Source organism: Armigeres subalbatus, chromosome 3, assembly GCF_024139115.2.
Source record: "Armigeres subalbatus isolate Guangzhou_Male chromosome 3, GZ_Asu_2, whole genome shotgun sequence".
NCBI classification, from domain to species: Eukaryota; Metazoa; Arthropoda; class Insecta; order Diptera; family Culicidae; genus Armigeres; species Armigeres subalbatus.
This window is the reverse complement of record NC_085141.1, coordinates 400,715,378-400,847,454: the sequence shown is the minus strand read 5'-3', so window position 1 is coordinate 400,847,454 and position 132,077 is coordinate 400,715,378. Positions and strand designations below refer to the sequence as shown.

Below are 132,077 nucleotides of genomic sequence, written 5' to 3'. Positions count from 1 at the left end.
CGGAGTTATGGCAAAAATACATTTTCTTCACCAAAAGTGCGTAATTACTCACTCGAAAAAAAAAACGAGAAAGGCACCATCACCGCTAGGTGGATTAATCAGGGTTTTATTGATATTGTCGCTGTAAAAATAAATAGATTGCCGTCAAACTAGAAAAAACAACAACAACAAGATTTGCCCAAACCTATAATTTGTTAATCATCAAGTAGATATTATTATAATTTATTACGGAATGTAGCAAACAATCTCTATTCGGAAACAAACGAAACAAACAGTAAAATAATTTTACTAAATCAGTTCATATTAAATCAAACTATTTTATGTGGCACCTAATATATCGAATCATTATTTACATATATGAGGTGCCATTGGACCAAACCACTGTATATATTAAGTGCCATAGACGTAGGTCAGTGATTGTATCATCAGTCGATTATCGTTTAACACCTGCTGCTCCATTCAAGCCATGTGACTGATTGTCCACAAAGAAGATCGCCTAACAAACTGTGATTTCTAGCTGCAGCAAAACAAATGATTTCCAAGAAATCCGGATGGGATTTTCCCTCTTCAAAAAGCGTGAATAGTAGAAACAGTCGTCACGGGGATGAAGTCAGTGATACATACAAATGTTGTTGTTTATCAAATATATTTCTCTTCGAAAAAGAGCAACAGTAGCGTCACCCATGACGTCACCATTGATAAAGACAGCCCAATAATTATGCTCTTGTGGTTACGACGTTGGAACAAGAAACTGGTTTCTTTAGAGCTTCGAATCCACACCAGTGCGTCACCACAAGCCATCAAGTCTTGTGCGAAAAGTTGAATGTGCAAATGACTATGGGGACGCCTGGTGGGGAAAAGGGCGAATCTGGAGGGGGCCGTAAATATGAGCATGTAAATATTATTGTTTGCCGGTCGGTCACAACAGCGACGATAAGCGTAGCGTCTGACACCGTACATGTAGCGATCGATGGATCGTTGGATAGCTGAAACGGCGGGAATTCCGACATCCCATGAGTGCGCAAATATTAGCGCAAAGCAAGGATTTCCGACTTTTTTACATTTGCGGCTGTGGTCGTTGGAAACTTGGGGATCGTTGTTAAAATGTTAAGTACCGAGAAATGATTTATGAAATGTTTGCTTGCAATGTTTGGCCGACATTGTTTTTATATAGTTGTGCAAGCATCTTCTAATATGGGCGGAAATCTGTGCAAATGCTACAGATAATATATTTATTTTGAATCACGTTCAATACTTTGTTGACACTAAGCACTATTGAATTATTTCTCTTTTTAACTTCACAGATTCGTAATGTAATGTGCCTGCCTGCTACATTCATTTAAAATCAATCTGGAAGAGCTAATAGAACACATAATAAAAAAGCAGGTCACGAATAAATATGTTTCAATCCTTTACAATTCAAAACCACATTGAAAGAAAAAGTATCAAACATGTTTTTGTGATGTTTTATAATCGTTCAGGTGCGCGACACATAACTGCCAGGATTTCGTGAATCGAACAACACTTGCTATGGATTTATTGTCCGCCATTTTGTTGCTGCCCTTGTCCCTGTCCACGGCCTCCCGGTCCACCTTGGCCTCCTCGACCTCGTTTGCCACCACGGCCACCACCCTGTTGGCCTCCGGACTGTCCGTCCGAATCCTGATCAGCCGAGCGACGGAATCGAGGGATATCCTCCAGATCGGGCATCATACTGTATCGCAGCATCTCCTGCAGCTCCTCCAGGTGTTGATCTTGTTTTCCATGTTTGTCTTGGAATGCGTGTGTCGCGTCCTGAAATCATGAAGAGTTACAATTCTGATCAAACGAATTACTATATTTGAGGAACTTATTACCAGAAGTATTGTGCACACGATTACAAAGGCAAAAGCGACGTAAGCTTTCATTCTGTGAAAATGTTTGCGCTCCTGTATGTAAATGTTTAACTCCAAAGCTCAAACAAAACTATGCTGGTTTTATTCACTCTGGGTTGCGGTTTATATACACCAAATGTGACCACGTGGAAGTTTAACAATGGCGACAGTGAGTAATTGCTAACGGAACTCGGAGCCGATCGATTTGGAGTGATATTATCGTCTAGAAGCGCTCCGGCTAAACATACGGTTCATAGTAATGACGATGTGATGCTTGCGATAAATCTCTGGTCAGGCGACGATTTGTGATTCAATCAGTGGAAATTGTAGGTTGAAAGTGTCATTAGGTGGGCTGACAAAATGCACTATGAAATGACATTGGTGAAAGAAATCTACAATGTTGCAACCAGATTACAAGTCAACTAATTGATAAAAAAAAAATCTGCAAACTATTTCGTTGGGACAGAACAACAACTATTTAGTTTGTAACATCGGCAAAGGCCACTGCTTTGTATTTCTTTTCGACGACCTTTCGAAATATTTGTCATTGCAAATGGTATGTTTCGAATTATGACGAAGAGAATTTACTACTGACTATTGTAAGCACAACATTCGACATTAAAATTTGTAAGATGCGTGCGGCCCGAATTTAACTAATTCATTTATTTGGCAGGCTCACTTGTGTAAGTCTCTTTGCGGAGCCGTTATATTATATTTATAAATTGATATCATCTTATCATTAACAGATAATAAAGGAGGAACATAAAGTACTCGTGGTGACTCAAAGTAAGCATTTCACATAGTTTTAGGACAGACGAGGTTGGGATTAGGGGCTAGAGTATTTTCGCTACCTTTCCAGGCGTTTGAGGTCGGCCTGGCGAGCAACGGTGGAGATGGCAAGTTTGATTCTCGGTCTGGTGTATGATGTTTTCGGATGGCATAGTGTATCCCTTGTACTTGTCACCCAAGATACATACTCATACTCATGCAATGGCGAGCATAGGAAAGCTTTCAATTAAAAGTGAAACGATGGTATTTTGGACATCTGAACATATTTTCAACTTTTGGCTATATTTTCTTCAATTTGTTCCATAAATATGGTTAGTGAGTACGAAAGAGACTAAACAGACACATGATTCCTATTTATTTGTAGAAAGCTAATACGCAAAATATAGCAAAAATGTCCAAAATACATCATTTACCTTAACTGTGGAAATGCTTATATAATATTAAGTTGAAAAAAGCAGTCCAAGTTGCAGTTGGAATGTAGAGCCATCTCCGGACTAGCAATCATACACCCTTGCTCGCACGGAGGCCCTTGGAGACCACAGTTTAGTTATCAAATTTTAGAATCAAACGATAAATGGCATAGAACTATCATTCAAATATAAACCTTACTAATATCAGTGGTATGTCAACAGTACAGTTAAGTTTTCTGTATGGTGGTAGAAAGAGAAATGAATTCGATTAGTAAAACTAAATAATCCCAATCAATAAACATTCCTAATCGCTGGCGAGTTTTTATCAATTGATAATTTAAAAGCAAGATCGATTTTTTTTGAAAATTTGATTTTTCCAATCCCTGGATCGAAATTTCACACAAAAATTCGAAGAATAATCTGGATTATATACATAAACGCCAAACTGCAGCAAACTTCCGAATACTGTCGCTAAATTAAGTCCTAGTCAGCGTTCTATTAATGAACGACGAATCGTAACGTTATGTGTCAGACATTGGCGTAAATAAGGGGGGTTTGAGGGGCTTCCCTAGAAGAAAATTAACCCCTCTAGGATTTGAAAATTTAGTACGCAGTGATATCATATAGCATAATTAATTACTGAAAAAGTTTGAAGACAAAGGAGTTAGCACCCATTTTCCCCTATCATAATGAAATGAGTGGAAGACAAATGAGCTTGTTTCTTATTTCTGAGAAAGATTCCTGTGTGGTAGTGAAATTGCGCTTGGTGCTAATGGATCATATACAGTGGCTGGTTTCCTACCCGCCGCTGCCAGCATCCAAGTGCTATCGTATATGTAAAAATAGCCAGCATGAGTTAACCACTTGAAGTTTGTATGGCGAAAGACATCTAACGCGGGTTTTCTCCCCAGTATGAAATTTTCACGAAAAACTATTTGGTACCAGTTGTGTAGGAAGGTGTCCGCTACTACGCCTACCAAATATTTTTTCGATTAAGGTATTAAGGCATATTTATTAGATAGCATCAAAGTAAGCTTGATATGAACAACAACGGAGAGCCACCAAAATATCAATCGAAGCAATCGTGGTACTTCGCCAGCAGTCAAAAACATGAAGTCAACCATCACGGACTGGAGTGACCGTTTATCAGCAGACTTCCGCTTGCCTTGCAGCATGATAATCACCACAATTCCAATCAGCGCTCAAGAAGGATTCTCATCAGAATCCGAGAGGAATTTCCATCAGAATCCGAGAATCATTTGCATTGGGGAATTCCTTTCAGAATCATTAAAGTACTCACTTGATGGGCTACAGCATTTCGATGAACCTACGCCGAATGGAGTATCATTCTCCACTGGACTGGGCCAATCGCTTCCAGTCGCCCTGAACATTGAGCGCCCTCAGGTACTCCTCAACTGCAAAAAGCCATCGTGTACGCGACCTTCCACGAAGCCTGCGGCCTCATCCGGGTTCTCTATTAAATATTAGCTTCGCTTGACGTTCTTCCGGCATACGAACAACGTGTCCAGCCCACAGTATTCTACCGTGTTGTATAAGCATAATAATATCCAGCCCTTTATACACTTGGTACAACTCGTAATTCATGCGACGCTGCCAGATACCGTTCTACTGTTTACCGCCGAGTATTGTCCGCAGCACCCTACGCTTAAACACTCCGAAAGCTCTCCGATCAGCCTCCTTTAACGTCCATGTTTTACGGGCGTATAAAGCCACCGGAAGAATCAGAGTAGTATACAGCGCGAATTTTGTCTTCGTTTGCAAACTACGGGACTTAAGCTGGTTACGAAGTCCGTAATAAGCCCTATTTGCAGCTGCAATACGCCTTTTCACCTCGCGGATAACATCATTATCGCACGTCACTAATGTTCCAAGATACACAAATTCTTCTACCACTTCAAACTTTTCACCATCCAGCACCATTTCGCTACCACCACTAAAGAACCCACGTTGATTGCCAGTGACCATGTACTTCGTTTTGCTGGTATTGATCGTGAGTCCAATCCTCGCTGTCTCCCTCTTAAAAGGCACAAAAGCCTTTTCCACGGCACGGCGATCAATCCCGATAATATCAATAATATCAAATACAATCATTGAAGTATTCCAACCGGAATCCAGGAGTATTCACACTGGATTCGTTTTGGTGTCGTTGAGGGATACCATCGCTAATCTGTTAGGGATACACTTCATAATCCATGGATGATTGTCTGATTGAAACTCGCGTTGATTTTCTTCGGAATTCAGTCGTTCGAAGATTTGTTTCGGATTGTATTGCTATATGCTTCGGAATTCCTTGTCGATTTGTTTCAGAATACTTCGACGGTTTGCTTCGGAATCCCTTGAATATTTAACACGGAGTTCCTGGACGTTTTTCCTCGGAATCCCTCAATGATTTACTTCGGAATCCCTCTGACGATTTGCTTCAAAATCCCTCGACGAATTGCTTCGGAATCATTCGACGATTCGCTTCAGAATACATCGACGGTTTGCTTCGGAATTCCTCGTAGATTTAGTTCGTACTCCCTCGACGATTTACTTCGAAATACTTCGAAGATTTTTTTCGGAATCCCTTAAAAATTTGATGTGGAATCCCTCGACGATTTGCTTCAACATCTCTGGAGCATTTCCTTTGGAGGATCCTTTGGAGGAGACGATGATTTGCTTCTGGATCCCTCAACAGATTGCCTCGGAATCCATCGATGATTTGCGTCTACATCCCTGAAACATTGCCTACGAAATCCCTGGAACATTCACTTTGGAATTCCTGGAGAATTTTCGACTAAATCTCTGGAACATTCCCGCAAGAGTTCTTGGAATTTTTCCGTCGAAATTCCTAATAGGTTCCATTCTGAATCTCCAGATGCAATAGCCATACGCCATCAATTTGAGTCGTTGTTGTAGCAATCATCGCCAGGTAAACAAACACTCTTCGATACTGTGGGCCTAACAGAAAGCACGTGCTTGAGAGAAGAGAATATGGATGAATGTGATTGATCGGCAATTGCCTTAGGTGGTTGGAATTGGGAAAGTTATTTTGATCACCGTTGATGATTGGACCGGATTAACCACATTACCATCAAGGTAACTTAATGAGGTGATAAAATGTTCGAGAATTTTTGGAAAGAAGCTCAAAATAAAGAAAATAGATGAAGGGGCCATAGCCACCCCCCTAGGCAACGAGGCTAGTTACACTAATGCGGTCAGAATATCCTAAAACAGTCAGTTAGTTGTCGGTTGGAAAATTAAATAATGATTAATTATTTTAGAGCGTCTTAGGGGAAATGCTACAAGGTTAAAAGACTTTTATCCTTCCATTTACTTCCACTGTTAACTTTTTTATGTATCAACAAGCAGATACGTATTTCGTTTCCTACTTGGAAACTTCTTCAGTGTTTGTTATCGACTTTTTAAATAAATTAAATAATTAAATTAAAGAAATCGAGAGCCAATGCGGAAATTATTTTGGGATCTACAAAACTTCAGGAAAAAATGACGAAATTAGGAACTGTCAATGCATTGCAATGGAACTAAATTAAATCATCATGGCATATCGTAACAAAGGGGTTCTATTTCACAACCTGAAGGTTTCAAGTATTTTTTACATTAACAGACTAGATACAGTTCGAATGTGCCATTTGCTTGATTTGCTGTCCAGTTAAAACGCTCCAGTTGGTCAAGTGGAGGACGTCAGACCAGCGCCCACCGACTGACGAATAAAAACGGCTTACGACTAATTGATTTTGCTGCCTCCAAGAATATGGCCATTCGCAGCACCTACTTTTAGCACAGTCTACCGTATCGGAGATCACCACTGCAGCCAAATCGACCACGTTCTAATTAATGGGCGGCACTTCTCCCACATTATCAACGTCAGGACATATCGTGGCGCTAACATCGACTATGACCACTATCTGGTAATGGTTAAACTGCGCCCAAAACTATCCGTCATCACAATGTTCGGTACCGACGACCGCAGCGGTACGACCTAGAGCGATTGAGGCAACCTGATGTCGCCACTGCATACGCGCAGCATCTCGAGGCAGCGTTGCCGGAAGAAGGTGAGCTCGATGGGGCCCCTCTTGATGACTGCTGGAATACAATTAAATCAGCCACTCTCCTGCACAAACTGATAGTCAGAATCTGGGAAACTGAGCAGTTACCGGAGGAGTGGAAGGAAGGGGTCATATGCCCCATCGACAAGAGTGTGAGAACATTCGAGCGATCACCATTCTTAATGCCGCCTAAAAAGTGATATCCGAGATCATCTTTCGGCGTCTGTCACCAATAGTGAATGTGTTCGTGGGAAGTTATCAAGCCGGCTTCGTTGACGGCCGCTCGACAACGGACCATCTTTTCTGTACGGAAAATTCTTTAAAAATGCCATTAATACCAAGTCTTAATGCACCATCTACTCATTGATATCAAGGTGGCATACGACAGAATAGACCACGTAGAGCTATGGAAAATTATGAGCGAGAACAGCTTGACTGGGAAGTTTACCAGACTGATCAGAGCAACGGTGGATGGTGTGCAAAACTGTGTGAAGATTTAGGGCGAACACTCCGTTCGAATCGCGCCGAGGACTAAGACAAGTTAATGGATTTTCGTGCCTATTGTTCAACATTGCGCTAGATCTAGAAGGTGTCATGCGGAGAGCCAGGGTACGATTTACAACAGATCCAGTCAATTTATTTGTTTCGCGGATGATATAGACATTGTTGGCCGAACATTTTCAAAGGTGGCAGAGCTGTACACCCGCCTGAAACGCGTGCAACAAAAGTTGGACTGGTGGTGAATGCGTCAAAGACAAAGTACATGCTTGTGGGCGGAACCGAGCGCTACTCTGCCGTAATCTGAAAAAGTGACGTATACGCCATTTTCCAAAAATGGTGTTAACGAGTACTACTCATCGAGTTCTTTAACAGAAAAATGGAAAAAATGCATGTTGTAAAATGGCTGTTACGTCACTTTTCCAGATTACGGCAGTACAGGGCCCGCCTGAGAAGCAGTGTTACGATAGACGGGGATACCTTCGAGGTGGTCGAGAAATTCGTTTGCATTTGCATTGGTAGTCTTCTACGGACATGAAACATGGACAATGCTCGAGGAGGACTTGCAAGCACTCGGAGTATTCGAGAGACGGGTGCTTAGGGCCATCTTTGGCGGTGTGCAAGAAGATGGTGTGTGACGGCGAGAGCTCGCTCAGCTCTACGGCGAACCCAGTATTCAGAAGGTAGCTAAAGCCGGAAGGGTACGATGGGCAGGACATGTTGCAAGAATGCCGGACAGCAAAGATGGTGTTCGTATCCGATCCGGCAGGTACGAAACGGCGTGGAGCGCGAGCGAGGTGGGCAGAACGAATTGGCGGGCGTGGGGCGTATTCGAGGATGGAGAGATGCGGCCTCGAACCGTGTATTGTGGCGTCAAATTGTTGATTCAGTGTTATCTGTTTAGATGTAGACCTTGCGAATGCTGAGGAGGGGGAAGGATGGTTAATTGGACGCCTACTTACTAGGAATATAAAGTAGGAAAGGGACGAGCCTGGAATTGAACCCACGACCTCCTGCTTATAAGGCAGAAGCGCTAGCCACTAGACCACCCAGCTCGATTTTGGCGATAAATTGAAGCCGATAGGAGCAAAATGCGAAAAAGTACGTTTTCCCATACTAATCTTCATATAAATTTCAAACGCGATGCGGAAAGCAGGGACGTAACCAATCGAGCCCATCTTTTGCATAGCTGACAGGGGACCCAAAACGAGTCAGGAAAAGCTTGATCTCACTTGATTGGATGGATGGATTTTTCTATACAACTGCAGACCACTCTACTAGATAGTGTATCGGTATTATAATCAAATTGAACAGATCCAATAAATACTCAATGCAAACTTTTTGCATTTGAAAAATGCGTAAGCTTTTTATGAATCGGTGTGTCCATCAAAGTATCACTTTTCTTTGGAAGCGAAACATAATTTATGTAAGTGTCGCTCAAAACCATTAGGGACACGGCAGGTATTTCCGTCCATCGTCGTAGGGGCTAAAACCAACGAAAGCAACGTACATTTGCTAGAACTCCACTATAGCAGAACGTTTCTCCTGAGCTTACGATTTGGTACGTATGAGTTTTACAAAAAAGCGTCTCTTTTATTGGTTTTCGTGACTATGACGAACAGACGAAAATACCTGCCGTGTCCCTATTATTTATTTTTTTTTGTCAACCTTTTTGCCTTTCTCGTTTTTTTTCGCAAACTTCACTATATTAATATGAAAATCAGTCAAAATTGCGTAAGGATGCGTGAAATGCCAGTGGATCTTATTAAGGACACTCCAATGTTGAGCGCTATAATCACCCAAACTATCACTCCACTCCACACTCCACTTTGGCACGGCAAATGCTGGGTAAAGCGTACCATTGGTACTTCGCGTACCTGAAGGAATAAAATAGACCCCATCTCGCGGTCCTTAGCCTCTTACCCAGCAACTCCTATCCCTACCTCCCGCGGCGCTGGCCGGGATACGAGCAACCTTAGGGAAGATCGGGTAACCAACCCCGGTGGGAACTATGGTCGTATGCTGACAGGGAAGGGGGGGGTTTGCTCCTCTCCGGAGGTGCAAATCTTATTGAGCGTCTGTTCTCCATGTCAGGATCGGCTCACAACAGCGTCTGTTCTCCATGTTAGGGGCGGCTGATCATCGTCCGAGTGCCAGCGAGGGACTCTAAGTGAAACTGTGCACCATGGTCCACCGGAAATAAGGAGGAATGGTCCTCCGGAAATTTAGGGGGTTTGGTGTTAGGCCCTGCAAGCCAGCAAAAAAAAACTCATGCAACGAACAATCAACAAGAGAGTACGGACCGGAACCATCGGCGAAGACCACTGCGACGAAAAGGGACTAGCGATTGGAAACTCGGTTCGTGGAACTGCAAATCTCTCAACTTCATCGGGAGCACACGCATACTCGCCGATGTACTCAAGGACCGTGGATTCGGCATCGTAGCGCTGCAGGAGGTTTGTTGGAAGGGATCAATGGTGCGAACGTTTAGAGGTAATCATACCATCTACCAGAGCTGCGGCAACACACACGAGCTGGGAACAGCTTTCATAGTGATGGGCGATATGCAAAGGCGCGTGATCGGGTGGTGGCCGATCAATGAAAGAATGTGCAGGTTGAGGATCAAAGGCCGGTTCTTCAACTTCAGCATAATCAACGTCCATAGCCCACACTCCGGAAGCACTGATGATGATAAGGACGCATTCTACGCGCAGCTGGAACGTGAGTACGACAGCTGCCCAAACCACGACGTCAAAATCATCATAGGAGATTTGAACGCTCAGGTTGGCCAAGAGGAGGAGTTTAGACCGACTATTGGAAAGTTCAGCGCTCACCGGCTGACGAACGAAAACGGCCTACGACTAATTGATTTCGCCACTTCCAAGAATATGGCCATTCGTAGCACCTACTTCCAACACAGCCTCCCGTATCAGTACACCTGGAGATCACCACTGCAGACAGAATCACAAATCGACCACGTTCTGATTGATGGACGGCACTTCTCCGACATTATCGACGTCAGGACATATCGTGGCGCTAACATCGACTCTGACCACTATCTGGTGATGGTTAAACTGCGCCCAAAACTATCCGTCATCAACAATGTTCGGTACCGACGACCGCCGCGGTACGACCTAGAGCGACTGAAGCAACCTGATGTCGCCACTGCATACGCGCAGCATCTCGAGGCAGCGTTGCTGGAAGAGGGTGAGCTCGACGGGGCCCCTCTTGAGGACTGCTGGAATACAGTTATAGCAGCAATTAATGACGCAGCGGAGAACAACGTCGGGTATATAAGACGAAGTCGACGGAACGATTGGTTCGACGAAGAGTGCAGACAGATTCTGGAGGAGAAGGACGCAGCGCGAGCGGTCGTGCTGCAGCAAGGTACCCGGCAGAACGTGGAACGTTATAAACGGAAGCGGAGACAGCAGATTCGCCTTTTCCGGAGAAGAAACGCCGCCTGGAAGAAGCGGAGTGCGAGGAGATGGAACAGCTGTGCCGTTCTCAAGAAACACGCAAGTTCTACCAGAAACTCAAAGTATCCTGCAAAGGAGGAGGAGATGACTACGTCAGTTCAGCAGTCGATGGAAGCCAACCAGCCCCCACCCGGAGGGAAGTTAAGGATGCCATCCAACAGCTAAAGACCAATAAAGCAGCTGGTAAGGATGGTATCGGAGCTGAGCTCATAGGCCCGGAAAAGCTAGCCACTTGCCTGCACAAATTGATAGTCAGAATCTGGGAAACTGAACAGCTACCGGAGGAGTGGAAGGAAGGGGTTATATGCCCCATCTACAAGAAAGGCGACAAGCTGGAGTGTGAGAACTTTCTAGCGATCACCATCCTTAATGCCGCCTACAAAGTGATATCCCAGATCATCTTCCGTCGTCTGTCACCATTAGTGAACGAGTTCGTGGGAAGTTATCAAGCCGGCTTCGTTGACGGCCGCTCGACAACGGATCAGATCTTTACTGTACGGCAAATCCTTCAAAAATGCCGTGAATACCAGGTCCCAACGCACCATCTGTTCGTTGATTTCAAGGCGGCATACGACAGTATAGACCGCGTAGAGCTATGGAAAATTATGGACGAGAACAGCTTCCCTGGGAAGCTTACCAGACTGATCATAGCAACGGTGGATGGTGTGCAAAACTGTGTGAAGATTTCGGGCGAACACTCCAGTTCGTTCGAATCGCGCCGGGGACTAAGACAAGGTGATGGACTTTCGTGCCTGTTGTTCAACATTGCGCTAGAAGGTGTCATGCGGAGAACCGGGTGTAACAGCCGGGGTACGATTTTCAACAGATCCAGTCAATTTATTTGCTTCGCGGATGACATGGACATTGTCGGCCGAACATTTGCAAAGGTGGCAGAACTGTACACCCGTCTGAAACGTGAAGCAACTAAAGTTGGACTGGTGGTGAATGCGTCAAAGACAAAATACATGCTTGTGGGCGGAACCGAGCGCGACAGGGCCCGCCTGGGAAGCAGTGTTACGATAGACGGGGATACCTTCGAGGTGGTCGAGGAATTCGTCTACCTCGGATCCTTGCTAACGGCTGACAACAACTTTAGTCGTGAAATACGAAGGCGCATCATCTGTGGAAGTCGGGCCTACTACGGGCTCCAGAAGAAACTGCGGTCAAAAAAGATTCGCCACCGCACCAAATGTGTCATGTACAAGACGCTGATAAGACCCGTTGTCCTCTACGGACATGAAACATGGACAATGCTCGAGGAGGACTTGCAAGCACTCAGGTATTCGAGAGACGGGTGCTTAGGACCATCTTTGGCGGTGTGCAAGAAGACGGTGTGTGGCGGCGAAGAATAAACTATGAGCTCGCCCAACTCTACGGCGAACCCAGTATCCAGAAGAAAGCTAAAGCCGGAAGGGTACGATGGGCAGGAAATGTTGCAAGAATGCTGGACAGCAACCCTGCAAAGATGGCAGCGAGCGAAGTGGGCAGACCGGGTGCAGAACGACTTGGCGGGCGTGGGGCGTATTCGAGGATGGAGAGATGCGGCCTCGAACCGTGTATTGTGGCGTCAAATTGTTGATTCAGTGTTATCTGTTTAGATGTAGACTAAATAAATGAAATGAATGAACGTCCTTGCGAATGCTGAGGAGGGGGAAGGATGGTTAGAAAGGGACGAGCCTGGAATTGATCCCACGACCTCCTGCTTACAAGGCAGAAGCGGTAGTCACTAGACCACCCAGCTCGATTTTGACGATAAATTGAAAGCGATAGGAGCAAAATGCGAAAAAGTACGTTTTCCCATTCTACATCTTCATACAAATTTCAAACGCGATGCGGAAAGCGTGGACGCAACCAATCGAGCCCATCTTTTGTATAGCTGACAGGGGACCCAAAACGAGTCAGAATAAGCTTGATCTCACTTGATTGGATGAGGTTTGCGTTTTTCTATACAACTGCGGACCACTCTACTAGATAGTGTATCGGTATTACAATCAAATTGAACAGATCGAATAAGGCCGTTACAAATATTTAATTAACTTTTTGTCCTACTGGTCTCCGAAAGGTCAAGGAGGGGGGGGGGGTAATAAAAAATAAATATTAAAATGAAAAAAATCAAAAAACTCCTCGGATTTGTTAAAGAATGTTTTGAAAATCCTCAAAATTATCCAAATTTTATTTTGTTGCCCCCTCAAAATATTATTTTTTGGCAAAAAAAATCCGAGGGGGGGAGACAAAATAGTTCTTAAATATTTGTATCGGCCTAAATACTAAATGCAAACTTTTTGCATCCGAAAAATGCGTAAGCTTTTTATGAATCGGTGTGTTCATCCAAGTATCACTCTTCTTTGGAAGCGAAACATAATTTATGTAAGCTTTGTCGCTCAAAACCATTATAATTTATTTTTTATGTCAACCTTTTTGCCTTTCTCGTTTTTAGCAAATTTCACTATATTAAAATGAAAATCAGTCAAAATTGCGTAAGGATGCGTGAAATGCTAGTGGATCTTATTAAGGACACTCCAATGTTGAGCGCTATAGTCACCCAAAATATCAATTCACTAAGGATGATGTGATATTAAATAACGTTTTATAATGCTTGGTTTCTAGTTCTGTTTTATATGAAAATTATATTTATTTTAAAAATTAACACTGAAAAATCAGGAAAATGTTTACGTTCTTATGCATTGCCGTTTATAAATAATAAATAGCATTTCTTGAATTATCACAAACATAATTGGTACTCATTCCACTTCGTTTCCTCCAGCTGCGTCACAATACGCAGGCTGTAAAATACTCAAACAAAAATACTTTCAATATTCGAATTATGTAAATTTCTGCCCTTGAACTGTGTTACATTAAAATATCATGCTATTCAGATCCTTGATGGAATGTCATCGTTTGCAATTGAATTATACCTAACTAAACTTATAACTGAGTGATGCAACAATGGAATGGGTGTGTTTGTCAGATGTAATCCCTTTTGTCATTAAATGAGCTTTACTAAAATACGATGATCCTCCATAGTGAGCAATTAAAACACTTGTTGAATATTATACACTTCTAATTAGAGCTATTCTTACGGGGTCTGTCTATACACATCTCTCATCTCTTACTACACTACTTTTAAGGGTACGATGAAGACAAGTACTCATTCCTATTTGATAGGTTATGTTTTTCAACTATTTCACAAAAACCACAAAAACTACGCGATGTTTGTTAAAAATCGTTTTAAAAAATAATAAAATATCAATCCTTCTTTTTTAGACGGCAAGATTCACTTCTTATAAGGCACTCAGGTGGCTTTCCTGTTTTTTTTTCTTTTCTTGGCGGGACTGTTCATTAATTGTCTATGTTTGGCAAATCGATAATTGGTTGGGAACGGGGCTTAAATTTCCTGCAGCGATAATATCGATCCGTTGTGAGTTTTTTGTTCCTCCAGGATTTTGGTCAGCGTGCGGAACACATTGTCCGGAAGATGGTCCAGCAGCATGCGGGGCATTACTTTCAGTTCGGTAAAGTCTTCGGCTGTAGCCCAACGCATCTCGAATGTCGGTCCACCAGTGTTGGTTTTCCTGCAAGTGAAAAAAAATCATAAATAAATGTTGGAAGAAAACGAAATGTTCAATTAAATCGAGATTCGTACTTTTCCAGCTCTGTTTTTTTCCTCCGAACGATATGTAAGATTCTTCCTCCGGTGTACAATCGAGTTTTTGCAAAACGTCGTTTGGAGATTTCACTCGACAGCAAGCCCCCTTCCTGAAAGAATTAAGATTTAGTCCTACTCGGTAATGTATTGAAAAAATAGATATTATTACTGCTGTGGCAACTGTTTGGATGGGACGTTCGTTCAATAAAGGACTTTGGCCTCCAGCTTTCTTTGTGATTTCCGTTACATCGTGCCACGTGGTTTCCAAATCACGCGACGGAACGCCGAAGAGAGCGTACCCAAAGCCGTTCAACATGATGCGCCACTGCAAGATACAGCAGAGAAGGAAGAGAGAATATATTGAAAAGTTGTTATGAAATATCGTATACAAGTTTGTTTAGTGTGTTGTGTGAAAGTTTTATTTGTTGCAAGTACTTTGGTTCAATTTATGTTGTTTAGGATTGATAAAGTTAAACATGATACAAGTCCGTATTCATTTTCACTCACACCTCATATAGGGACACGGCAAGTATTTTCGTCCATCATCATAGGGGCTAATACCAATGAAAGTAACGTCCATTTGCAAGAACTCCACTATAGCAGAATGTTTGGTACGGATGAGTTTGGCAAAAAAGTGGCTATTTTATCTGTATTCGAGAGTAATCGAGACTATGACGAGAAAACAAAAATACCCGTCTTATCCCTACTAGATTCAGAATAAAAAATCGCAATTGATACCGTGATGTATCAGCAAACGATTAATGTTCTTTAAAATAAAAAAAATTATTGGAAATATTTGTTTTATATGGGAAAAAGAATGGTACGTTCGGTCACGGTCTTACCTTCGGCAGCTTGCACGCCCGAATCGTCTCAATCACACTGGTCCTCAAGTTCTCGATGGAATCAACGCCTAATCGCATCACGAAGTCATCACCAACGCCGATGGTGAACGCGTAGCTTTCCGTATACCGTGCCGCTTCCCGACTGAGCAATCCTGCCGGAGTGGCAAAGGCATAAACACGAAGATCCGGGAAACGGCTTCTAAGTTTCGCTGCCAGTAGAATGGAAACCCCGGCTCCCAAACTGTGCCCCGTTAGGACCAAGGTATACTCCGGGTAGGTATTGAAGATCCGCTCCAGCATGTTACCTTCGCGGAGCCGCTTCAGCATACAATCCACGCCAGCTACCATGCCTCGATGGGCGGACGATTCCGGCGGGATCCCCGGGGCATCAAAACGCTCGGAATTGGCCACTAAATCCGTGAAAACGTCACGCATTGATAAACTGCCACGGATGGATATGACAATACTCTTGGTGCTATGATCCGCCAGAACGCAGAATGGTAACTGTGTGAGGAAGGAAAAACAAACGTATTAGTCAAAGAACGCAAACAATTAGAGTAAGAATTTTCTAATTAACTCGAAATGGCTGTTCTCTAACTATAAGAGCAAAAAGCCTTACAGTAGATGCGACAGTAATAAAGATGATCCGAGTGGCGGGTATGATTCTCGTTTTTTGTACAATTCTCTGCTATAGCTACAGTAAGTATAAAATGTGTTGAAAATATATAACACTTCTTCTTTAATCTTTAAATTTTCAGATTACGCTGTAGCTTCATTGAACCATAAAGAATCCTCGACGATCTTAAAACTAGATCCTTCTAACAAGGCTCCTATTTTCCATCACAACACATGTGCGTGCAATGTGGAAACACAACTAATCGAAGTCAACGCCACCGATGGTGAAAAAATCCCAATCCCTATGAACATTTGTCACTGCCGAACATGTTTCGCTCAAGAATCGGATGCACATGGAAATCACACTCTACACTGCGTGGAAAACGCATTAACAGAGGATGAATACCGATCGCTGCTGGAGCAAATCAAGCCAATCAATTCGAACCGAAAGAAACGCTCTCCGTACACATGGGAAGAACTCCTGGATAAAATATCATTCATGGGAAGCCACGATAGCACATACAATAAGCGGACTCAGGGTTACTTCCATTACAATTATGCCAACAGTAGCGCAGGTACTAGCCATAATCCGACTACCCCTTCCAACATTCATCTCCAAACGACTACATCTTCTGATTCTGTTCTCGTTTCAACTCTTACCACATCGACCGAAATTACCACGAATCAACCATCAACTGCGGAAACGACCCCAGCACCACCAGGATCCGATGTTTCGAGTAGTGGCTGATTTGAAGTCCATTGATTGGAAAATTGGATGCTTAATTGATATGAATCATGAAAACATACAATAATAGATGCAAACTGTAACTTTACATTTCTTCTTACGAACAAAATAACATTGTTAAATTTGCCATTACTGTTGAGTGATCTAATTCCTGCCTGCACGTTTAATTTTCACAAGCTTCACAGTCCCACTCCTATGAGTCTGTCTTTACTTCTGATGATTAGTTGGATCGCAGATAGGTCCATCTGTTCCCAAACGACATTTTTTGGCAATATGACAAGTTCAGCAAAAGACGTTTCCGGTTGAGAAATCCGTTCGGCCAAACAACATTTTTGGCCGGATGACACCTTTATACAAAACGACAATTTTGTTCAAACGGCAATTCCGCTCAAATGACCTATTCGGTCACACGACTTTTTTCAGCCAATTGCAATATTCGACCAACTAACTTTCGGCCTGATTTCTTCCGGCCAAATGGCTTTCGTCCAATCGGCCCTCTTCCATGTTAGTGTGCATTGTTCTTAAATTTCTGTGTAAATCGAATACAGGAGAGGTTTCTATTTTTTTACTATTCTTCTTTATCGCAATCGAATAGATCATGATGGATGTAGGCTGACCATACGTACCGTATTTAACGGGACAGTCCCGTTTTTAAGACGTTATTGTGCTGTCCCGTCGTAATCTAAAAAAAATCCCAATTTGTCCCGTTTTTTAATTGATTCTTTTGAAGAGCTTCAAAATGGCATTAAAATTTCATTAGTGGATTGAACAGAACCGGTAACTTGGTAGGCAAGTATATCCTGAAAATCAGATCAATAGACTTCAATAAGATGAAGTGCAGAGGCAGACAGATTTCCAGATTAAGTTTATTTTCGATTTTTTTGCGAAGTAGGTTAATTCTATTTTATTTTTCAGATCTGCTTTACCACATATTTTCCAATCGTTTGATTCTTTTCAAAACATTAAGAATCACGGAGTCTTTCTGAATAATTCAGAATATTTCGAATTCATCAACAGTAAAAAAAAAATCAATAAATCAGCTGAACAAAATCAAATCGAGTTTAAGGCGGTTTCAAACCGAGTGAAAATTTGGTCGGATTTCGGTCCTCACGTACTTTAAGACTAGTTTACTGATCAGGAGCTTCCATATGTGTGGGCCTTTTTGGATGCACATGACCATGAGAACAAAATTAATGGACAAGATTTCCGAGATGTGATGCTACTTTTAGCATCATTTAAATCAATTCCGATCAAAAAGGACTGTGAATTGATTAGATTTGATATTTATTCACATGCGCCGACCATATTCATGGAAATAATTAAAATTACTTTGTAATAATGTTCTTTTCTTGTTGAGATTCTTGTTCCGCAGGTTTTTCCTCACTCCAGGGTTTTGGCACGGGAAATCAATAATCCCATCCTATTTCTTTTTTCGCATTTGTCTTTCGACATTTTTTTCTTAAAATTATTTTTTTATCTCTCTAATGCCCACACCGGCTTTAAAGGCTGATTTACAGTTCAGAAAACGTGTCACGGGATTTGATTCCTCATGCATTTTTAAAGTGGCGGGATTTAGAGGATTTGGGCTAGGAAAACGATAGACCATTTTTTCATGCATTTAACTATTGAAAATCCAATTTCAACAGGTAGTCAAATTTCACTTTTACAGTAAGTTGCCTACATTGTGGCAATATCCATCCGCAATAAACATGCACAAAATAAATGAATATCACTTGGACTATCGAACGATATGTAAATTCTATGATCAATTTGCGGTCGTGTCTACAACCTTCTACTTTTTTAATATTGAAAAATACGTATTTTTTGTTCCATCTTGTTTTTGTGCGCGCCTCTTAAAGAGCGAAATATTTGTTGTTCAGTATTTTTCCATAACTGACTTAATGCTTAGAAGGCTAGGAGGTTATAAGGTACTTAATAGAAGGTTATGATGGTAAAAAATTCACTCTAAAATTCTTACACGGAAAATTAAAACTAAGCCTATACATTTTGAAATTTTCACAGCTCCTAAATTTTGTCACAAAGTTTTTTACATGTCCCGTTTTGCAAGTGCGTTTGTCCCGTTTTTCCACCGAAAGGATCTGGTCAGCCTAGATGGATGTGACTGATCACCAATTGTGTATCAAACTATGGACTACTCTCTGACAGCCTATTACCACAGACAAACAGACGTAACACTAGAGAAATTTCCATCGACCATGACTTCAACGACCAATTTGAATTTGATCGATTGCGCGTTTCACAACTAGAGGCGCTAGCGTCGCAATCCTTCGAGTTTGACATTTCACTCCAGCGCCTTCTGGTGACAATGTCATACGAAACATTGTTTCGTGCAACATGCTCGCAAGATGGTGGTAGAGGAGTTGGGCGATGGATTTTTCTGAAAAATGTTCAAACTGTTACGTCTGTTTGTCTGTGCTATTACTTTGGGGTACCTAAACGACATTGATTTCGTTTCGACATTGAGGTCGTTCCACCGTCGAAGCAATTCGATCGGTAACGGATACGGCCAAGATAGCGAGAGGTTCGAACAGGCGAGGTATTAGATACTGCGCATTGATTACACTTGATGTAAAAAGACAAGACGGAAGTCGTGGTGGTGCATAACCGTCATGGGTTGCAGCAAGCGAGGATAAGAGTAGGGATCTGCACAGTTAACTCCGTGAGGTCTCTTATGCATCTGGGCATGATGATCGACGAGAAGCTCAATTTTACGAGCCACATCGATTATGCATGTCAGCGGGCTTCATTGGCGATAAAATCTTTACCACGAATGATGTCCAACAGATGCGGTGCATAGCGGGCGTAGCATTGTCTATCATCCGCTAGGCATACCTGCATGGGCCGTAGCACTAAAGGCCGAGTACAATGTAAAGAAACTGATCAGAGTACACCTGCTGATGTGCCTACGTGTCGCGAGCGCATATCGCACCATATCATATGAGACGGTGTGCGTTATAGCTGGGATAGGGGAAGGTGTGGAGTGCTAGGAAGATGTGGAGTGCTACAATGAAAGGGACTCGGTGCAAGTGCGACGTGTCAAGAGAGAAGCCTCGCTGCTCAAATGGCAAAGAGGTCGTTGGACCCACAAACTGATTCCGGATGTGTCCAACTGGGTCGATAGAAAACATGGTCAGGTCAACTTCCACCTAACACAGGTGTTGTCTGAACATGGTTGCTTTAAAAAATACCTACACAGGTTTGGCTTCGCAGATTCTGCGGAGTGTCCAGAATGTGTAGGTGAGGTAGAGTCGGCAGAGCATGTGATGTTCGCATGCCCTTGATTCGAGGTAGAACGCAATGCTATGCTGCTTGTTAGCGGTATGGATACAACCACGGACAACTTCGTCGAGAGGATGTGCCGGGAGGAAGTTATATGGAATGCGGTGAACACAGCATCTCAACAGATTTGTCGAAACTGCTGCGGTGGTGGCGTCTTGAACAAAACCAACGAGTGCAGTAAAGGCACCTGTGATACAGTGAACACTTTGCTCACCCCGACAACCAACATGTCGCGGGTGGGCTACGGGGTACTCAGTATGTAGATATAGAGGTCATTGCGGTTCATGCTCGGTGGTTGTTGTCGGGGTGCTCGTCTCCGACGTAAGATTATGATACGGACCGCTAAATTACTATCACAGCTTGCGATCGACGGGTGGTGAGGTTACCACCCTTGAAGTCGATGTGTATTAACGTCAAGTACGTTAGCATAGGCGAGAGCGTTCTCAAGTAAGCTGAACAACATGGCCAAACGCTCTTCTACGTAAATAAGCAGTTTTAACAAAACGTTACATTTAGTAACATCTAGCGTTAAACATTGGGGAGAACATTCACACAACACCCGAAAACTCAGAATTGAACCCACATTCCACGGCACGCAAATGCGCTTAGACGACTCACGCGGCTAACCGCAATATGACGAAGCCCACAAAGTAACCAGCATCATCAGCCTATTCCATTGTTGTTTATAATGGTTTTACAATCTGGGGGATCGGTAGTGGACAGTGTTTCCGCCGCACAGATGCAGATCTTCCTGCTAATAAAGTTCCCTGTCATGATATCCAGGCTGCGTTGGAGCTTTGACATAAGAGTGTTGATCATTCTACCTTTGCATATGATGGAGGTGTCATCTACGGAAAGAGACAGTGTGTCGCCTTCAGTGAGTGCTGCAGGAAGTGAAGAGATTGAACCGCAGGGACTCGATGATATTACACTGAGAAACGCTTGCGACGATGCCTTGAACATTGGAATTAACACCGACAATGTAGACCCAGAACGTACTCCCCAACAGATAGTTTTCAATGATTTCCACAGACAGGTGGAAGATTGTACTTGTGATGCTTGTACACCAGGCCATCATACCAGAGATTGTCGAAGGCCTTTTTGACGTTCAGAAACCCATGACAGATGAAACACATTTGCTACCACTGGAGATGATAACTTTTGAGGGAGCTGTCTTCTAGGAGGTGGAGAAGTAATTGATCCGGAGGTACTGGTTGGATGCAAATCACAGTAAGGTGATCGATGCACTGCACACTCCTATGCTTCAGTTCCATGTAAGATATTATCAAACCTTGGGGCCCTAATACTTTTCTAGGATTTGACATTGGTGGCAGTTCGTCAGCTGCTATAATCAACGCAATCAACAGACAACCTGAGCTAACGAAGTGCCAACCTATCTCAACAGCCTTCAGGTGTTTTCAAGCGATCTATAGAGTCATTGTTTCCAAGTGAGATCAACGGGAATAGGATATGACAAGCTTTGGTTTTCAAAATTCTGATCAATCTGCTCAGTGGCTTAGCATAGACTGGGGAAGCGCTGATCACCATCCACCAGATTTCACTCTCACCAGCGCGATCACCTCCAAGATGGTTCGCAGCTGTCGATCAATGCCACCTTATATCTCGAGAAGGGCCTCGTAGTCGACGTTGTCATCGACGCACTGCAGGAATATTATCTCAGCTGACACGATGGTGGTTTTGCCTGGTAAGTAGGGGGTATACCCCGTTAGGCATAAGTACGTTAGGCATAAAGACGTTAGGCATAATGGACGTTAGGCATAACGGACTACAGGCATAATGGACGTTAGGCATAATATGACCCAAAGAACAGCTCATGACATAAAGAAGGCAGAATTATGCCAAACGTCCATTATGCCTAACGTACATTATGCCTAACGTCCGTTATGCCTAACATCCATTATGCCTAACGTACTTATGCCTAACGTCTTTATGACTAACGTACTTATGCCTAACGTCGCGGACCCGCTAAGTAGGTGCCGACTTACCGAGGATACATCGGAGTGATCCAGTGGCCAAGTCGAGTGGGAGAATCCGGTCACAAGATATTGATGTGTCTCTTGTCGAGATCATGTTACAGTCTTGTGCGTTTTGATTTCAGGCTTTGATGCCTGGCATTTATGACAATGCATTGTCCTTGCAGCTGATTCAAATTATTTTAGGTATTACAAACCATACCATCATTTGGTCTTCTCAGCAAAGATACTGATGAAATCATGGGATATTGATCTCAGTAAACAAAGTTCAATGTTCGTCATGGAGAAACATTACTCATGGTAAGAAAATCAACCTATACCTTCGTTCTGTACACTAGACTAGAAACTCAAATAATGCTTCCACGGTACAAAACAAAATTGGTAGTACGTAGTACGTAGGTTACAAGCTTTCACCTAACAAACACCGCATCTCAATAAATCGTTCCAATAATTAGTAATCAATTTTAATCTATATCATAGTTTTTTGAAACGAATCGCGTAACTATACAGTTAAACATTTTGAATATTACACGCTGTAAGCCGCACAACTGGCGATACTGCCAGGTTGTTCCGGGTTGGAAATTGTTGTTTTGTAAGTATCCTGTGGGCGTGATTGGGACATTTTTTCATCGGTTTCGACTTGTAATGTCGAAGCCGCTCTGGAAGAGAGTCGGTTTGAATGATTTTCTCATCGGTTTCGACTTGTTATGGTGAAGACGCTGTGGGAAAGAGTCGGAATGAACGATTTGTTCATCGGTTTCGACTTGTGATGTCAAAGACGCTCGTTGTGTCTGGAAGAGCGTTGGATTGAATGATTTGCTCATCGGTTTTGGTTTGTGATGTCGAAGGCGCTCTGTAAGGGCGCTGGATTGAAACATGTGTTGTTTCTCAACGGTTTCGACTTGTAGTATTGAGGGCCAGCATAAATGATTTGTTTTTGCATCAGTTTCGACATGTGATGTCGAAGCTGCTCTGGTAAAGCGCCGGATTGAAAGATTTGCCCATCAGTTTTGGCTTGTGACGTTGAAGACGCCCTGAGGGAGAGCCGAAATAAGTTATTTGTTTTCTCATTGGTTTGACTTAAACGAGTTAAAATGTCGAAAGAACTCTGGAGTAGCGCCGAATCAAATGATTCGTTTTCTAATCGGTTTCCGTTTTACCTGTAATGACGAAGGTGCCAGATTTAATGATTTGTTGTTCTTATCGGTTTCGACATAGGGGAAAAGGCCCCAAAACATTTAACTATCAACTTTTGGATTTATGGAGTTTGATTATAGATATTGATATTGGAAACGACAACTACGTTTATTCAAAACTTCTGGAAATAGAACTAATAATTAAATACATAATAAGAATTGCTTTGTTTCTAACTATTGAGCCCTTATTTACTCAAGCAAATGTAGGGCATTTATAGATTTCTTATTGACGATAGTATTTAAAGTTTAAAAATTCTATTAATAAAGTTTTCAGACTAGGGAAAAATGTGCTATTCTAGGGGAACTGTCCCATTTTCCAAACAAAGAAATACAACACCAATTTCGATGCTTCTTTTTACTAACATACGTACTTACTGCTGAAAAAAAAATCACAACAATAAGAAACAAGTCAAGGAGCAGTAACCCTACTAAAATATAGGAGGTACTACTAAAACGTTAACGAAAAATTATTTAATGTTTTGGCTTCAAACTTCTAGTCTAAGTCAAGTTTAATAATATAATTTCTCAGAAAATGGAAACCAAAAAGTGAAAAAAAAATTTTGTTTAAATTTTCTTTTGGGAATTAATTTTTGCGGACATTTTTTAAAACAATAAGGTACCAGTCAAAATGATTAATGCAAGAGATGGCGTTTTTTCAGTGATAGCAAAATCGAAATTTCATCACTATAAAACTATCAATCAGTGCAAACTAAGTGCAGAAGATAATCTTTTCACCTCATACTTCATTCCTTATCACTACTTTCTTCTATAACACTTCCTTTTTCCATAAATTTGCGAAATACCTTATTTTTCCATACATTTTATGGATTTCCAACTACCATTCTTCCATGAGCTCATGGTGAAAACTGTGAAAATTTCAAAACATAGAGTAGCAGGTTTAACAAAACAGATAGTAACGATGATATCGCCGCTCAGTGACGAGTACCGTAAACATGGTGCACGGAAGGTTGTTGTCTACACTTTTTAGGGCTGCTGCACCCTGGAAGTAAATTTCATTGAAGTAAACAGTCGGTCCCTTATTACATGTAATACGGCGAAATTTTCTAATTTTGCTAATGCGTTCTGCGGATGAATGAAAGTAATTATTGTAATCAAATATTTACTTTCATCAGTGTACTTGACTTTTTTGCTGGGAAATCAGAACTGCTATAGTATGTATAACCATATTTTAATGTACGTGCTGTTTAGTACCAAGCACAACTAAACATATGGCAATTCATATGCCATTACTCGTACCCATCCCGGTATCATGTGGTGTGGAGTATGAAACCAATCAGTTTTTGTGGATGAGCAAACCAAATCTCTCTGTGCTAATTTTATTCTTCTTCATCCACCACCGCTGCCATCGCTGCCTCAGCCATCATCGGCCTCTAGCCGTGAACTCCGAGCGATACGATGGGCGATTGCATCCATCGCAACCGATACCACTGCGTCCGACCATCATCAAGCACAGAATGAAAAAAAAAGACGCCCTCTTCTTTCATACATATTCGCAGACCCGCCACCCACCGGCAGCTCTCTCGCTGGCGACTGCATGCTGTGTAGGTAAACACAGCGAACGAAACGAAAAATGCGCGAGCAAAAAGCGCGCTGCTGTCACAAATTGTAATGACTCGCACACGGCACGCACTGCTTCTTTTATACACAAAGAAAATCTTGCGGTGAACCCGAAGGCCCCTCACACACAGCATTCTGATGTCCGTGTTAGGAATGCACGGGATTGGTTACATATAAAATTTTTGCTGACTTTGACAAGAATTGAAATTTTCTATAGCTTATCGTTAATAATCTTAAGTTTCAATGAAATTGGCAAATTGCTGGAGAGTGCCCGAGTCGATTGATATATAAACCTTCAAAACCCATCGAAAGATAAAGGCGCTAGTAACGTTCGAAACCTTCCCTTTCAGCATAACGTTTTGGATTTCCAAAAATCTAAATGACACCCAATATAGCAAAGAAAGACGTAAGTCCTACGTCAAAAGTTTCAAAATAGTGAATGGGAAGGTCGGAAAACCGAAAATTTCCACATTTTTAAGAAACATCTAACATTTTGGCGAGGCAAAACGCCCTAGTGGCACTAACCTACAATGTACTTGCGTCTCCACGCACTATACATACCAAAATGCTGATTCGCCGACGCGTGGTGCTTTGTTCCCTAGGAGCTGCCAGCTAAAAGGCGTTATGCCTCATGAGTTTTCCGGCAACAGAATATCACCACTTTTTTGAAATGTGAATATTATCAATATGATTGAGATTTTTGACAATTTTTGAATGGCATCAACTAGCTATCTTGTTTAACTGATGCATAATGTAAAAATACCCATGAATAGCGTTACAAATAAGACAATAGAGTAGTGTTTTCTTAGCTAGGGCATATTGCTCCTCCCCCTTCCCCTATAGCCCCCAAATCAGTTCATTAGCACAGCGGAATCTTTTGAATCCTGTCCACTCCAAGCAGCACAGTGTATGAAAGCCTTTGGCACAAAAGATAAAAAGGACAACACATCGAATGATCAAATTTTAAAAATCTTCAATGTAATCTATCTGATCGAAACAAAATATTGAATAATATGCTTCCGCTTCCTAACTAAAATCTAGAATCTAAAGGTTCGGCAGCTCAGTAACTTCGTTGCAAGAAGCTAGGAAGCTTACTTTCAAGAGGCTCGGAGGCCTCGTTTTAAGAGACTCGGAAGCTTCCTGCAAAAAACTTGTAAGCCTCCCTTCGAGATGTTCGGAAACCTCCTTTCGAGAGGCTCGGAAGTCTCCTGTCAAGAGCCTCGGAAATATCCTTTCCAGAGGCTCGGAAGCCTCCATTCAAGAGGCTCGGAAGCTTCCTGCAAAAAGGCTCGTAAGCCTCCCTTCAAGATGCTCGGAATTCATTCAAGATGCTGTGAAGCGTCCTTTCAAGATACTCAGAAGCTAAAGATGCTCGAAAACCTCCTTCCAAGAGGCTCGGAATATTACTTTCAGGAGGCTTGGACGCTTCCTTCCACGAGGTTCAGAAGTTTCCAAAAGTTCTGAAAGTCTTGTGGAAAGTCCGAAATAAAAAAAAATGAATCGGAAAGTTTCACGAAATAACGAAATTTTTAGAGAGTCATATATACCGTCATCGGGGATGACAATGGGTCTAATGAGGGTGCTAATGGCTCACTGTTTCAACTACATAGAGTGCTTGTAGAATAGATTTAATCCATCTGAGAGCAAGAAAACTAAATGATTTCGCAGTGAAAAGTGAGAAATGAGCAGTGCGAAGTAAGAAAAGAAACGTCTCACTCCTTATTTCTTGCCTCTTATTGTGAAAAGTGAGAAGTGCAAAGTGAGTAGTGAGACGTTCCACTTTTTTCTTCACACTACTCACTTTTCACAGTGAGACGTGTCACTTCTTACTCCTTATTTCTCACTTATGAAACTGTGAAAAATGGGAAAGTGAAGTAGGAAGAGAGACGACTTTCTTCTCACTCATCTTTTCTAACTTTTCATTTCTCACTTTTCGGAAATGATGATTGAGACGTGAGAAGTGAGACGTCAAATGACCTATTCGGCCGATCGACTTGTTATGTCGAATGAATTGTTCGGCCAAATGACTTATTCAGCCAAATGACTTATTCGGCCATATGGCCTTTTGACCAAATAACCCTTCCCCGTCACAATTACCTTTTGGACATTTACAAGTGGCGTGAAACGATAATTTGAAGTTCTGCCAAATGTTTCAAAACTTTACATTCCTTGTAAAAATGATGCAGCCTTTAGCTTAACAAAGAATGATCAGAAATAAAATTGCATTGTTATATTGTCACTATGAATGGGGTTCCTATTAATTGGTCTAGCGAAGCCTTCTGCTAGACAAAAAATTCCCTTTTGAACCCCACAGTGAAGGCCTTCAAGCCTAATGTAGCAAATATATTAGGTGTCTATATCCACTTATTAACAGGAAATCGAAGCTTTGTCTTAAGAGCAAACTTTTGATTTACGAGCCATGTTGTATGCTGTGCCAATATGGACTAGTTGCTGCAATACTAGAAATAAGGCACTTCAGAGTATTCAAAATAACATTTTGAAAATGATTCTGAAGTTGCCTCCGTGGTATAGAACTAATGAACTTCATAGAATTTCTAATATTGAGCCATTGCAACAAATGTCCAAAAAAATAATTTCCAATTTTAGACAAAAATCGTTGCAATCTTCTATTCCAACGATTAGCTCCTTGTACTCTTAATATAAATTAGGTTAAGTTTAGCTAAAGTCAAACATGGTTCGATTCAACCAGAGGAAAAATCCTAACTGCCAGAGGCAATAGAAATGTATTAATGATAACTAGAAATGTAACATAGCAAATAAGGATGATAGTCTTAAGAAAACACGGAACACCTAGTCAAAGAGATGAACGCATGTATTAGATAAATAGCAATTAAAAAAAAATGCATTGCTGATGAGAAGTCGTTTCCGTATAAAATTTACTAAATATGTAAGTGACAAATTAATTGTGAGTTGTTCGGAATAGTTGGTGGTCAACAAAATCACCTCTCGCATTAGCCAAGGATGTTATCGATCATTTAGTAATCTGCGTTCGATCATTTAGTAGTTTGTCAATAACTCATTCCAGAGGCCTAATTTCAAAATGTATTGTATGGTGGACTTTTAGTGCGAAGGTTTTTCTACAACTCTCCTTAACAGGTCGATGTTCGAATTCCACTATTAAAGGAGTTACGGTGCTAGTTGCTATACTTATACTAAATGATAACAAAATATGCAATCATTTAGTCTAAGTTACTGCTACTAGCGTTATAGCTTCGTTATTAGTGAAATTCAAACAACGAACTGTTAGCAGAGTTGTAGATAAACCTTTGCACTAGAAGTCCACCATACAACACATTTTGAAATTTAGCCTCTGGAATAAGTTATTGAAGAACTACTAAATGATCGAAGGCAGATTACTAAATGATCGATAACATCCTTGGCATTAGCAAAAACAATTCAGTATCCTAAATGAGCTACTGTTAATATTATTTTGGACCTTCGAAGTTAAAGCACAGTATGAAAAGGTGCACTGTGATGCAAAATTTTGTCAGGCCAAGCCGGTCAATAATATGTTTAGTTGTCTGACAAAATTTGAGCTCAATAGCTTATACAGGAACTTGTTGTAACTTATCAATGTTGTATAGTTTGATTATTTTGAAAAAAAAAATTGTCTTATGTCAGATCAGTTTTGCATCAAAATGCAAATTGCTAGGCCCAGAAAGGGCGAAGAAATTTTCAAACTGAACATCCGGCATGATAATACCGTACTTTCACCGACTATCGGAGTTCTGATATTTTTCGGAAGAAGTAAACTAATCACTATCTATAAACGGAGTAACATCTAGTTCACAGGAATGTCGTATTTTGTGAAAGCAACGAAACAAGTATTTCACTAAAATTAACTTTCAGCCCATCAAACACATTTTATAGACCTTGATACCTAAGCTATAAATCGAGCGAAATTAATGCAATCTCGTAGTGAATTCAATACCGCGACTATCCAAACGTAGCTATTCTCACCCGTACCCTTCAAAACACAATGCACTGGCTAGAACGATATGCCACGAAAAAGAAAACTAGTTTGTGTTCTTAACCGGAATAGCACCCGTTTTTCTTTATCAGCTATAGAAGACACAGAAATTGAACCCAGCTGATTTATGTTTCCTTTCCCACTTGGAGTAACTATAAATACCATACTGCTTGGTTTAGGTACAGTTCATATTCTAACCAGAAAGCGCCACTTGCCAAATTAACCGAACCCCTGCACGTACCCAGTAGGATTGCAACGATGAGGAAAGCCACCATCGGTATACTGGTGGTCGTTCTGTTCGCAGCCGTTGTGCTTTGCGACGAAGATCCAGTGCAAGTTTATGGAAAGTTGCAAGTTATTCCACCGGAGAGCGATCATTTGGGTTGGTTTGATCATTTTAGTGAAACAGAGCGCAACAAATTCTAAGACAAGAAATTACATTTCAGATGACCCTAATGTACTCCGAGATGACGTAGAGGATGAAACCTGGAATGAATATATGCGAGCAAAGAACTCGAAATTTCTAGGAGTGGATCGAAGTGGAGAACAACCATCCAATGAATGATCTCGTTGATCTTATGTTACTAATAATACGTTTTAAATATACAGTGTTTGTGTGCAATCAATAAAAAAAAAAGACTCACCTCAAATACGTGATTTCTGAATGATGCGTGTAGAACGTCTTCGCTGCGAATTCGTGAAGTGTACCGAACGCCGGATACGTGGCACAGACAGCAGTTATCATCGATGATGATTTGTGGTTTTCGACTAAAAACGGAAACATCCATCAATTTCAAAATTACAACGTAAGTGACGCATATGATTTACATACCGGAAACAGGCACAACATGTCATCTTTGGAACTAATCGATACGGTCCGGTGCAGCAGTGCATGTAACACACCATCGGCCACCCATAGGCAGCCAGAGCAAAGCGTAAGAAATGTCGCGCATTCTTAATCGTCATCCACGCCGGTGACGTTGCGAACACCCTCGTAATATCCGTTGAATATCGCGGGCCGTCGTCGTTCAGCATTCGTATCCTCCGCATTTCACGTGTTTCTCGCTTCTGTCGCACTCTGAGAAGCACACAACCCGCCATGATGTCGGACGGGACCAGATCCGTCCCCCGGAAAAGCGCACTCAACAGACTCGCCACTTGCGTGAAAGCCTCGTGCCCGAATTCGTCCTTCCGCAGGCAGCAGAAGGCCCACCGGAACCGCCGGAACCACAGCTTCGAAACCTTCCGGTGGATCGCTGACTCGGTGGGACCGTTGTCGTTGCTATCCCTACCGTTCTTATATTTAGCCGACCCCAACGGGTCAAATACTATCGCTAATCCAAAGATAATAAGCCCAAAGACTACCCAGTTGAATAGTACGATTGCTGTTGGGAAGAGAGGAAGATAAACAAAAACGTAATTGCGACGAAATTAGTTCATCAACTCGTGGGTAATGGACATGGGAGGTCAAGGGTGGCCGTATGGCGCATGCATTGAACCAGACTAGTCTTATATGAGGGATGTTAAGTGATCATTGTGACGCCGAAACGCGGCTTGCGATATGCAGTCAGTTAGGCCACGCTAACTGGAATGTATTTCTCAGCTATAAAGCAATGACTTTTTTTTGATGATACATGGAATAAGTAGTTGTTGACTGACGTAAAATCGTGCGCTGCCATCGTGCATGTTACGTGTTTAATGGGCTTTGGTCATAACAATAAATTAAGTTCTTGAAAACTTCAGACAAGATACAACACTCTTAAACATCCAGTTGAATAAGTTGAGGATGTTATTGTAGTCGGAAATGTTGAGTATCACTTTAAAACTTGATTTTTTTATTCAAATGGGTGACTGTTTAAACCCTTATGTTATCGACAGGGTACACGGGTACCTTTTCCGATTTCAAGTAATAAAATTTTAGGCATTTAAACGATGCTGGAAAATGAACCGGGTAAAGGTAGCCAAGTACTCACGTTTTGGAAAGATCACAGATTCGTCCGTTTTTAACTAATTTAGACGATTCTAGTTGCTATGGATTAAGAAATTCTTCTACCTGTATCATGTCAGATAGAACCGATTCGGATTTATTGTATCCTAAATCACGAATTTTGCAGAAACCTGGCGATGACTTATCAACTTTATAAGACCATCTGATAATGTAGACTCGGAACGATCATTTGGAAATAGATTCCCCATGGGACATAGTGTGGCCACAATGTATGCGATATGAGTATCAAAATAATTGGAATTGTTCCGTGAAAGTGTTTTCTGTATATTCGATGGTTTGCCATTCGAACGGTCATCATAGAACAGGTTCCTTTGGGGACTAAAAGGGGCACAAACTCATTAAAAAGAAAACCTGGCAATATGGGTATAAAAATGGTTGGAATTGTTTTGGCCGTCTCGAGCAGATAAAAATAGCTCCATAATAACAAATCGTAATTTTATAGTATAACGAGACATGGCCATGATTGACATAAAATATAAAAGATCAGATGACAATATCAATATTTTGCCTTAAAATATTATGTGAATACAAGTTTCTACTATTTGTAAGAAGTAATCAATAACTCAAGCTTTTAGTTTGATCCTAATCATAGCATATATTGAAACTTACATGATAATCAAGTCTGTTTTTTATATTATTGGCTATTCTTTTATCTCTGATATCAATCAATTCCAAACCATGTTTTGTTATTCAGTTTATGGATTCTGCCTGGGATAGAATGATTTACCATCGGAACGGTCCGTGAGGCCTTACGAGGTCCCAAACTAATTCATGAGAAACCCTGGCAAGCCATATTGACTGTATAAACATAACCTTGAAAGTTCTTGGATTTATTTCGCCAACATGTTTTGATAAGTAATGTTGCGATATAATTTATATATGATGTGATTTCGTAACGAACATTTGATAATGAAGAACTTTCCCTTACTCGTGTTTCTGTAACTCGATGTGGTCTCTAGCTCGATGCAAATGATAAAAGCGCGTTGGAATCCAATTTAAAAACTACATAGCGTTCTCAGGGGCACAAACTCGAAAGGCAAACGATAGTTAAAAGCAAAAAGTAGTTTTTTACCTTTGCTCACTTGCAGCATACACGAAAACATGGTTGCCAGATGTGCTAAAAATTTACATTTGTGCGAGGGAAAACGCGAGGTAAGGGCTAGCACGGCCATTGTGGTTCCCATTTTTGGACTCGTAATTCACCTTAAAATATATTTTCATTTGTTTGGTGCATTTAATCCATTTTTCCTTTATGAATTCCTTAAGCCTAAAGCCTGTCCACGTTAAATTTCGGACACCCACCATCCAATGCGATTTTTTAAAATTTTCACAAACTACTGAGACGATCAATATACATGACAGCTCAATCTCTGCGCTTCATGTGATAGTTCAGCGTGTTTTCATTCTTGTCCAAAGTGATAAAATGGCTACAAATCAATTGGACATTGTCACAGTGTCCGAAATTTAACGTGGACAGGCTTTACATATGTTACAATATAGAGGTAAGAAGTAAGGTCATAAAATTTGTAGGAATCCATTGAAATAAGGACAAACTTTTTAATTCAATAAACCTACGCGAATAAAAAAATGATCCAGTAGAGCGTGGATTCTCGACGAAAAAAAAATCCGAACTTGCTTTCCGCACTAGTGAATCTACTAAGGCCAATAAAATGTGTGCTGATCGGTTTTTGCTTCGCCATCCGACCTAGACGAATAATAAAAACTACTTTGGAGTGGATTGGATGACCTTCAGAATCGCTCTAAGACATATTGATGGAGAAGAATCCAATTCTAGAGTGGCTTGATCGGTGGTTTGAAGAAACTACAAGATTTTCGTATCATGAAAAATCCAACTTTGGAGTGGTTCGATTAATGGCCAGAACAGCCATCGGATCTACTCGGTGCTAGATAAATACATTTCTGGATATCTGGTGGAATTGCTTGGACCAAAAAATTTCAACTTTTAAGTAGGTCAGTCGCCATCATTATTGAAATCTTCGTTTAAAGTTCTATAAAGATTAGTTTATATAGATCCAAAATAAATACATAATTAAATTCATATGTTTTTTTTTATACAAGTTTCTGGGTTAATGGAATCCGAAATGTCACTAGATCAAAAGCGGTCGTTTTCGGACATCAAATAGCTTGTCAGCGTAAAATGGGTTAATTTATCTCAAATTCACACACTCTCCCTATCCGGAAGCCCGGAATTTCCGGTACAACTGGCCAACATAGAACCACGAAATAAATCAGCCTTCTGGCGCCTCAAACTTCTCATGAGTAATCCGGAAGTACCATTTGCAGGGTAGAACTGGCCCCGCGATGGCAATAGAAAAACATCCGGAAACCGGTGCAAATGGTCAACTTAGAACCACGGAATAAATCGGTCTTCCGAAACCTTAAACTTCTCACAATCTTATGAGTAATTCAGAAAACGCCTTAATTTCTTTGTAGGATACACCCATCCGGTGATTGTTAAATTTTTTAACAATTCTGTATAATTATTTATTTATTTTTATTTATTCAGACTTAGGCCGAAGTGGCCTGTGCAGTACATAAGAGTCTACCCCGAGTAGACGAAAATAGCTCAATAATATCAAATGTTGATAAGATAGCAAAATGAGATATGGACATGATTGATATAAGAGATAAAAGATCAGACGACAATATCAATATTTTGCAAATATCATAAGGATATCAATATATGTTATTTGTAATAAGTGATCGATATCAAGTGCCATTAGTTTGTTCTTATCCATAGCATATTTTGATATTTAAATGATATTTCGGTGCATTTTTTTTATATTTTTGCCTGTTCTTCTATCTCTTATATCAATCAAGTACATATCATCCTCTGCCCTGGTCTACATTCGGCTCGGTCCATGGCTATATGTCGACAACCACGCAGTCTTATCTGTATAAGAACCTACCAAAACCTTGGTTTAAGCGAAAATGCAAGATTCTTATACAAATATTGTGTAGAGCCTTTGCAATTTTGCAAGCTTTTTTACAATATTTGTATGTGAGCTTACATTTTTGTATAATAATTTAGCAATTTCGCATATGTCCAGCTCTTACACGCTTGGTAGGTTCTTTTACAGAATTGTTAGGAAATCTAACAGTCGCTGGTTGGATGTAGAACTGGCCTTGCGATTTCCACGTTACAGGTTCAAAAAACCCGGCATTTCCGGTACAAATGGCCATCATAGAATCACAAAATAAGTCAGCACTCGGACTTCTGAAACTATCCACAATCTTACGAGTAATACAGAAAATAAAATAAATTCTTTATATGGTAGAACAGGCCACGCGACAGTCAAGGAACAGGTTTTACATTGCCAACATAGGAGCACGGGATAAATCGGTTTTCCGACATCTCTAACTACTCACAAGCTCATGAGCAAAGTAGAAACCGCAATAGTTACTTTATAAATGTAGAAAGAAGGACAAATTATAACAATAAATAAATCAGTCTCTCGTAAATTTATTCACAACTCATTTCAAAGTCTTATAAAATGTTTTGTTGTTTTCAAAGTCCTTATTATAAATGAAATATCTATTTCAAACCTGTGATGATGCTATCACATCAAAGGCAAGGTTACAACGAGGAGCATGTTTTTGTTTTTTTTTGTACTAGCAGACCCGACAAACTTCGTTTCGCTTAAAATTGATTTATTCGCTGATTAGTTCTCGAGTTATGCAGAAATTAGTGTTCAATTTGCATGGGTGCCCCCCTTTCCAAAGGTCGAGGGGTCTCGAACCAACTTAAGATCTTTCCCGGCCGATCGGTTCAGAAGTTTCGGTGTCTATAAGGTTCAGACAGACAGAAATTTATTTTTATGTATATAGAGATTCTCCTTCATTCTGGCTTTTGCGTTGGCGTTTCGTAGGCCTGATCCCAGCATGGGAGACCAACCCGGTGGCAAGCAAGGTGCTGAACTGCACTGCCATTGAAAGCGAGGGCAGCACCTCCAAGTTGCTTCTAGCCAGCAACTTTTATAAAGACAGGATCATCGTCTTCGACCAGAGGTCGTACAGACTAAATACTTGACACCTAGCATTGAACAACGGACAGGGCATTTACACAACATTCAGAGGACCAGAGATTTTCCGCTTATACAAAAAGTTTTCTCCTTACTAAGGTAGAAATCGAATCACCAACCCGCATGCTACTGCCCAGCAGAGAAAGATAGAGATATCCGATCCCAAGTGCGCCAGCTGTTGCGACAAACATCGGGCCACCACACAGGGCTATCCAAGCTCCATCGCCCCCCTTTCCCTCCAAACCCATTGTCACCCCCGATGGTGGTGGCGTCTATCATTGAAACGTATCTAAAACCGGAGGACGGCCGACCAGAGGACGTGGTGTGGCCATCGCTTTTCGTTAGAACTTCAACTATCGCCTGCTACCAAGCTTACAGCAGAGTGTCATCGAGTGTCGAAGTTCTGTCGGCACAATCACACTCATCGTGGTGTACTGCCCAACTCAAGTACTACCCAACAAAGCCTAGGATGGATCATCGGCTGCCCTTAGTAGGAACATCGTCAAGATAACGTTGAGACAAGGTCAGTATATCATTTCCGGAGACCTGAATGCGAAGCATCAAGACTGCATGATCCTGAGCCCGGATTCTCCCATTCGGCTAAGTCGGCTCATTTCACCTTTGATCTCATTAGTCAACAGTGGCCTCAAGGATCACTTGATAACTCCGGCAGAGAAAGTCTCCGAAATAGGTCGTTACTTTGTCGGCTTACACAGGTGTCTTCGTCTCAGCTACTTTCCATCCTCCTGGAAGTCAGCCAAATTCATCCCCATCCGGAGACCTGGGAAGAATCCTTCCTGATGGACTGATCATAAACTCTGTCAAAACTAAGTACAAAATGAGCCTCTGGACTATAGAAAGATTGATTTTGCGATTCTTCTGGATTATTTGATGACCGTCGACTGGCATTTGATTTCTGCAACGAATGCTGTCGACGATATGGCGGAAAGTTATTGCTCTGTTTTGAACGATTGGCTTTCTTCGCATGTTCCATAAATCCGTCCACCAATTTCTCCTGCCTGGAGCACCAGAAGTTTGAAAAAACTAAGAAAAGTGCGAAATGATTGCCAAAGTAGCTGTACTTTGTGAAAAAACGCCTGTCAACAAGCTTAGTTTTAAACAAGCCACATCGTTTTTTTGAATAGCATACTCTTCAAATTATTTAATTAATAATACATATATAATTAATATAATTAATTAATATTACATATATAAGTTTACACCGATTTGAAAGCAGCTTTCGATTAAATCGACAACAAAACTTCGCTACACAGCTTATCCCGTCTTGGAATATCTACGCAACTGGTATCTTGGTAGAAATCCTATCTTATGGATCGGCAACTTCGGGTGAAGATCGATGGATATGTGTCAGCGCCTTTCACAAATAGATCTGGTGTGCCGAAAGGTAGCAATCTTGGACCGCTACTGTTCGTGATTTTCTACAACGATGCTGCTTTGGGTCTTGGTGAATGTTTCAAATCTGTGTACGCTGATGATATGTAGCTTTGCATTGTTATACGAAAGTTGGACGATTGTCAGGCTCTACAAGTATCGTTAACTCTATTTGCCTAGGAATAAACTGACTGTCAGCGTGGAAAAATGCCAAATGACTACATTTCACCGTACCGTATCCCCAATATTGTTCGACTATCATATTGATGGCAAAATTCTAGACAGGTTCTCAAGTATGACATTGGGATCATGCTGGACTCCAGAATGACCTATGGTTTGCACCGTTCAGCAATAATTTCAAAGGCTGGGATAAAAACATTACATGAAAACTTTGGTGAGTGTAAACAGTAGTTCGTGGTCCATTGCTTGTACTCCGACCAGCCAGCAATTCAGACGTGAGTCCCCAATTAGGTTTTTAAATGTTTTGTAGTTAATATGTTGTGTGCATAGTATTTAGGTTATGAAATTCAAATAAGCCATCAAGGCCATATTGATAAAATAAATTGAATTTTTAAATAATGACCCTAGAAAAATGTGTTTTATAAACTAAAGTTCTAGGGTGATTCGTAAGAATTTCGCTTAGAAATTCGAAAGAGTTTTCGAAACATTCAGAAGAATTTCCAGTGGAAATTTGTATGACATTGGGATCATGCTGGACTCCAGAATGACCTTTGGTTTGCACCGTTCAGCAATAATTTCAAAGGCAACAAGGCAGCTAGGCTTCATTTCTAAGATTGCGAAGGATTTCTCGGATCCATACTGCTGGCAATCATGGTACTGTGCACTCGTCCATCCAAGTTTCGAAAGACACGGACAAAACTAACTCTGGTGTAGACGCGGAACATTCAGAAGAATTTCCAGTGGAAACTTAATAACATTTTTTGTGGGAGTTCAAACAATTTTCCGTGAATAGTCAGAAGCATTTTTCTTCCAAATTTTAAGGTGGAAGTTTCAAAAAATTTGTCACGATAATACTGAAACTATTCGTAGAACTTTTTTTTACTTAAATCTATGTAGAACTTCTAAAGAAAACCCAACTTAATTCACCGAGTGGTGATACTGCCTTTCTCGCATTTAGCCAAGACACCAACCTTATATGGCGCTTATATAGTTCGATTCCATTTTCTTAATAACTTTTAAACGCAATGGTCGATCGTTATCAAATTCAATAGTGATCAACAAGGCTTTGTCCTCTGTCGAATGCAACTTGTTGCGAGAAAATCGGTTAAGAATTACTATATAAAAAAGTGGCTAATGTTTTTCGGTTTTCGTGTGCACACACACACACACATACACACGGACAGACAGACATTTGTTCAGTTCGACGAGCTGAGTCGATTGGTATATAACATCATGGGTCTCCGAGACTTCTATAAAAAGTTCGATTTTGGAGTGAAATGATAGCCTTTCGGTACAACTTTGTTGTACGAGAAAGGCAAAAAGAAGAAATCCCGTGGAAAATCAGAAGAACTTTTACCGAGATGCACGCAGCCAAGTCCCAGCAAACATGTTTTTCCCTATCCCCATTTTCGATATCCATCAAAGTTGATGAAAATCAGCAAATAATTGTCCAATACCTAGCTAACAAACCTCTTTTTTGACGGGATATCAGCTCTTTTATTTTGCTGGGTCTGGCTGTGGAAAAGGAAGAATTTCTTTTTAAAAGCATAAACATTCGTCAGAAACGTGAGGTGAGGCCTAGGACAGCCATTTTTGTAGTCTGACACAATTTTCCTTACAACAGATATCTAAATCGTGTTTGATGACGAGCATTTATGTATATGTAGTAAGTGTGAGAGGCTGCTTGATAACCCTATCGTACATGCGTAATGCATAGTAATTATGCACTCCTCGGTACATCCCTGATCTTCACGCATCAAAGCAGGCGTTGCTTTGAACTCTAAAGAGTCATCCTCTTTGGTGCTCGAACTGCCGGGTGAGTAGGTTGTGTGCTGGGCGACAGTGCGTGCTTAATACGGATTTCACAGTAAGGTGGACCACTCTTATATGACCAAAAATCAAAATCATTTTTTCTAGACGTATACCCCCTGATATCCCCTTGCTCCAAGAAGCAACTGTAAAAATTTCAGCCAGATCCGTCAAGTCTAAGTGGATGCTCAACGAGCATGAAGTTTGTATGGGAAAAATCGACTAAATATATGGGAAAATGCATACTTTCCATTTTTTTATCTCTAGGTGGCGCTGTAGCCATTCAATCCCGCTCATTAGTGACATTTACAATCTTTCAAGAAACTTTATTTTCAGGGGGTATACGTCTTGAAGAAATGATTTTGAATTTTTTCATATAACTGTGGTCCACCCTAATATGTAGGTATGCAAAACATTCACCTATCCAAGTATCTACCACATCAATGTTGAAATTTTAAATGACTCATACGTTGGAAATCCCTACAACGGAAATAAAAACGTTCACTTGTGCTAAAAGTTGAACATCATAAACAAGAAATATCTAAGGTGTGGTGCATCAAATAATCTTGATGTAAAACGTATTTGTATCGTGTGAATTAGTTGATTGTTTTGCTTCAACTTTCTGTGATAAAAGCTACAAATCAAAGTGTTCTACGATTAATTTTCAACCTTTGTATCTATTTAGGTATTCCCAACTTTTACTAGCTTCAGAATTCCGCCGACATATGGCTAAAGGTAACGACCGCTGAAGATTTGAAAGTAAACCACCACACCATCATAATAACCCCCCATGTGCTCATCGCGACTACATCAATAATGAATCATAGGAACAACTTCGTATGAATCATGATTTGACGCTAGTTCTTCACATCAATAATGCTGATGCGAAAGTATCTGAATAAAAATAATAGGAAATACTATCAAGATATGATAAACAAAAAAGCAAATAACAAAACAAAACTTGAGCGAGTCGGAACAACCTCATGTAAGCTGACTCATTGAACACGACTACTGTATTAGCCAGAACTTCCAAATACCGAGACAGATGACCATGAATGAAACATAACTATATTAGCTTCATTTGAATAATTCTGCTGGTTTAACTCACCTTCAATCACAGTTCGAGTTATTTTGTCTTCGCTCTTACACTCGATGGTCCCGCAGAAGGCCCACATCGTGCCGAAGACGTTCAGTCCAGTCTCTGGTAGAATCAACAGAATCCTGAAATTGTAATAAAGACGAAAATTATGCAATGGCACATTACCATACCGCCTAATCGGAAGGCGAGAGACGAAAGCGAACTCACTTCACAACCAGAAGAGGCGCCACCCAGCGGCGCTTCTGCACCTCGGTGATGCTACCCTGGGCGCTGCGGTTTACCAGCAGTACAAGTAGAACTATATTTACACTAATTAACGCTAGGGTTCCTACTAGGTAGATGCGCACGGCTAGGCCGGCCTGTTCATCGCACTCCACGGTCACGCTCCAGTACGTCGACGTCACGCATGATATCAGCCCGAGCCTGTGTGTGAGAGCGGGAAAAAGGGAAAGGGAAATAGTTTTTTTTCTTGCTTGCCTGCTTGGAGAGAATCTGCGGAAAAGTTGAATGACTTGAAGTGCATAGGCGTAAATTATGTAGGCAATGCGATAAATAGAGGTAGCTAACTTGATGTGAAGGTGAAGTGTGGGAAGACAGACTAAGAGTGCGACCCCACACAAAGAATTTTTGCAATTCCTGATCATAAAACCTGGTTTACAGTTGTCATTTGAGTGATAAAACGGCCTACTTTTCCATACCAACAGAATGGGTGCTTTAATGACCATTATGCAACTCAAATGGGTTGCATAATATTCATTATAGCACTCATTTGGGTGCTATAATGAAAAACCAGCAATGGGACAGTAGTTACATGACTACATTTAGCTGAATTAGTTTGGGTGAGTGTTTAAATAGTGTACTCTAAGCGTCTCGTAATAAATGAAATGGTTTGTTGGACATAACATCACAATTTTCCAAAGGCAATCGCTTCATAGCTTTTCAAGCAATGCAATTTGCCACGATAAGATGGAATCTTTTTGTTCTCTGCCGCAACATAATTTATTGGCATGAATGATCATGTGGAGTAAATTCGATTGTACAATTTTGGTAAAGATTTATCATATTAAAGCCCATTTTTCGTCATTGCAAAAAATAGCGTGTGCAACTCGTTGCAAAACTCGATTTTTAAGCACTCGTAGTATTTATCCAACTCGGCAAGCCTCGTTGGATAAACGTACAACTCGTCCTGAAAAATCGTCTTTTTGCAACTAGTTGCATAAACTACTATTATTGAACTTTTTTAGTTCGTTCAAAAATGAGCTAGCGATAACTAATTCGTGTTACTTTGTGAGAATCACGTAAAATAGTTAATTCATGTGACATTAGGTTAAGAAAACTACGATACACCGAATATTACCTAACTGTTGAGGTCGCAATACAGATCCGTTAAGTTACAAACAAGTGATGGAATTAAATGGAATAGTACTAAGTGGTCTAAATAAAATCATGTTAAAGTGAAGCATTTTCTGTTTAAATCTTTATAAAACATCAGAGTGCCCTCCAACAAATAAAAATAATGAATCAAAGTGCGTTACTTGAGTTGTATTTATAATTCGTAATTGATACTTCTCATTAAAATTAGCGGAACAGTCATGATCAAGCGGAAATAGCGATCGAGCAAGCCCAATAGTGAAAACAATTAAATCAGATGATGCAGCCATAGTAGCGGCTAGGGGGAAAAGTCTCCTCCCACCTTCCGGATTCGGTACATCCCCTTTTTGTTGCTATCACCAGCGACCGCCGACGCGGATCACGAAACACGTGCCAGTAATTAGAAGCTGTGAAGAGAACGGTAATTACCATACAATCCGGAACGCGATCTCGAACACGCACGGAAACACAAGGTCGTCCGACGCGGCTAACCATTTCCGTCCGAACAAACGCAACGCTGGCATGACCTGCAATTAGAGAAAGAAAAACGGGTGATAAGAACGAGTTAGGCACATTGAGTGTAATTGTCTCAATAAATGTGAGAACCGGATCGATCGAGTGAGAGGTGAACGTGGCGTATAGAATTGCAATTCTAGCGTTTCATGTTTACAATGATTGACCGAGGGCGGGATGGATGAATGTGATAAAATTACTGTAACTTTGTAGGTGGGTAATAGAGGCTGACTGCACCTTGCTGCTCAAGTTCACCACTGTTCTGAATCGACTAATTATAACGTCAATAATCCTAGCACTTTCTGACGCACCCATCTTAAACTTCCGGGACTCGCACTGTTGCAATAAGTACAATGACATATTTTTTATGACATATTTTTTCCTAAAGTGACCAATTGCTACCAAACCACCATGTTATCCAAAAAAAAGTAAAGCTTAGCCAAAATGATTCGATAAAAGTTTGGCTGAATTTGGTAGAATAGAAGTCTCAGGATGCTCTCCAAATAGTGTTCAATTAATGTATTCAGAAGCAGAGCCGTAGCGTGAATCTCCGGCGCCCTTGGAGAAATGTTTTAAGCGCCCCTTTCTAACGATATGCAACACAAATTTCACAATCAATCTACATCTTGAATCTTACCTTAAAGTAAGATTAAAATCAACCGTCTAAGACGAGTTAAGTAACTCCATTTAATTCCACCATAATTGGTGGAATTGAATGGAGTTACTTAACTTGTCTTAGACGGTTGAATACATTCCACTAAAAAAAGCTTAAAATATTTCTTCTGAAGATTAAAATGTTTAGTGAATTGAAGATGCTTCAAATGTGAAGATGCTAAGCAAGCAGTATTCGGTATGCTCAATTTTGGAATTTTCTTATATTTTTTAGTATTTGCAAAATATAGCAATATATCTGAGGGCCTTGCAGAGTCGTAGGCATTTCTGATTCTTCGTATGGAATCAGTAAAAACATGCAGATTATCAAAATTGCTGAAAGTTCTTTATTTATGATTCCTTTCAGCTCATACGGTCCATAACGCCTGTTTCTTGGACTCAATTGAAGGAACTGACGTACTTTGAAATATCACGGAGAATGGGAATTAGAACAATATATACAAATCATATTCTCGGGTACTTGTTCAAAAGGACGTATGTGATTTTGTAAACAAAGATTCAAACGTCGATTTGTCCAATCTGATGGCACACGCAAATCATCACCACCAACAGGTAGCCGAAGCCTCTCCCTATCTGTCTATGGTGATGGTTTACGTGAGAGTGCTATCAGATCGGACAATTCGACATTTGAATCTTTGTTTACAAAATCACATACGTCCTTTTGAATAAGTACCCGAGAATATACAAATTTCTGATGGTTGGGTAAAGAAAATCTGACTGAATGAGTCTGTCAGTGGTTTTCAGGCACTTTTGTACTTCGTTGGGTCAATAAAATCTAACTTCGAAGTGGTCGAAATCACAATCAGTAGCAGAAGGACCACGTGGTGAAGATGGGAAGAATACTTCAAAAGGACGTATTGTTTGTATTACGATTAAGTTTTGCTAGTCTACGATAACCTTGCAAAATGATAACCAAAGTAGTTATTTTAGCAAGGTATATTATCACTGCCAATCGTGTATTCAACAGTTTCGCTATTTCCTTATTAAACTCTCCTTATAAGTTTCGGTTTCTGGTTTGCTGGAATCGGAAATGCCGCGATAAAATTAATCTTAAACCCACACTATCCTTAGCCTTACCCTACCTTGATATAATTAGTCATTAGCGCAAACGGGCCCTTCGGAATTTGGTCAACTGACAGCGATAGTGTCCAAAAATGGAAATAATCCGATCCACAATTTACAAATAATTTTGGTATTATGTTTTGACATTTTAGCACTTATGCACACCTAATTCATACCAGTGTAAGGTCTCAATAACAGAATGAAGTATTCAAGGATATTATCGATCATTTAGTAATTTGCGTTCGATCATTTAGTAGTTTGTCAATAACTTATTACAAGAGCTGAATTTCAAAATGTGTTGTATGGTGGGCTTCTAGTGTGAAGGTTTTTCTACAACTCTGCCTAATGGTTCGTTGTAAGTATTCAACTAATAACGGAGTTATAGCGCTAGTTACAGTAGCTTAAACTAAATGATTGGAATTTTGTTATCATTTAGTCTAAGTTACTGAAACTATAGCTATAGCTCCGTTACTAGTGGAATTCAAACAACGAACCATTAGGCAGAGTTGTAGAAAAACCTTCGCACTAGAAGTCCACCATACAACACATTTTGAAATTCAGCTTTTGTAATGAGTTATTGACAAACTACTAAATGATCGAACGCAAATTACTAAATGATCGATAACATCCTTGGAAGTATTATTGAATTGCTAGTCGACCCGGCAGACGTTGTCCTGCAAAGTAGGCGAAAATTCGCGTTGTGAACTGCCCATTTATCTGCCCAAATATCCATATGAATCTTAATTTTAGTTTTTCACGATTTAATCGACTTTCGCATGAGGAAATATCATATAAACCCGTCGGAAACGATAACGAACATATTTGCTGAAGGAATGAAAAAATCCATCTAGCCGTTTTCGAGTTATGCGGATACGAACACAGACCATTTCATTTTTATATATATAGATTATCTCCTGCTCGGGTTTTGAGAAGGTTGCCGTTTTGCGGGGATGACATATAAAAATTAAACACTGCTCCGGATAGTCCGGAGGACAGTTAGTTAGATTTTGCTTTCATATTACTACATCCAACGATTTATTTTAGTCGCATTCTGGAACAATGATGAATTTCACGTTTTTGCGAGTGTTCTGGAACCATGTTATAGCCATCCATAATGAATGAGATGTTCTTGTATCCTTTTGATCGCTCATTGTTACTACAATCATTTTCTAAAATTTCACAGCTTTCGAGGACCAATTTCAAAAATCGTCCATTTCTCCGGAACTTCTGTAGGACCATCCGAGATAAACGAGTGATCTTCAAAAAGCTTGGAAAAGCTCTCATATGTTTACAACAAGCGATTTAGATATTGTCGCAGCTTTCTGGTACGAATCACTAAAATCGATCCGGTGACGTATGTTCAGGAACTTCCCGGAGGACCACTATACTAGGAAGCCATCAGATGTCAATAAGTGGTGCTTGTATTGATTTTTTGTGTCAGAATACGACTACAAAAGATAATGTAAGTTTAACGGCTCTCTGGGGTAAATAGCATTTTGGAATGGAAATAATATGCCGAACGTCCAATACAGAAAATTGAGAATGAAGGGAAGAGACCCCAAAACGCCTCCCCCGGCAAGACGCCTTTTGGATATTCCATCATATTTACCGTATTTGGTATGGCCGTAAGGAACTAGACCTAAAATTATGTAGGTTAATCAAAAAAAGTGTCATAATAAAAAATAGGATAGGTTGGAAAAACATAAATTTTCCACATTTTGATGAAACATCTAATATTTCGGCCAGGCAAAACGCCCTAGGCGGACTAACCTACAATGTACTGCGCGTCTCCACGCACTATCCATACTAGAATGCTGATTCGCCGACACGTGATGCGTTGTTTCCTAAGTGCTGCCAGCTTGAAGGCAACGCCTCATGAGTTTTCATTCAACGAAATATCACCACTTTTTTGAAAGGTGAATATTATCAATATGATTGAGATTTGTTACAATTTACAAATAGCATCAGCTAACTATATTGTTTAACTATTGCATGAGGTAAAAATACCCATGAAAATCGTTACAGCTAGGAAAATAAAGCAGTCTTTGCATAGCTAGTGCATATTGCCCCTCCTTCCCCTATGCTCCAACGAACGACAAGGCCGATGACGTTGAAGATGCGTTCTAGGAGAACCCTATGCGTGGGGTGCTCATCAAACGAGGCAAATAAGATGGTCATCGGCGACGCCAAATCATAGAAAACTTCTTTCGTCGTATCATTCTTACCCCAAATGTCTCGATGGGACAGAACTGCGGACAGTTGGGTGGATTATGTTTTTATTGTTGAAGTCGGCGTTATTATCGCGGTAAAACTGGATGACTTCCCGGCTGTAGTGGCAACTCGCCAAATCTTGCCAAAACTTCACGGGACCTTAATGGGATTTAATGAAACTTAGTACGCGGTTTTTGAGACATTCTTCCTTGTACAACTTTGGTCTTTGCTCTGCTGCTGCATATCCCTCGCCAAATCATCAGTTTTTTGGAAAATTTGTCCATAAAAGCAAACTTAATCTCGCAAGAAGAACCTCTCGTGCCGTCGCCATGTATAATTTTTAGCTAGGAAGCTGTCCTAAATCCATTTTGACGTAGGTCAATTTCCGTGCCGCTGCAATACAATATGTACAATGATTCCGGATTCTAACTGGACAGAGCTTTACGGGAATCGTCTACTGAACTAACAACGATATCGGAATGAGACTTGCGATTGCAATCTTCGTTGCTACTAAAGTGATGGCAATCAGAAGTAAATAGAGCTCAAGTCATTCTATCTTGTCTATCAGGTCTATCTTGGGATTTTTTTTATATAATACGACGATTAAGTAACAACTTTCGTGATATTTGAACACTAGTTTTATTAACTGGCAACCATTTTGTTTGTCCATTTCTTTATTCCAGTAACATTTCGAGTGACTTTTCCAGTATCTTTCAGTTTCCGCTCAAGAATTGCTAAATATTTCCCGATTGGGTGAATTTTAGGGCGATTAGAAGGATTAAGGTCTTTTTCGTAGAAATCCACGCTGTTGACGCGGTACCACTGAAATGTCTCGCGATTGAAGTTACAGCTAGTCAATTAAGGTCAAAACTTTACATGGTCATCGCATGCTTTGAGGATTGGTCGAATGCATCTTTTCAGCTACTTTTCCATGTAGAGCTTTTAGATCACAGACTTAAGTATATGAGAAACCTAATGTTTTTTTGTTGGCAGTTATAAACCACTCTAAAAATCCTATTTTTCAGCAAATACAAACGGAACGGGCATGGTAGTCATATGGCTACTGCTTCTGCCTCATACACAGGTGGTCTTGGGTTCAATTCGAGGTCCGTTCCATTCTCCTACTTTGTATCTTTCTCTATATTTCTCATGTTCAAGCAACCGCTGGAACTGGAATTTGACTTTCATACCGATTCCATTTCTATGCTATACCTCAACTAGACTATTCTAGTAGTAACTGCTAGAATTGTAAATGGAGGTCGTGGGTTCAATCCCAGGCCCGTTTCATTTTCCTACTTTGTAACTTTTCATTTATTTCTCATTTTCTAGCAATCTTTCATACCGTTTCCATATTCTATCCTACACCTACAACTTGACTAGTTCTAGTAGGTAAAAAATTCCAAATAAGCGGAAAATCTCGTTCGACATCCATTTACAATATATGCTTTCTTATCACGAATAAAAATAAAACAAGGCTATGGTGAATAAATTCCGAGCATTCCGAAATTTAGGGTTACAAGCGTTATCAACGGCATATCCGAAAATTGTTAGATTCGAACATCGTGTAAATGTAAATCTATTTTTTTATTTTTCATTATTTTACAAACTCAGACAAACTACAAAATGTTTGTTTAACCTTCCTAGTGCATTGGAGTCTATTTTGAGCCCAGAGATGATTTAAAAACGTTGCAGATGAATCGTAGTGTGCCGCGCGCGACGGAGGTCGAAAATTTTCACTGTTTGATTTTTTTTCTATTTCGGCTGATGGAACTAGAGTTTCCATTTCCCGGCCATTTTTGCTGTCCCGGGATTCGGGATGAAAATTCTTGTATATCCCGGGAAATCCCGGGATCCCGGGAATTTTCGATGTTTTTAAAAACATTTTTTTTTTGTTTTGAAAAAGTTTTTTTTCGAAGTTTAGGGGTAAAGTTCATATTTTAGAAAGGCCAGATGATACAGAATTCAAATTAAACTAAAATCAATTTCAATTTAAATTGATCCTTGGTTTAACTTCAAAAAGCAAATAGTATTTGCGTTTATATCGGAAAGTAGGGTTTCTGGAACAAAAGTTCGACGAGTTCGAAAAGACGGGTTCGCTGTCCGTTGAACTAGGCTTGATTGTTTGTATTATATTGTCGGCGTAACACCAACTTAGAAATTCGGAAGTCGGGACTTCCGAACCGAACTTTCTTCCGAAGTTTTATCTGTCAAACTAATTGATGCGTTGTTTAGCGCATCTTTAGACGAATCCAGCGCACTACTTCCGAAGTTGGGAAAGTTGCTTGTATCTTGAGAAAAATCAAACTTCGGTATAAAAAGCATTATAAATTTGTTCCGGATAGACAATATTGCAGTTTGCGTTGAGTTCGCCAAATGCACGAAGTTGCAGCAAACATGCAAAAGATCTTGCATACAGTGTTGCTGGCTATTTTATCTTTCAAGAAGATTATGTTATTATCGAAGTCGTAATGATTTCGACACGGTTCATAAGGGCCAATGTTGCAAACGTAAACAATGCCTTTTCCTGCAAATTCCTCAACAACTAGGACCGTTCCCAGCTAACAACCACTTGGAACTGGTGGCGCTCCGTGCCTTCTATCGAACGGAAGTGGAAAATACCGCCAGAAGTCTCTAACCTTCCTGAAATCAGCGGAAGAAGTCAATGTTTACGTTTGCGGCTTTCGCCCTTTTGAAACAATAATATCGATTTGTCATTCTATTTAAGTAAAATATAATGAGTTCTTACTCGCGTTTTCAAGGGCACACCATTCGATACGGAAGCAACGCACAACTGTCATTTTTTTTTCACGCATGCTGCAACGCGAGTACTTTGAAAATTGGATTCCGTCAGGAGTGACCTTAAGATATTGTAATAGAAAGTTTTTTTTTACAGGAAAGTATGATATAACTAATAAATGAAGTGCCAACGTATTCATCAACAGGTTATAGGCCCAGGAATGGTTCCAGATCTACAACTAAGTGTCGATAAACTATTCCCAAAAACTTTATCAAATACATACCAACTAATTAGGTAACTAATCTTTGACGTAATCGCAGAACGAGATCCATGAATCGGTTGTATAAGTCACGTGGCGCCGTGGGATTATGGATTGACTGATGCGTTAATCATGGGCAGCGTCGTATCGAATTAATTGGGGCAGGTCAACAAAATTCTAAGAAGAGCTTTAATCCAAAATATTCAGAAGCTGGTCAGCAGAAGTCCTGAAGGAACTCAGACCAAAACATAAACATAGGGGATGAAGAGCTCAGGATGACTAGCTCGGTGTTAGGAGGGCCGAGAAGATTAACGAGGCGTGAACAAAAGATAATTAAATTACGTGTAAAATAGAATCGCAAAATAAAATAAAATAGAAAAGCAAATATAAACTTTATTTGGTTTATTAAAACTATTTTCACATCAATCAATGAATTAAATCAGTTTAGATTTAAAATTAAAACATTTATTTTTACGTCCTTTTTTATGCTCCAAATATGTGCATCAAAATGAATGTAAATTTACAAAATATTTCGGGCTGTGTAGAGAAATGCTGAAATATGTATCGAATAGTGTGCGACTCATCGTTGTAGACGGAAGTTAAGCCGGAACTATACACCAGTTAGATGTATCTGCTCTTCTGTAATTTCAAGGAATATTGTTAGCTAGCGATATATTGTAGATAGTATAGTATAGATAGTAAGTTGTTACTTAAATATAAGAGAGCAGCATTTGCTGGCAGAAGTATCAGTCAATAGACCGCCATAGGCTAAATAAAACTCTAGTCTTGTGTTTTCTTTGTGAGTGAGTTCCCCTTGGCGTTGGGCGTTCAATGCAAATAAAAATTGCGACCATACACACTATTAGTAAGCCTGAAGTAAAAAATATTTTTTGTCCCGGGTATCCCGGGATTTTCGAGATTTCAAAAATAATATCCCGGGAATCGGGAAATCCCGAATTTTCCTAAATCCCGGGATTTTTCGTCCCGGGATGTCCAGGGATGGAAACTCTAGATGGAACCTCAGAATTTTCTAATAAACGCCAATTTATATACACTTGAAGCTCATGTTATTCTAAATGATCCGTTTCGAGAAATGAGCTATGAAAATTAAAATAGATTCAAATCATGTGCGTTAGTGATTATGGAGCTGCTTAAGTGGAAATGTTTGTGTAATGATTCATGCTGCGAAATCGCCGTATGTGAAATCAGGAGCCGCATACCCATCACTGATCGTGCGTGGAGTACAGTTCCGAAGTTCCTCTCTACAAGATTATTTCCAACAAATTGTTCACCGTGGATTCGAAAGTATATAAATTTGGTGAGTGTTTCAATATGCTTTTATTACTATTTCATTGTAACGAATTAGAAGGTGTTTTTATATGATTTAATGTTACAACTAAATACGCGCTGGATTAGAGAGTCCGGAAGTTTGTTTATGGATGCATTATCCATTTGATAATGGTAGCATGAGCAGGCGGGGCTTACTGTAAGCAAAAGTGACTGGTTATGAAATACCAGGCAGTCTGAAACGGGTCACTGGAGCTACAGTAGAGCTAGCACTTTCCAACTCCCGGAATCAATCTGACTGACTGACAAAGTACTGACAGGCACCTTTCTTTCATAACATCACCGCCAGTCAGGGGGTTAGGGACTAGGCGACTAGGCGGACTAGGGACTAGGCGCTTGAAATTTTCTAACGTTTCCTAACTTTTGGAAATGAAAAATTGTGGGTTTTGACCAGCTTTCAGCTACCTTCAACGTAGGATTACAAATCCGCCGATGGCGAGTTCGATTCTCGGTCTGGTCTATGATGTTTTCGGGTGGAAAGCATTCTCAACTCACTTGTCATAAGACGAGTTTGTACAATCCCATTCAATTCCACCACTTAATTGTATCTTGATTGATACGTATTTCGACCTCAACAGTAAGGTCGTCTTCAGTGTCTCGTACTTTACTCGACTTGGGATTGTACAAACTCGTCTTATGACAAGTGAGTTGAGAATGCTTTCCACCCGAAAACATCATAGACCAGACCGAGAATAAGCTCAAAATAATTTTCTTAACAATTCTCAACTCCCTGGGCCTAGTTTATCCATTGTACTAGCCATGCAATGGCGGGCATAGAAAAGCCTCCAGTTAATAACTGAGGAAATGCTTATCGAATACTTTAACGGACTTAACTTTCAAAAGAACCCCAATATCCATTCATGCCCATTGGAACGGGTCACAACATTCATGTCTTGCTCATAGAACGATAATGAAAATATTTGAAGAAAAAAAAGTTCTTTTGGCTTGGGTTTCATGAATTAACTTGTTTTACGGATGTTCTGGAAGAGCTCCGGTAGTTAGTGAATTTAACGGGGAATTGTAAAAAAAATCATTGGAATACAATTTTGGGTCAGCTGTTGAGGAAAACAAAACAAACGCACGAAAATTGATCTAGAGTGCGGTGCTGGAAATAGTTCATTATGACATTTGCAACGACCAGGCAAAGCTAGGTTTCTTTCGCTAGTTGAAAATAAAACTTCAAAATCGATTTACTCAAAAACGAATTTTTCAAAAAAAATATTTTAAGCTCTCTGCAGCCGTTTCTGAGATACAACGGTTTGAAGATAAAACACATCGATTTTTTAAATTTCCAGTCTTTTTCGAAATCTATATAACATAGAATCAAATGTTACTGAAATGATCGACATTTATTGTCCAAGATGCTAGTAATGAGGCAATGGTTGGTTATTTTCATGGTATATAGAGTCATTTTCATGCTAAGGGGCGCTGCTTAACCGTGCAGTAAGATCCGCGGCTACAAAGAAAGACCATGCTGAGGGTGGCTGGGTTCGACTTCCGGTGCCGGTCTAGGCAATTTTCGGATTGGAAATTGTCTGGACTTCCCTGGGCATAAAAGTATCGTCGTGCTAGCCTCATGATATACGAATGCAAAAATGGTAACCTGGCTTAGAAAACTCGTAGTTAATAACATTTTAATTAATAAATTTCGATGATAGCAGTAAATTTTGATTCTATGTTAAATATATTCGAAAAACATTCGAAAAATACTGGAAATAATAAAAATGGTGTTTTTTATCTTCAAACCGTTGTATCTTAGAAACGGCTGCACTTAGAAAAAAATGACGTATCCCTTTTCCATTGGAAATTTAACGTTGACGTTGACATTGACCACCTTTTCAGATGTTCCGGATCTTCCAGGGCCAATCAGGTGGTCAATCAGGTTCATCAAAATGGATCACGAAAATCATTTGTTACTCAGAGCATGATAATCAAAGCTTCTACCGCGTTCTACTATAATGAGTTTCATGAATTTACCACTTTTACGGATGTTCCGGGTGTTCCGGAGGGACACCATACCGACGAAAAATCTGGAAATGTGATGATCCATGGAAATAGAGAATGGGTGAATTTTATTAGGATTATAAAAAAAAATTGTGAGAATTTCAATCGAGACAAAAATTGGCCCAATAATCTATGATTTTTCGCAATCGATTCCTAGGAACTTCATCTTCTTCTTATTATTATTGGCTTTACATCCCCACACTGGGACAGAGCCACCTCGCAGCTTAGTGTTCATTAAGCACTTCCACAGTTATTAACTGCGAGGTTTCTAAGCTTAGTTACCATTTTTGCATTCGTATATCATGAGGCTAACACGATGATACTTTTATGCCCAGGGAAGTCAAAACAATTTCCAATCCGAAAATTGCCTAGACCGGCACCGGGAATCGAACCCAGCCACCCTCAGCGTGGCCACGCATCTTACCGCACGGCTAAGGAGGGCCCCGATTCCTAGGAACTAGAATGGCCAAACTGCAAAAATTAGTCCGTAACGACATTCGAGGAATCCATACCTTTAATTTGGTTCCAAAAGTTGGAATCATTTTGCACCCGCTAATGGACAATGTATCGTTTTGCACTAGGAAGATTAAGGTCAACTTTTATTTAAATAAAGTTAATGGAAGAACTGTTCCGTTTTCCATCTCACTGAACATATATTTATTTCATCGCGAAACAAAGAAATACATACGCCACCAATTTTGTCGCTTCTTCTTGTTAACATGTGTGCTCACTGCTGAAAAAATCACAAAAATAAGAAACAAATCAAAATCCTTTTTGTTGCTTTGTTTTTCGTGGGATTAAAATAGGAGCTATGAGATGAAGTCCAGGAGCAATAACCCTATTTCTGAAAAAAAAACTCAGGGCCAAATTAGTCAGATATGGAAAAAGACCAATACAAAATTAGGATAGAAGTGAATGCCCAAATTCAATTTTTATGTTACTTTGGATTATGATAGTCTGGCAAACCAAATAACAACGATTCTATAGAACATAAACAATTTGTTGTAGGTAGTTAGCAAGAACAGAGATTTTTTCTATCCAAGGAAACTCATTTTACTTCAAATGAACACATTAATCTTCACCCTGTTGTTACGTTGAAGGTGCCAACTGGCGGTAACGGCAACGTTCCGAGTCGAAAGCAACGCTTGAAGTGAGATTTCAGCCTGCATGTCCCATTGCAACAGCATTCAACAACATTCGAAGAACAAACCCAGTCGAGACGCCACCGTGCCGCTAACTCGGTTAGCCACTCATTAGCAGCTATTGCCGTCATAATAGTAACCACGACGGAGTGAATAGCACCGCACATCTGAGTGCATCCAGATGTTACGATAGAAGATTATTATGCAACATCAATGCCAAGTGCTACGTGGGATTTTAAACATTGCATTGTTTTTCTTGAATAAAATGAAAGGATACCTGTTAAGCCAATTATCTGTATCTCATTTTCATAACTAAAATAGAGTACTGAAAATATCCACACAGACATATATCCACTGTGATATCCATGAACTCCAGTGAATTTATTCCATCAAATTTGTGAACCATTCCAGAAAAAAGTTAATATTCATCTCATCGACATTCAGTTCCTACTACCTACTTCGAAATCAAATCAACACTCTCTGATTCGCTGCATCACGTCCAAAGGAAAGTCAAAAGGTGGTAACTCCATGAACCAGCTAAAAATTAGGTTATCCATCGTCTTTCTCACCAAGTGGCCTAGGCTCGGCAGCGTACTTGGAAGTTATTTTTATAACAAGATGCTCCAATCACGTAAATTATGAGAGCTGGTGCTGTTGGTTTGCGAGGCTGCCTTAGATATCATAATTGAAGCTTAAAAACAAGTCCAAGGCCATTCCGTTTTTAATTAAATTGCTTCTAGAATTTTTGAGTTTGGTTTCTTCTTAATCATGCAACCTTTATTCGCCATTAGGATAGATTAGTAATATTCGTTCATGCTTCATTTTCAACCTGTCATCTTCCTGGTCCGAAGCAATAAAAGTCAATTTTTACCTGTCACTATATCCGCCGTTTTACGATGGCTCACTACCATTAGCGGCGGGTGGTGAACGGGCGTTGAATTGATTTGAACGGCTGATAGATTTATGGCATCAACACGGTTATGACATGATTACATTTGCAGGGCAGCAGTATATCAGATCCATATCAGTTCATATTGATAAGGCCCAAATAGGACTTGTCTATATGTAGTATGAACAGCTTGTCAGTTTTATCACATGATGTTGACAAAACGATTAAACATATTGAATAATACAAAATGATAGAGCAGTTTTGTACGTAAAAGATTTTTAACTTTTCAAGCAATACCAAGAAGGCCAAAAAAGATCTTTTGTTGAATCTAGACCAACATTTAAAAAGGGTGTAACAGCCAAAATTTATTCCTTCTGATTCTTCTCCCACATATAGAGCTGTAAATGTAGATGAGGAATCAGAAGGAATAAATTTTGGCTGTTACGCCCTTTTCCAATGTTGGTCTAGAAATATTTCAAATTTCTTTGCTAATAAATCATATAAAGGACCACAAGCTTCTAACAAAACTCAAATATAACAAACGAGATCATCCGTTTTCCCTGTTTTTGTTTCTAACAAAATTAAAATGATAGCTATAAGAACTATTGGAATTTATTTAAGAAAAACTAGAAAATCAAGATAAGCTAATGATCACCAATTAAGGTATTCGACAACTCGAAGTATTTTCAAAGGAGAACCCGTTACATTTCTTTATATCCAGTCTGGAAATTATTCTCCAGATTAATTGACCAATCTACATACGAAAAGGAGCAATCAATTGCATTCTTTCGGGAAAACCTAGTTGCGTGTGTGCTTGCATCCGGGCACGGGATAATCGTTCATGTGAACCGGGGACTGTGATTATACCCACTGAAGCGTACGCTTCCATTGACGAGCTGGGATCAATTAGCTCACAAACTTGCCCCTTTGCACGCAGATCAAGGTTACAAATTGCCGCACCATGCACAGTAATTAAAATTGTGAACGTGGTTTGCTGTTGACTGTAACCGGTACAAATAGCTCTTTTTTCGTTCGGATGAGGTATATGCCGAAAACAATTTGCATAACCAGGAAGGCGGTTCTTCAGATTTCAATCCGCGTGAAATTACCTTCAACGGTGTGTAGCAAAGGCGGTTTCATTCTCATTTGCTGAAATCGACGAAAGCGCTATGTTTGCGTCCTGCAATGGCAGCAGTTAAGTTGGGGTCAGGGTGTACAACTGAAATTCCGAAGTTCGATGCGCGACTTCTGGCCACGCATTGAAGGCATGTGTATCCGACGTTTTCCATGACTTCAAATAGTTCGATCACGAAAGTGTGTTACAGAAGGAAAACGTTTCGAGTCTGTTAGAACAAGTTTCGAAACATAACAGCTTAATGTACACTAATTGACTTAAGCGAGCCATGGTACAACAATTTCGGACAGCAGTGCCCAATTTGCGATTTGTGGTCCCTAATTATGAAAATAAGTTATTGTATATCTGAAATAGAAGTTCATAACCAGCGGAACACGGAAATGCAGGAAAAATAATTTAATGAATAATAATGTTTGTAAACATGATACACAGTTTGGGAAGCACTGAACATATACTTCTGCACAAACCAGCTGTAAGAACAACCAAGTCACTCTAAGCTACTCATTTCAGAACTAACCGGCTTACGTGCGAGTGGTGGTCTCGATTGCAGAACGTTAACCGGCTCAAGGACATCTACTGGCTGCTGAGCTTTGAGTACTTATAAGAGAATGACATATTCTTACGCTCATGCTTTTCGAATGATCAAAGCCCGCAATTACAAATGTGCGTTGCAGAAACAATTGAGGCTGGCTCTATCCTCAGCCACAATGCGTTTTTGCCAGCTTGGATGATGATAAATAGGAACTAATGACAAGGGGATGACCACTGATCTTCAAGCAACTGAATTAAATGATTTTTTTTCGTTTCGAATGAGAATAAAAATGTTCACCAGACTACAATAAGAACGAAGGTCAAGTGAATAAAAAAAAAGGGTTAATGGTCGTACATCAAATTTGAAGTTGTTCGTGTCGTATCAAGCACCAAACATTTATAGTCACTGGAATACGCTTATCCATCAACAGATATTTTTATTTAAATTTAAAGAAATAGCAATAATCGACATAATTATATAGGAAAATATTTTCAACTGCTATCATAGAAGGTTCAAATATTTCTATAAATATGTTTTTATTGGCCAGCATCCTAGAGCCTAATAAAGTCTCGTTTCAGCAATTCAAATCAGGTTTGGCATTGCGCATCTCATTCGAATCGAGCTGACCATGTTAACTGGTATACAAAAGTGCTGTCGAGTCGAGATGCGTATTGTTGTCCCAGAATCAGTACATCCGCTAGAAAATTCATGAGAGCGATAGCGCGAAAGACCAGGCTGAACTTTACAATGTGAAGCAGTATGGATGGCCTGGAGAGCGGCAGTATGAGTTAGAGCACAATGATTGTTCGGCCAAAGAGTTAAGAGGTGGAAATCGCCGGCGGACATTGGCCATCTTGAAATTCAAAATAGCGTAAAACCTTGTTACAGAAACATCCATATAGCCAAGTTTTATACAAAATTAACTTATTTTGTTTTTACTTCATTTTAGTAAATTTTCAAGATTTTTTAAGTTTATCACTTCAACTTATTATAAATACTAGCAGAACGTACCCTGCGTTGTCTCAAAGAAATCGCAAACTCATTTTTATATATAGACTATGCATGCATGCTTGTTTTACTCACGGTATCGTAATATAGATATAAGTTTAAAAATGACTTTTTCGATACTCGATATGACTTTTCGATTTTGTCCACAAACAATTGAAAACTTTCCAACAAAAATCCATAAAGACCAATATAAAATATGAAAATTTCGATGGAAAAATATAAAAAAGCAATAAAAATGAGCATTTTTCTAAGGATGACGCCTCCTTTAAAAGCGGTAATTGTTCATGGAAAATGGATCTGGGGCATTTGGCATAACACCATTTGGCATAAGGACATTTGGTATAGACACCATTTGGCAAAATTTTGAACTGCAACAAGAGAGTGAGTCATTTGGCATAACGGACATATGGCATAAGCTCGGAGACGAGCCAGCCTCGGGCTGAAAGTCTCCTTAATAAAGACACAAAAAAAAAAAAAACATATGGCATAACTTGGAACTATGCAAGATATAGGGTTAATTAATGTATTTCCACATATATACGGATACGTTCTGATAAATTTAGACTGATGGAAGACATTTTTCGAAAGGACGGACAAACGAAACGGCAGAACTACAAACAAAACGGCAGAGATCACATTCATCATTGACTTATGCCAGGCAAACGGCGAAAGCCAAGAAAGGAATCTCAATGCCCGTTGCTTGGTGCCGGACAAACATCTTCTTTTAAATTCACCATTGCCTCCATCCAGGCAAATGCTTACTTCCAAAGGACAAATCACATCCACCATTGCCTTATTCTGGGCAAACATTTACTTTTAAGTGGCTGTCATGGAATAAATGCATTTGTAGTGGAAAATGGGGCAAAACAGTTACTTCCAGTCGTAATCTAGGGCCGGAATACATATCATACTTATTTTCCACACAATTAGCTTAAGAAAAAATAGAATTAGTTTGTCGCAATCGATTTTAAATCATAGCCACTTCCAGTCATGATTCAGGGTCGGAATAAATACCATACTGATTCTCTACCAAATTAGCAACAGAAAACATAAGAGTAGTTAGCCGCAATCGGTTTTAAAGAGTAGCTGTCATAGAGGAAATGCATATTTTCGAGGAAAATGGGGCAAAGCAGAACCTTCCAGTCACGATCCAGGGCCGGAATATATACCATACGTATTATCTACAAAATTACAATAAAAAAACATAGGAGTAATTAGCCGCAATCAGGTTTTAAGTATAGCTGCCATAAAAAAAATATGTTTATGTTTATAAATGGCCAGTTCCCTTAATTTCCGGCGAACGAAAATAGCACCATTCGATTTGTCGTGAATTTTCCCTTAAGGTGATTATACAATCAAGCCATGTGGTGAATTTCAAATTCACCACACGGTTTTCTACTCCTATTATCGATGCTGGGTCATTAGGCCGAAGGCCGTTAGACCGAAGGTCATTAGGCCCACAGCTGGCAATTCCTCACACACTGTGCACAATGAGGATATTTTAATACACACCACAGAGAGTGACGCTGATCCTCATCGTGTAACAAAGCCAACACGATGAGTGAGGACGAAGACGAAGAGTGAGAGAATTATCCTGGTGAGAGTTGGGCCAACACAAAGTTGTGCCACTTGGTACAATATTCTTCAAAACGATATTGTTTTCCATGATGCTCGCGGAAATACTTTAGAACACAAACATATTTCGGAGGGGTTTCAATGAAGTTTGGGGCTCCATGCTAAAAAGTATAACATTGGCAAATAAGGTCTGCGTAAAGAAGAAGAAACCAAAATATGATAATTGAAAAGAATGGCACGGGAAAGCAAACGGATACAATTATAAACCGCTTCTCAATAATTCTAGAAGCAATTTAGATAAAACCGGTTAGGGATCGTTCACCTAAGGTGACGTTCAAATAATAAGGGTGAATCAATATTTCGACGGCAAACACACAACAACCCGTTATCAGAGAAGGAGTATTTTGGGCATAATGCATCAAGAAAAAATATAGCACTGAAATGAAATAATGGAACTTTATGTAAATTCCATGTTTTCTGTTTTTGTTTCGATTTCATTACCTGAGATTACCTGACGGAAACTGTATTTAGAAATTGCCAGTAACACATTTTAAAAGCGACAGGTGTGGCATAATAATGTTGGCAATACAAAGTCTTTTGAATAGTTTTGCCTACAGACATCCCAAAAGCAAGCAAAAACAAAAATATCTTATTACGCTCAAAAAGTATCAATAGCTACGTTAAACTTTAGCAATGTTTACTTTCATTCTGTTCGATTCACCGTTATATCAAAACTCATTGAGGAACACGGTGTGTTTATTTCATCATTTATCCTCAACTCTTCGTGTCTGACAAATGCATTCGCTGCAGAGTAAAAACACAAAGAGGCCTCACTGCGTTGAGGAAGAGAAAAAATGAGCGATAATCGAAACACACTCTCCTCTGTCTTTTTGAGGAGTGCGAAAGACCCGCACATTTCGACTTCTCTGAGGAGTATGCCAGCCCTGATTAGGCCGAAGGTCATTAGGCCGAAGGCCATTAGGCCGAATGGTCACTAGGCCGAACGGTCATTAGGCCGAATGGCCATTAGGCCGAATGAGAACTGGGGAGTGAGAAGTTAGTAGTGCGCAATGAGGAAGAAGTAGAAAGGAAGAAGGAAAAAGGAGGAAGAAGTAAAAAGTAAGAAGGAAGAAGGAATAAGAAAGAAGGAAAGAAGGAAGAAGAAGGAGGAAGAAGGAAGAAGGAAGAAAGAAGAAGGAAGAAGGAAGAAGGAAGAAGGAAGAAGGAAGAAGGAAGAAGGAAGAAGGAAGAAGGAAGAGGGAAGAAGGAAGAAGGAAGAAGTGAAAAGAAAGAAGGAAAAAGAAGGAAGAAGGAAAAAGAAGGAAGAAGGAAAAAGAAGGAAGAAGAAAAAAGTAAGAAGGAGGAAGGAATATGGAAGAAGGAAAAAGGAAAAAGGAAGAAGGAAGAAGAAGAAGGAAGAAGGAAGAAGGAATAAGGGAAAAGGAAAAAGGAAGAAGGAAGTAGGAAGAAGGAAGAAGGAAGAAGGAAGAAGGAAGAAGGAAGAAGGAAGAAGGAATAAGGAAGAAGGAAGAGAGAAGAGGGAAGAAGGAAGAGGAATACGGAAGATGGAAGAAGTAAGAAGGAAGAAGGAATGAATAAGGAATGAAGAAGGAAGAAGGAAGAAGGAGAAGGAAGAAGGAAGATGGAAGAAGGAAGAAGGAAGAAGGAAGAAGGAAGAAGGAAGAAGGAAGAAGGAAAAATGAAGAAGGGAGAGGAAGAAGGAAGAAGGAAGAAGGAAGAAGGAAGAAGGAAAAAAGAAGAAAGAAGAAGGAAGAATGAAGGAGGAAAACGGAAGAAGGCATTAGAAATAAGAAAGAAGGAAGAAAAAATAAGAAAGAAGGAAGAAGAAATGAGAAAGAAGGAAGAAGAAAGAAAGCAGGAGGAAGAAGGAAGAAAGAAGGAAGAAAGAAGGAAGAAGGAAGAAAGAAGGAAAAAGGAAGAGAACAGAAGAATGAAGAAAGAAGGAAGAACACGGAAGAAAGAAGAAATAATAAAGAAGGTAGAAGGAAGAGGGAAGAAGTAAGAAGATACAAGAAAGAAGGAAGAAGGAAAAAAGAAGAAGGAAGAAGGAAAAAGGAAGAAGGAAGAACGAATAAGGAAGAAGGAAGAGGGAAAAATGAAGAAGGAAGAAAGTAGAAGGAAGAAAGAAGAAGGTAGATGCAAGAAGGGAGAAGGAAGAAGGGGTAAGGTGAAGAAAGAACTTCTCATTTTGCACTTCTTGCTTCTTTTTGCTAATTCGGCCTAATGGCCATTCGGCCTAATGACCGTTCGGCCTAATGGCCATTCGGCCTAATGGCCTGACACCCCTATTATCAAAGTTCAAATCTAGCGTAATAATGTTCGTACAATTCTGAATAGCATGAGGAAGCAGACGATCTACGGATGTTCCATCCCCATGGGCGTTGTGGTTCTCTCAATTCGTGCTCTTGAAAAATCACTAGAAAAAGCACGTGGTTTCCAAGATGGCCGATTTGTGGCTTTGTTGTAGAACCACCTTAAGGAAGGATATTTCTCTGCCGCAGCATGTAGCCCCAATTTTACCTTTTTGGGTCGATTTTTCCCCACTGTGCATTGCCTTAATCCGGGCAAGTGCCTATTTTTAAAGAAAAATCACATCCCAAGCAGCACCACTTGTTTCTCTATGAGTAACAGCAACTGTGACGTGTTTTACTAAAGGTCTGAATTATGCATCGCGCGTCGTATGTTTTTCTCAGAGGCATTCCACTAACATTACCCGGATTAAATGGCAACCGAACAATGCAACGATCATTGGATACACGACGTGGACAAACGGACACAATGGACTCACGATCAGGTGGACTGGCAACGACAACAATAATGAGTAATGGAAATCTAAAAATAGATTCTGTGCAGCAGAATACCACAGTAGATCTCGGCACAGTAGCGGTTAAGAAACCCAGAGTGCCTACCAAATAAAGAAAGGAATAAATTAAAAAAATCTTGCGGCTTCAATGAAAATATACACAAAAAAATGGGGATAAAATTTGAAATCGAACCATGGACCTTCAGATTTGTAGCCTTTCACTCTGGACATTACACCATCAATTCGTTTTGGAGATTCTGCCTAAGTGCACCATATAAACAACAAAGTTATTTGTAACTTTATTGTACCTCTAAGAGAACATGCGTAACTACTAAAAATAAAAGTGAGCTGCAGCTGAGCAAAAAAGCGTTTTGCAACATATCAGAAACATTGTAGCAACTGTAGTGTACCGAAATGTTATTTTATTTGAGCAACTAATCTGTTTTGGTTGTGTTACGGAACAAAACGAGATCTAAAATTATGTAGGATAGGCGAAGAAAGTTTCAAAATAGTGCATGGGAAGGTCGGAAAAACCGAAAATTTCCACATATTGAAGAAACATCTAACATTTTGGCGAGGCAAAACGCCCTAGTAGCAATAACCTACAAAGTACTTGCGTCTCCACGGACTATCCATACTAGAATGCTGATTCGCCGACGCGTGGTACTTTGTTCCCTAGGAGCCGCCAACTGAAAGGCGTTTTGCCTCCGGCAACAAAATATCACCACTTTTTTGAAATGTGAATATTATCAATATGATTGAGATTTTTGACAATTTTTGAATGGCATCACCTAGCTATCTTGTTTAACTGATGCCCATGAATAGCGTTACAAATAAGACAATACAGCAGTGTTTGCTTAGCTAGGGCATATTGCCCCCTTCCCTAAGCATACTTTGTTGTGCTAAAAATTATGGGGGGATCCTCCAGTGCCGGACATATAAGCCATTTAACGAAAAACTCTAATTTTCCGGATTATGTTTACTAGTATCGTATACACAAAATATAATCTTAGATTACTCATACAAACTTTATTTGATCATTTGAACACGTGTTTCGACGATGTATTTTGGTGGAAAATTTTACCGTTCAGAAAGTGTTCTCAAGTACCGAACACTATTGCATAATAATCAAGTATGACCATATCATCATCATTTAGAATAGTTATACTTTTCATTTGCTTTAAGTTGTAGATATTCAAATATATTAGTAGAGCTCATTTGACATTCCAGTTAAATTGCTTACTTCAAATTCCCAACTTTTTCAATGACAATTTTTGTTTCTGTTTTGTGGATTTCTGATGCCTTAGCAAGAAGAAACAATTGAATTGCAGTAGGTTTTAAAAAACAGGTAAGAAGAATGGCTATGTGGTCACATGAAAAATCTCACTGTCCAGACCCGGGGGACAGCTACCGGTTTCAGAAATTGATTTTGCACCAGTTACATCAAATCATACCAAATCATAATAATTATTTAAAATATGACTAATATTGACAATCTCCACATAATCAGAATGCATTTGATTGATTTTAATATTGTTGATTCAAACCAAAAAGGCCAAAATTGTTTTTGGCAATTTGTAAAATTTAAAATTTTGTACGAAGTTTACAACATGAGAATCTGATATTCCTCAGTGAATTTCACTGCAAGTAAAGTAATTTTCAATAGCTTTCTTTTGTACTTTTGCCGTAAAGGGAAGATATAATTCCTTCTTTCAAAGAACGCAAACGCCAGAACGCAAAAGACGATATGGTCCCTTCTTTCAATTCAGGCAATTACTCGGTTTAAGACAAGGGAGAATATGATCTCTTCTTTCAAAGGATGCATTAGCCTGGCAGAAGGCAAAAGAGGACAATTCAAGCATTTGCTCGATTTAATGCAAGCAAAGGTATAATCCCTTCTTTCGACGGATGCATTTTTCCAGCAGACGGCAAGAAAAGATGTGATTTCTTCATTAAAAGAATGGATTTGCCTAACAGAAGGCAAGAGAGGATATGATTTCTTTTTTCAATTCAGGCATTTGCTTGGTTGAATACAATGGAAGATATGAAAGAACAAAAGGATGGCAGAAGGAAGGCAAAATACGGTATTGTTCCTTCTTTCAATTCAGGCATTTGCTCGGTTTAAGGGAAGGGAAGAAATTATTTTTTTCTTTCAAGGCAAGGGAGAATATGATCTCTTCTTGCAAAGGATGCATTTGCCCAGCAGAAGCCACAGAGGATATGACTCCTTCTTTCAATTCAAGCATTAGCTCAGTTTAATGCAAGGCGAGATAAGATCCCTTCTTTGAAAGGATGCATTTGCTAGGTTCAAGGCAAGCGAAAATATAATCCATTCTTCAAAATTAATCCTCGTTAGAAACCATTCAATTTTCCTCTCTTCGATTCTTTATTTTAAAGCATACACCAGTCCTGTCTAAGAAGAGAATATATGTCCTGATAGAAGGCCTGGAGTTCCATAATGCTATATACCAATAGATCCAGCTTGACAAGTAGAAGGGATGTTTGCATGTATGAGCGTATGAGAAGAGGTATCGCGCTATGATTTCTCTTTTAATAAAATACTTTTCATAACGCATGAGAGAATGAGAATCCGTTTCCTAATAAAAGGGAGATATGGGCAAGTTTACTGACATACCAATACATGAAAAACAAAAGTAGCCACCAATGTCAAATTAATTTAATCCTTATTTATCTTGATGGTAGGTGTGTAAACGTCTGAAATGTTCCCGTTTTTACAGGAAGCTTATTTATCCTTAATTTGTCACGCCGTACAATCCCGCTTCCAATTATCATGTATTGCCCATGTGGTGGGCAATACTAATTAATCACACAGCTCAAATTATGCCAAATTACCTTATGCCAAACGACATTTAATGGAAAATTTTGATTTCATTATATATGTAAAATTTTTCTTTTATAATTGCAATTTTTACTTTGAAAAGTGCTTATATATTTTTTTCTAGGATTTTTGTTTTATTGTTTATTTTGATTTTGCATTATTAAGGGAAGTTGCATATTTATTTATTGCTTCTACCCAAATGTCTTTATAGGTTATTTTTTATTTTTTTTTATTTGCTGCTGATTAATGACAGCTCTAACCACTTCATTATAGTCAGTTAGGAATAAGGAATATTAGTATTTGAAATTGAAAATTCGAAAAACCCATTAACATGATCAAACGTGTACCATTTTTGGAAGCAGGGTTCTTTTTTTTCAGTTCACACGCTTTCTGCAGGCAAGTCCAGCGATAACACGATCGATAACAAGGACAAGGATTAAGACTTGAGTATGCTTTTACCAGAATTGCGAGTTAGAACTAAACTGATCGATGCCGTGCCGATGCCTGTGATTCTTGCTCATTTTGTTCATCTTCAAAAACATTATAAGATTGATAACATGTCGTTGAATCGTTCGTCCTCGGACCAGAAAGAATTAGAACACTGAGTACCTGAGCTGAAGTGGTTATAGTGGCAGCACATGATGGCAGCTCACACCCAACTAGCATATACCAGTTTTCTGGTAATTCTGTATAGAAAGCTTACAAAAGCTGTAAAAACTCTTGATAAACAGAATGTTAGATTCTTATACACATATTGTATTGGACCCAAATTGAATGCGTTCAAATTTTGAAAGCCTTTTATACTATATCAGAATGAAAACCTTAATTTTTATGTATGTATAACAATCGAGCAGTTGTTCACATACCGTTTTTAGAATAATCAAAATTAACCGCCAAATAAAAAGCAAAATCATCAAAACTCGATGTATGTTCAAATGTACATATGTACAACTCAATAACATTCCCTCTACAACCTTCGTTGTCAATCATCGCAGAGTCAAGTGCACACTAAGGAATTTGCCCGCATAGCATCTCCAGAATCGCGTGAGAATCGTGCAATATTAATGATCTCCCATGGCATTGTGTGGAAGCCTAGAGTTGTCCGCTTTTCCCTACTTCAACTCGCCTAGTAAACAATAATTTTATCTAGTATTGTGATTGACTTCGTTGCACCTCCGGGGTGCATAGTTGCAACAGTACCTGCGATATTCGGTTCAACGGTCGTCTGTATCGGTGTAGAGAGCCGTCAATAGTTATTAATTATTTACAACCGACATCAGCAAAAAGCGTGAAACTTTACATCTTCCCTGCAACGATCTGACAATGGTAAGTTGACATTGAACTTTTGATTTATGGCATTTAAAAGCAAGAGAAGGGTGGTAAGATCCGTGAACTACGACACAGGTCACTTCACAGCTGGAATAGGTATTGTCGTCACAGATATTAATGTTACCGATTTTATTACTGAAACATATTTTTAGCAAAAATTAAACTTCAATGAACTAGAACTAGATGCATTTTCTTTTCTTTTTTGAACGAATATCTAAATCTTACTAAAGGTATAAACGAAAATGAGTATTTAGGTCATTTCGTCGTAAACACTAATACGAGTAAAAATGTTAAATGTCTGATCCATTACATTCAAAACCAAAATAAATATGTGTAATAATTGTTTTTTTTTGCACCAGTAAATAAAAATATTAAATAATTCGTAAACGAAGTAGCGAACATAACATATACCTAATTTTAAGAAAATTCACTTTTAGAAGCCTGAAGCTTCTCGCACGTAGAAGTAAGTGCCTAGATGCTAACAGCTGAGACCCGTCACTGGTTTTGTTACATTGGCAATGTTTACCAAAAAAAATTACATCTCAAACCTTTGAACATACACATAAACACATCACTCCAATTCTGCAAGTTGAATTGATAAATATCTTATCTATCTTCTTCTACATATATGAAGACGAATCTATGTAGGTATATGTATGTATGTATGTATGTATATTAGACCTCTTCATGTTTTCAAAAAGTTTCAAAAATTCAACCGGTCAGCACAGAATCACAATTCTTATGCTAAAATAAGCCTTCTGTCAAATTTTCAGCTAATTCGGCTGAAATTCCGAGGTGGCTCAAGTCGTTTTAGTGTTTTCGGGCCGTTTTCTATTTTGAAAAAAATCTAACCAGAGATATAAATGCTAAAAATCATTGCAACAACCTCTAAATGGAAGCCTTTGGTGTGCTCTACAAGTCTTGTGAACATTGCGATTCAATCCGTTTACGTTTTGACCATGTAAAAGTGATTTTCAAGCTTTTAAGTGCATAAAAACACTGTTTCCCCTAACAGTCGTTGTTCTACAAAATTCTTGAGTGTATGGCAAAAAACATTGCTAATTTATAATATTATTGTTCCTCTTTTTACCCTGGACATTTGAGTAAAATGATTGCCAATGTGCGATTCACCGTTAAATTCTTAAAAATCAGAAGCTGAACATCTGTCATAAATTTACACGTTAGGATTTCGTCAAACAAGTTAGTCGGAGTGTCCCCATGAAGAGGTCTAATGTATATATATGTGTATGTTCACTAACTACAGTCGACTCTCTACATCTCGACGTTCTATATCTCGATATCTCTCCCTATGTCGATGGTTTCCTCGGTCCTTTCAATCTACATACATTTGGGCATTCTGCATCTCGATAACCTCCCTATCTCGATGTTTTCTGATCATATTCACTCTCCTTATGTCGATATGTTCAAATTTTTAGGCTACTAGACCATCTTTGGATAATGACATTTGCTTTGTTGTTGTTTTTCATAGCAACGAGCTTTTTTTGGATCTAGTACCCATTCCAATTTTCCTCCCATTTCTCGATATCTCCCTATCTCGATGGTTCATTCAATATCGAGATGTGGGGAGGCGACTGTACTTCTGAACTACTTGACCAAATTTGGTACACAAATCCTCTATTCTTAGGAGAAGATAACAGTCATTGATAAAATGGAAGGGAGGAGGGGTTCTCTATATAAAACGAGCAATTCAGTTTAACTTCCAACCCCCGTGACCGATTTCAACCAAATTTGGTTCAAATATTCTCTATACTAAGACATCTCTTATAATGAAGGAAGAAAGGTCACTGAGAAAACGGGGAGAGTGTAAACAATTTAGCGTTAATGCCGAAGTCCCGGACCGATTTCAACCAAATTTGATACACCATTTCTCTATTCTAAAGGGAAGACCATAGATGGAGTGGGAGGGTCATAGAGAAAAGGGGAAGGGTATGGGAAAATGGGGAGCTTTTGAAAGCAAGCAATTCAGTGTACCTTTTTTCTCACAAAAGAGAAATTAACCAAATTTGAAATACATACTCTCTATACTAAGGATTCGATTGTATTGGTAGTGTGTAGAAGCAGAGATGGCATACTCCCCAGTGCGTATCAAGAGCAAGAGATTTCGCGCACAGCACACATTTACTTTCAGTGAGAGAGGGAGTGCGCGCTGTTAGGTTTCTCCACTCAAACGATACGCACGATCCCGACTATTCCACGCAGCTCGCATCGAATGTGTGCGAAAGCAAAAGTGAGAAGGAGTCAAAAGAGCACAGTTAGGCGCGCAGCGCTGTGTGCGCAGAGCTACGAACGCAGATCACACTGCGCTTAGCTATGTTTGAGATAAAGAGTGGAGTGCGTTCATTGCAGAAGACGGAAGATGTCTAATGAAGTCACTGCGGTAATGAAATGTTATATGAATGGAAGTCAAATAAGCTACAAAACGGTGGATTTGGTGTTACACGATTAGGCGACTTTACACATTAGGAGGCGTTCACAAATTACGTAACAGGGAGAGGATATAAGGGGAGAGATCACACCGAGCATTACGATTTATACAGAAAAATGAAACCACCCACCCCAAAAATTCTACGAAGGAGAGGGTCTGGTCAAAAAATGCCAAATTTAGCCTTACGTAATTTGTGAACGAACCCTTAGAGGTTCAAGCTCGTGTCGAAAGTAAAATAAGTTAATTTTGAATTGATAAAACCTTTTGTTTGTGGTGGGTTAAAACTTATAAATGGAATAAAGGCAAAGTTGGTAGTCTCCGATTTTGTGCATTTTACTTATATTTGCTTTTTCCACTATAAAGGCAGATTCAAATTAAAGGAACCCAAAATTGAGTTGATTTGCGGTTCCGTTGGGGAATAATAATTCCCAAAAGAATCAAAAGCGTCATCTGGGGGGAAGATGATCACTTTTAAGACAATTTTTACATTTTTAATTGAAATAAATATTTTTAAAACATGTACTGCTATACGTTGCAATAATCAACATATTTAGTTTCCTGAAATGTGTTCACATTTATAAAAATAAATTAAATTATCACAAATTTTTTGAGTAGTCTGATTTGGGGTGAAGTTGATCAAGACAACTCTACTAAAATCATTATGACCTAGCCGTCAAAATACACTATTTGAAAAAGTGTTGAATTTACCACGTAAAGAAGCCTACGAAGTCAATATTCGAAACGAAAATAGCGTCATTTATGACTTTCTCTCTCTTTCTTCCACGAACTATACTTTCATGATTATAATCGAAAAACTCGGATTTTCTACCTATCGGTAACATAACTTGAACAGATAATATGGTCGACCTACTAGACCACCGTTTCATAAAAAAATAGGCACTTTTGCTTTTCTAAAAAGTTCCTCAGCGTTTTATGCATGTATTTAGTATTATATTTAAGAGCTGCTACCAGAAGTTCAAACCATGTTACGAATTTAGTTCAAACCATGAATGGTGTAGTTCAAACCATGGTACAAATCAAAGTTATCTAATTATCATGTTTTTCAATAAAACTATGCTTAAATATGTGAACCCAGGATGTTTTTAGAAAGATAATGAACTAAGCTTCCATATAAACTAGAGTTCGCAGTTGTAACATGTCTATATAATGAAATAAATGAACTTTGTTCTGACGGCTCATCTCATGCCTGCCATTTGGTTCAAACCATGATTGGATACTCTACGTTTCTATATGAATACTACCAGTGCTTAAAAAAATCAAGATTTGCAGCAAGTTGCACACGCTATTTTTTGCAATGGCGAAAATGGACTTTAATATGATAAATCTGTACCAAAACTAAAATCCCTAACCATCTACTAAGCGGCGATTGTGTCTCTCTCATGTATTATAACAAGCAATTCGTCAATATCTTCTGATCCCATAGCCCGATCTGGCAATATTTTAATTGATTTTTTTTTTCATCGAGTGCCACTACTTGATTATGAGTAAGTAGCAAAGAAATTAGTGAGTTGTTTTTGAGTTTATTTTGAAATCAGTTTTATAAGCCAAATTATGCTGCTGCTACTCAGCTCTCAAACGTCACCAGTTCTTCCAGTACCCTATTGGCCATTTCGTTCGAGAGTTATTTTTTTTAAATTTTATTTAGATATTTTTATTTTCATTTGTCAACGCCGGATTCGTTAGTTATTATAGGTTATTATTATATTTATTGAATGGCTACTCAGTCTGAAAAGTTTCACAACTAATTGTTTGTTTACCCGACATTATTATTTAAACATTGCTTTTGCTACTCAAAAAACAAAATTTGAAAAGACAGCCGACAGCCGACCAGTGCCGGCAACAGACCACCTTCCCCTACTAACGTTGAAGTTCGAACCTATTGAAGAAATCTATAAAATGTTCAAAGAGTTATGGGTAAGTATTCATCACATTTGTTACTTATTAGAAAATATTTCGAACTAAATCTTTCTTTATTCTAAATTCAGTGTGAACACTTCACCTCCAGATAAATTATGCTGGATTGTACCTATAATTCGATCTAGAATTTTATTCGTCAAGGGAAGAACATCTAAAACTGAGCAACTAAAACAAGTCACGCAAACATCAATTTATTTGCTTTGTTAAAAAAAATGAAAATGTGCGAATAAACTATATGCACATTTACAAAACTACCAGTGTTTATTTCTCGTGGAATTCTTACTCACACCAATCATATATACGAATAAAAAAATATTTTTGCTGGAAAAACATTACTGATAAAGCAGCTAGGCTACGTGTACCAGTTGTTGCTATAGCACCAGTTGTCGCACTAGTGCTTTATATGCCAAATGACCAATCAAATCACCGCAAACCAAGTTCATATCGATAAAGCATATTCATATGACACGAAAACACCTTTGATTTCCTCCAAGAAGAGCAAAGCATAATTCTCGCGTGATTTTTGAAAACGTCGTAAGTCCAAATGAGAGACTCTCTTTCATTACGCTCTCTTTTGCTAATATCTAGGCTAGTTTAAAATTTGTTGCAATATTTTCACCTCAGCACACTAGACAAAGCTATTTTCTTCAGATCGGTGCTGGAAAATCCAATGTAAATGTTAGTATGGCTTTGTAATAATCAAAAGAAAATAAACAAAGAGAGCCTCTCGTTTGGACTTACGACGTTTTCAAAATCACGCGAGAATTGTAAAAATTGATTTTGCTTAATTTTTATCGTCCTTTGCACCAGTGGTCCCAATTTGGCCAATCCTATAAGTAAACAATGGGATTTGCCAAATAAGGAACCAAAATTAGGAATAGTGCCACAACTGGTGCATGCGTTCCTATTATGGATTAATCAATTTTGAGGATAATAACAAATTTTATTTTGGTTTTCACAGCGGTTCTAAGGAGCAGGAAGTTAAACCTTTCGCTTGATATATAAAGTCCACCCACATACCGTTTTTAATTATTTTTTTAAATATAGTTGTTCTTATGTATGGCAACAATTAGTACACCGACCCTACTTCCTTATTGTTGGAGGTTCAGCAAACAAACTGTCATTTATTTAGATTTAACTTTGTTGGTTGATCAGTATTGTTGAACGAAATATAGTGCCAAAGAGAATTGAGCGCGTTGAGAACAGCACATGCTAAATTTCGATACGAATCAGAATTTTAGTTTTGGGCAATATTGTCGGTTTTAGTCGTGATTTTCACATGATAAAATAACCTATGAAACTAAATATCTATCGGAGGTTTTAACTAACAGAACAGAAGGAATGAAGAAAATCCATCTAGCCATTTTGTGGATACAAACGTAGATCAACTCATTTCTATATAGAAGAAAAAGAAGAAGATAATTATTGTGTCTCCACGTTATGCTTCCAGGAAATTTGACGGCATTCAACCTTTTTGTCACATTTTAATCAAAAGTTAAAATTATTTTTCACGGAAAAACTGTAAAATCGCAAATTTCGACCATTAAATGGTTAAATTTTCTTTAACGTTAAGAATAATTCTCATTTCATTTCTAATTCAAGAAAAAACAAAAAAATGCAAATGTCGTTTACCTGCATTAAAATATAAAGACATTTCTTAAACCACCCAAACTTTCAATATGTTGTGCATATGAAAAAATTAAAAAAAAACATATTTTCTGCACCCGCATATGTGGGACCTTCATCTTCACGAAAATAATCCGTTGTCAAAGACACCAAACAAGCAAACTAACGACGCTCATATACTGCACTTAGCACGCCGATTCATTAGCATTTTGTTTAACACTGCGAGAGCACAGAAAAGTGCACGCAGCAGTGTACGCGCAGCGCTGCTGCACTGAGCCATCATTTGCTCCAGCTCGGATACGACGCAGAACCGAAGTCAGCCACTCGCAACGCAGCAGCTCTCACATAAAATGTTTAGTTTCTCACACAAACCTTTTCTCGCGCAGCGTCATGGAGCTTGGGTGTGAGTGGCTGGTTTTGTTTGCAGTAGTGAGAAAGAGCGCTCTACTCACAAATTGTTGGAAGATGTGTGCTCTGCGTGGATCGTGCGTGCGCTATGCCAACTCTGTGTAGAAGGTAGAGTAAAAGGGCCTTTAGGAAATTCTAGATGTCGTAGAGGGAGGGGTATTGTTCAGAAAACGAACAATTCAATGTAACTTCAATACATCTTGACCGATTTCAACCGAATTTGGTACAAATATTATCTATCTATGAAGACTAAGACGAGCTCGGTGGTCTTGTGGCTACCGTTTCTGCCTTTTAAGCAGGAGGTCGTGGGTTCAATTCCAGGCTCGTCCCTTTCCTACTTTGTATTTCGATCTTAGTTCTCTTGATTCCTACTGTTATAACCTTCCACACAATTCCAAAAACTCCCGTGCCATCTATGAGAGGTCGTAGAGTTCTCTGCATCTTTCTTAAGTAGGTGACCAACAAACCACCCTTCCCCTTCCTCAGCATTCGCAAGGACGTGGCCAGGACAGATCTCGACTATTGGAAAGTGCATTGCTTCCATCTACACTCAAAATAATGTTCACTTAGAAGCTACTTGAAAACATATGCAGATATTTTCCATGTAGTTTCGTGTGTAAAAGGTTAATGATTTATTAGTGATGGCACTCATTATTCTCAATTCACTAGAAAATAAAATAAAATTTAAGCGCCATGTACTTAAATTTTAAGTGAAACTTTGATAATTTTATTCTATAGTATCCCTATTAGTGATGTGTATCCCGTCCACTAGAAGCGAACGAGGGCAAAAATAGGAGTAGAAAACTATTTCATACTCAAACATTTTGCTTCGCAAATCGTTCTCATAATGCTTTTGCAAAATGTTTCATTAGCGATAGTTGATAAACATACATTTCGCTCGGAGAACCCTACTCATATATTTTTCATACATTCATTTTGAGTAGAATTCACTAGAAGAGTATATAGATATTATTTTCTATGTTTTCTAATGAATTCCACTACATTTCTTATTAAGATTCACTTGTGATTTGAATAAGATTCATTTGATTCCAGTAAGGCCGATGAAAGTTTCTTTTTTTAAAGTCTACATGACTTTTTATAGTGGAATTTAAGTGACAATTATTATGAGTGTAAGAGTTAGTGATTAGTCCTAAATCAATATCTTTGGTAGGGGAAACTGGGGTAATATGCACCCCCGAGGCAAAACGACCCTTTGACGTTTTTAAGGACATTTCGGCAGATTTTTAGCAGTGTTTACAACAGCGCATGTAGTTCGGATCTTGAACTACGAATCTAGCAGTAAACATTCTTTAAAATATGTCTTAAACACCACGAAAAAAGCCAAAAGGTCGTTTTGCCCCGGGGGGGCATTTTACCCCAGTTTACCCTAACGGATGAAAGTGATGCTACTCTCATACAATAGTCTTGGCTTATACCACCACGAATATTTGCGAACTGTTAAATGCTAATGCTAATGCTAATATTATCTATCTATGGAGACTGTTATAAGCAGCGCGCAATGTCATTGGAAAATGGAGGAGGTACCTATTTAATTAAGGAAATACATGAACCGATTGGAAGAAAGGAAATATATAGAAGGAAGAAGGAAAGTGTAGGAAGAAGTCCACAGGCAGACGATAGATGGCTCACCGCTTGAAGAAAAAATAAATTAAAAGATAATCTTTTCTGAAAGAAAAAAAAGAATAAGAAAGAAGATTGAAAGTAATTGGTTATTTCCGAAATTTTGGAAGTTGTAAAGTGCAAAGTATAAATAAGTAAGCAAACAAATATATAAAGGAGAAAAGAAATCGAAATGAAAAAAAAATCTATTTCATTTTCACTTGAGAATTACATTTTTAAACATATTTGAGTATTACGCCAAGCAGCTTTCACTCTAATCTAAGGTATGTATCTACCAATGTATGTGGGTTCCCTGCTATTATAAGCTTCAGCATTGGACATTTTAGTTGAATAATTTACTTTTCAATCCCGAACAAAGCCTGGTACATATAAGCTAGGAGTGCAATAAAAATCATTTTAGGAATGATCTGCTAAACTTCATTTGTGTGTCTACGCTTATCACAAATGATACAGCATTTTGATGCCAGCCAATCTTCATTGAACAAAATTATCAAACAGAACCGCTTTCGCAAAATGGTGCAATCAATTACGATTACACAAATACGCGACAATTAGCAGTTGACCATCAATTAGCGGAAATACAGCCGTCCTACTACTCAAAGTCGCTTATCGATTATAATTGCTTATACCACTGATGACGGATGGATTATTATTGGCGTTTTACGTTTATTGGCGGCGTCCACAATACGAACACGAGATCGTGTAGAACTTTGCACTATTGTAACATGTAGCATGGTTAAAACCTCGGAACTGAAGCTCCGGGACTGTTCATAATACATGAAAAATGATTGTCACCTTTGAGTGTGTTTATTCTTCTTCTTTAATAATTCTACTAGAGCTCAGAGCATGGCCTGCTTTTCAACTTAGTGTTCCATGAGCTTTACTATGGCCGCCAATTTTATGTGGCAAGCACAATGGATAGGGAATCAAGAATGAATCACTTGTTTACATTTTCTTTGTGATTTTTTATAACCAAATTTCAAGTCAAAAATTATCTTGTTTTCAGTTCTGTGACCTAGGTTCAACACAGATAAAGAATTTAAGACCGTAAAAACGCGTGGGAGATAATATTGAGATAACCAGTGTGATTGAAACTGTACGGTATACTGATAAGAGGCTGCCATGGTACATGGTGAATGGTTTAGAAGGGAATGTAAACCATTTGGTAAAACCACTTTTAGTCGAACGGCGTTTCGTCAAATGACATTTGGTTGAAAGGATTTTGTTGCAAGCAAATCGGGCAAGGATAAGTGCCTGAACAATGAGTGACATTTATTACAAAAAATGTGTTTCCATGGTAATGTCCATGGAAATTATGGCATTTTGGCCATAAAAATGAGAAAGTATTCTGCGTCGAGTAAATCGGTTAAAGATAAGTACCTGAAAAATGAGTGACTTTTTTTAGGCAACTTTTCGAAAAGTAGTATTTTGGCTATTACTTTTGAGCCTATAGTCCCATCTGGCCAATTTTCAATAGGAAACAATGATAGATATTGCAAACAATGCAACATATTGCAAGCAAATTGGCCTGAAAAATGAGTGACACTTTTGCTTAATTTTGATGGGTGGGTGCGCACACACACACACACACACACACAGACATCACCTCAATTCGTCGAACTGAGTCGATCCATGTATAACACTATGGTTCTCCGGGCCTTCTATAAAAAGTTTGTTTTTGGAGCGATTATATAGCCTTTACGTATACTTAGTATACGAGAAAGGCAAAAGGTTGGTTCATTTGACGGGTAAAGATGATTTTTTGCCTTTCTCGAACAACAAAGTTGTACCGAAAGGCTTTATGATTATTCCAAAAAAGAACTTTTGATTGAAGGCCTGGAGATGCAAAGTGTTATATTCCGATCAACTCAGCTCGACGAACTGAGGTGATGTCTGTATGTGTGTATGTTTACAAATTTTGTAGACACACTTTTTGGAACTTAGCATTATCCGATTTACTCACAAGTTCAACAAGTTCAATTAATTTTAATTAATGCAAAAACATGCCAAATTATCGAAAAAATGTGATCTTTTTCCCTAAAGAGCTTTTTTTGATTTTTTAATGTAATTTATAATGCACGAGAAAGGCTGCTAGGTGGATGATTCTAAACTGGGTTTTTTAAAAAAAACACAGTTTTTTGGGCTCAGAAGCAAGCTAGCAGCTCGAATTGAAATCGATTTAGAATGCGACACTGCAATCAAACAAACGATTGGCAGTTAGATATAAAAACACGGACGAGATCAGGCAGGTTCGTCTCGTTATTTTATAAATTTAACTAGCAGACCCGCTGAACTTCGGCTCGCCCAAAATTAATTTGGTAGCACAAATATTTGTTTTGTATCAACAATTTGAATTTTAATGTTTGCTCTGCGTTTCTATTGCATTTGTCAGAGCAAACGTCAAACCTTCTTTTTTCACATCTCATATTGGAATCCATTTGCTAGATTAGTTCTCGAGTTATTCAGAAATGTGTGTTTCTAAAGCGGTGAGGGGTCACGAACCATCATAGAAAGATTTCATAAACCTCCACATGCCAAATTCGGTTCCATTTGCTTGATTAGTTCTCGAGTTAATGCTAATACGCTGTCGCTTTTCCTTACGGAAAAATATTCCGTACCATTATTAAGTACGGAACTTGACATTTCTCCCGTACTGAATCAGCTGTCAAAGTTACTTTAGTAATTTGATCAAATTTTCCGTAAACCCTTTCAGCAGCGTACTAGGCTTTATGCAGTAATTTGTGTTTCATTTGTAGAGCAGGGAGGGGTCTCTCACCATCATAAGAACCGGCCCAAAAACACCTACATACAAATATTCTCGCCGATCGGTTCTATAAGTCTATAAGTCGCCAAGTCTAAAAGGCTCAGTCAGACATAAATTCATTTTTATGTATATAGAAGAGAAGATAGAAGAATAAGAAGATTTATCTTATCCGGTTCATATAAGTGCTGTCCAATGAGAGCTTGAAGTAGCTCGAAGTTTCTCCCTGTCCTGCTCATGCCCATTTGTTGGCAAAAAAGAACGAGCAGGACGGGAACAACTTCGAGCTACTTCGAGCTGCTCATTGGACAGCACTATACTTGGCATTAAGCTTTTGGCCATTAAAATAGAGAGAAGCATACTCTAACTAAACTAAAACACTAAAACAACAAGAATCGAAAACAAATCACAATCCGAAAAACTTGTAGTTTTAGGTGCCATTTGTTCGCGTGCTGACTATAATTCTACCAAAAGTGACTTTTTTCAAACTGTAAATCAAAATGAATCGCGAGATCAATGAAAAATAAATCGTAGGGATCGCTAATCAAGGTGCGTACTATTTATAGTGGTAGATTAGTCGATCGAAATCCGTTCACGATGGATGGATATCGATTCAAGAGGTGTTGATTTTGTTCATTATTTTATGTTTTTAGTAACTTTTTCCGCATTCAAAGTAGGAACACTCCAAAACTAGAGGCCCTCGTGAGGCCCTATTGACGTCTTGTATTTTATTTGCGGTCGATTTATTATTTCTAGAGACTCTACGGATCAGATGTACGAATTTCAATGCCCCACGGTACTTTTCAAATAGACGAATACTTTTTGAGCAAGCCAAAATACGAAAATTTAGACATTTCCTACTTGATAACAATAGTGTATGGAATTTCTCTCTGTTTTTGAATTATAATTATGAAATTATAAGTCTTCGACCATATATACACCTTCGAAACTGTTGGTTAAAAAAAAATGTTTTTTTTTGTGATAGTTCGTTATTCACTGTCGTAATCTCAGAACGTACATTTAAGTCGGTTTTCACGTGGGGAATATACGTATCTTAAATCCCAAATTCCGCGATAAAACCGCTTAGACAGTTTAAGCTATTTGTATAACGGATAAATTTAGTTCATCTATGAAAGCCTAAAAAATGGTATCAAAAGTTTTTTTGCAAATCACATACTATCAACATAATTTGTAATACTATTATGTATAGTTGTCAGAGGTGTTCATTAAATAAATAAAATAACACTCAACTACCCACCCAGTACTGGCCAATAATCGCGAACCAACGTGGTAGCAGGTAGCTTCCGCTCCCGCGGGCAACAACAAATCTGACGGCACATTTAATATGAACCAATATTAGCATTCCTGCCAAACTATTATTGAAGTTTTCCAAAATGTTTTCGCTACTATTTATGGTTGTATCATTGCGAAAAATATCAATTAATATTTTTTGCATTCGAAAATCTTTCATACATAATCAAGAAGACGTTGCTATGGTATTGCAATTAAATTTAATTCAGCTTATACTAGATCATTTAATGTATTCTTTACTTTCTCGTGTTTATTTAAATAATTCAATTTAACCTATTGAACTGATCACATCATTCCACTAAATAAGCCTTAAACAATTTACTAAGTAATCGTAATGAAGTGATCAGAATAGTAATGTAGTCTACTTCAGCGTGCTAGCGTACGGGTGCCCCTGTTCGATTTCAGATAAGTGCTATCTTCCATGTTGCGGTTTCTATACAACAGTGGCAACCGTTCCTATCTAGCGTTAACAAAGACAAACGCGTGGGCTCCCGAAAGCGTGACTGGAATTTTTTATCAAGATTATCTCCACCACTGTGCCGATGCACGTTATGTCTATAACCACACACTGCAAATAGAATCTGATAGTCACAATTTTGACGTAGCTCTGATCGAACGCCATGACGGTCAATTTAAATTTCATCCATCATCAGCAATGCTTTGGAATCGAAAATCTTTCGAATTGAACGAATTTTAGCAACCAGGGTGACGGAAATGTCAAAGTCATCAAATAGAAAACAATGAAAAAATCACAGTTTCATTTTGACAATTCATAGAGCCTTAAATGATCCCCGCCGTCGAATAAATTCACCGGAATGATGATAACAAGCCACCGAATCCGTCGCTTCAAGTTACCTACTCTACATGATGCGGATGCACAGTTCCCTACGATATCGCTATCCATCAGTCAGATCTTTCCCATTGAACGGATCGCAATCCGGCTTATTTCCGATTGAGATCATGCAGCAATCCGTGACGTCGATGCAGTTCGCGTGTTAGCTGTTATTCAATCAAGTATCTACAAGCATCTACTTGGTGCATATAGGAAAGTACCGTGGGAACCCCCCTGTTGGAGGTTGCGAGTCAACCTCTAGGAAAAATTTGAGAACAACTGTTGTGAGCCAGAATGGTTAACAGATGCGCATAGTCATCCGAGAAATATAAATCAAATAAGGGCCACCTGATCGAACAGAAATGGATCCAAACGGGTGTGAGCTAATCTGAATAGACAAATTGAAGCCAATAGATACACCTAAACGGAGAGTATTCAATTTTCTAACAATTCTGTATAAGAACCTACCAAACCCTGTATAAGAACTGGGCACATGTTCTTATACAAATATGATATGAGACCTTACAGTTTTGCAAGCTTTTCTTACAATATTTGTTTGTGTGTAAGCTTTTTTGTATAGAAATCTGACAATTTCGCATATGTCCCGATCTTATACAGGTTCTGGTAAGTTCGTATACAAAATTGTTGGAAAATCTAACAGTCGCTGGTTGGGTGTACATTTGATTTTCGTAACATGTACAGGTGACAATGGAAAAACACGTTTTTTTTTAGGTTATCCGGCTCACTGCTGAAAAAATCACAAAAATGAGAAAAAAATGTGCGCACCAATTCCCCGTTTTGAATGGTATTGATTTGGGTACATGGTATGAATTCAAGGAGCAGAAACCCTATGTTGCAATTTGTTTACAAACTTATGAAGCTTCATTTTTTCGGTGCGCCATGAGAAACTGATTATATTATCGATTAGTTTGTGGAAAAAATATTGCATCTGCACCGTTCGCCTCATGCGTCAACATAGGGAATCTCCGATTTCCATAAATCAAATCTCCATTTTCATTATACACTGATGGATAAATAAATTGTTACCTTCAGAAAAAAATATTGGGAAAAATGTCCGATGCTATTATAAATGCATTAAGTTATTTCGATAAAATAGTTATTCGCATTATATATAATGGTTATATATACACGGTTAAACGACTATTTTGTTCCTTTTACTTCCATTAATTATTTTTGTGTATTATACAGAAACGTATTTCGTCCTCCACTTAAGGATCCGATTTATCCGATAACAAAACACTGAAGAATTCCTCATGTGGAGGACGAAATACGTATCTGTATGATACACAAGAATTAATTAGTGGAAGTAAAGGTAAAAAAGGCGTTTAACCGTTAAAACATTTCCCTAAGACGCCCGCAAATAATTAATGGTTATATATGGTCAAATGATCTATAAATCAGGGGTGGTGGGGAGCGATAAAATCAATACATTTGTTGTGGATCTTGTTTCAGGCCTCTCAAAAACACCAAAAAATAGACTAACTGCAAAAAATTGTCCAAAGGAAACCGCTAAATGTGGTAAACGATTGTCACAACTAGAAAAATTGATCATATTGGACCATCAAAATTAACATCGGAAAAATCAAATCAATTTCAATTTTGAACTAAGGGAACTGTTCCCATTTCCATATCACTGCTGGAAAAATCCTTAAAAATAAACAAATCGCACTAGGACTCTTCATTTATTTAATTTTGAAAGGATGAAAATAGGAGCTATAAGAAGAAGAATACGAACAATTATCCTACAAACTTCAAAATGATAATATTCATCAAAGGATGCAAGAAATCAGTTTATTTGAGTCGGTATTATTAGTAATTAGTTGAATACTGATACTGAAGTTATAGAATTCCGGTTTAAAAGAAATTTGGTTCGCTGAGATAAAAAGCAGATTTATCCGGTGTGACAGTTTTATTTTCCGACTGTCAACGGAGTCCAAGAGGAGGAAGCGGAGGCCATTCGTTAGTGTAAGGTGTTGATGGTGTTGTAACTTGAATCGACGCAGCTGCTGCTGCCAGTCGATAGTGTAACGGTGGTGTAAAATACGTATTGCCAAGGTAGGTGTGGTCCTTGATTTCAATTTAGGATAAAAATCACAAACACATGAGGATTACTACTCATGGCCCCGCCCATCTTCACCGTAACTTGGGAGGGAAGGAAGTGTTAGGTAGTACTTACTTAACGAGAGGCCCCCGACTCAGCGACACCCTCATAAGTACCACGGAGTTAAATATTGGGGAAGGTGTTCGTTGGGTCAGGATTTGCCTGTAGCTGACAATATGACCGTGGCAGATCTTACACCGTTACACATCACGCAAAGGTGTCTACCCAGCGCTACGGGAGCCGGATAGATCACCTCGTGTAATGCAGGAACACGGTTTTTGTTTAGCAAGACCCAGGTGGAAGCCTTCTTTCGGATTTTAAAAACTCCACCCGCTTTGGGCAGCCCTTGGTTGTGGCCCAATGGTTCTCTACACAGTTCACAGTTGGCGCACTTGGGATTCGCCACCTCCATCTTGTCGCACTGAACCGTTGGCGATTTAGTGCACCCTGACTGGCTTGAGTCCATTGCCTTCAAATTCCTGAATGTACTCCTTTTCAGCAAAGCCTTGATAGGATTCGTGCCGGGGAGGTCTTGAGTGTAAAACTCATGTTTGTGGAACTCGAGGAACTCCACGGCCGCCTTTGTGATGGTCCGTATTGGTTAAGCATCACATTTACTCCTTCACTACAGAGTCGGAATGTGCAGTTTGAGCCATTGGCGGTCAACTCTCAAAACTTCGGACGCAGTTCTGGTAGGTCACCTCTGATAAAATCCGGCGGATAATTCTCCTTCTGCAATGATTGTACTTGTGGCAGCTGTGACTACTGCTTCCTACGTTTTTTCGGATTGCCGGGCTCCGGCATCATCGTCACTAGGGATCCTATATTAAGAGATGTGCGAATACTTTTCCAGACGATTTAGCAACGCTGTTACTTTCGTAAACAAACGCTGCCAGCACTTGCCGCAGTGAAAAATGTTTAGGCTTGCACATGACTTTACATTCGAAGACACTTTTTGATTATTTTGTCTATCCTCTAGCAGTGCATTTTCGCTAAAATTAAAGAGCAATACGAATGAACACGATATAAGGCATCAACTAGATTACTTTTACTTGCGAAAGCAAAACAAATTGTTCATTCGGTATTTTTTTTCATAAAATCTAAAATCGAATTCGATCTGCAACAATAACGATGGTCATTTGGCTCAGACTTTGACAGTCCTCAATGCTCGATTGGTTCAAGATGGCCGCTATCGCATATCTCTGAATGTAGGATACCTAATCGTCACGCAACGTCGGAAAATGTTGCTGTTTAGCAGCTGCTTAGAGGAGTTACCCTCACCTTTAACGGCTGTGCGTTTTAGCAATGCCATGTTTGGGTCGAAAGGGTGAAACTCAAAATCGCAACAGAAACGAACGGATGAGCGAAAAAATGAACACTTAAAAAATGTTTAAGTGATGCTCAATGCCGATTTTTGAAATTCGATGAAATTTTATTCGTCATCTGTAAAATCCCAAAAGTATTTTAAAAGAAATAGTTACCCTATCCATTTTTTTAGTTGACATGAGATCTCAATGTTGCATATAGGTTCCCAAAAACAAATCTAACAAATATTTTACAAAATCTTGACATATACCTACAAATCTGCAAGGTTTTGATACAAAATATTAAAGCTATTACAGACACTGTAGTAAGATAATACAAATCTTAAGATCTATCTGGTAAAAAGGCGTATGTCGCAAAAGAATAAAAATGACAAGCCAGAGGGTTTCTTTGCAGCTCATCACCTATGAATGCAACTTCGCATTGTTGTCTATGATTATGAGGTGATAAACCACAAAGAAACCGCTGCTTGTCACTTTTATTTAAAAAAAGGGTAAGTCGACGAAGAGAATCGATTGCATTAAAATCTTCCGAAATGGTATATGCCAATTTTTATACAGTTTCTGAAAGGTTCTTATGCATTAAATTCTGCCATCCGTTAGTTGGGTGTGCAATTTGAAGTCTTTTATTTGATTATTGGTACTGGGCGCAGCTTGCCCGAGAAACCTAGGAGTAAAAAAATATCTGCATCAAAGAGCAGAAAATCGATTGGGTCCTAAAGCCCTACCTCGTTTATGGATGCAAACGATAGTGTATCGGTCAAGAATACTTGAACCGATGTAATTAAAAGTCTGGTAAAAGTTTAAGTCAGTAAAAATAATATTTTTGTGTTTAAGACATAATAAGGCAAATTTTGGGCAGTACAACATTTCAGAACGAATGAACCATCAGCCCAAAACGTAAGGCCCATATATTAACTGTCAAAGGTTAAGTCAAGTACCCTACCTCAAGATTTATGAGTCGAAAGAAAAACTGACGCGTTCAGGATGAATAACTTCATCCTTCCCTGAAATAAAATCGAATATCAATTCTTCATTTTAGAACCCAATTAATGCGGGTTCGATAGTGTTGGTGCTGGGCACGCCAGCTAGTCCGGGAGAACGCGAAGTTTAAACATTAATTTCTGCATCGATGATGATGATGATGATACTACCATCTATTGTAGCAAGGCACCTGCCGATAGCACTGGCCATATCTGACAAACGATTTGATCATGATTATACTATTTTATGTATTTCATGAAACTCCTGTATGAAGGGCCAAAATGGGTGGGGTGGTTTTATAAGCAAAGATACTTATGCGAATCCACGTGATGAATAGATAATCTCCTTCCATAAGAAAGCTCGTACATACAATAATATAATCTAGCCCTCGTTACCCAGATTAACCCAATATACGGGGAGAAGAGCCGCCCTTTTCCACGAGATGTTAACAATAGAAAGTTGGTGATTCCACTCTTCCTATCCAAATCGCTTCAATCAGGTGCCCTGATGTTTTTTTGTAAAGGGGCGTAGGTCCTAGAAATTAGAACTTTCATACGAAAAACATTGTTTTTCCACATAATAAAAACTACAGAGGTGAGAATATACCAGGTTTTGCTTGGGGCTGTCCATAAACCACGTAGACTCTTGAGGGGGACGGAGGGGTATACTAAAAGTCTACGTAGACTTTTTTAACATTTCATACAGCAGCTTTGTGCTGCTTGTTTGATTTTTTAAAGATTTTTTCCGTTTTTTTTTGCAAGACTTTACCGAAATAATCTCTTGAATTTCTCCAGAGAAATCTTATGGATTTCACTGAAGTAATAGTCTGAACTACGGCTTAAAAATATCATGATTTCAGGAGCAGGAAAATTCTATAAAAACTTTCAAAATTTTCGCTTGGATTATATAACAGATTCCATTAAAATATCTTGGCTTTTCGGCAGGAGCTTTACAAAGGAAGCATTTTGGAAAATACACCAAATTAGGAACATTCTTTGGAACTTGTAAGGGGAATTCTCCAAAATTTCCTCGAGAAACCCTTCAGAATTTCCACTTAAGATTTTCTGGGAAGTCCCCGGGATTTTTATCTTAATTTCGGTAATTCATCAAAAATTCAACTGAAAATTCTCCATAATTCACATCGAAAATTATTCGGAAAAATCTTTGGAATGTCCATAAGATTTTTTTTTTCAAATTTCCTCAGGATAAGGCTCCTATTTTGCAAAAGAAATTTCAAAATATCGTACCGTTTCGGTTCAAATTCTACGGAATTTCCCTGAAAAACTTATTGGAATGTAGATTTGACATTCTCAGAATTTCAACTCGAAATTTTTCGAAATTCTGAAAATTCTTCGGTTTTCTACAAATTTGAACCGGCATGAAGAATTATAGGTCAGATGCGTGACATATTTTAAGCACTGGCGCGCCAATGCAAGTGTTGGTTAATTAATTAGTTTCGAGATTTGGTTTCAAGAGCTATGGACAGATGATTAAATTTGATTTCGTTTTGAATTGATATTTGTTTTGTTGGATTTTGTTCAGTTTGATTTCGTTATGTGAATTTTACTGTAATGTTCACAATGGATTTGGAAATGGATTTGAATAGCTAAATTGCTGAAGACGTGGTTGATTTCCATATTTTTCCAATCACATATGATGTTTTGTAAAATTTGAAAAAGTCTACGTAGACTTCAGGGGGGGGGGGGGGGGGTTTCGGAAAAGTCTACGAAAGTCTACAAGGAGGGAGGGGGATCTGAAAATATGAAATTTCGGTCTACGTGGTTTGTGGACAGCCCTTGGCGTAAACAAAGGAATTTTCATTAAAGAAAGTCTTCTAATTACGTAACGCAAAATTTGGCAATTTCATTACCCATCCCCTATCTTACACTTTTGTATGAATCCCTAAAAAATGTATGGATCGTCATACATCTAGTTCCCAGTTAAGGGTTGCGTAATTTATGGACGTTTCTTTTAATCAAATGGAATGCTCATTTAGATGATATTGTGTTTTCGGACTATGTTTAGGTGTAAAACAGTGGCTAATACAATTTCATTATGTCGCTTCAGCGTTTTGTTCGCTGAGACCTTTTTAACACCAAATATGATAATTTTTTATTTCTGTTCACGAAGAAAAATATGAGATGGCATCAACCAGATTCTGCATCAAATAAACAATGTTTTTGCATTGATTTATGAATAACAAATAGGGTCGAATCAACTCTCGTATGATTATCTTTTAACTATGCTTTCCAGCTGTCAAATAATTTATAGGAAAACAACAATGTTCATGGTTGTTTCTACTTTCAAAAATGCTTCGTAACTTCTTTATTGACATACGATGACATCAACAAAAGAGGAAGAAGTGACAGAAATAGAATCAAACTATTTACATATGGTATGTGAGAGTCATCAACCTTACCTCTGCTCCATGCTTACTTCATGTAGGCAGTTTTATTTATGTTGATCAGCTTATACAGTTTTTCCACATTATGAAATGGCTCTCGAAAGAACGATATGTATTAGTATTGTATTTCAATCATGCGGTAAAAATCATAGGGTAATAGTTCCGATAGTCATTGGCGTTCCTATAGTTGTGGTAGCGTTGTGTTTTCAATATCTACACGGAAAAACTAAACTACACAAAAGTGAGTTCAATCCTCCCAATTTCGCACTTCCTTACGGGAAGCAAATTTGAGGAAATGGGGTCAAAGTAGTTTGCCTTTAGTCACATGTTAAAAAGTACCTAGCGTAAGTTCTATTTACTCAAATGGAGGTCTAGTTCACTCAATTTCGACCTCAAGTAGCAAAGTCAAAGTTGGCTTACCGTATCGAACTGGCGTTGATGAATTTATTTTGCTCCTTTGTTCTTAACAACAAATAAAAGAGAAGAGAAAAAATAACTTAAAAATAAGTTTAAAAATATCCAACACTGGGTACTTTTTCTTCCGTGTTCGTATTAATCGCAGCAACCCGTGTGGTTTATAAATTTGTTGTCCTGCCATTACACGAAATAACAGAAAATAAGTTAGAAATAGCATCAAAATCGCTAAAGTATCACTAAAATACCTTATCTTTTCTCTGCTTTGCACCAATAGTTGCGAGACCCATATATGGAGGGAAATTTTTCATGATTTGTCCGGGGAAATCTGTCCTTAATTTTATGGAACTTCTCGTGATATTCATCCCAAGTTTCCAAGCGAAAAACAAAATAATTTCGCCAGCATCTAATATTTCACCGGTAAATTGTTCTTAATTTTCTCGAGATTTTTACTCTGCATACCACCAAAAAATCTTTTAAAATTTCCCGAAACAAATCACAGAAGAACGAATGTATTTTTCTCTCTATGTACCTCCGAAAGCAGCTCCTTATTGATAAGGGAAAACGAAACAGCTCATCCAAGGGACTTTTTAAAGGAAGTTTCTTTTGAATTTCCAGGGAGAGTTTTTTTCTCGTCGCGGAATAAAAAGGTAAATGAGAAGTGCTTGGAGGATTGTGCCTAATCGCATCACTTATTACAGTGAATTTAGATGCAGCGTTGCCCATCAACTAACTAATATTCTTCCCTGTGATCTATGTGGAGACGTAAAAGTAAACAAGGTCTTCAAACGAAAAAATCCCCTTCTAATATTTCTTGATTTATGTTCAAATTTTACTTCTTTATAGTTTTAGAACAGTCTACCGAGTTGCGTATCATTGAAGCGCAATGAACCATACTAATCAAAATTCAATTGAGACTAATTAAGCGAAATAACCCATGGAACAAGGGTGGAAGAAGGAATGCGTTATCTTGAACTGATATTATTCGATGTCATCTTGTTCTTGATTTTACGTTTACAGTGCTATTAATGCTTTTCATGTTTTCCTAAATCACTCTGACAGAAACAAACGATGCCAAACATATAAAGTGCTTCAGTACAATAAACTTACCTCTTCAAATCTGGAAAACTAATTAACTACGCGAAAAACACAGGAACTGTAACCCGGAGCTGACGATGTTTGCTAATACTCAGAAGGAGACACATGTCTGTTGCTGGAAGCTACTACAACCGATATCACTATCACTGTAAATTCCGCCCGCCGGTCTGGCTGCTGCTTCCACTAATAACGCTGATGAATCGGGCTTGGCGGTTCCGATGATACAAATGACGTTCATGCCCATGTCACGTCATCAAGCCGACGACGGGCGCCAACCAAGTGTGGCAATTATTGTGCACTGAACCGCAACCGACGACGGCAACGACAACCACGATCCGGGTGTGGAAGGTCTCTGAAAATCACCGGGGAAAAGAACAAACAAATGAAGCGTTATAGCAGCGACATTAAACAACTTTAAAGGCTAATTTTATGGCATCTATCTCGACATGTATAAAGGGTCAAATTCGCTAATGCACGTCATCAGCGCACGAGCAAGATGGAAAGTTTAGTAATGAGGTAAATGGGATTTTTACACCGGCGGGAATAAGTTAATAAATCAACACGCAAATATTTAAAAGAATATAAAAAATGTCGGAAAATAAAAAAAACTAATTTCTTTGAAAATTACACAGTAATTGTTCTAAAACTTGTACATGTAATGAAATATATTATCTACCTAAGATTATTATTTCTATCGGGTTCAAAACCTTTAATTCTTTCAATCTTTTATCATTATGACCTTTAGTTTTTGTCACAGAAGCAACATCGTCAGATTTAATTTCGCCGAATTTATTCATGCCAAACTGGATTGTGATCTGCGATGCAGCAGCGCTGGAACCTTGCTCATGAACAAAAAATGTTATGAATATGCATGAAGACAAATAATTTTATTATTAGCACATCAGATCCACTTATCCACTACAAATGCGCCCGTCGGCCATTGGTTGGTGGTGAGCTACAGTTTATTTAACATCCTACACTCACTCACTCATCAACTAACTCCCAGACCGGTCATTTACATAATTGGCCGGCGTCGTACAGTTGAATGTTAGTTTGTCGGATGGCTCAGCGCCGGGTTACTAAACATAGAGGTCTTGGGGTCGTCGCATCATGCACGAACTTAGACAACATAACAACTCATCGTGTTTGGATGCAACTTATTTCACCGACAATCTGCTGGAAAGCGTTATTTGAAAAAGACTGAATCAGCATTTTCGACCAGATAGCGTACTGGATGAATATTGAACACTGAGCACGCGATCAATAGACAAACAGACAAAACACTTGAGATTATTTCACCGCCATCCGGTACGTGAAGTCGATGTAGGAAACATATACCATTTGTTATGTCTGTTTGGCTGTGAGAAGATATCCAGTGGGTCAGGGAACGTACGCACACTCCCAACCAGTGATGGGAAATGTACAGTAAAACACTGTGATTATGTGAATATTTACATTTTATCCGATCAAATTTCATGCACCAAACAAACTGAAACAGTTTTCCAAAAAAAATGTACGCGACATTGTGACTATTTTTTGCCGATGAGACAAACTGTTTGTTTGCTTCTGTGTGACAGTCTCGTCCGTCGCATTCGCATGGCAATGCATGAGTTTTTTTATTTCGGCTCGTGCGCAGCGCAAACAGAACAGAATCGAGTTCAATTACCTGTGGCGCATAGCCTGGAAAGAGTGCTAGCCACAGGTACTGATTTATTAGTTCTAATCTCCAAAATAAGCAAGGAGTAATGAAATGAAAAATCGACACCAAAAAACGGTTATACGTTGTGAAATTATTGTACAAAAACAATAATTGTGGGGAGAGAAAACAGTAAAAGCAAGTGCTGACTGTTGTCTGCTTGGCAGGGCTGCTGCTGCGGCTGCCGTGGTTTTGTTTTTCTGTGACTGCATGGCAGAATGAACAATAAAAAAAAATGTCAACCGTTCCCGTCCCTGACTCCCCAACTCGCAAGTGCATCTCATACTATTGATAAAAAATAACGCCCGAAAACTCCTAGACATGCCTCATAATTTTCAGATAAAGTTTTCTTTGTCTTCGATAAAGAGATTTTCAGCCCTAGGCTCATCATCTATCTTTACGACGCAATAAAAAATATTTTCTTACATTTATATTATATTGAAAATGTACTATAAAGACAGCAATGAATTAATTTGATCCGGATAATTCAGAATTTCTGATTTAAGTTAACTTTCCATAACCCCACTGCCGCTAACCGCAAGTCACTCCCATTTGTATATGGATGCTATATACAGATAAGTCATACTTGCGGTTAGCGGTAGCCTAGTAAAACGTTATCGACATAGGTGATAAACAATTTTCCTTAAATAATCCAACAATCCCAGCATTCCAATTCAGACGTTCTATTAGAAACAGTCATTCAATTTATCGGCTACGCGTTCATTGCTAGAACAAGAAAAAAAACTTTCCATTCTCTTGAACTACCTACGCTCTATGGCTACCCTTAGACTCAATACTCCCACGCTGCAATGTAGAATGCAGAAATAATTGTTTTGATTCACTCCACCTTCAGACAATTTGATATAAATCTATTTCTGTGCATTCAATGGAAACAAATCCTCTTGGAAACGGCGGAGAAACAAATCCTCAATAAACGTTAAATCTCAACGAACTTCCCCAGGCTATTTGATGAGACATATTTACCGAGCAATTAGGAATCGAACGATACTCGATACTAGTGGAAACAACATATTCAGGCGGGTAAAAAAAAACATTAGCACGGTGACTATATCAACTTAAAATGTAGTTTGTATTAATTCTGATTTAGCCAGTCGACTAATGGGAACTGCTTGCGAAGCTAATTCTTTCGATTATGCTTCGTGACAGCAGATTGAAGCTATACCTATAGAGGTACATATTTATTTTGTCACCAAGTAGGGTAGCAGGAGCATTTTGGACCACTGATTTATTTTGAACACTCATATAAGCAGAACCCAACAAAAATAGTGCTGAGCAATGGGGCCATACAATTTCAATGGTCGATGGTCCAACAGTTAGTGGTCCAAATCTCCCCCCACTGCTCTAAATGGTAGATGGAAACGACACTAATGAGCCAGAACAACGTTGGCGATGACAGCTACAACGGAGCTCGTCCAACAACGCTGTGAAGCTCGTCCCTCTCAATCGGTTGCTCTTTTGAGCTCCTATCGTCACGAAATGTGCGATAGAACCTAATCAAGCGCGGAAAGTATCCAGCCGTAGACAAACACGATTGCCTAAAGCTATTTCAGTACAACGGTATGGTACATATATGTCCATAGGTAGACCGCAAAACACAAAGGACTGCATGCGGGTGGATTCCTGTCACGTAGGACGTGAACCAAGATTTATGCGCTTATGCTACTTATATCTCTCTGATGTATATACCTTCATACGTATGCAATGCTCAGTGAACGCTGGCACAAACTTTATCATTATTTCACGACTGCGGACATCGGGAGCAAAGCGATGGCTAAAATGAAAGACTCGACAAATCGCGACGGCCATTCAGTTGCTATGTCGAACGGCCTTGACCAATAATTAATTTTGCATTCACAGCTGCCTGGAAGATGGTTTTACAGCTCTTGAAAGGCATTGCCCCAGTAGGATAAAATAAGGAAATAATGACGCCAGGATATCATGCACATATACCAACTGCCAATTTGGTGAGACAGGAAGTATAGCAAGTTCATTCTGACTTCTGAACACTGGATTGGCAACTGGCAGGTCATCGATAATGAAAGGTGAATAGGCACTGGTTTCGAGTGGAGAACTGGTGATGCATTTTCAATGTCAAGTTCAATGTAGTCCGACAACTTGACGGATCAGGTTACAGGGAATATGAGAATAAAACAAATAATGTCGGTCTTAATTAACATCAACTGTCGTAAATTCAAAACTGAAAGGTCATAATTGATATAGGCTAAATGATTTAAAAATGATGATATTTGATAACGAGTTCTCGATGAGCAAGACCAAGTCCAATTCTGTAAAGAATTCCAAAACTCTGAATGCAATTATTTTTCAAAAATTTATAAAATGTTGACTTCGCCAAATTTTATATAGGCACAGATAAAAGTATGTTGTGATTTTAAATGTATTTTCATGCACATATTTGGAGCATGCAAATAAACGTAACATTCAATCGATATCAATATTCTTTCAAATCGAAATAAATGTAAACGGTGCTTGCTTGTAAAATTCAATCAAATTTTATATAATATCGAATGTTAATTAGTTTGATGGGATAAGCTGCAATTTTACACGTCGTTGAATTTTCAAAACTATTTGCTGTGCGGGGAAAAACACCAACTGCTGGCAATCTAAGCCTTTCGCCAAATTTGATGTTGTTAAGTCACATATCAATCCTGCAGATCAAACAGGCTGTTGCTAAAATGATCGTGTTGGTCGAGTGATGTGCAGAGAGATAAAAATAAATCGTAGTTAGCAGTGCGGTAAGATGCGCGACTATAAAGCAAGACCATGCTGAGGGTGGCTGGGTTCGATTCCCGGTGCTGGTCTAGGTAATTTTCGGCATGGAAATTGCCTTGACTTCTATGGGCATAAAAGTATCATCGTGTTATAGCCTTATGGTATACGAATTCGGAAGTGGTAACTTGACTTAGAAAACTTGCAGTTAATAACTGTGGAAGTGCTTAGTAAACACTAAGCTGCGAGGCGTCAATGTGGGAGATGTAATGCCAATGAAGAAGAAGAACAAATCGCGTAAATTTGCTGTTACTTATGATTTTTAACGATAACCTAGCCTAGGCCAATGACAGTGGGCTCTGTCTAAGCAGGTTCTATCAAAGCGACCGCTCACTAGCCTAGTCGCTCGAAGCACACTAGCCCGGCCCATGAGCTTCGAAAACAGCAACGTCAACAGACACGAGCGGAAATCGAATCAAGGGCTGACAGTTGAGACATTCAACTCCTTGAGTAAAGCCGGGTCCGTCTTTAAATGGCGGGTGTTTTTTTTTTTACAAGAAGGCAGTTACGCACGACCCAGCACACGTACTTTGTAGTTGCCAACCCTAGTAACATTTTGGTTTTATGCTGGTTTCAACACACTCATGTAGAGTAGATTATGAATTTCAAGACCGTTTTAAAACTTAGAAAAGTTACTTGGGAAGCTACCACACGGAAGTGTACTGGAGTGTCGGACTCGACCAGTGAAGGTAATACCGACTAAACTCCCTTGGACTCCTCCCGTCATTTCCCCCAGGAACTGCCTCCCAGCATTACTTTTGACGGATAGGCAGTACTTACTGTACTCACTCACTCATGCTCATGCTCACACTGGCACTCGCCCCGTATGATGCTTATTTTGGTGCTCTCTCTCTTCTAACACACCCTGACACTCTCTCTGACTCATTATATGAGTATTACTTGGATGCTCACCACTAACATACCATGCAATTCTGACTTGGATGCTCTGCTCAGTCTACTCTCCTCTGCCATGCCTCGAGGTGTCGATAGCGATAGGTACCAACAGTCCTATGCTGCGACCCTCTCACCTCGGCATGTGCAGTCCACCTAGATTCTCTGCAAGCTGCAGGCAATCTGAGAGGTTGCAGTCAAAACTGCGTTCAACTTCTCCACCGCTTGGGGAGTATCCGGGGTTGTGTCCCGACCGCAAACGTCTAGCATGGCTCTTCTTTCGACGTCGAAACGAGGACATACGAACAGTATGTGCTCTGCAGTTTCATCAACACATAGGCAGTCAGGGCAGACGGGGCTCTCCGCGTGCCCAAACCTGTAGAGGTACTGCCGGAATCAGCCATCCCTAGTAACATTTTGGTTTTATGCCGCTTTTATAACACTCTTGAAGAGTAAATTATGGTCTTCAAGAGCGTAATAAAACTTAAAATGTTACTTGGATGGCTTGACACTAGTACCTAAGAATAGATACGGCAACGCCTGCCAGTAGCTTACGTCTACTCGCACACACCTTGGAACTGTTGGACATCATCCTAGATAATGCCGCAACAGCAGTCGTAGCCTTCTTGCACGCGTAGCCGACATGGCTGCCGAAGCTCAGCTTATAATCTATTACGACCCCAAGAAGCTTCAAACTCCGCTTTGATGCGGTCGCGACTTCACCCACATGAATCACTGCATGTTGAACCAATTTGCGGTTATTGAAGACAACCACCTCCGTCTTATGTTGAGCGAGCTCCAGGCTTCTAGCGCTAATCCAATCCGGCACCGTGCTGATCACGTATGCTGCGGTCAGTTCTACTTCGGGAATAGACTTCCCGTAGACTTCCAAGGTTACGTCATCGGGGAAGCCGACGTCGTACATAAGGTTCCATAATGCGGGGCCCAGTATTGAACCTTGGGGAACTCCTGCGATGTATGTCCCGAACGGAATCCCCGGAAACAACGCCAGAACACCGAGATGCAGCAGAAAAAGGAAATCCGTGACATTTTTTACGCTGCTAGTGGAAGATTTTTTGGACAACATCGAATATGAATCCGCGAAGGCGCCTGAACTCGAAATGGATGTATCTAGCCCAACGATAGAAAAACTTGTTAGAAAACAAGCAAGTAAAAGCGATGGCGATACTGCAGCGTGTGCAAACCACCCGCCGATTGTATGTAGAAGCAGAAAATACAGGAACTGAGGACCAGTGGATGTTGCAGCGAAGGAAAAAACAATATCCCGGGTCAAAACCCCAACCTTCACATTACCTAGGAAAATGTATTATTGATCATATTTGTAATATTTTTTTTTGGCACAGCTGCCTTCCGTCCCGTAAAACCGTGGCAGGGCTTAGGGAACGCCGTCCCATTCCAGCCGTCTGGCTTAATAAACCAGATGGGAGTAGGACCAGACCAGTTGATTCCTTCATGGCTTACGCCGATCCGGCTCTGAACACCACAGTGTCAACCCCCGCATCGTCTCACTGCATCAGCAAAGATAACCATAGGATCAAGAAGGTGACTATTCCAGCTGGGTTCGAGGGCAGCTCTAAGAGGGACCCAACAGTCATGAATAAAGCTAAACCAACATACAAAGAAACGGAAGTGAACTTCTTCGTAATACGATGTTTGGAGAGATCTCCACGCAACGCATGGGGTGCGAGGGGGATGGAGCTGAAGGAGACGAGTAGCGAAGTAGTCGTCGTGGAGAGCGATAGCGGTACACCAATATTCGGCAAGTAGTAGCACAATACGGTGGAGATAGGGTCTAGCGGCATCCTGCAACTCGATGGCATTATCGATTTCACCAATGAACTGGGCAATATGTCAAAAGACCTGAAGCTGAACTTCTTCAAGCTTCACAATTTGGTTCTTGTTGCAAAGCAAGGACAGGACAGACTGTGCCAGAGCGCCAGCTCGAACCTTTGGGGGAGACGCCTATGGTGGTGATGGCCAAAATAAGAGGGGTACAGGGTTTTCCCGAGCGATGTCCAACGAGGCTGAAGACGATAATCGAAGTACTATCCCGCACCACGGCAGCGAGGGTAGGAACAGACGACGAATAGGTGAGGAGGGTGACGGTGGAGGAGCTAATAACGGTGGCAAATTCTCTCGACCAGAAAAAAGCACCTGGTCCGTGACGGGTCGTGAACATAGTGAAAGCAGTCATAATGACCAATCCAGACATGTGCAGGTCAGCCTTGTATAGGTGTCTGGACGAGCGGACATTCCCGTATATTTGGAAGAGACAGCCTTTGGTCCTGTTACCGAAACCGGGGAAGTCACCAGGCATGGCATACGCGATGGCATATGAGCAAGTCAAACCACCTTCCTTTTGCCAGTGGAGATATATCAGCTTCCACACTGTGCCATCACAAATATTGCCCTCCGCTCGCTTTCAAATCGACTTCTATAAAAACATTCTTCATGCCTGCCGTATCCTAACGGAACTATCAATTCTATACTTTCGCCTCTAATGCTATTATGAACATGTACGTCCAAGTTTGGAAGATGATATTAGCATTTCCATATCATTGAGCATATATTGTTCACATGTCCCCGTTTCGAAACGGAGAGAGGTGCGATATTGGAAACAAGCGGAATGGACACTACCACCGATAACAGAACCTAGAGCAGTGTAGAGCGGTCGCAAATGTGACGTCCGGGATAGCCGACATCCTATAACGAAGTTGGCGTGCGGAGTAGCAGCATGCCGCTATAGCGGATAACGGACCTTGAGCACTCCGCCGCGGAAGATATATTTTTGTTATGGATGGGAACACTAGTGCCAGCCACCAACGTCGTCAGCTTGCGGCGACCGCGTAGCCGCAGAACGTGGGGAAACGGCCGGTTTCGAGGAAGCTTCCGCCTTTGGGGAACTTTACGTCGGGTAGGATAGATCCGCCGTCGGGGACTATCCGAGTCGTTCGCGATCGTGACCGAGGCGGGAGCTAAATGGTTCAACGAATAAGGTGACAGCTGAATGGCTGAAGGGCATCAAAACTCGGTTATCGAAGTGGGCTATGCCCACCACCGGGGACCAGCTGAGTAGACCGTAGCGGAAGTTATCTCTACCCGGAATCTTTGGATCGACCTCGGCACTCGTCCGGTCACCCGTTGAGACAGGTCGTCGGGTTCGGGGGAGCCTCCGACGTCGGTGAACTCCCCGTCGGGGTAGGATAGATCAGCCGCCGTGGACTATCTGAGTAGCTTGCGAGGACGTAGAGCGCTAAATGGCTCAAAAAATAAAAAGCAAAGCATTGAACAGGCAGACTATTGCTGAAACAATCGTCAAAAAATTATTTAAGCTTAAGTTAGTGTAATGTCTTGAACTGTCTAATACGAGTTTAGTACTTTCCATTTAATTCCACTACGTTTTGTTATCTTTACAGATACATATTTCAACCTCAACTGTGAGGCCATCTTGAGCGTCTCGTACTTGACTCGACTTGGTCGAGTCGAGTCAAGTACGAGACACTGTAGACGGCCTCACAGTGAAGGTCGAAATACGCATCTGTAAAGATAACAAAACGTAGTGGAATTAAATGGAAAGTATTAAACTCGTCTTAGACAGTTTAATCTCAAGATGTTTCTCAAACAAATTTGTTTTATATGGAGCGTAGTTGAAAAATAGGCCAAGTTACAGTTGAAATGTAGAGTCATTGAGGAATAAGAAGTTCCCCTAACAAATTATTTAGAAACCTAATAGCACGGTTTTTCCACGCCGCGACTGCCGTGAACTAACAGATCGTATAATTGATAAAAAGATATAGCTACAATATTGTAAGAGTCTTACCAGTACTAGTTTTGATTTTTAATGAAATAATGCATGGTCTTGCCGATAACTTCTTATGCTTGCTGGTAGATACAATGACTTTTGTTACCCAATAAGCAATTTGCGAGAAGTATCTTTGCCTTGCATCAATTATTCACAATTCGAGTTTCGTAGAGACCCGTTCCACGAATTATTTCTCATTAACATAAATTTTACCATGAAATTAGTTTCCTCGAACTAAAATGAAATCGAAACTAACAAAACGTCTGTTAAATGCCACCTCCTACGACAGGCCCACACATTCCTAAGCAACACGCCAAACCTTGAAAGCTCCAGTTCCTTCTAGGTGTCTCGAACGGCAGAACAACTTTACAAACATTTCTCAACTCAAACACCAAATTTGTTTTGCGCATTTAGTGCTTCTGCAAATATTTGCGAAACCATTCACTCTTTGCCAAACCACCATACCACCGTCAACCATCATGGGACAGAATCGTACATGCACTTCAGAACGTACACCTAAAGTGTGCTTTTCAATTGAATTTAAAAACTTGTTTGCTTGCTGTGCCCGGGGAAAACCTGCTCGTGGGTATGTGCACCGAGAACCGACCGATCTCCACGATCGATCGGGCCTCACGGGCGGGCATATCGACGCTGCAGAATGTGCTATATTCCGGCTGTACCGCAGAGCATTTGAAAAGTTGTCTTCCTTGACGGAGAGGAAAATCTTGCGAAACACTGTACCTACACGCTGCTGCGAGTTGGCAAACCGCTAATCTGCAGGAAAATCACGCCAACGTCCTCCCAGTAATGCAATGGAACTGAACTGCACACCCAAGGTCGCCCGCCGATGGGGTGGATGGAAACTAGGCTTTATCTTCGGGCTGGATTTCTACCAGTGTGAATTGTTCGGAACGAAGTCTGATTCGAAAATAGCACATTTTTCAGCAATAATTTTGAAATGAAATAAGCGAAATAGGGATTCAGGTGGATTCAGTTTTTTTAAGCAAATGCTTTGTCGTTTGTTTAAATTTGTTTAGCTAATAAATGCTATTAAATGAGAGCTGCAAATAATTCCACGATCATGAGACCTTTTGAACGTCTCTACATTAATGACGCATTTCGCGCCAAATCGTATCCGGAGCTAGCAGCACCCTCTGAACTTAATTAAACTTTGTCACAAAAAGTCACTTTGAATACCTAGTTTTCACAAAATTAACCTAGACAAAACAGTGTGTATGTGTGCCAAATTTTCAAATAAAAATATTCTAAATATTTGCAAAAAAAATCTTTTTGGGTTGAATGACATGTTGTCTCGAGTTAGGAAATTATGTTCCCAGCCTGTTCTTACATGGGCACTAAAAACATTTTCTTGTCCAAACTATTTTTTTTTTCAGTAGAAGACAATCTCGCCCACTTGTATCATTGTACCATTCATCACAGTGGAATTCTACCATCCAGTGACCATTAGTCATCCCGGTTCTAAGATTGTTGTCGGAGAAGGGGTCCTGTCAACAGCAAATACTACCAAACCAATGGACCTCCATAACGTCGCCTAAAAGTGTTTCGATTTTCAGCAGATCGAACCCACATCAAAAACCGCTGCAAGATACACATTCGTTATGTCCTGGTTCCATAATTAAACTGCACTCAGAATCATGTCAAGCAACTGTTGTTTATCTATTTAGTTATCCCCTAGGACGCACAACAGCATTCCTATCCACTCAACATAGTGGAATCCTTGCTGCCAGCGAACTACAGCTGTCCGGTCTTGTGTTTGAGAAAGAAAACGGGGGCACCCGACTTCAATCTGGTCGGGATTCTGCGTAAACGTACCAAGTGCCAATAAAATTACCCGTTTTCTTGCACAAGTTTTCGTGTATCAGATCTAATCGATCACAAATCGTATCGAATATCTTTCCACTCTATAACTAAAGATATTCATAAATAAATTTACGAATTTTGATATGAATTCGTTTTCATTCCACGAACAAAATTTTGATTTTTAGTACAGCTGCCATTAAGCAAGCATCATCCGACATCACAATCTACTATTAGAACATTGGCGGAGTGAATGGGCTTCTGGACGACTATCACTTAGCCGTTATCTATCATTGTTATGAAACAATTGTTTTGACGGAGACCATGCTGGATTCCAGAACTGCATCGAATTATGATTTTTGGCATGGTTACGAAATATTTCGCTGCGATCTAACGATCTAACAGCAGTAGAAAAACTACAGGAGGAGGCGTCCTAATCACTGCTCAAGACTGGAAGTGATTGTTAGTGAGGACAATGTCTGGACGACCATGGAACAAGTCTGGGTAGGTAGTATCCAACTCGTCGCCCGTCAACTGTTTATCTGCGCACTTCATATCCTTCCGAACTGGACTCGTGATTTGTAGCTCATTCACATAACTGTCGGTCTATGTCTTTTGTGTCGAACAAAACTGGGGTACGCAGTATGACGATCGACGAATTGATTATACTTGGAGACTACAACTTCGCAGGAATGGCTACTCTATCATTAACGGAATTGTGATCAAGAGCGGTCGCTCTTTAGATCTCTCATTTTGGTGTCTGTCCCTCATTATCCAACTTGAGGTAACCGTTGGTCGTGAATTTTCAAGCACTGTAACCATATATTGGATCCGATCGATGCCAACAAAGCTGAACCCGAAATATTTCTTGGACTACATTGATGAACAGCCAATGCAATGCTCTGAAGATTTATGCTAGTTTTATTGAGGTCCGGTACACCACAAACCAACGATTTAGGATGGCCATTTACAGTGGCGCCGGGAGTGGGTGAGACAAGTAGGACATGTCCTACGCACGAAAATACCTGGGTAGGACATTCGAAGCATTGTCCTACCCATGATTTTGGTAAGAACATATATGGATATCTAAAGGATCTAATATTATCAATTAAAAATATCATTCAAAGGTAATCAGAGATTTGAAGGTTTCAAGGTTTCCGTACGGCCGTAATAGTAAAGGAAAAAAATACGAAAGGCTTCTCATGTGAGGATTTCTATTCCAAAAAATGCTCAATGATGTATTGAGATTTTCCAAGAAGTCTTGAAGTTTTTAATAGTTTCTGTTCTTCCATAAAATTGTTGAAAAAATTCAGCAAGTCAAGGAGTGTCAGGCTAAGTGAATTTATTAAATTTCATAAGATTTTCCAGAGCAGGTGAATTAACCATAAGTTGGATATATAAACAATTATATAGCGTAGCTTAATTTATCTTAGGTGGTTGTACTTGTCAGAGAGAAATGTTAGTCTATAGTTATTGTTGCTACTAAAGACCGAGAATACCTGTGCATCCCCACGACATCACAGAAAGTTTCGTTATTTCGTTAATTCGGTAGGATAGAGATCGATTATTCACTATGGAAAATGATGTATAGTCTATGCCATTTTTTTATAAATAGGGACGAGCCTGGGATTGAGTCCACGACCTCCTGTATGTAGTTACTAGACTAGCAAGCTTTTCCAAAAGCTCAAAATGAAGTAGTTTATAATAATTGTAGCACATCCAGTTGTGTGGTAGCAAGCCTATGAGAAAAACAGCTCTGGAAACTTCAAATAGTTGATTGAAATCTGTATAGGAATCACAAATATACCTACGATTTCATGAAGTATTAGAAGTTAAAAATTTAAAATTCGGACTAACATAATTCTCGGGATTTCTGAAAATATACTCAAACCTCTAAATAGTATTGAGCACTCTGAAATATTATTGATCGTTCTTTCCTGGTAAATCAAAGCAAGGTACAAATTCCTAGAAGTAATAATTGCTTAATGATTAAATATTTTATAAAATTTACAGAAATCCATAACCACTTCTAGAAGTTTGTTAAGATGCTCGAAGATCTTGTTTTTTTGTAAATGCTCTATAAACTCTGGAAATGTAATGTTGCCTGAACTTTAGAGAGTTTTATGACTTATCTGAGGATGTTCGAAAAATCTCTTGTAATCCAAGATAATCTCCGGAAAGTCCATGAAATTCCCTAAAAGTATTCCATAGATTTGATAACTCAGTAATAGCTAGAACTTGTACAGCTCCGCTAGTTACTAGCTAGCGACAGTCTAAAATAATATTTCATCCAGATTAAATAAGTCTTAAATCATTGGATCAATCATTTTTCTTTATGTCAGTAGGGTAATTTCAACGTAACACAATATTATTTTGATCTAGAAAATGTATTTTCGACATGTAACATGTGAAACACGCGAACTTTATAATTTCTCTTATTTGATTTTTTTGTCCTACCCACGTCTCGGAATGTGACCGCGCCTCTGGCCATTTAGATGGCAACGATTTTTATTATGTAATTAAAGGACCGCAGTTATCGTTAGCTGATAATTCCAAGATATTTCCAGGAGCCGGTTGCTAATCCGACAAAATGTTGTCTTATCACATTTTCGCACAAGAAAGAGCCGATCATCTCTAATTACAACTTGTTGGGAACAACAGTCGAACGGGTGATTCATATGAAGGAGTTAGGTGTTGTTTTAGACTTGCAACGGATATTCTCACATCACATTTTCTACATCGTTGACAAACCCTAAGACACCATGGTCTTTATCACGAAAACAACGAAGAAATTCGCGGACGTCTATTGCCCGAGATCGCTGTACTGTTTTTAGTGCTCTCTACATTAGATGTGGGGCCCTCCTTAGCCGTGAGGTAAGACGCGCGGCTACAAAGCAAGACCATGCTGAGGGTGGCTGGGTTCGATTCCCGGTGCCGGTCTAGGCAATTTTCGGATTGGAAATTATCTCGACTCCCTGGGCATAAAAGTATCATCGTGTTAGCCTCATGATATACGAATGCAAAAATGGTAACCTGGCTTAGAAACCTCGCAGTTAACAACTGTGGAAGTGCTTAATGAACACTAAGCTGCGAGGCGGCTCTGTCCCAGTGTGGGGATGTAATGCCAAGAAGAAGAAGAAGAAGAAGACATTAGATGTATGTCAGTATTAGGCCCGTATTACAACAACGTCCCAGAACGTAGGTATTCAATCTATTCAACGATGTTTCCTGCGGTTTGCGCTTCGAAGACTAACCTCCACAATCGCTGGCACATATCTAGTTCTAATTATCGCTGTCGTTTGATCATCTTAGTGCCATTGCGTATCCGCCGATATGTGGACAGACCCTATATGTAGCCAGTGTACCTCAGGATGAATAGATTGTGGAAGATTTTTATAACGTTTTTATGAACGTTCAACCTAAATAAATGAACCGCTGCGGAACAACAATTTGATGCTGATGTTCCCCTTCGCACTAGTTACGAGGTAGAAACTTCAACCCATATCATCAAGAGAACGTTCAATAGACGTTGACTTCAACTTGTCGCGGAATGTACTTCGTTGATTGTTTGTGATAAGTTCTCGCTTTGATAGAAGCCGACGAGTCATCTGCATTTCCACGAGTAATCACTGGGATTTTGGATAAATGGGATGGGCAGTGTGGCGGGGCTCGTTTTGGTAAACGGTATGCCAGGTGTTACGTGTAGCTTTTTGATTTGAACTCAACAAAAAGGTGTAAGGTGCAATAATTAATTTACCATCAAAGTGTACCAAACCGAACAAAATTTTCCGGATCTCGTGATCGATCATATAAGTTTGCTGCTAATCACAATAGAAATTTATGCTAGCTTCAATTTCACGTTCTAACTGAACAAGATTTCGTGCCAAGCGATAACACTCAATCCCTAAGAAGTTTAATAACTTTTGATTGTTTGTGTTGAATGGTTTACCGCAAAAAGAATGTTTTGAACGCGCTCGAATAATTCTGTATGAAATTATTTCAATTTCCTAATTGTTTATCCTTTGCGAGAATATACAATCAATTGCTACAAGTGAGCAATTGTTTATAAATAATTCAGCTAAAATGCTTGCGATAGACATATGCATTGCGTTATTGTTTGGTCCATACGATGGCAACCAATTCCCGCTCAACCCCTCAAAAGGCCCTAAGCCAACCCCCCCCCCCCCTCCTGAATCAATCCAAATAGCGCAATCAACAGAACAACATGAAAGCTTTTGATTGCAGTAATCATACCAATTCATGAAAAAAATGCTACTCAGTTCCCCCCAAAAAACCAAGCGAGAATTACTTATGGTAAACATACACATAAGGGAAAGTGGGGCAAGATCGCTTCTATCGATTATATTGAATTTAAACTTCATCGAATTTTTAGTGAGTGTAGGTAGACTATAAGGCATATATAAACATTCGTGGATATCAAATTATTCAATAAAACGAATAATTTCATATATGAAACCTTAAATTTAGTGGGCACGAAATTATAAGAAAAGTTGATTTTATACTTATCCAACTTCTAACGAATATTTCAAGAGGTATTTAGGTTGAATAAAAGGTGTTTTTCAGTTTCATTAACCTTCTATAATGTAGTGCATCTTCTCTCGTTTTTACTTTTGCCCCACTTTCCCCTACTCATAAAAGAAACAAAGTGGAAAAAGGATTAGCGTAGAGTTAAAATAGGAAACAGAAAGGCAATATCCTGTGAATGAAGTCGATACTACAGCCTTAAGATCGGCAAGCCAACAGCCATAGAGTTGCATAGTGTTTCATTCTCTGGGCCCTTGAAAAAATATTTATCGTAATTTCAGTACTATTACAGCTTGCCTGATATTATATCTTAGAATTGCTCTTTAGATAGGGACACGGCAGGTATTTCCGTCCATCGTCATAGGGGCTAAAACCAACGAAAGCAACGTACATTTGCTAGAACTCCACTATGGCAGAACGTTTCTCCTGAGCTTACGATATGGTACGTATGAGTTTTACAAAAAAGCGTCTCTTTTATTGGTTTTCGAGACTATGACGAGCAGACGAAAATACCTGCCGTGTCCCTATAGGTAAAATTTGAATTTATTTTCTAATGAAAGTGTTTAGAGAAAGAAGAGTTTCCCGTGAAAATTCCGAAGATTTTCCCGTGGAAATTCCGAAGATTTTCCCGTGAAAATTTCGAAGAATTTCCCGTGGCAATTCCAAAGAATTTCTCGTGGAAATTCCGAAGAGTTTCCCGTGGAAATTCCGAAGATTTTCCCGTGGAAATTCCGAAGATTTTCCCGTGGAAATTCCGAAGATTTTCCCGTGAAAATTCCGAAGAATTTCCCGTGGCAATTCCAAAGAATTTCTCGTGGAAATTCCGAAGAGTTTCCCGTGGAAATTCCGAAGAATTTCCAGTGGAAATTCCGGAAAATTCCCGTGGAAATTCCGAAGAATTTCCCGTGGAAATTCCGAAGAATTTCCCGTGGAAATTCCGAAGAATTTCCCGTGGAAATTCCGAAGAGTTTCCCGCGGAAATTCCGTAGAGTTTCCCGCGGAAAATCCGAAGAGTTCCGAAGAATTTCCCGTGGAAATCCCTAAGAATTTCCCTTGACAATTTCCCGTGAAAATTCCGAATAATTTCCCGTGGAAATTCCAAGAGTTTCCTGCGGAAATTCCTACAAATTTCCCGTAGAAAATCCGAAAAAAAATCCATAAAAATTCCGAGGAATTTCCCGTGGAAATTCCGAAACATTTCCCTTGGAAATTCCGAAAAATTTACCTTGGAAATTCCGAAAATTTTCCCGTGATAATTCAATAGAACGTCCCGTGAAAATTCCAAAGAATTTCCTTTAGAAATCACGAAAAATTGCCCTTGAAAATCTCTAAGAACTTCCCATAGAAATTGGAGAGAATTTCCCGTGAAAATCCCGTGGAAATTCCAAAGAATTTCCCGTGGAAATTCCGAAGAATTTCCCGTGGAAATTGCGAAGAGTTTCCCGCGGAAATTCCTACGAATTTCCCGTAGAAAATCCAAAAAAAAAATCCGTGAAAATTCCGAAGAATTTCCCGTGGAAAATCCGAATAATTTCCCTTGGAAATTCCGAAGAATTTCCCGTGAAAATTCCGATGAATTTCCCGTGCTAATTCCGAAGAACGTCCCGAGAAAATTCCTAAGAAATTCCTTTAGAAATCTTGAAAAGTTGCTATTGAAAATATCAAAGAATTTCCCATATAAATTCCGAAGAATTTCCCGTGGAAATTCCAAAGTATTTCCCGTGAAGATTTCGAAGAATTTTCCGTGGAAATTCCGAAGAATTTCCCGTGGAAGTTCCGAAGAATTTCCCGTGGAAATTCCGTAAAATTTCCCGTGGAAATTCCGTAAAATTTCCCGTGGAAATTCCGTAGAATTTCCCGTGGAAATTCTGTAGAATTTCCCGTGGAAATTCTGTAGAATTTCCCGTGGAAATTCTGTAGAATTTCCCCTGGAAATTCTGTAGAATTTCCCCTGGAAATTCTGTAGAACTTCCCCTGGAAATTCTGTAGAATTTCCCGTGGAAATTCTGTAGAATTTCCCGTGGAAATTCCGTAGAATTTCCCGCCGAAATTCCGTAGAATTTCCCGTCGAAATTCCGTAGAATTTCCCGTGGAAATTTCGTAGAATTTCCCGTGGAAATTCCAAAGAATTTCTCGTGGAAATTCCAAAGAATTTCCCGTGGAAATTCCAAAGAATTTCCCGTGGAAATTGCAAAGAATTTCCCGTGGAAATTCCAAAGAATTTCCCGTGGAAATTCCAAAGAATTTCCCGTGGAAATTCCAAAGAATTTCCATGGAAATTCAAAGAATTTCCCATGGAAATTCCAAAGAATTTCCCATGGAAATTCCAAAGAATTTCCGTGAAATTCCAAAGAATTTCGTGGAAATTCCAAAGAATTTCCGTGGAATTCTAAAGAATTTCCTGTGGAAATTCTAAAGAATTTCCGTGGAAATTCCAAAGAATTTCCTGTGAAATTCCAAAGAATTTCCGTGAAATTCCAAAGAATTTCCGTGGAAATTCCAAAGAATTTCCTGTGAAATTCCAAAGAATTTCCGTGGAAATTCAAAGAATTTCCTGTGAAATTCCAAAGAATTTCCGTGGAAATTCAAAGAATTTCCGTGGAAATTCCAAAGAATTTCGTGAAATTCAAAATTTCCGTGGAAATTCCAAAGAATTTCCGTGGAATTCAAAGAATTTCGTGGAAATTCCAAAGAATTTCCTGTGGAAATTCCAAAGAATTTCCGTGAAATTCCAAAGAATTTCCGTGGAAATTCCAAAGAATTTCCGTGGAAATTCCAAAGAATTTCCTGTGAAATTCCAAAGAATTTCCTGTGAAATTCCAAAGAATTTCCGTGGAAATTCCAAAGAATTTCCGTGGAATTCCAAAGAATTTCCGTGGAAATTCCAAAGAATTTCCTGTGGAAATTCCAAAGAATTTCCGTGAAATTCCAAAGAACTTCCCGCGGAAATTCCAAAGAATTTCCGTGGAAATTCCAAAGATTTTCCGTGGAAATTCCAAAGAATTTCCCGTGGAAATTCCAAAGAATTTCCCTTGTAAATTCCAAAGAATTTCCTTTGGAAATTCCAAAGAATTTCCTGTGGAAATTCCAAAGAATTTCCTGTGGAAATTCCAAAGAATTTCCTGTGGAAATTCCAAAGAATTTCCTGTGGAAATTCCAAAGAATTTCCTGTGGAAATTCCAATGAATTTCCCGTGGAAATTCCAAAGAATTTCCTTGAAATTCCAAAGAATTTCCGTGGAAATTCCAAAGAATTTCCGTGGAAATTCAAAGAATTTCCGTGGAAATTCGTATAATTTCCGTGCAAATTCCAAAGAATTTCCCGTGAAAATTTAAAGCAATTTTCCGTGGAAATTCGAAGAATTTCCGTGGAAATTCGAAGAATTTCCGTGGAAATTCCGTATAATTTCCCGTGCAAATTCAAAGAATTTCCCGTGAAAATTCCAAAGAATTTTCCGTGGAAATTCCGAAGAATTTCCCGTGGAAGTTCCAAAGAATTTCCCGTGGAAATTCCGAAGAATTTCTCATAAAAATTCCAAAGAATTTCCCTTAAAAATTTCAAAGAGTTTCCGTAGAAATAGCGAAGAATTTGCCGTGGAAGTTCCAAAGAATTTGCCTTGAAAGTTCCGAAGAATTTGCCGTGGAAATTCCGAAAAATTTCCCGTGTAAATTCCTAAGAATTTTCCTTCACAATTCCGAAGAATTTCCCGTGAAAATTTCGAAGAACTTCCCGTGCTAATTTCGAAGAACGTCCCGTGAAAAATCCAAAGAATTTCCTTTAGAAATCTCGAAAAATTGCCCTTGAAATTCCGAAGAATTTCCCATATAATTTCCGAAGAATTTTCCGTGGAAATTCCAAACATCTTCCCGTGAAAATTCCGAACAATTTCAATCAGAGTAAGCTTTTAACTATGATCCAACCCGGCCAGATCTGCTGCAACATTTTCTCGACTTCTCTGGTTATACTTAGACCACTTGAGCAAGCCACATGATACTTATACAAATACATGAAGGATACTTGGCTTGCAAACATCACAGATAATAACGCTGGAGCTGTTTTATGAACACAAAGCTACGTAGTGACGATCCCAGTAACACAAGGAAGCCGTAATCGACAATTCAAGGATAAATTATCAAAAAAGCTTAGCTGATTATGTAAACAAAAATTCAAACGTTGATTAGTCAAACACTTGAATCAACACCATCTTCAATCAGCTGAAACCTTCCACTACCTGTTTGGTGTCAATGGTTCGCGTAGGTGTATTATCAGATTCGGAAAATCTACTTATGAATCTTTGTTTATAAAAACAAGTAAGTCGTTTTGAAAATTTGTCCTTGAATTGATCAATGTCGTCTTCTTCTTCAATGGCTTTACATTCCAACTGAAACTTGGCTAGCTTCTCAACGTATTCTATTAGCATATCCGTAGTTATAAATTGAAAGGTTTTCTATGCCCGCCATTGCATAAGTTTGTATCTTGTGTAGCAAGCACTATAGATACACTACGCCCAGGGTGTTGAAAAAATTTTCAACCCGAAAACATCCTAAACACCGGCCCGAGAATCGAACTCACCATTTCCGGAATATAAATCCAACGGATTTGGATCTATTGGAAACCCCAAACCTACTGGAAGTGAACAATGTGTTGACTGGAAAAATATTGCTCTTAATTGGTAGACTCAACCACTGATATTATATTGTTTATCAATTTTAAATTATTGTACTGAATTTAAGAATGGTTTTAACATGTTCATTTGTTTATCTACTGACGAGTAATTTCCAAAAACTTTATGTATCACTGCGCATGAATACAAGAATCCAATATTAGCTTTAGATATCAGTCAGAGAATCAACAACTGCTAATCGAATTCCGTCAGATGCTGGTAGTTGAGTGTTTTCTGTTTGCATTAGCAGCTCGTTTGTCCGAAGAGTCCCCTCGAACGCGGCATTTGCCTTTACTAATTATGACTTGTAGAATGTTGAGGCGCAAGTACGCAATTAAGACTAAATGATATGACGTCAGTAAGCCTCGCTTAGGTTATTCAGACCTTGATCTCTAGCGATGTCAGAATCAGGTAAATTGTGTAGATTTTTTCTCAAGTATAAGTCAGAATTTGACGTAAGAGAGCATTCCACAATAAATCATTCTTCATGTGCAGACAGATGATACTCTGCTACAGAAGCATCACGAAAATCAATCATCACGATAACTATATTGCGTTCGTACTCATATGACCGCGCTCATTTCTTGAGTTTGAATCATTGCATAACAATGACGACTGAGGAGCGCACAGAGTTGATACTGTTGTTGCTTTTCGTTTCTTCAATCATTAGTATTTTAAACGTATTTACATGTGTATATACAGAATATGGACAGCAATCGAGAAACCTAATAGTCAAGAGTGTCTACGGTATACCCACTTGAGGCAACGCGCGTCTGCCTAAAACAACACAAAGTCTTAGCAGTCGCACATGAAGTAGAGTGCAAAGCGCGAAATAAAACATTGAACTGATTTGTCTATATACCACTAATAATTTTGATGAATCATTTTGTTTTTAATATTCATCTAGCAGTGATGTAGCTTCAAAGTGATTCCAATTTTAGAATAAGTAATTCTGGAAAGACTTTTGTGACTTTTGAGAATGTACTGAATGCCCGGGCATATTCTCAAAACGCCTTCCTCCAGTCCGAACAATGATTTTTAGATAAAAATAGATTTCCAGAAATTAAAACATGTATAAGTGGTTCTCACGTTTTATGTGTTTTGCATATCAGTTTATTGAAAACTTTCCATATCCGCCATTGGATTTGTGTCTTTTGTGGCATGCACAAAACCCAGGAATCGTACATCTTTCCCCCCGGTAAGATTCTAGACTCGACCGATAATCGAATCACTATCTTGATATCCATCATAATTTATATAAACCCATACTGTGACCTTTATAATCTTTTACTGAAACATAAATCCCTTCCTGATCCTTAACTCCAATAGCAATGTATCGAAGTTCTTGAAAAATCCATAAATATCAACGACCATTACAATCTGCAATTCCATTTTCGCAAATTGCAAATCCGAACATCTCAATTAAAAAAAAAATCTGCCATATCATAAGAAACTTGAAAAGGGCAAGACCACTCATCGAGCCGTGACCCCGGCCGTGGTTCCACCTTTGTGTACTGGACAAACATCGGACCCGGTCGCTGCTGTACCTTTAGTTTGCAATGACTTGTCACTACACGACAATGACACAGCCAACCCGGGATCGCACGAGTGACCTATACGCTTCATCAACCACCACCGCCTCTGCGTCCATCATCCAACAATACAAGAAAAAACAGAACAAATTCACCTTGCATACCGCATCCCAGCCGCAGCAGCAGGGGTATCTTCACGCATCAATGACCCGTGTCTGTCGAGTGGCTGTCGCGATACAAAATCGAAGCCCAGCTCGCAGCATTGAATGATGGCTTTGCAGATAGGCACTTCTTACCCAGATAGAGTTATGTGACGCAATTTCACAATTCAGACCGAAAGAAACGCAAATTTCCATGCTCGGTGACCGCGAAGCTCAAGAGTCGAATGTGCGGCGCGCGCGGTTGTTCAGCAGGCAGTAGTGCTAGTTGCGCTCAAGTCACCTCCATTACTTTGTAGTGAACTCTGTTGCCCGCGTACTTTACGCACTCTGTACAACGCTAAAGTATCTCTGAAGCATCAACGGCGATTGGGACATACAACAAGTGTATTATTATGATCATTATTAATACCTGCTGTGCGACGGTCAAGGTTGCCCGTCCACACAAAATAAAAGTTGATCGAACGAGGTCAAAGTCGAGTTTAACTCAATGCATTCGTTCTCCGACACATCAGCACAGCACAGGATGAGCTGGGACAGGGACTAGCAGCAAAGCATGATAATGTGGATTTTCGGGTTTGGGATTTTTGTTCGACTTCCACATCATCGTGCGATGATAAGAAAATAACAGTCATGACAAAACTTTACCAGAAATGATATAAACGGCAACGAAAGCTATTTCAATCGTAAATACGATATCGAAAGGTTAAATGGAAACTATAAAAATGAAGCCAACAACAGATTGTTTTATAATTTAAAAAATTGTAGTAATCAAAATTAATTATTTATCATTTATCAAAATTGGTGAATACCTTTTCGATTTTCTCATTCAAAAAAAGAGAAAGTGAGAAAGAGAAAGGCACCATTACCGCTACGTGGATAAGTTAGAGTTTTTTTTAGTTCAGAACCAGTTTAGCGTATGCATTCAAATTTCAGGCGAAAATTCGAATGGGTGGGACATGAGACCCATCGTGTCCCAAATCAACTCTGCTAATACTATGTAGATTGCAAAAATTCCACCGTAAGAATTTTTGAAATTGTTTGACAATTTCTGGCTATGCATAAAGATTTGTGGAATGTTCGTTTCAGAAAGAAAATTGAGCGGAATTCAGCGGTATTTGAGCACGATAAAATCTGATTTATTGATTCCGAAAAATACGTTATTATTCAATGTGTGAAGGAAAAAGTGCGTAATGAAAAATGAAACGGAGTTTCGTAAATTTTATACATGAATTTTAATTAAAGCCAAACTTTCAATAAAGTAAAAAATTCATCTGCACCGCTGAATAAAATCCTAAGGGGTGCATTCAAGATATGTATTGGAATTAGGGATTGAACGAAACCACTAAGGTATCGATACGTTTACTTTGAAGTAGTATCGTATAAAAGTATCGATACCACTAAAAATACCGAATAAATAATATCGATACCTACTCGTATTATATGAGTACTCATATATTTTAAGAAAAAATCAAAAACGATTGTTCTGTTAATGTCAAGTAGTTATTATTTATACTGGACGGGACTCTAAAGAGTGGAAGCACATTTCATTACTATTTGTTCTTCGATACAATAATCACTTACCCCGAGAGTGTATAAAAAGCTATTAAACTTATTTCAAGCGAATCATTTAATATGTGAACCAATTGCATCTTTTAATCATTAGATATATTTTCGGTATAATTCAATTCCCTAAAAATGGGAATCTCTTTGATGCTTCTTCAATAGTCCCACTGCTATACATCTGCAAATATTAATGCAAAGCCGAGATTACCGGAGATGTTTGAGTCATTTACTATCGAGTTTGAGAATATTCCAAATGTTCTAAAATGGATTAAAGTGACCAGACTTATCTTGGGTCAATCCGTTATCAATATCTTATTTGGTTTAGTGTCACTTGGCCGAATGCCGTTTGGTCGAATAGTTGAAATACGTTACCACATTAAGTGTGTGAAGGAAAAAAGTGAGCAGTGAGAGGTAAGAAGTGTTTGTAGTGGGAAGCAAGAAGTGGGAAGTGACAAATGAGAAATGACTAGTGTGAAGTTATTAATAAGAAGTAAGATGTGATAGGTGATAAGTGATAAGTGAGATAGCGAGTAGCAAGCAAGATCATCTCTGAATGAGGAATAAACGAAGAAGAAGGATGGGGGAAGAAGATAGCTAGCTTAACTTTTTAAAAGAAGCTAAGTAACACTTTTCTCAAGAATTAATTAAAAGCTTTCATTTCGTTCTGTTGATTGCAATATTCAAATGAATTCTTGAAAAAATGTTACTTAGGCCCTTTTGAAAAATTAAGCGAGAAAGAATCAAGGATGATGAGGAAAAAATGAAGAAGAAAAAAGGAACTGGGAAGATGGAAGAGGGAAGAAGGGAGAGAGAAGACGGAAGAAGTAAAAGAAATAAAAAATAAGAAAGAAGTAAAAGGCAGAAGAAAGGAAAAGGAAGCAAGAAGAAAGAATAAAGATGGAAGAAGAAAGGAGAAGAAGAAACAAGGAAGAAGAAAGAAGGAAGAAGTAAAAAGGAAATGAATAAGGAAAAAGGAAGAAGGGTGAAGAAAGAAGAGAGAAGGAAGAATAAGGAAGGAAGAAGGAAGGAGGAAGATGGAAGAAGGAAGAAGGGAGGAGACAGAAAGAAAAAGGAAGAAGGAAAAAAGGAGAAGCAAGAAGAAAGCAGGAAGAAGTAAGGAGAAAAAGATAGAATGAAGGAGGAAGAAAAAGCTAAGAAGAAAGAAGACGGACGAAGGAAGAAGGAAGTAGTTCTCTGATCTCAGTTCTCAGTCCACTTTTGTCTTCCCACTTTTCACTTCATTACTCGTAATCTGAGGTCAAATTTCTGAAACTAGGTATTCGGCTAAACTTCAAATATATCAAATAAAATCTTCATATTACTATCACTTCTTAAGGTTATTCAAATTCTGTTATGAACTAGCCCTGTATAAGAGGTAAAATACCAAAGGAATAAAACCAAAAATTAATATGCACAATACTTAAGCCATAACAAACTCAGATATCAAATTGAATTTCAATACCAAATGCATAACCAATTATTATTCGTTTGGTATTGAAATACCTAAGCATATTATGCCTCAAGTATTCTGCATTTAAGTTTTTGATATTATTTTTTGGTATATTACCTCTTATGCAAGGCTAGTTCATACCAATTTCTGTTATCGACGTCGTCGCTCCTGCTCGGGTACAGATTCATCATGGAATACAGGACGTGTTCCGACTCGCCTGTAATGCGGGACTAGTAGACTGAGTTTGGGACTGTCCCGCTCAATATGAGACGTCCGGTCACTTCAGGATTGAGGATAGGTCACATTTACGATCAATTTTAAGCTGAGTTCACTTTTGTGCATTTCACTAATAATATACCGCGTTTAGCATAGACATGTAAGTGTTGAGCAACAAAAAATGATACTGGGTATTTCGAATGAAATTAAAAAAATAGAAGAATATTTCAAAGAAAATACGAATGTTTCTATTAAGGCCTTTTACATTTAATTGACTTTAAATTGGGTACTCGATTAATTCAAGTACTTCAATTCAATACTTACTTGGTATCGGATATCAAAGTATCGATTCCAAAAGCGCTTGGTATCGAATCAAAAGTATGGAGTACTCACTCGTATTTAGTTTACGATTTACGTATTTTTGATTCATCCCTAATTGGAATTAGAACTTAAAATTTGTTTGGGGCAAGTTTCAATGAAAGGTTCATAGAAATAACTACATTAAAGAGTTTTACAGCAGCTGCTCAAAAGCATGAAACGTACATCACAGTCAGAGCTTAAGGTGATTATACAATTGATCCCGTGGTGAATTTCAAATTCACCACATGTTTTTACACACCCATTTCCAAAAACCCAAATCTAGCGTAATAATTTTTGTACATTTCTGAAATTTAAGTCGATTGCTCAGCATAAGTGAATAAATGATCTACCATTGTTTCACCTGCTATATGTGTTATGGTTCTCTCAACTCGTGCTCTTGAAAAAAAATCGGCAAAAAGCACGTGGTTTCCAAGATGACCGATTTGTGGCTTTGTTGTTTAATCACCTTAATCTAGGAGAAGACTTGCTATAGTTATTGTATCCCCCTTTATTGCGGTATTTTGAAAATAAAACAAACTTAAATTCACGTAGTTGTTTTACTGCCTTTATCGTTAAACATCAACATTGTGGGTCGATGTATCAATATCAACCGAAATATCAAATCAATTCAACAAAGACACAAATTTTACAAAATAAGCTACATATTGAAATAATTAAAAGCCAAAGAATTTTATAAAGCATTCAAAATTTGTTTTAAAAAATGGACTGGGGCATAACGCACTAGAGGTGATGCAAAATAACACACATGTAAGGAAGAATCTCACATTGTGGACTTTCAGTGACAATAAAAGGATGTTCTTAATATATGTATATTGAAGTCGGTGGTAGATACGTCCCACTCAAATGAAAACCGCGTAAAAAATCGCATGTTTTGTCATTAACTCTGGGGCGGGATGACCGATCATGTTTTCGGAAAAATCACTCACATTTATTTCTGTGTGCACTCACTGTAAGAAACGCACCCTAAGAAAAATACATTTTAAACTATTGTATTTTAACAAATTTGACAAATTTTGAAGATCAACGCCGACAATCTTGCTAGTAGGTTGGTTCATGGTATCGATTTAGCGTGTGCTTCATATTTAAAAAAATACCTTCTCACTTTCTATTTCGAAGACTGTTGCTGCCTAAAGAATCGATAGTTATTGTTATTCCGCCATTTCATTTTTTACAAAATTGAAGCAAATATTCAATATTTGCTAAAAACAGTAAGTAAAAGTTTGCTATTCGTGTGCTGTTTTCTTTGGCAGTGCAATAATGGTAAGGATTTCAGAAGTGCACAAGTATTTAGGCTATTAATTCTTCGAATATTGCAACTTGAATGCAAAGAACATATTCAAAAGGAATCCCATACTTAAAGTTGCGTGTTTGGATCTAAGTACCGTGGAATATTTTTGTGGAATTATTCAAATGTTGCTAGGGCTGCTAAAAATAGTCGTGAACTGCCAATACCTTATTTCACCCAACATAATGCAAAAAATGGGGCCCTCCTTGGCCGTGCGGTAAGACGCGCGGCTACAAAGCAAGATCATGCTGAGGGTGGCTGGGTTCGATTCCCGGTGCCGGTCTAGGCAATTTTCGGATTGGAAATTGTCTCGACTTCCCTGGGCATAAAAGTATCATCGTGTTAGCCTCATGATATACAAATGCAAAAATGGTAACTTGGCGTAGAAACCTCGCAGTTAATAACTGTGGAAGTGCTTAATGAACACTAAGCTGCGAGGCGGCTCTGTCCCAGTGTGGGGATGTAATGCCAATAAGAAGAAGAATGCAAAAAAAACACAGATTAATTATTCTAGTGTTTTGTTCTAGCGATGTCTTTCTCGCGCTTCGAAAAAATATTTAAAAAAACACATCAGAGAGGTCGTAATAGCAATTAAGATTTCATTATTTTCATCAATCCACATCTATTTGCGATCATTTGAATTCATTGCAACAACAAATAGCAATTGCAACAAAAATGATCCAAAGCAAATAAAAGCAATGTACCTATGCTTACTGTAACAGTAACTCATCCATTTCAGAAGCGTACGTTTTAACACGCATTATTGACAGCGGAAACGTATCGCCCTCATAGGCTTCCGAGACAACGACGAGAACCAAAACACAAAAGCTAATGCCACTTAATGAATGGATCTCACGGGGGTTGCTAGTTGGGGGTCCCTTCCGCATATTTGAAATCTTTGTTTTTCCTTATTAGTGTGAATTTTGAATTATTTTAATTTTAATTAAAACCGTTGATTCAAAAGTATTAGATTGCTAATGTCGTTCCTGTTCGCGTGCCTAACATCTATGTTACTTCGACCTGGAAGCCAAACTACCGGTACTACAAGTACAGAGAAACAGATGTCTCACCAAACACATGTTTCATCGTTCATCATTTTAATGGTAGATTCAATTTTTTGTAAGTGGTCAATCGGCCACCGATGGCACTTCAGTCGATCTTGCTTGTGTTTGACGTTTACACACTATCGCCATCTGGTTACCGCTTAACCACTCCCATAGCATTTAGTATTGGGCGATAATGTTTTCGCGACGATGATTTTGAATGCAATTTGTTCTAAGTGAGACGTCTGTTCCTCTGTGCTACAATTGTCAAACCGATGATGTTGGTGATGAAACTAAACATGCACTACATGATGTATAAATTATGGCCAATTGAAGCTTGTTAAAGCATAATTTGTCAAAATAATTTTAATGACTACATCACCACTAGCGTTCTTGTAGTACTTATGCTTCAACTAAAAAAAACTGAGCCTTTTCTTCGGCATCAACTGGACTGGAATCACATAGCATAACAAAAGATCGTCTTGTCTGGTATATTTTACCAAATGATAACATAGCACGAACTAGCCAAAACGAAAAAATAAACTGTCAAATGAAAAACACTACCATCCGCAAAGCCTACTTCGATCTACGCTTCTATATTTTTTTATTTAACTGGTTGAAAACATAAAGGGGAAGCAAGGACGGAGGTAATGGAATCATCATTTTTTGTTGAATGCACTAAATGAGAATTTTTTATAATTTCTGTAAGCCCCTGACATCTATGTTCGAATATTACAGCAGTGATGATTATTGATAAATTCTTAAATGCTGAATAAATATAAATTAATTCGTAAAGAAAAACATTTTAATGAACATTTAAATGATTCAATAAACTTACGCAAATCCATTCAAAAGATTTTTCTATGTTTACGTTATATTTGGGGCCTGCCTGAGCCTTGCGGTAAGATGCACGGTTACGAAGCAACACTATGCTGAGGGTGGCTGGGTTCGGTTCCCGGTCCGGTCAGGATATTTTCGAGTTGAAAATTTTCTGGGCTTCCCTGGGCATAAAAGTGTCATCGTGTTAGCCTCATGATGTACAAATGCAAAAATGGTACCTTGGCTTAGAATCCTCGCAGTTAATGGCGCAGCTGCGAGGCGGCAATGTTGGGGGATGTAATACCAATGAAGAAGAAGTTGTTTTAAAAGAATTGCTGGACTTAGTTTCGTCAATAAAATCAAATTCTGATGAAGGTAGGTTGGGTAATAGTCAGAATCGACATCGTAAGCACGAGGGTCAAGACAAAAACTTCAATTCTGGGTTTGATTTATCTCAAGAAAGGAAGAAATTATTTAAGCGTAACAAACACTGGAAATGTTTTTATTCAATAAATAATTTCCCGATTAACTTAATGTTTAGTTGCCGAAATCCCTCATGCAGATGATCCCATTTAGCAAAACCGTTTGATACGTGACATAATTATTTCAAATACGCATCATCACATCATTTCAAGCTTTATTCTCTTATTTCTCTTAGTGGAAAAAATCGCATTGTTTTTCCCATTGAACAAGTACAAGTTTCTGGTTTGTTGGAATCGGAAATGTCGCTAGGTCGCATGTAGTCATGATAATAATTTCTTCGACCACATACAGTTATTTTGTCTACATAAATCAAGCTCCATTAAAAACAAAATCATTACCGCTACCATCCGGTATCAGTCTTCAAGAAAAATGCTCTACAGAATTGACGCAACCTGTTGCTTGCTGATCTGCTGTAATCTGTAAAAGTGACGTATGCACCAGAGCAATTTTTTCTCACTGCTTTATACTGAAATATTTTGATTATGTAAGTCCCTCACCGACCGTTATAGTATCCAAAATTAGAACTAATCCATATGAAACGAATATACGATTTCTCTTATTTTCACAATATTTGGGAGAATTGTACCTTTCTGAAAATAATTAGACCCGTGTATAAACTATTTTCGGTGTGCGCCTGACGAACAACAGTTTAACTGGAGACCTTCGTATATATTAAATGAAATCATGTTTACCTTTAAGGCTAATCCCTTTCGCGTTTTTAAAGTATTTTTCACTCATTGGTAGATTCCTTAAAACCAGATTTTTTGATCCGCAAGTGATATTTATAAAAGCAATCAAGAACCTTTTCCAGTCAAAAATAATTATAAACGCATTTCTGTTCTATATACAAAAGCTTTATTCTTACAACAGTTTTTACAAAATGCATACATATAACATTTATTGCTAGTCAATATATTGATCTCGAAATTAATCCTGTGAAAAATCAATTCTTTTGACTTGAGATTTTAATCTTTGGTCATGTTCATCATTTTGTCTGAAAATCAAACATAATAAAAACTGCTGCAATTGAATAGCTAAAAAAAGCTAAACAGATAATTTCAAATTGTTATATCCATTTTCGCCTTACCCTATATTAAGAGTTCGTGAAGGCTACGATATAAAAACGAACCTTGATAAGAATTTTTTTTCGGTGACTAAAGTCCAATCTCTTCACTGCCAACCAGAATGACAACTCTACAAGTTGCTCGCTTATCACAGAAACTACATCGGCTCCTTTTATTCATATATATATATATCGCTCCATTTGACTAATCCACTTCGATTGAAACCCACCATGATGCAAAATCATTACCAATCACCCTGAGGCTATGTGATAAATTTTCAACTTATGGTTTCTATAAATAAGAGATAAGATAGCTATCAGGAATAAAATTTCTGCTCACGTTTAATTTTGTACACGTACTTTAGAAACACATAAATCAATCAGCCAGAGGAATATGAGATGCTCAATTGATTTTGATGCTCATATGGTATCAAATATTCGAAAAACGCTCAGTGTCCGAAAATTATCGTGAACAGATTATTTTTCCAATGAACTCTGCTTATCAGTCAAAATTATTTACGATCTTTACAATATAAAGTAAAAGCAAAAAATATTTCAATATTGGTTGACTGCTCATTGAATTCATACCATGTACCCATATCAATAACAATCGAAAGCAAAGTACCGGAATGTTATTTTTTTTTTTGTTTTTCATTTTTGTGACTTTTTCAAGAGTGAGCACGTCAGATAACAATCCAAAAAAGAAACCAATTGATCCAAAATTATGTGAACAAAGTTAAAAGACTTCACTCCATTTACTTCCACTATATGTTCACTACATATAGTGGAAGTAAATGGAATAGTGAAGTCTTTTAACTTTGTAACATTTTCCTCTAAGACGAACAATATTAATTAATCATTATGTGAATGTTATTGATATAGAAACTGTTGTTAGTAATGGAATGAATACCCTAAATATGTCAACCCATACCACAAACTGAGAAGTTGTCAACGACTTCAAACATCATAACTTTCAATGGAAAATCAGGCAGATTAAATATTGAAAGAAAAATCTAAATTTTTAAGACACATTACGAAACGCAAAAATTTGGCATTTTTGTTTCCACTCCCCGATGTTACACTTTTTTGCTTGAAACATGTCACACTTTGCTCCATTCCCAGTCTTCCCTCTAATCGTTTCGTAATTTGTGGACGATAATATAAAAACTGAGTTGCTATACTGAAACGTGATTCGTGTCAACGACTGTCGATCACATTTGAAATTTGCGAACGGAACTGAGGCTGCATCAGCCGTACCACATCGGGGTGCAAACGAAATTTACAAACAAACAAAAAATTAGACCCCGCAGGGCACCACGCGCAGCAGCGTCTACTGCTTTTATAGATATTTCATTTTTGTGGCACCCTTGTTTTTAATTACTTTCAAAAAATGTTGAATGTTACTTTACCATTAATAGTCGAATGAGTCCAAACGTCTAACCATCGGTATATGATGGCAGCCAATTTTTTTCCTAATTAGTGTTCAAAGCTAGATATAAATACAATATACAAATGAAGTGTGAGAATTTATTTCGAAGTGCACATCCATTTACAGACTTATAAACACTAATGAAGCTTTAAATGAATTATATCACGCTTATTTTAATTTTTAACTAGCAGGTAGTATCGGAAATTAATATGATTGAGGGGTAAGATTTTATGCACGGCATATAAAAACACGCACCCACACCTAAATAATTGATTTCGCTGGGAACATCATCAGTATATCAATGCATGGGATAAAACAAACGAAACGACAAAATATTTTGTGATTATTCTAATAGTCAAACGAAATGTGGAAAATTTGCTGAAACTCAATAAAAATAAGGATAAATATTCAAAAATATTTTGTTAACAGAAAGTCAACCGTCAATTTGTCGGATCTGATGGCAATTCCCCGTAAATGGTATTCATCGACAGGTTGCAGAAGCTTCTCGCTACCTAACTGTATTGTTGGTTTGGTTGGATATGTTAGGTACCAGATTCTACGAAACAAAGCTTGAATCTTAGTCTACAAAATCAGATAAGTCGTTTTAAAATGTGTTCTTGGTATATGGTGACCCGGGGAGGCCCAAAACGCACAAATGGAGGTAAAACCAGTATGTATAACTGATTCAATTACATGTGAAATAGGAGTAAACGCATGGTTGTTTGGTGCGTTTTGCACTGTTCTCCATAACTGTAAATGTAACAGAATGCATATTGCGAATAAAAACGTGGTGTCATACTTTTCCAAAGTCATACAGCGCTGTAGGAAAAAAGGATTTGCATCACGCGATAGAAATTATGATAATTTGATTATTATTTGTTAGAGTTCAGTTAACATTTAAAAATGTTTGAAAATTTTACCTCCATTTTTTAATAATTTAGGTAAAATTTGGAAAACCTGGCAAAATGTCAGGCAATTTGGATGACGCAAAGGCAACTTTTATGTGTATGAAAATTCGGATGGGAGAAACTCTCTTTTGGACAATCGACGTTTTCAAAAATCATGCTAGAAATGATATGTTAGTCGTTCTATTGACGTTGCCCATATCGGGGCTTCTTTGCAATTTAGGGACAATTTTGCAACATTACAAATAAATGCATTACAAATTACAAATTTATATTATTAGAGGAAGTTGGACGTCCACGTTACTGAAAAGTTTTTTTAAGTTTGATCTCGGTGATCTTAGTCAAATTCAGGATTGGCTAGTGTAAAATGATTTAGTTTTTCAAACTTGATTTATTTTTTTTAATTCTGGATTTTTGAATACACAATAATTACTTTTATTTTCTGTATTTGAGAGATTTTCAGCCCAGGGCAATGCACAATAATCTTTAGACCGGTGCGCCATCGCGCCAAGCCGCCGCCGCTGATGACTTTCTTGCACCGTCGCTGCCGTCAAAAGTTAACCTTTGCATCCCCAACCTCTTTTGTGCAACAAAATTTTGCTCTAATTCAATCAATTTTTGACCGATTTGTTTGAAATTTTCAGACATAATCCAGAAATTATCTTAGTTTTAGAGAATCAATAGATTGGACATGTCGGTTCAACGGTTCCAGATTTATACGGAATCCCAGTGGGGTCTGTCGGGTGGTCATTTAGAACTATTTTGACTTTTATGTTTGTTATTCGTACCAATAAAGTTTTTTTATACCTGTATCGTGAAGAAAACTTATTTGCGATGCTTCTGAACGAATTTGGAACCGGTTCCGGGGCTCCAACTGGGGACATATATCAGAATACTTCGGAATGTATCATGAGGTATATCAATCATCGGCATTTTTTGCCGAAAGTTTTTTCGAAACTAACTTCATAGATTTCTACCATCAATTTTGATCCTTTTGATTCAGTTGATCAAAATATCCCGGGACACCTGGAACCAATTTCGGAGACCCTGAGGAAGACCTGACTCTGGTTTTTGAAAATAGACATAGCGTGCGACATATCAAACTTCATAATTCTCCATGACAAAAATGTAGGAAAACATTTTTTACATATTGATTCTACTTCTGAATACTTCCTGGAAAACCCGAAAGTCGAAGGAACCGGATTTGAAGTTAATTTCATAATTTGAAGTTCGTTACCAAAGCTATTAGTTTTACGCTCTTTTCGACTTTTCGAAATCAGATCGAGAAAAAACTAATCATAGGTTTGCCTCTAATATAATTTTGAACCTAATATAATAAGAATCTAACAATTTCGCATATGACCAGTTCTAATATAGTTTTTGGTAGGTTCTTATGCATAATTGTTAGAAAACCTAACATCTGCCGGTTAGGTGTAGATTCTTCGGGAATACCTCCGGAAATTCTTTCAGCAACTGCTCCAAAAATCCAGAACTGCTCCGGAACTTCCTTCAGAATTTCATTCGGAAGTTTCTTCAGGAATACCTTCGACAGTTCCTTCATGAATACCACCGGAAGTTCCTCCGACAGTTCCTTTAGCAATTCCTCCGGAAGTTCCTTCAGGAATTCTTCCAGATGTTCTTTCAGGAATTCCGTTGGAAGTTCCTTCAGAAATTTCTCTAGAAGGTAATTTTGGAATTTCTCTCGAAGTTCCCTCATGAATTTCTCTGGAAGTTCCTTCATGAATACCTATGAACGTTCCTGCAGGAATTTTTCCTGAAGTTCTTTCAGAAATTCCTCTGAAAGTTCCTTGAGAAATTCATTCGAAAATTTATTCAGCAAATCCTCCAGAAGTTCCTTAAGCAATTTCTGCGGAAGTTCCTACAGCAGTTACTCCGGTAGTTCCTCCGGAAGTTTCTTCAGGGATTCTGATTTCTGAAGAAACTTTCGGAGGAATTTCTGAAGGAACTGCCAGAAGAACTCCTTAAGGAGCTTCCAGAGAAATTCTGGAAGCAACCTCTGGAGGAGTTCTTGAAGGAACTACAGAAGAAATTGCTCAAGGATTTTCCGGAGGAATTCTTGGAGGAATTCTTGAAGGAACTTTCGGAGAAATTTCTGAAAGAACTTCCGGGGGAATTCCTGATGAAACTTCCGGAGGAAATCCTGCAGGAAGTTCCGAAGGAATTCCTGAAGGAACTTCCCAAAGAAACTCCCTAAGGAATTCTTGAAAAAACTTTCTAAGAAATTCCTCAAGGAACTCCAGAAGGAACGTCGAGAAGAATTGCTGAAGGGACTTCCGAAGGAACTTCCGAAGCAATTACCAAAGTAACTTCCAGAGGAATTCTTGAAGTAACTTCCTGAGGAATTCCTTAAGAACTTTCGGGGAATTCCTGAAGGATCTTTGAGAGGAATTGCTGAAGAAACTTCCAGAAGAATTCCTGGAAGAACTTTCGGTGGAATTCCTGGGGAACTTTCGGAGGAATTTCTGAAGGAACTCCTGGAGGAATTCGAAGGAACTCCTGAAGGAATACCTGGAGGAACTTCTAAAGGAACTACAGGAGGAATTTCTGAAGGAACTTCTGGAGAAATTCCTGATGAAACTCCTGGAGGTATTTGCGAATGAGCTCCTGGAGGAATTGCTGAAGAAACTTTCGGGGAATTCCTGAAGGAACTTCCGGGGAATTCCTGAAAGAACTTTCGAGGGAATAATGCTGCAGATCGACAATCCATTGGGTATACGCAGAGATATGGCCATTTTCGTGAAAACGCTGCGAAATTTTCCGTACACCTGAACAAATGTCAGTTTCGAAGAACACCCGGAACCTGTTACAAATAAGCCAGAGAGTCTTACAGTTCTCAAAATGTATCTTTAATAAAGATCCTATATTTATCGTCTTGGGAAAACATGAATTTTATCACCCATATATGCGTGCTTCCAGATGGTGCCAAGACCGGCCCTTGGAACCTGCTCTAAGGGTGGCAGTGGACACTATCATTCGGGAAATATTTCTGTAATCATCATCTCGCAAAGCCAAGAAGTTAGATACTCATATTTGCATCATTCCGATCTGTTATCATCTCATCATGTTCCCGGAAGCCTTTTTTACGGAAATGGCCATATCTCTGCGTAGTTTTTAAGGATTCTCGATCTACAGCCACCGTTGCTCGGCATATTAGTTCTAGTTTTTGGAGAAAGCATAAAACAAGATGAAAGTAAACGTCACATAAAATGACAAGCAGTGGAAAAATGCATCTTGAACATACCTTCGGAAAACCGGAACATCTCCGGTAGTCAAGGACCAACCTGAGTTTTTGCAAAGGGACAGTATACTAGAAGATCGTCCGCTTCTGATGGTCCTGGTTTTATCAAAATCTGATTATTCAACGCAAAGTAATGATAATTTGAATTTCGACAAAATTTTGCCTATCTCAACCTTTTGACTAACCCCTGTAGTTGTTCCTAACGGTAAGGGGCTGATTGGGGTTTTCATAAAAATTAGGGTGGGCCACATTTAAAAAACAAACTTTTTTTATTTGGGTATACAATGTTCCTCGAAGTTGTAGTTCAGCCTGTTTCCAAGAATTTTGCTAAAAAATATATTTCTCTACCTCTTAAATTGACTGATTTTAGGGTGACTTAAGGTGACCCTTAAAAAGCAGTTTTTTGCTCTACCTTTTTTGTTTTAAATTTCTCACCCATGTGATGTTCAGACCACTTTTTGAGCTTTGTGTAGCGCAATTTTTCATGGATTTAGCGTTGCCATATCTCATGTAAATCAAAAGTTATTTAGGGTTTTCTTAAAAAATAGTTCTCTTCCAACGGCTGTTTCTATGAATGACGCTCAGGTTCTATAACAAAATCACGAATTATGCCATGGAAGAAGCAAATCACATAAAAATAGCAAAATAGTGCTGGAAAATTTAAAAAACGATAATTGTTCTATACATTACTATAGGGTTATTTTCAACTTTCCCTAAAATGGAGTCTGAAAGTAATAGAATAAGGTCGAGAAAATAGATTGAAAAATTGTTTGTGCCATTCATCAGCCGGTAGAAGAAAACGTTTTCGAAGAAAACGTTAATAACTTTTGATCGGCGTCTAACGTCCATGAAAAGTTGCGCCCTGCAAAGCTCAAAAGGGCTGTCCATACTCCCCTCCCCTAAGCTGTCCACGTGGTATTTGGTTAGAGGTTAGAGCAAAAAAACTTATTTTTAAAGGTCTCCCTAAGTAAACTTGGAAAAATTGCTCTAAATCGGTCAATTTGAGAGCTAGAGAAATATTTTTAGCAAAACTCTTGAAACCTTATGTTGTGAAAAACGGATTTTTTTTTCAAAAGGAAAAATATTTCCAAAAAAAAATTGATTGCTCTGCAGAACAAAATTCCAGCTTCTCTTTTTAAGAATAAAGTTTGAATTTTATTTAATAAACCCAGCAGAATGCATATGGATCGTCGGATTTTGTTAGGCACGTTCATCTGTTGTGAAATACGGATATAAATTCACAATAGTACGTACTTTAATAAGAATTTATCTCTGCTCCGCAAAACTAAATTTTGGCAGCTCACTTTGAGAATAAAGTTTTGATTTCAGAAGATGGGAATGGATGTTGGATTTTATTTGGCAAGTACATTTGTTGTGTAAAACGGAATTAAATTCATTCAAAGTTAAATTCATTAAACTCATCTGCATTTTGGAATTCGAAATATGTTCTCAAAATGAGAAGCTGAAATTCAGCTTTGTATAGCAGCGGTTCTAAACCTGCGGTACATGTACCCCTGGGGGTACCTTCACTGGCCTCCAGGGGTACTTCAGACGATTCTATCACAAACGCCCGAGTGACACTCGCCCGAATGACAAACGCCCGAATGTAACAGTCGCTTGAATTCCATTCGCCCGAAAAGACCAAACGCTTGAAAAGACCATTCGCTTGAATGGACCACTCGCTTGAATGGATCACTCGCCCGAATTGATCATTCGCCCGAATAGGTCATATGTTTATGTATACCATCAGATTCAATAACAACATGTTATTTTTCCTAATCATATTGAAAGAAAAATATAACAATCACCTGGAATATATGAACGTTTTCATTCTTTTCTGCTATTTTAGATGTCTTCTTAGCCTGCAGTGGTCGTAGAGTATCAGTGGTCGCATTTCTTTCTTCTAGTTGTAACTGTTTTGGAACTCTGTAAAACGGAGGACTTCCTCGTTTCAAAAGCGTATTCCACTTATTGTGCCACCCGTAAATGTTATTGGAAGTTCGAGGAATACTGTTTAGGGTATTTTCGATGCTAGGAGTAGTGAGAAGTGAAAAATGAGAAGTAAAAAGAAGTGAGGAGCACGAAGTGAGAAATGAGATGTGAGAAGTGATATGTGAGAAGTGAGAAATGAGAAGTGAATAGTGAGCAGAGAGGAGCAAAGAGTGAGAAGTGAGAAATGAGTAATGAGAAGAACGAAGGAAAAAAGATGAGAAAGGAAGAAAAAGAGATGGAATAAAAAAAGAAGAGAGAAGGAAGAAAAGAGTGAAGGAAAATAGAAAGAAGATAAAATAAAGAAAGAAGGTAGAAAGGAAGAAAGAAAGAAAAAAGAAGGAAAAAAGAAGGAACAAAGAAGGAAGAAAGAAAGAAGAAAGCATGAAGAAAGGAATAAGATAGAAGGAAGAAAGAAGGAAGAAAGAAGGAAGAAAGAAGGAAGAAAGAAGGAAGAAAGAAGGAAGAAAGAAGGAAGAAAGAAGGGAGGAAGAAGCATGAAAGAAGGAAAAAAGAAGGAAGAAAGAGTAAAACGAAGAAAGAAAGAAGGAAGAACGAAGGAAGAAAGAAGGAAGAAAGAAAAAAGAAAGAAGAGAGAAAGAAGGACAAAAGAAGGAAGAAAGAAAGATGAAAGAAGGAAAAAACAAAGAAGAAAAAAAGAAGAAAAAAGGAAGAAAGAAGGAATAAAGGAAGAGGGAAGAAAGAAGGAAGAAAGAAGGGAGAAAGAAGTATGAAAGAAGGAAGAAAGAAGGAAAAAAGAAAGAAGAAAGAAGGAAAAAAGAAGGAAGATAAAGGATGAAAGAAGGAAGAAAGACGAAAAAAAAAGGAAGAAAGAAAGACAAAAAAAGAAAAAGGATGAAAAAGAAAGAAAGAAGGAAGAAAAAAAAGAAAGAAAGAAAGAAAGAAAGAAACGAGGAAGAAAGAAAAAAGGAGAAAGAAGAAAGAAAGAAGAACGGAGGGAGAAAAAGGAAAAAAGAAAGAAGAAATGAGGAGAAAGAAGAAAAAGAAAAAGAAGGAGGAAAGAAAAAAGAAGGAAAAAGAAGAAAAGAAGAAGGAAAAAAGAAGAGGAAAGAAAAAGGAAGAAATAAGGAAGCAAAAGAAAGAAAAAGAGAAAAAGAAGCATGAAAGAAGAAAGAAAGAAGAAAAGAAAAAAGGAAAAGAAGTAAGGAAGAAAGAAGAAAGAAAGAAGAGACAAGGAAGAAATGAGGAAAAAGTAAGAAGAAAGAAGGAAGAGGGATGAAGAAAGTAAAATAAACGAATGAGGAAGAAAGAAGAATGGAGGAGGAAAAGGAAGAACTAACTTCTCGACCTAATGGTCATTCGGCCTAATGGCCTGACACCGGTATTTTCATAGACCGACCATAGTGAAGGGAGAAAAGTAGGTCTCTAGTGGTGTTTTTGTGCGTTGATTGGCAACCTTTCGCATGAGTCCACTACGTTAGGAATAAGTACGTTAGGCATAATGGATGTTACACATTACGGACGTTATTAATTATGTCTTCAAAACATTTAGAAAGAACAATGTATGAAGAAAAGAAGGGTGAATTCGTAATTCCGCCTCTTATTTTGACGATTGGTTTAAATAAATACCCTTGCAACATCATTTTCGCTACAGCTCTAATTATTCCGTGAGGTTTTAATTCATTTCAGGATGTTTGTGGACCGGTATAAGTGACCAGCATACATATAACAAAAACAAGCGATCTCAAAAATGAAAAAAATTAAAAAATTGTGTTGTCAAAATCGAACGAAAATCGAATGTTGCCAAAATCGAATGGGGTCTGTATAAAAAACCCACTCATTTTTAGGCACTTATCCCTAGCCGATTTTCTCGCAACAAGTTGCATTCGACGCAGAATCCTGTCCCATTGTATCCTATTGAAAATTGGTCTGATCGGACTATGGGCCCAGAAGTTATGGCCAAAATATTATTTTTTTCAACATTAACATTTTCCTATTGAAAATCGGCCTATGGGCTCAAAAGTTATGGCCAAAATACTGTAATACTATTTTAATATCACACGAGAAAGGCTCCATCACCGCTAGTTTGATTATTCTGGGTTTTTTACAATAAAAAGAACGTCCTAAATGAAATCCAACAACTCATATGCATCTGGAGAGGATTATTCTATGAAATTTGAACATTATTGTTAAACGAATAAACAAAAAAAAACTTTGCAGAACAATTGAACCAATTCAACTTTAAATTATGTATTTTCATACTTACTCAATATACATACCACATACTTTTGTGAATAAAACCCTTTATTCTCAAAAACTGGACGTGTAACAGAAAATCTGAATATGTATCTGAATTCAGCATAAAAAATCTCTATTGAGTACATTGGAAATGGTTGAAGGGAGCGAAAAAGGGTCATTTTTGTTGGATAGTGTTATTTATTGCTTTTTTCTTCTATCCTAGATTTGTTTTATGTATTGCTATTTTTATTTATAGAAAATTGGATCATTTTTTGCTTGTGGAAAACATTGCTTTTTTATTTGCAACTTCGACATTAAAAATGGCCAATATTATCATGGTTTATGAAAAAACTACATAGATCATTTAAATAAAGAGAAGTTTCATTGATTCTACCCTGATTTCTTTATGGAAAAATTTCTTATTGCAATTTTATTTTGCAGCCATTGATACCAAATTTTGATGTGATATAAAAGTTTTTTTATTCCGTTACTTACAATAGCTCAAAGTAAAGCAAAATAAAATTATAAATGATTGATACCAAAACCATTTCTTTCCATTTACCAAGTCCCCTTTGCTCGCATTAGCTTTTGCTAGTTCACCTTTATAACATTACACACATTGAATATTAGTTTGCATTACATTTCACTTACTCTTTACGGACTGTTCGCTGGCAGTTGCTGTTTGGTTCGATCGTTCATTATAGGTGACTATTTGAAGCAATGTGCCAACAAGAGATCCACACGCACACGCTCACGCCAGGTGTGCGGCAGCAAACGAGGAACCCGCGAAGGGCCAGGCAGGGGCGGCCTCAGCTGCTTCAAGCGTCTATTACTTGCGGACACCAAAAAGCACAAATCGCGAACCCTCCGGTTACCCTACTTCGGTTTAGCTATTTTTCTACTCTGTTCGACTGAAATGTAAACGCCACACAAAAAATAAGAAATCCATAGCAAATTGCAAGAGCGATGAAAATAATGTCGCATTTTACTAGTCTAAGAATATAGTTTGATTGAATAATTGTATTTTAGTTATCATTATTTATAGCTCTACACTATGAAAAACATCGCGTCAGCTTTATACTATTAGGAACATTGAAAATAAATATAAGCTTTATATATTTCCAAACTATAGTTTTGAGCTCTTAAAATTAGAATTACCGCCAATACTACATAATGCCATGTTTGGCCCACGATACAGAAAAAACTATTGTATTAAAAACCAATCATAAAAAGGTGCCAAATTTCTAAGAAATCGTTTTCATGTCTATGCATTTCTCGACTAGTTACAAATCGGTCATAATTTCAAAATATTCAGAAAAAATATTTTAAGCTCTTTTTAGTGGAATGTATTCAACAAAGTCCGAGTCAGCAAAGATATTGAAATAATTGGTGGAATTAAATGGAGAGTACTAAACTCGTCTCAGACATTTCAAAATATTGTTTGGAAACATTTTATTATGTGGCGCTTATTCATCTGACATTCTATGCGCCTCGCCCCGCAACGCAGGTTTAAGCGAAATGTGGGTATCTGTCTTCATTCCACCCTATATAGACGATGCGTCGACGAGGGCAGTCAGAGGAGAAAACGAGTTTCGCTTCGAATGTTTGTTGTAAGAAGCAAAAAAAAAACTTCAATACACTACTTGCAGAAGCAGCAACACTGACTGGGTAATGGTAATAGCTTTTTTGCTTTTCTTCAAATTGCTCGTGTAATTTTTTATTTTGCCTTGGAGCAAATCTTCTCACTTTTTTCTTCGATAGATTTCGAGGCAAGTTGCGCACTCTTCTTCGGTGATTTTTTGACGATCATCCTATATGATTGCGAAGGTACGAAACTTCAATTTGAGCATATCTTCGTCCGAAACAGCACTATACTGGGCCACGTGAAGTAAGCGAAACCCATTGAATGAATTTCAGAGAATCGAGAACACTCAGGAAACCCCAGAACAAAAAAAAATACACTGTACGCTAAAACATAGACCCTAATTGGTAAACAACACGCGGTGAACAATCCCTGATTGTTTTGGCTATGAGATTCATTTATACGAATCGGTTGGATAATCCACAGTCAACAATTTTCAAATAGAGCATACAAACATTTTAAGCTTCAAAGAACACCATTCGCGTAAATTCTTCCAGTCACCAATTTTAAACAGAACTTGACGTCACCAGTCGCACACTATCCACGCACCCACGAAGTGCAAAGTCCAGCTGATTCCTGGTCGTGAAGGGAATGTTTACGAAGACGATTCTATTCCTTCCCTACCGTCGCCAATTACATAAAAGAGCGTTCCATCAAACGTTGTTCCTATAGCCAGCAACAACAAACATACTCAAACCACGCGAACGAAAACTTTGCGCTGGATATCGGTTATTGCATCTGATGCAACTGCAACGGCACAGCGATGACCAAGCGACGTTCAACGACCAGAAATGTTGTTCGCGCGTGTTTACTCGCCGAGGTATCGTTCGCGACTGAGCGTCAACCTTCCGAACCGATAGAATGTGATTGGAGAACTGGGAAGCTATCTCTGCCAATAGTGCCTATGGACTGGAGATACGAAGCCCGATTAAGGCGCGGGGCCTCTGCCAATCACTAATGGTTAGTGGCAATAGTACTAAATGTACCTGTTGACTTGGAATTAAAGTGTTCAAACCGGCCAGGTGTGTCCATTGGAATTTGAAATTCGCCATCATTGACATCCTGAACGGATTAATAGGGACATCAAAAAGTCCTATTGCAAATTCAATACTATGAAAATGGCATAAATTGTAAAGTTTTACATATCCTATTAATAAGCTTGATTTTACAATTAGGTGAAGGAATGCCACACTAATTTAGTTTTAAACTATTAATATCAGCACAGTAGATTAGTTTAAGACCAGCCCCCTCAAATCTGCCGGCAAATATATTTACGTAAAGATTCACAGAGCGAGGTGAGCGTCAACAAATACGCAATATTAGAGCATAGCACATAGTATGTCTCTCATAAAAGCTTGTAGAGAGGGTGGTTTATTGATGTGTGTAGCTTTCGAGACTCACAGTAAAAGCTTTAATGACGGGTGGCAGTATGAAAGCTTCAGAAAAATTGCTTGCTTATTCAATTGGACGTTATTGATGAATATTGTATTGACTTCGCCTCCTGGGCTTGAGTAAGTTTGGCTTATTCAGATCACTGCAAGAGATAGGATAAACTTATTCCCGTGTCAAAAGACGAGTTTAATAAATAATGAGCCGTTGAAAAGAGTTTCGGTCCCATATGATCAACACATCATCAACCAGCTACGCCCTCGACTAATGAAATTCGGCATCGATCTAGTATTCTCCAGAAGAAACAGCCAAATCAAGTCTTTATTGCGTTCAACGGAGGATGAAGTAAAAATCTATATACATAAAAATGAATTTCTGATTTTCTGAACCTTCTAGTTTCGGAAGCTAATGAACAGATCGGCGTGAAAATTTGTATGCAGAGGTTTTTGGTGCCGGGGAAGGTTCTTAACATGGTTCGAGATCCCTCCCTCTTTGAAAAGGGGGGCTCCCATACAAATGAAACACCAATCTCTTCATAACTAGAGACCAAATCAGAGAATAATTCAATTTTAGGCGAAACGAAGTTCGTCGGGTCTACTAGTGTTGCATAAGACAGGCGTAAATAAAATACGTTGCTCCCAATAAGTACTGCAAAAGGTCGTGCTCGTTATAAGACAGAGATTAAAGCACCTTTTTCTATCTCGGGTGGCCAAATGTGGGTTATTTGATCAATATCGCATGGAAAGCAGGCTTGAAAGAATGTTGTGCTTTGTTTTAAAATTAAAATTGTCTGCATTATTTTAATAGATATAGGGTATCTGTTCCATTTTTAATAGCATGCACCTATATCAATAATATTCGCAAAACAGACAATTTAGGCACAATTTGTGTCGTGTTTTGTTGTTATCCGGCGTGCTCACAAAAATGGGAAATAAAACAATTTGTGCACCATTTTTTTGTTTTCGCATGGTATTGATTTGGGTACATGGTATGAATTCGAAATGCAGTTCCTATGCAGTTTCTAAAATCTCCCGAATTTGTGGTAATCACAAAAATAAAGCAGATATAGCGCACTTTCATGACCTTGGCACGGAATAACATATTTTGAGATTTTCAGTATGCCTATCCTCCTTCGCGTATCTATATACACCCAGGTTTTTTTTACACGATTGGAATTCATTAATTTCTCGGATAACCCGAACTTTCACATGTTTTTAAATACCCCCTGAATTTTCATTGATTTTTTTGTGATTTTTTTCGTGGGGTTAACTCATTGTTTCATTGACGCTGAAGGTCTTAAACGACTAAAACCAAACCGTGTAAAAAACCTGGGTGTAGATTGAAAGGGGCAGCTATGCAAACATCGCGTGACATCTCTTATTGAAAATGAGAAATTTCAAGTATTGCTCCCAATGTGAATAAATCCATGTAGGCCAAACAAAAAAAGGTTTGAAAATTTTAAATGAATTTTTTGTACTCATATTAATCGTTTATCATATGCAAGGTATCTAAGCATGTATTAAGCAGATATTAAGAGCATATAAAGACATGATTAGTTGCTATCGGTTTTATACCGTCCCTAGTTGACCTGGTAGACCAATTGTTCTGATAGATTTGGGCTACTTAGAAAGATTTGGGCTACTTAGCACATCGTATTTTGACATACATAAAGCGTTCACCATACACATGACATCAAAGGGTCTGTATCAATTATGTACCGAGCGTAGGTGGACTGATAGATCAATTGTTTTGAAGTCCAGATGATTTGTATAACTAAGATAATAGACTTGAAATTGCTAATCATACGCATGGTCTCTTGGGTAGACTCATTGATCCGATCTTCTGAAAGATGTGAATACTAAGGAAATCCTAATACGTGAATGATTCTTAAATAATAAGCATGACCTCTAAGGAATTATATGGACACAATGGATTACAAAGTAAAGCAAATATCTAAAAAGCGATTGTTGTCATTAGTCACGTTGTTGATCTGGAAAAAATCTCGCAGAACTATTATGCTGTCAATAAACGTGATGGCTCCAGGATGAAAAGTCCATTTCACTCATTTATTAAGTCTACATCTGAACAGATAACACTGAATCAACAATTTGACGCCACAATACACGGTTCGAGGCCGCATCGCTCCATCCTCGAATACGCCCCACGCTCGCCAAGTCGTTTTGCACCTGGTCTGCCCATCTCGCTCGCTGGGCTCCACGCCGTCTCGTTCCTGCCGGATCAGAGGCGAACACCATCTTTGCAGGGTTGCTGTCCGGCGTTCTTGCAACATGTCCTGCTCATCGTACCCTTCCGGCTCTAGCTACCTTCTGGATACTGGGCTCGTGGTTCTTTCTTCGCCGCCACACATCGTCTTCTTGCACACCGCCAAAGATGGTCCTAAGCACCCGTCTCTCGAATACTCCGAGTGCTTGCAAGTCCATGTCCATGTTTCATGTCCGTAGAGGACAACCGGTCTTATTAGCGTCTTGTACATGACGTCTTGTACATGACACACAAACTCCTCCTCTTGGCCAACCTGAGCGTTCAAATCTCCTATGATGATTTTAACGTCGTGGCTTGGGCAGCTCTCGTACTCATGCTCCAGCTGCGCGTAGAATGCGTCCTCATCATCATCAGTGCTTCCGGAGTGTGGGCTATGGACGTTGATTATGCTGAAGTTGAAGAACCGGCCTTTGATCCCCTCCACATTC

General features: G+C 38.8%; 3 protein-coding genes across 9 annotated transcripts; 1 reads left to right on the top strand and 2 right to left on the bottom strand.

Annotated features, from left to right (window-relative positions):
• Positions 1-1,454: 1,454 nt before the first annotated feature.
• LOC134224061 (neuropeptide-like protein 32) lies at positions 1,455-2,008 on the bottom strand. Its single transcript, XM_062703299.1, has 2 exons — positions 1,857-2,008; positions 1,455-1,794 (listed from the first exon to the last, which is right to left on the bottom strand). The coding sequence occupies exons 1-2, from the start codon at positions 1,905-1,907 to the stop codon at positions 1,537-1,539; spliced, it is 309 nt and encodes a 102-aa protein (XP_062559283.1). The 5' UTR covers positions 1,908-2,008; the 3' UTR covers positions 1,455-1,536.
• An 11,712-nt stretch (positions 2,009-13,720) lies between these two features.
• LOC134226956 (diacylglycerol lipase-beta-like) lies at positions 13,721-128,827 on the bottom strand. Of its 7 annotated transcripts, none has more exons than XM_062708099.1 (12): positions 128,429-128,827; positions 126,987-127,246; positions 86,327-86,666; positions 41,359-41,456; positions 39,766-39,981; positions 39,568-39,680; positions 29,860-30,412; positions 29,672-29,795; positions 15,609-16,112; positions 14,936-15,091; positions 14,764-14,876; positions 13,721-14,692 (listed from the first exon to the last, which is right to left on the bottom strand). In XM_062708099.1, exons 4-12 carry the CDS (start codon positions 41,451-41,453, stop codon positions 14,506-14,508), a joined length of 2,061 nt encoding a protein of 686 aa, XP_062564083.1. In that variant the 5' UTR covers positions 41,454-41,456; positions 86,327-86,666; positions 126,987-127,246; positions 128,429-128,827; the 3' UTR covers positions 13,721-14,505. The 7 variants fall into 7 exon arrangements, with proteins under 7 accessions (XP_062564083.1, XP_062564082.1, XP_062564084.1 ...); XM_062708098.1 differs by having other exon boundaries at positions 128,433-128,827; XM_062708100.1 differs by having other exon boundaries at positions 128,505-128,827.
• On the top strand, positions 16,235-17,090 carry LOC134224060 (uncharacterized). The gene is made up of 3 exons (XM_062703298.1): positions 16,235-16,307; positions 16,367-16,798; positions 16,937-17,090. The coding sequence occupies exons 1-3, from the start codon at positions 16,250-16,252 to the stop codon at positions 16,969-16,971; spliced, it is 525 nt and encodes a 174-aa protein (XP_062559282.1). The 5' UTR covers positions 16,235-16,249; the 3' UTR covers positions 16,972-17,090.
• Positions 128,828-132,077: the final 3,250 nt, after the last annotated feature.

Excerpts from the sequence above, each read along its gene's own strand:
- LOC134224061 (XM_062703299.1), bottom strand. The coding sequence starts at position 1,907 with ATGAAAGCTTACGTCGCTTTTGCCTTTGTAATCGTGTGCACAATACTT. Across the intron at positions 1,795-1,856 it reads TCGTGTGCACAATACTTCTG|GACGCGACACACGCATTCCA; the intron begins GTAATAAGTTCC and ends TCATGATTTCAG.
- LOC134224060 (XM_062703298.1), top strand. The coding sequence starts at position 16,250 with ATGATCCGAGTGGCGGGTATGATTCTCGTTTTTTGTACAATTCTCTGC. Across the intron at positions 16,308-16,366 it reads AATTCTCTGCTATAGCTACA|ATTACGCTGTAGCTTCATTG; the intron begins GTAAGTATAAAA and ends TTAAATTTTCAG. Across the intron at positions 16,799-16,936 it reads TTATGCCAACAGTAGCGCAG|CACCACCAGGATCCGATGTT; the intron begins GTACTAGCCATA and ends AAACGACCCCAG.
- LOC134226956 (XM_062708099.1), bottom strand. The coding sequence starts at position 41,453 with ATGCCAGCGTTGCGTTTGTTCGGACGGAAATGGTTAGCCGCGTCGGAC. Across the intron at positions 30,413-39,567 it reads AACTCGAACTGTGATTGAAG|CAATCGTACTATTCAACTGG; the intron begins GTGAGTTAAACC and ends TCTTCCCAACAG. Across the intron at positions 29,796-29,859 it reads ACATGTTGTGCCTGTTTCCG|TCGAAAACCACAAATCATCA; the intron begins GTATGTAAATCA and ends TTCCGTTTTTAG.